The following is a 102,536-nucleotide window of genomic DNA, read 5'->3' on the forward strand; positions in this document are numbered from 1 at the left end:
TCATTATTCTCTCTCTTTTTTTTTGACAGGCAGAGTTAGACAGTGAGAGAGAGAGAGACAGAGAGAAAGGTCTTCCTTTTCCATTGGTTCACCCCCCAAATGGTCGCTACAGCTGGCGCGCTGCGCTGATCTGAAGCCAGGAGCCAAGTGCTTCCTCCTGGTCTCCCATTCAGGTGCAGGGCCTAAGGACCTGGGCCATCCTCCACTGCACTCCCGGGCCACAGCAGAGAGCTGAAATGGAAGAGGGGCAACTGGGACAGAACCAGCACCCCGACCGGGACTAGAACCCAGGGTGCCGGCGCTGCAGGCGGAGGATTAGCCTAGTGAGCCACGGCACCAGCCTCATTATTCTCTTTTATAGATGAGGAAACTAAGATATGAAGGGTCAGGTCCTGTGCCCAAGGTCACACTGCTTTGATAGGGATAAGCCCAAGGGCCCATGGGAGCTCCAAGGTGGAGCAGCAAACCCAAGTTGGGAAGGACCAAAGGTATTTCTGGAAAAGGTGACATCCCTGAGTCTGGCAGGACAGGAAGGATTTAGATGGGTCAACGACATTCTCAGCAGAGGAACTGAGTGAGAAAGGTAAAGAGATGAGAAGCAGGTGCAGTGTGCATCCCAGGACCACCGAAGAGTACACAGATCAAATAAAAAGCTTTACGGGGAGAGTGGCAGATTTTAGGTGTGGGCAGGGGTAAAGCAGTAGAGATTTATTCTTGTTAAATTGGGTTTGATGGAGAAGGGAAAAGAATAATATCTCTTGTTCTCCGCCATGCAACTGATCCTGTTACAGGTGATTCACTTGGATTATTTCAATGGGTTTTTTCTTTATATAAAATTTCTTCTTTTATAAGAATTGGAGATCACAGGCTATTTGAATTAGGCAGACGCTATGGAACAATCTAGCCTACTTCATGTTGATGCCATAAAAAAAGATGCTCTCAGAAATAACAGAAGTACTGCTTTTAATGAGAAAGTTTTCAGAATAATACACATGTATTCCTTATACTAGGAAGAGCTTTAAAAGTATTAGTAACCTTAAAGTGTAGATCCAATGAACTAGATTCTAACTTATCAGAACCATAAATTATCTCAATCCTGCCATATGATTCCACTTGAAGGAGAAATAAGCATGTGACAAGAAAACATTTGTTATAAAAGATCGCCTAAGAGAAAACAACTCTAGGTCTAGTCTTGATGGGTCACCATCTCTACTCTGCAGAGCTATGATGAGCCCTGGTGACTCTGGCCCAGCAGGATGGTGATCAATTAAGTTCATTATTCTATAATAAGGCAAGGACCTTTGACAGGCAGTATAGAACATTTTTCAAACAAGAGACTCATTCATTTATTTAACAAACATTTATTGTGCACTGAACTCTGTTTCAGGGCTTTTCAGGAGCTGAAGTTTCCTTCAGAAGAAGGAAGTTCTTGAGCTGAGGCCAAAGATGGAGTCCATCAGGTAGACAAGCAGGAAGGAAGTGAATTCCAGGCTGGGGTTGGGGGTGGGGGGGAACTCCAGAGCCTGTGTTGAAACTGTGCGTGGTTTGCAGGCTTACAAGGAGCTCCTCATGGTGGAGTATAGAGTCGGGAGAGGTGTGTGAAGTGGTGCAGCTATACGGGTTCTCAGGAACTGGTTGAAGGAGGGCCTTTTATTCTACAAAGAAGTTTAACGGTGTGGGTCATGATCAGATTTGTGTAATAGAGCACTTGTGGGGGCAGAGTGGAGACCAGCAAAGATGTGAGATAATGACTGTCTCAAGTGCGGGCTGTTGTGGTGAACAGGAAAGGTGCTAGGATTGTCTAAGGAGGCAGTGATGGTGACTGTGGCCGAAACTGAGAGGGGAGGGTATAGGAGGAATCTGGGCTTCTGGCCCAGGCCCCTGCCTGTGGGATCCAGCAGGAGGAGCACATGCAGAGCTTGAGATGTGAATCAGGGTGACCTCAACCCCAAAGCCACCCTTTCATAACCAAAGACCTACAGTCTCTGCTGATGGAATAACTCAAGGCCAACCGACCCAAATGTAACATGGAAGTACCACTTCCCATTTCTTTCTAAGGAGCAAAAATGGAGCCCATTTACCTTTTCTTTCTTTTTAATTGTACAAACTATCCCTGACTGTATGCTTGTTGGAATTCAAGTAACATAATTTACATTTGTTAGGCTTGTTGGGTAAGCAGTTCTCAATCTTTCAAACTCAAGGCTTCTTGATACTCTTAAACATTATGGAAGACTCCAAAGAGCTTTAGTTTACATGGATTATAACTACTGATATTGATCATATTAAAAATGAAAACTGATAAGTTTAAAAAATACTTAGTTCATCTTAAGAATAGTAAATGTTAACATAAAACATATTAAATATTAACATTAAATATCATGCATTCTAAAATGAAAGATATTTTTCCAAAAATGTATTTGGTGAGAAGAGTGGTATATTTATGCAATTTTGCAACACGTTCAATGTCAGTTTCATTATTCTCCTGTCTTCTTCTGCCATCAAACCCTGTGATATCACAGGTCATATAGTGCCTGGAAAGTGGAAATGTTATGTTCTTGACAGTATGAGAGTGACAAGAGCAAATATTAGCTTGGCGTGTCTTTGCAAAAACAGTTTTAACCTCACAGATTCCTCTGGAAGGATCTTGGGGACCTCCAGGGCTCCTGGACTATACTTTGAGAATCACTGAAATAGTCCCATTAGGGCAGTACTGTGGTCACAGCATAAGTGGGTTTAGGTGAGAGGAAGGACAGACTCAAGTGAGATAGCCGTGTGTGGCCACCTGGGTTCTTGCTAAATGCAGCTGCAAGTCAGGCAACTCTCTGTGCCTCAATCACTCTCTCTCTGAAATGATGGGTCAGACTAGCACATTGCCAACTACTATTTCTGCTCTACAACTCTGCATTTGTGAGTCTCAGTACATATTTTTTGAATGTATGAATAAATGAATGAAGAATACGTGTTGTTGAAGGGACTTTTGCATAGAGTGGAAAGCTGGACCAGAATTCAGGGGTCACCTATACATGGGCCTGCAGGCCAGGAGTCTGAACAGATGTAGTGGACAGTAGGGCAGTGAGGAGTGGTGGGGTGTTTGATGAACTGGCGGACCATATCCTCCTTAAAGGAAACCACATTCCGATTTTATTATATACTATGTTAGGCCAGCAATGCAGGCTGGAGTTGGCAGGTTGGCTACGGATGGAGACTTCTGAACTAGATGGTCGCCTGACTTCCTTCTGACTCAAAGCAGAGTCTTTGTGAAGCCTTCTGCTGGAAGACCAGGCGGCTCCTGCTCTCTATTCCTCCTACCCGTCTGAATCTGTTCATGGGAAAGAATCTAATAAACTCATTTGATGAAGGTAACCGCAAGCTGTGAGATGAATACTGTGAGACATTTGCATTTTTACGGGGTTAATCTGAAGCAAAAATAAGAACATTTCCTCTGATTGTGGAACTCAGAATGAGTGATCAGGCCAGAGCAGGGAGTTCTTGGCTGTGCGCCAGGATCCATGCCACATGTGTCTGCCTGCCCAAACCTGGGTGCTGGAGCTGCACCTATAAAACCTTTCTCTATACAATGGCTGGCTGCTTTGATCGTAAATGTGTTTCTCCTGGGAATCCATACCCCAGGGAGGTCTCAGATAAAGCAGCTACTACCTGGAGCCAGGGCCCTCTTTTCTAACAGGAACCCACTTTCTGCAGCTACCACACCCAGAAATGTGCTACAGTTAATCAGCATCTTTGATGTCATACAATAGGCTTTCTTGAGGAACCGTATTTCTTGGGTACGCTTTTTAGAAAGTACTGGGGTGAGCAGCCTGGTACCTTCCACAAAAATAAGTTGGAAGTCATAGAGTGCTTCCCCAGTGCTCTGCACAGATCCTCTGACTTCAGTTGGCCTGGGTCACCTTTGATGTACTCAGGAAAGCCCTAGTAAGCCATTACTGAGGCTGAGAAGAGTGGAGAGAAGAGAGAGTGGCTCTTCCATATCCCAGTGAAGGGGATCCGGAATCTGGATTCGCCTTCAACCAAACAATCCTAGATATTGTTCTGTTTTTCCTGATGGCTTCACACAGAAAGTACCCTGAAACCCATAGACCTCAGACAAGGGAAATCCCTTTATCTTTAGGCCTTCTTCTCTGGTCGCTAGTTATGATGGAAATTGGAGCTTTTTCCACTGGCATAAATCAATGCTGTTACAAAGCAAGATCGTTACAAAACAAGCTTCAATGTACAAGGAGGACCCACTTACATAAAATATTGGATGGACACACAAACTTCTAGACCCAACAGAAGGATCCTGAGAGTTCTGTTGCCATGGAAGTGGACTTTTTACTGACTGCTCAGGTTGTCCTGTTAACTACCTGACTTCTGTATGTCTGAACTGATAACACAAAAGGAAGTTTCAAGACCTTTTGGTGAATTGTTTAGATGCCATGATCACATACCATGTACCAAAGTTATAACTCAGCTGGTAGGAGGGTGGCAGGGTGTGTTTTAGGAAAGAGATAGTGAAGGGTAACCCCGTCCTATGGATGAATGAATGAACACCTGACCCTTTAGTCACGGAAAGAGGCAGGGGATGGGTCTCTGGAAACTTTCTAGCTCTTCTCTCTAGTTTTTTTCCTTGAATGAAAAACACAAAATATGGCCTCAAGGGTCTTGAAGTGTTGCCCATGAGATTTGCTATGGGAAAACTCTATGTCTGGACAACAGAGGCCAGATGGTGTCCTGCCTCCAAAAGCCCAAGCACTTGAGCTAGGAAGAGAGCTGGATGCCTGAATCCAGTGTTGTCCTTAGACATGGGTAATAGGGCTCCTGTGCAGAGCCACAGCCCTCAGGCAGTCCCTTGTTTGTAGTGCCTTCCTCAAAGGTGGTTCCTTTCTGGGAACTATCTGGGCCTAGCAGTGCCATCTTGGCCAGTGACTCTGAGCCCAGACAGGAACCGGCAGGGCCTTGGCCTCCAGTCCCAGTTTTCCCTTCAGGAAAACTCTCTAACGTTCTAGCTCGGGTGTGGGGTTGACCAGATACCCCACAACTAAGGCACTGGTATTACCAGGTTGTGCTAAGGTCATCTAGCCAGCTCTAGTTCCAGGAAAGTGGCTGTTTGGGTAGATGGTTCCTGCTGGCAGGCATGACATTTGTTCACTGTGTAATACTGAGCTCCCAGAATGGTGCTGCTTCTCAGCCTGTTTATATAGGCTCCCGTCCTGCCCGTGTTCACCCTAGGGGTAATTTCGCTGGAACTCATCCAGATCCACGTGTGAAATAGCACTGGGAGCTTGCATCACCTTGCTGGGCTGTGTTGGTTTGGGTAGAAGGAGGGAAGACAGGAGAGAGTGAACAGGAGTCAAGTCTGCTCTCTCTTCACTGTACCCGTGCTTGGAGGCTGGCTCTTAAGAGTTGTAGGCACCAAGGTTGGCCTCTGGCATGTGAGGCATCACCAGGCAACTCTACAGGGAGGAACAAGTCTGAAAGTGGAAGTTCCTACTGGACAGGGATGTGGCCCATTAACTTTCCTCCTTGAACTCAACCAAAGTATCTGTCAGGCCCATCATGGGCGATGATCACGGTGGGTGGAGTTTCCAGGCATGAGGCTCCTATGTGCTTTATTGTATCCTATAAAATATTAGTGTGCTTCAGCACAAGCTGCTGAGCCACCGCCCGGAACACCTCAGACACCTGCACATGCAGTGAGTTTCTCCCCATACTGTTCTGCTTGGGCGTAACTTGAACTTCACTGGTCTCATCACAATATTTAATGAATACATAAAATTTGTTTATTGTGTGTAATCTGCTTCTTTAACTACCATGTAAGCTCTTTGAGAACAGGGTCATGCTTGTCTCTTTCTTAGTAGACTACAGCAGTATCTCCCACTAGTCAGAGAATCAGTAAGTACCTTCAAATGGTTGAATGAGTGATTTCATCATAGGACTTTCATTTTTTTGGAGTATTTGCTCATCTGTATTCCACCTTTTGTTCCTTTGAAATACTTAGGTGTTGACAGCAGGCATTTAGTGCAGCAATAAAGCTGTTCCTTGGAACGTTTGAATCCTGAATCAGTGGAGTGCCGGGGTTCAAGTCGCAGCTCTGTTCTCCATCCCACCTCCTGTTAATGCTCACGCTGGGGGCAGTAGGTGATAGCCCAAGTAGTTGGGTCTCTTCCATCCACATAGGAGATCTGGATTGAATTCTAGGCTCCTGGTTTTAGCCTGGTCCAACCCCAGCTGGTGTGGGCATTTGGGGAGTGAATTAGCAGATGGGAGACCTGACACTTTCTATCTCTCTGTCCCTATATCTGTATTTCAAACAAAGAAGTACATTTTAAAATCCTTTTTGTTTAAGGAAACCTCTTGTTTAAAAATTTATTTATTTATTGAAAGGCTGATACACAAAGAGAGAAGGAGAGAGAGTTAGAGATCTTCCATCTGCTGGTTTATTCCCCAAATGGCCACAATGGCTGGGGTTGGGCCAGGCCAAAGCCAGGAGCCCAGAGCTTCTTCCTGATCTCCCAAATGGGTGGCAGGGCTCCAGACACTTGGGTCATCTTCCATTGCTTTCCCAGGCACATTAGCAGGAAGCTGGATCAGAAGTAAAGCAACAGGGCTTCAAATTGGTGCCTGTATGGGATGCCGGCACTGCAGGTGGCTGAGACAACCTTTGTGATAGTCAAGGATTTTTGTTTCAAAACAATGCATGCAATCTTCCTCATAATTACCTTTAAAAATCCATCCTTGCCTTAATCTCCATGAATATGCTTGGGACCCTTTACAGCATACATAGCTTGATTTTGTAAATTCATCTATCATGTATCAGAAATTGGGGACACAGAGATGGACCAGGCTGAATGGTTGTCTGTGAGGAACCTGTGTGGAGTGTGTGTGTGTGTGTAGGAGGGCAGACAAGTAAACAGGTAATTACTGTGCTGTGGTGAATGTCATGGTCAAGGTGTGTATGGCACTGATGGGAACACAGGTGAAGGGTATACTGGGTGCCACAATGATGACTTAAGCATGCGCTGTGAGTTCAGAAGAGGCACTCAGTCCTAGCCATCAGATCGATGTCAGCCTTGAAAGTCAAGTGCAGGCCGGCGCCGCGGCTCACTAGGCTAATCCTCCGCCTTGCGGCGCCGGCACACCGGGTTCTAGTCCCAGTCGGGGCACCGATCCTGTCCCGGTTGCCCCTCTTCCAGGCCAGCTCTCTGCTGTGGCCAGGGAGTGCAGTGGAGGATGGCCCAAGTGCTTGGGCCCTGCACCCCATGGGAGACCAGGAGAAGCACCTGGCTCCTGCCATCGGATCAGCGCGGTGCGCCGGCCGTACTGCGCCAGCCGCAGCAGCCATTGGAGGGTGAACCAACGGCAAAAGGAAGACCTTTCTCTCTGTCTCTTTCTCACTGTTCACTCTGCCTGTCAAAAAAAAAAAAAAAAAAAAAGAAAGTCAAGTGCAGGCCATCCGCCCCTATCCTGAAGGCCATGGGAAGCCTCTGAAACACCTCAACCAGTGGAGAGACCTGGTCACTTGCATCCATGACAGCAGTTAGGAAACTGCAGGGCTCTGGGTAGAAAACAATGATGTGCCAACAAGGACCAAAGGGTCCTAATGAGGTTGGAGAGGCAAGATCTACTGTGGCAGGGCAATGAGGGGGCTGGGCTGTTGGAGCTGGTGGTCAGAGCATGTGATATCATGAGTTTTGAGGAGTATTGGATGCATCCTCAAAACATGCAAAAAGTTGGGGCAAGAGTTTGGTGCAGTGATACACCTCCCACCTGGGACCTCCACATCACAGTGTATGGGTTCAGGTTCTGGCTGAGTTCCCAATTCCAGCTCCCTGTTAATGTGTATCCTCGGAAGCAACAGAAGATGGCTTAAGTAGTTGGGCCCCTACCACCCACATGGGAGATCTATATTGAGTTCTGGGCTCCTGCTTTCGGTAGTTGTGAGCATTTGGGGATATCAGTGAATAGAAGATTTCTTTCTTTCTGCCTGTCTGGATCATTTGTTCATTCATTCATTCTCTTTCTCTCATTCACTCATTCTCTCTCTCTCTGCCTTTCAAATAAATAAATAAATAATTATAAAAGGTAAAACATTTAAAGAATAGGACAGCCAATTTTGCCACTTTTTACTTATTTAAAATTATACCTCAGGGAATGCAGCAGGGTTAGCAGGTTAAACCTCCACTTGCAATACCAGCATCCCAAATGGGCAGTTCAAGTCCTGGCTGCTTCACTTCTGGTCCAGTTCCCCACAAATGTGCTTGGGAGAGCAGTGGAGGATGGCTTAAGTGGAGGATGCACCCATGTGAGAGACCCAGAAGAAGCTCCAGGCTCTTGACTTCGGCCTGGTCCAGTTCCAGCCATTTTGGCCATTTGGGGAGGGACCCAGTAGATAGAAACTCTCTCTCTCTCTCTCTCTCTCTCTCTCTCTTTCTGTGTCTCTCCTCCTCTCTATATAACTCTGCTTTCAAATAAATTTAAAAAATTTTAAATTGCAAATCAGCTAAGACTATCTAGAATATTACTTTTCTACACTGGATTCTCCTACTGAAAGTTGTGTTTGAATATCCTGTGCTATATTTCAGAGAAACATGATTTGACCCACGATTGTCTTTTTCTTGTTTTAACACCTGATACCAAATTCACTGGACAGTGAGGAATTCGTGAGTGAGTACATGGGATGGACTCCCTCAGGTAGCAGGTGCTTGACACCTGGTGAGTTTCTCTGCTTGAATTATGTCTGAGAAGAGTACAGTGGAGTTGAAAGTATTTGCTAGCATTATCACTCACAGATATTGCCAGTAACAGCCTGTATTTAACTGTGATTTTTAGAAGAGTCTCATTAGGCGCAATTCATTCTCTCATACCAGATATTCTCTTGTCTTTATATCTTATAGAGTTCTAATGGCCTTTGAGTAGCATTTGTATTGTCCCATGTAGGGAAGAATTTAAGAGAATTTTCCAGGAACCATATTTCATTGCTTTTAGGAAACCCTTTCCTCAATTCTTGGGTAGCCAAGTACTAACAATACTTAGTATCAGGTTCTCTGCTACCAATGAGTTTTCTTGACCTGGTCTATCCTCCCGCGAGTATAGTTTTGAACCAGAGTTAGGTGATATCTCCCCAGTGTTTGCATGATATGCATACTGTATTCTGGGCAGGAAAGTTAACCGCTTTGTCTATTTGATCTGTATCATTTATATTTCTTGTTCCTCTTGTCTAAAAGAATAATGAAGCTTTTGATAGGCCTCAAACAGTCTGCTTCTCTGGGGGTATAAACAAAAAGTGATTTAGTCTGGAACATTTTCAAATTCCAAAACTCCTGACTCTCTACTTCTTTTGAGGCCATGCTCAGGACCACCCTGTGAGTTCTTTGACAAAAGAATGAATCAAGGGGCCAATGCTGTGGCATAGTGGGTTAAGCCTCTGCCTGTGGCATTGGCATCACATGATTCAAGTCCTGGCTGTTCCTCTTCCAATCCAGCTCTCTGCTGTGGCCTGGGAAAACAGTAGAAGATGACCCAAGTGCTTGGGCCCCTGCATCCACATGGGAGACCCAAAAGAAGCTCTTGGCTCCTGGCTCTGGATAGGCTCAGTCCTGGCCATTGCAGCCATTTGTGGAGTGAACCAGGGGATGGAAGACTTTTTTCTCTGTCTCTCCCTCTCTCTGTCTGTAACTCTACCTCTCAAATAAATAAATAATTTTTTTTTAAAAAGAACAAATCAATAAATCAAAGATGTTAAGAGTGTGGCTATACCTAAACAGCACTCTGGCCTCAGAATCAGACCTTAAGGCATTCATATCTGGCCAAAAAGCCCATGAGAACATTTCAGGCATAGAAAGCCAAGACACTATGGCAAAAAATGACCTACATGAAAGATCTCTGTGAATGAGATCCCAGTGGAAAGAGCGGCCCATCAAAGAAGGAGGTACCTTTCTCTGAAGGGAGGAGAGAACTTCCACTTTGACTATGACCTTATCTAAATAAGATCAGAGCTGGCGAACTCAAGAGGCTTCCATAGCCTTGGCAGCTCATGACAAGAGCCTTGGGTGATCACTGACATCATAAACAAGAGTGTCAAACTGTTAAATCAACAACAGGAGTCACTGTGCACTTGCTCCCCATGTAGGACCTCTGTCCTTAATGTGTTGTGCTATGCGAACTAACAGTAAAACTACTACTCAAACAGTACGCTATACTTTGTGTGTCTGTGTAGGTACAGTGTGTTGAAATTTTTACTTAGTATATACCAAGTTGATCTTCTGTATATAAAGATAATTAAAAATGAATCTTAATGAGGAATGGGATGCGAGAGGGAGTGGGAGGTGGGATGGTTTGGAGGTGGGAGGGCGGGCGGGCATGGGGAAAAGATCTGGTATAATCCAAGAGTTGTACTTATGAAATTTATATTTATTAAATAAAAGCTTTCTATAAAAAAAGAGTGTGGCTATGAAACATAATGCTCAGTGTATATTTTATTAAGATGTATGTTAATTTAAAACCTGTGCTATAGGATATCCGTGGAGTTCTGCCATTTATAGCCAAAGAACTCTTCTTGGAGACTGCTTGAGGGCACAGCAGACTTTGAGAAAAGGTACTGAAGAGAGAGTAGGAGGGTCGGTAGAAATGGCAGTCTGCCAGCTCGCAGCTGATAGAATCTTTCAGGGGTGTGAATGGGGCTGAAGGACAGTGTGGATGACTGAGCGCTCAGGCTGTGCCTGGGGCTGTGACGAGCCCCTGCAGATGACATCTTTTTCAATCTTCCTAAGGCTCCCTACGTGTCTGTTTTGCAGACTGAGGCTCAGGAGTGGTGAAGAGATTCCTCCATGGTAAATGGTGAGACTCAGGCTGGAATCCAGTCTGTCTTCCCTCCAACTCCAGGGGGTTACTTCCTTCCTGCTGTGGCTGTCGCTGCTGGAGCAGCTGTGTGTGGGGATGGGATTGGCTCTGTTGCAAGGTTGAACGAGGTCTCTTTCCACACGGAGATTCTAGGTCACAGATTAGAGCTCACAGAGGAAGGACACTCCCTTTTTCCTTTCTGACCTGAGGGCTGGCTGCTGGACTCTGTCTTTGTGTGCCTGAAGGGTACTCCTGGGTCATCATTCCCACACATTCTGAGAAGGGAGTGGTGGCCTCAAATTGTAGCTGAACTGGCAGTCAAGTCGCTCAGTTTTCCTGGTGGGACTTGAGAGGATTTGGGGGAGCTGGTGCCTGAGCAGAAGGAGTAGAAGTAGGGTTTTATAGTGCTGTTGTGAACTTTATGATGCGCGCTGATTGTTTCATGTAGCCTCATAAAACGAGTTGGAGGGTGATTACGTCACTCCCTTTGCCTCCCAACAGAGGTGAGCCTTCCTGAGTGCTTGGGATACTTCCTGATGCTCCCCCATATAGGCCAGCCCCCTTTTCAGATTTTAATATGTTCCTGTAATAGGTGTGGAGAAGAAAAGAAAAAAAAAAAAAGAAAAAGCAGGGGTGGGAGAAACCTGTCAGCCCAAGTTGTACCACCATTCTCAGAAGAGATGAGTGACTAACGTCCTAACAGAGCAGCAAAACTTAGAGGAACAGGTCTGCTTGGCTTGGGCAGTACATAAATAATCCAGTTTCACATCTTGCGGATGGCTGGCAGGAGTTTGTTGTCATTGCAACTCTCCCATAGGGATTGCTCTGCTTGCACAAGTGGTAAGTCTCTGTCCCAACCCCAGACTACCTCAGGAGGAGGAGCTGGGCCTCATCCATTCCTTATTTATAACCAGCCCTGAGAGAGGAGGAGGGGCCAACAGGGTGTCTCTTGCACCAGCTGCTTGCCCGGGTTACATCCACAAATGCCTCGGAAGCAGCCTGCTGGCTGCATCCTCCTCACATTCCTGTGTCTGTCTGGGCTGGTCGGTGCAGTCACCAGGACATACTACATTGGAATTGTGGAAGAATACTGGAACTATGTTCCCCAAGGGAAGGATGTTATCACGGGCAAAAGTTTCTCAGAAGACAAGTGAGTGAACTTGGGGTCCTCACAGACTCCCAGGTTTGGCTTCTTTTTGACTCTGCATGGGGAGGGTTGTATTGCTTGGGTGGTCATATGGTGGATGAGTTGGTCTGGATCAACTGGAGGGTTTTGCTTCTGCCTGAAGAGACCTACTGTGGGTGAGTCTGTAACCCAGATAAGAAATTCTTAGCTCCATTATTCATTGAGCCATCTATTCCCAGCCTTGTCTGTGAAGGGATGTATACAAGACCAGGTGTTTTGAGAGTGGTTTTTTCTATGAAAGGACCATTTTCACAAGGCAGCATTAGTCACTTTTTTTTGGGGGGGGGACTGTATTAAAAAAAGATAACAATACACTTGGCTAAAAATTTGAACATTTTCAAGAATTCTGCCATATTAATACACATAGTGTTTTCTTAATTTTTATTTTTTGTAAATGGAGATAGATATGCTAAGTTGTGTTTTGGCTTGCTTTTGCAATGTTTAAAAGAAGAGAAAATCACAATCAATTTGGTTGGATTTTTGAGAATTTCCTTGAATCCACTCAGAAATGGCCCCTTCATGGGTGAGAGGTTTGTCCCAGCCTCAGTTCATCACTCCAGGGTAATGTATCCTGAGCCTGTGGCAGAGCAGGGTGACATGCCCTGGATTTTTAATTTTTGCAGAAAATAGCCCTTGTCCACCCCCTCCACTCCGAGGTCCTGTGTCATAAATATCTTACTTGTTCCCTGAATCCCTCTCTGAAGTCACATCTGGTTCTAGAAGCTGTCATATGTATTTTCTTCTTTTGATTCCTAGGACATTTTCCAAAATGCTTTAACACCCACTGGACATTTGCATACCCACTTCCTTTCTGATAGGCATTCAACAACCATGTTCCATTTCCCAGACATGAGCTTAGTCGCTAAAATTTAGGAATGGCTTAGGGTCCGCCAACAAGTCTTTAAGAGCCAGGTGCTGTTGCCTGTAGGAAAGACTCACAATCCAGCTGGTTTGGACACACAGCATGCAGGTATTCTAGCAAAACAAAGGTGGGGTTATTGTGTTTTGTTTGCTAAAGAAAAGATGATGCTGTGGAAGAAAAACTTTTCCTTAAGCTGCCTACCAGGAAACCTAATGTCTTTAGCGCTATTTCCAAAGAAAACTGTTGACTCCTTTCCATCTCACACCTGCAAAGTGAGGGTGCTGGTAGTCTTTACTGTGAAAAATGGGTGTGGGAATGAAAGGGTAGCCTAACTGCCAATCACCTTCTCTAAAAATACAACTGCTACCTCTGAGAGCACTCACTAGAAAATGGTCAGCGTGACCAGCTGCTGGGCGTCAGAATGTTTAATACTCATGCGTTGTGTGGGGTGACTATGGCTTTAAGCTAAACACGATGGTGGGCTGCCTTTCTCTCTGAGTAAAAAGCACTGAAATTCTCTTTCACCTGAAATACTCAGGTTGGTATAGCTGCTGTTGGCCATTTTGAGACTTCCCATTCGCTGCTGCTTTCAGACATTACTATTCTCATTTTACAAACCAGGAACCGAGGCTCTGAGGTTAAATGCTTACTGGAGTTTACAGAGTAAGCTAGCTCTAGTAATGGAGCCTGTATTTCTTTTTACCATACAACCTAGCTTTTTCCAAAGGTGATCCTTTCTCACTGAGTTAAATCCATCTGTGATGAAAGCCAGAGATCCCAGTAATTGAAACTTTTTGAAAATCTTGTTTCCTACTAAAGGAATATTTGGCCTTACTTGTCATTCTTTTCAGAGGGATGTTGAAAACCATCACCAGTTGTCAGTGACCAAAGTGGCTACCTGGGTTCACTGAAACCCAAAGTATCTCAAATAGTCAAATGTGAGGATGCTCTTTCCACAGAGCTTGGTACAGGAAGAAGTTTGGGTTCTCTGTTGACCAACTGAGCTCAAACATGACACTTTGAAGAAAGCCAATAAAATGTAGAAGATGATTATGGTGAAGTAGAAATTAAGGATGATGGAAACTACTTGACATCGGATTGCAGTGAGGAGGTCCCACAAATGCTATTCTTGGGAGCAGCTGCTAGGCTAAGATGTCAGTCTTGGAAAGCCAGGGGCCACAGGTGTTTCCTTTTGGTGTACAAAGGGCCAGTGTTGTGGAGAGTTGAGTCTTGAAATGGGAGCCCAGCTTTGGTTCAAGACCTAGAGGCCTTTATCGGAGAGCAGAGCAGGAAGACTGGTGGCTGTAGCAGGAGCTCAAGGCAAGACCCTAGGAAGTTTGGTTGTAGCCAGCTGATGGCCTCCTTGCAGACCACAGGATGCACGAGCTGGGAGCATGAGGAGGGTGTGGTTGAGGCACATGTGTGGAGTTCAGCATGCGTCCTTTGTGTTGTGTCATTTCCTTGGGAGCAGGAAGGAGCTGTCCCAGGTGAGGTCAGCACACCTCAGCCTCCCGCGGGATGAGTAGACATCACGTCTGAGGACAGTCTGCTGTGTCAGGCATTCAGACTCCGACAGAGGCTGGGTGTTCAGAGCATTCCGAGAGCCAGGTGCCCAGTGTTCCACCATGAGGAGAAAGATCCAGGGACAGGAAGTCAGAGCCCTTTCGGTCCTAGGTCTGCCCAAATTGCTGTGAGATCTTTAGCACTTCACATCATCTCGCTGAATATCACTTCTCTTAATTTGTGTGACAAGGAAGTAGAAATATGATCCCTAAAGTCACTTGAGTATTGTAATTCCAAAGCATCAGAAATATTTTTTGAAACTGAGTAACACAACAAAAGAAAACCATATGTTTTGCCAGTACTTGGAAGAATTTTGCAATGAGTAATGAAAGAAGAGAGATAGTTTGCAAAGTTCAGCCCTAAGAATTAGAGATGGAGGAAACCTGGGACTAATAGTCGGGATATGTGACAATTTTTCAAGTATTCATAATTTTTCCTTATCCATCTTTCTTTACTTAAGAACTATCTCCAATTTCTCACTTCACACATAATTTTCCTACAATTCTGGCTTATTCCTTTATTTTTTTAAAAAAGAGCTTTATTTATATATTTAAAAGGCAAAGCAACAAACAGGGGGAGAAGGAGGGAGAGAGACCAAGTGAGCGAGTGAGAGTGAGCGCTTCCATCCACTGTTTCATTCACGAAATGGTCACAATGGCCAGGTCTGGGCCGGGCCAAAGTCAGGAGCCAAGAACTCTATCCAGGTCTCCCCACATGGGTGGCAGGGACCCATGTATCTGGGCCATCTTCTACTGCCTTTCTAGGCACAGTAACAGGAAGCTGGATTAGAAATGGAGTAGCCAGCCCTCTAATATACAATGCTGGCATAGTGAATGGTAGCTTAACCAGCTGTGCCACAATGCCTGCCTGGCTTATTCTGATCTGTTTCCTTCCTAACTGCTCACAGAGCACACTGGGTCTTTGTCATCCCCTCTGGCCCAGAATTTTCTTCTCTCTGCATTGCTCTCATGGTCTGATGTGCATCAGTTTCCTCTGTGGCTAGAGTAAAAGCAGCATGATAGGGAAACAGGCCCGGCAGCTATTAGATAACCCCTTCCCTCCACGAGATTTGTCCATGAGAACATCCTAGGGAGGACTGAGTACAAGGCTAGGCATTTGGCATCACGGAAGCAGAAACGAATCACTTCGTCAATTTGATTGTTCTGGTTACTTCATCTTTGAATAAGGGGAATGGGCAAACCTTAGGAAAACACGAGGGTAGGTGTCAAAGTTTCGGTGATGTAAAGACAATTGGAAACTAAAATTAGGCAGTGCTAAGAGCATAATCCTAACACACCAGAAGAGGATAGGAAATAAAATTGAAATCGTTTCAGTGAGACTGTGCGGCAGCCAGGTGCTGCAATTGAACTTTCCATCTTGACCATAGGCTTCAAAAATATAATTGAGACTAAAACCACTGGTGTTTCTCAGAAAGCACAGGACTTGGGAGCTAAATTCTAGTTAGAAATATTTTCTCTTGGAAAATACGCTCCCAACCCCTCCTCCTGCTGGCTGGCGTAATGAGGACATCAGGCTCCTTTGATTTGCCTGGGGATGGTGTCAGCATTTTGATTCCTTCATGCCAGTCCTGCTCAGGCTCATAAAGTCCTTAATTAAGGTGCGACTGTGCTTCAGCAGTAAAGCCTGGTGTTTAATGGAACCAGAGTGGGGTCACCTTAGTCGAAGCCATGGTTCTCACCACAGACCTCAGCAGGTATCCCACATACACGCAGTGAGATGCAGTGTTTTGTGGATGCTAACTCATGGGCAACACTGTCTTCCAACATGAGCAGGGCTGATCCCTGCTTAGCCCCACGCTGGGAGGGTCTGTTAGAGGGAGTTTACCTAAGCCCCTCATTGCAGCAGCTCAGGTGACAGCCAGGGGTTCTGAGTACTCCCTAGCAGCAGGCCCCAGGAGGGGAGTGAGGGAGATGTCTCTACTTCTGAAAGGAGGCCTAGTGAAGGGAGGTGAGGGATGGAAGAGCGGCTTCTATGAGCTTTGAAATAAAGGGAAGGATGGCATCTCATTAGTGCTTGGTCACAGACCAATGGAGACTTTCAAATGTCAAGTCCTATCTTAGCATCAAAAATCATGTTTTGGCCCTGGTCCCTTGTTAATCTCTTATAGCTGTTGTTATGCCCTGTGTCAGTAAGTGATTGCTTCAGCTGCCAGTGAACACTGGATTATCTTGACTTAAACCAATGAGGGTTTTTTATCTGCTGTAAAAGAGATCCAGGGATGGGATGTGCAAGGCTAGTGCAACCGGTGGAATGATAGGGTCTCAGGGGCTTTCTGTATTTCTGATGTAACATCCACAGGATGTGGTTTCCTTCCTCAAGGATGTTCACGGTCACAGGGTGGCTGCTGGAACTCCAGTCATCATATCTGTGTTCCAGGAAGGAGAAGAATAAAGAAGGCACAAGGCACATAATTCCTGCTGTGTAAGCCCTTAGAAGGGCTGTAATGGAAACTCTACCCAACCCGTCCTACTCACGTCTCACTGGGTACTCCCAGCCAGTGTGGATTGGAAGGCACATCCTTCAGCTATAGGCTTTCTGTCTGAAAAGAGAAACTGACTTTAGTTCTGTTCCTAAGAAAGAAGGGCAGTATGAATGTTGCAAGGTGGCTGGCAGTCTCTGTCCCCATGCGCGCCTCTGCTCTCAGCTGTTCCTGTCATTCATGAGCATCTTCTCAGTCCTCCTCTTCCTTCCCCCAACTCCATGTATGAGCCTCGAGGCTTATCAGCAGGATTCGAGAGAACTCACAGAATAATAGCTAAGGGTCACTGAATCCTACTGTTTTCTAGGTGTTATTCTAAAACCCCTGGGTAGGCCCTGTGGTACAGCCACCCCCTGGGATGCTGCATCCTGAATCAGGTGTGGGTTTGAGTGCTGGTGCCTCCACTTGCCATCCTGCTTCCTGCTAATGTGCTTGGGAAGGTAGCAGCAGATGACCCAAGTGCTTGGGCTCCAGCCACCCATGTGTTCCTGGCTCCTGGCTTCAGGCTGGCCTAGAGCTAGCTGTTATAGTCATTTAGGGAATAAACCAGCAGATAGAGGTTCTCTTTGTTGTTGTCTCTCCTCTATTTCTGTCACTCTGCCTTTCAAATAAATAAAATAAATATGTTTTTAAAATATTTATTTTATTTATTTGAAAAACAGAGTTACAGAGAGAGGTCTTTCATCCGCTGGTTTACTCCCTAGATGGCTGCAATGGCCAGAGCTGCACTGATCCAAAGCCAGGAGCCAGGAGCCTCTTCCAGGTCTCCCACACAGGTGCAGGGACCCAAGGACTTGGGCTATTTTCTACTGCTTTCCCAGGCCATAGCAGAGAGCTGGATGGGAAGAGGAACAGCCGGGACTCGAACCGGTGCCCATATGGGATGCCGGCGCTTCAGACCAGGGAGTTAACCCACTGTGCCACAGCTCCAGCCCCATAAATAAATCTTAAAAATAAAATCTTTATATGCACTGTCAGGGGGGCCAAGAGGCAACGGGAGGGATCCCGTAGCACAGTGTAGCCCATCACTGCTCTAACAGAGACACCAAGGCAGCCCCAGCTTGTTGATGATGTGGGGGCTCTGACCGACAAGTTCAGAATTCCTTGCTTCACTTACTGGGCAAGCCATTGAAACTTTCATTGCTTTGGTTTTCTCATTAGTAAGACAAGATAATGCTATTACTTGCTTCAGGGGGTGTATTAATTTCCTGTGGTGGCTGTAACAAGTTACCAAGTAGGTGGCTTCAAACAATAGCAATGCCTCCTCCCTCTCCCTCTGTGGTGGAGTCCAGAAGTCTAGAATGAAGGTGACGTCAGCCGCCCTCCCTCCAGGACTCCAGGGAGGACCAGTCCTTGCCTGTGCCAGTGTCTGGCACTCCAATCTCTGCTTCCATTTTCTTTTCTTTTCTTTTCTTTTTTTTGACAGGCAGAGTGAACAGTGAGAGAGAGAGACAGAGAGAAAGGTCTTCCTTTACCGTGGGTTCACCCTCCAATGGCCACTGCAGCCGGCACACCGTGCTGATCCGAAGCCAGGAGCCAGGTGCTTCTCCTGGTCTCCCATGAGGTGCAGGGCCCAAGCACGTGGGCCATCCTACGCTGCCTTCCCGGGCCATAGCAGAGAGCTGGACTGGAAGAGGAGCAAACGGGACAGAATCTGGCACCCCGACCGGGACTAGAACCTGGTGTACCAGCGCCGCAGGCAGAGGATTAGCCTAGTGAACCGCGGCGCTGGCCTGCTTCCATTTTCATGCTGCCTTCTCCTTTGCCTCTGCTACTCTCTTACAAGGACACTCCTGATGGTATTTAGGGCCTACCTGGATAATCCAGGATCATCTCCCCATCTCCAGACCCTTTACTTAATCACATCTGCAAGGCCCACTTTCCACACAGGGTTATGTGGATCAGGACCATGGGGTTGTCTTTGGGAGCCATGTCTGCCTGCCCTTTGGGGAGGCCCTAATGACACGGGATCTGCAAGTACTCAGATCTCATGCCTGACACTGGGTGAGCACCTTATAAATGCTGTCCCCCATGGCAGCTCTTTTACCCAAAGGAGTTCTTGAGAGTACAAGTTCTGTGGGAAAGAGATCTCAAACGGTCACATTTCTCTGCCTTCTAACAGAGCTTGCCCAGAAATAATCGGAACTACCATTGATTGCGTGCTACTCTCCTAGGTGCTGTGTGCCCACACTTCTCATTTAATCCTCATCATGGCCACAGACTTTGGTTGACAGCCAAGAAAGCTGGAGTTCAGAAAAGTTAAGTCCCTTCCCTGGGATCTTACCACCAGCAAGCAGGGAGGTCTGATTCAAGCTTGTGCTCTTTCCCTGTCACCACAGGGATTTGTTTTTTAACACAAGTTGTGCACACATGTTGCAAGGGGGTTCCGTGGAAATGAAGTGCAAGAAGGAAGCACCCACGACTTGGGTGGGACCAGGGGACTTGGGGTGAAAGAATGCATACAGAAGCACATCCCCTGGATGACTTAGAAAATTATTAACGTAATTAGGGTGGGCGTGGCTGTGCCGAGCAGTGTTCTCCATCTCCACCCTTCTTTTTGCCGAGTGGCATTGTTGTAGTCTGGCTCTGTTTTCTCCATGGTGAACAATGTCCCTTCTCAAGCCCAGACAGCACTGCTTGTCCTCATTCTGAGTGAAACAATCTCACTCACTGGCTCCGGCCACACCCTCTGCTGGGGCCTTGCTGTAGCTCCTGTTCACCCATGCCCACAGCCCACTCCCCGACATTCAGGCTCTGTGCACTGCAGATGACATTTGCTATATGAAGCTGTTCTGTGATTTAGTCTCCAATGCCTGCGTTTCATCTTCCCAGCAAGATTGTAAGTTTCCTGAGTGCAGGGACTAAATATATGGTGGCTCCAGTTGATGGTTTCATACAGAAGCTTAACACATTTCTCTATGGCGAATGAGTGGGAAAGTATTGTCACTGAAGGACCTTGGTGAATGAACTTTTCTGATCTAACCTGGAAGCCCAGCTCTGCACTGTGTAGCTGATTCCCACAGGCAGTTTGGTCTGACAGTGATTACTGTCATTTGGTTTTGGCAGGTGTCTCTTTCATGGCACCTCCTGGGCTTGGCAATATGATACTCTTAATCCTCATCCTGTCTTTATGGCATTTGCTGATGTGAAAATTTCTATTCCTTCATAGCAAGAAATAGACACCTCCTCAGCTTGAGTCAAAATGCTGGTATGGGGGTACACATGTGATATAGCAGTTAAGATGCTTCTTGGGGGACTGGCGCTGGGGCATGGCTTGTGAAGCTGCTGCCTGCAGTGCCCACATCCCATATGGGTGCTGGGTCGAGTCCAGGCTGCCCTTCCAACCCAGTTCCCTGCTGATATGCCTGGGGAGGTACCAGAAGATGGCCCAAGTTTTTGGGCCCCTGCACCTGCTTGGGAGACCTGGAAGAAGCTCCTGGCATTGGCCTGGCCCAGCTCTGGCCATTGCAGCCATTTGGGGCGTGAACCAGCAAATGGAAGATCTCTCTCTCTCTCTCTGTCTCTCTCTCTCTCTCCCTCTCCCTCTCCCTCTCTCCCTCCCTCCCTCCCTCCCTCTCCCCCCCCCCCCGCCTCTCCTTCTCTGTAACTCTTTCGAATTAAAAAGAAAAAAAAAAAACCACGATGCTGCTTAGGATGCCCATATCCCATATTGCAGTGCCTAGGTTTGAGTTCCTATTCCAGTTGCCTGCTGATGAAGTCCCTGGGACACAGTAGCTTAAATAATTAGGTCCCTGCCACTCTGGCAGGAGGCCTGGATTGAGTTCCTAGCTCATGGGTTTGGCCTGGCCCAGCCCTGGCTGTTGTGGGCAGTTGAGTAGTAAACTAGTAGATGAAAGATTTGTCTATCAGTCTCAGTCTGTGTGTGTCTGTGTGTCTATGTCTCACAAACAAACAGAATTTTCAAATGCTTGACTGTAGTTTGGAAATGTTCCTGAGGGGTAGGGATTGCTCAGCTCCTCACATTGGGGCCATCCTGTGTACACACCATAAGGAACAGATAGCTTACCAGCACCGACACTCTAATGAAGGGGCTCTATCTAAGTTGGAGGTGCAGGCCAATGAGTTTCTTGCTTTGTTTTTTGGGCAGTATTTGTATCTCCTAGGACGCATGGGAACAAGAGCTTCTGTTCTAATGTGACAGAGGCATAATGTGTTCTTAAGGGGTGATTTGCTGCATAGATACTGAATAAAAGGTTATTTCTTTCTCTTCTCTCCTTCCCCCTGCACCCTTTCTTGTTCACATGCATTGGGTTTCTGTCAACTAGTTCCTATGGGTTTTGTTTCATGCCAAGCACTGTAGAAATGTAGTTCCCAAACTTGAAAGCACAGCAGAATTAGGTCAGGTCAGGCGCAAGTAACAAACACCCCACTCTTCAGGTGTTAATGTCACAAAGGATTATTTCTCACCGCTTCATAAAGTCTCATAGAGGTCCGTGTGACTCAAGGCCAGTATCTGCTCTGGGCGACCCAAAATCCAGACTGCTTTGATGTTAAGACTTCGCTGTCAGTACAGGGGACTTCCCCTGCAGCAAAGGAAGAAGGGGTGTTGCAATGACCAAGAGTCACCCTGTGCCAGGAGTGACACTGTCTCTCACACTCACAGCACGTTTTCCGGAGCCCCGTGAATCCGCCTCACTGCAAATGCAGGATCTTTGTGCTCCCCTCCTGCTGGGAGGACAGAGAATCAGAACGGACAAGTCTTGGAAAGCTCTACTCGGAATCATTTGGTGACACTAGGGAGACAGTAGAAGCTGCAGCCTTGCTACCAGCAAATCTAAACTGGGGTCCGGAAACTAAAAATCTCACAAATACTTCCAGTGCTAAAACGGCAGCCTGTGTAATACGTGGACACAGTGGGCTCTTCCCTTCCCTCTGATGCTCCACTTTGCTTCCTGTTCAAGAGGAAGAGCAAAGGACCCAAAGGCTCTCTACCAGCTACATCCAAAGATGCATTCTTAAGTGATTCTGCTTACATCTCATTGGCTAGAACTATGTCATATGATTATCCCAAGCTGTCAGTGAGGCTGAGAAATGTAAAAAACTGTATAATAAAGGCCTAGAGTCAGGCGCTTAGATTTTTTTTTTTAAAATCCCATTCATTTGCACAGGTAAATGCAGGCTTCTGTCTTGTAGAGCAGAAGGGGGCCGACCCAAACAGGCTCAGGCTCGGCAGATGTATGAAGGCAGTGGGCCCAGCATGTGACAGACAGGCCCAAGACCTCAGTCCCAATGCCTGAGGGAGGGGACTTGGCAAGCCAGAGGCTGCCCAGGGATTCTGTTTCCTTTAACTCAGTGAGCAGGCCACTGTGCTGTCTGCCCAGGAGGCCATTCCCCTGGCGGGGAAGAGAACTCATCCTGACAGCATGCTTTGTTATGACAGCTCGGTTTCCAGGTGCCCTGGGCAAGTTGGCAGTCTTGGTGTCTGGCATCACTTGGTGTCCAAATGAAAAAAAAAAAAAAACACCAACCTTGTTTACCTCTTACTTGGAGGTTCAGGACTGAAGGTGAGCTGGGGCTGGCAGTTCTCACCCTGCCTTTTGCTGCAAGTACGAAGGCGCCCACTCTACAGTGCACAGGATCAATTCCCCTTGAAGGAGACTTTAGTGAGCACCTGTTGTTACTTAAGCACAGCCATTGGGATTTGCCTTTCCCAAACCCCATCTCAAGCAGCTTTTCAAGACCTTTCCAACCACATACCATACTCACCCCAGAGATGCTCCAGGAGTGTGGTTTTCTCTGTCTTCAATATAATTTCCCAGTGCCCTTTAGAGCTGGGTCCTGTCTGGTTCATCCTTAACCCTGGTCAGCTGAGGCTCCCTGGAGGTTCTCCAGCCTCTGGGCCAAAGCCACCTTCATTAAAGGGTCTTGTTGCTGAGAGGTTCAATCTGGCTCATTATCACGTTAGCTGGGTAGACTGGAGCCTTAGCCAGTTAGAGAACATGTAAGCTTGACTTTAAGAACCTATTATGTTGGCTTTAATTTTTTTTTTTTTAATTTTGCTGTGCGGTGAGCTTCAGATGATCAATTTGAAGAAGGCAAAGTGGCTGAAAACCATACTTGTCAGTAGGTTCCTAGGAGGAAGAAAAGTTTTTGTAAGGCAGGCCCAGCAAAATGAAGCTCACAAACTCACATGTTGGATTTCTAAAAGATTCCAACTGGATATGATAGCTACAAATGCTAGCCTGGACTCAGGCATCATCAGATAAATACTTTGTATGTGAATGAATGTGAGTAGATTCTTCTCTAGTCATTGCCACGCAACTGAGTGTGTGCTCTGCCGGTGGTGAGATATTATGTCATCCAGGTGCAGAGAGGGCCACACCCACAGATCCGGGAATTGCTTGGCCATCTATGTAGATCAAGCAAGGAGAGCAAGTGCTTGTCAAGCGTGCATCCAGCCCTGTATCTGCAGCAGACACCATGTGTAGATCAAGGCATACTTCCTGTCTGATTCAACCCAATCTTGACTCATTTTCTAAGCACTCACTACTAGTCAATCAGATTTGGTGCTCATGATACAATCTAGTTGCCATCCTAAGCCTAGAGGATATTCAAAGTCAAGACTGGCAACGTATGCTTCTCTGACAATATGGTTTACACACAACTATCCCAACTTTAACTCACAAATTCAAATTCACTTTTTTTTTTAAAGATCCAAAAGCCATTGCACAACTTGGAATTTTCAGGCAATTAGGAATAGGAAATTAGGAATTAGGCATTAGGGAATTAGACATTAGAATAAAATATATATTTGAAGGGTTTTTGTCTTCAGGAATCCCACAAACCAAAGATATACATATTTTGTATAAAATTTTGTGCATGTTCGCCGGCGCGGTGGCTCAACAGGCTAATCCTCCGCCTTGCGGCGCCAGCACACCGGGTTCTAGTCCCGGTCGGGGCACCGATCCTGTCCCGGTTGCCCCTCTTCCAGGCCAGCTCTCTGCTGTGGCCAGGGAGTGCAGTGGAGGATGGCCCAAGTGTTTGGGCTCTGCACCCCATGGGAGACCAGGAGAAGCACCTGGCTCCTGCCATCGGAACAGCGCGGTGCGCCGGCCGCAGCGCGCTACCGCGGCGGCCATTGGAGGGTGAACCAACGGCAAAAGGAAGACCTTTCTCTCTGTCTCTCTCTCTCACTGTCCACTCTGCCTGTCAAAAATAAAAAATAAATAAATAAAAAAAAATTTTGTGCATGTTCATAGAAAAGAGAGCACATTGTGACTAGTGCCATCACTGGAATATGAACAGTGCATTGTGTGGGTAGAGAGGAAGAAAGGAGGAAGAGAGTGAAGCAAGCTTGAAGGATACTTGGCAGCTTCAGAATGAGGAAGACCCTTGGGGCCCAGGAAAAACACTGTGTGCAGGTGCTGCCCTGCTGAGAGGACATGGTATCTTCAGAATTGGCAGACGTGTGGGGGCCTGGAGTCGGAAAAGAAGGAGGAAATGAGCCTGGAAAGAGGACCAGGGCTGAGTGCTGCAATGAGGACTTTTTCTGCTTTGATTTGAACATTTGGTGCCTTCTTCCTGGCTTGACTCAGGTGCCCTTTCCTCCATCTGCCCAAGCCATTCTTCTGCCATCAAGCAGGCTTCCCGGATTCTGCTACATGTTGATCTCCAGCTCTGTCATCCTGAAGATTCCACGTGGTGGGCAAAGCCACTATTCATAATTGAGACTGCTAGGGAGCTGTGTATCAGGAACTGCTTAGGCTCTTATACCTGAGTCATTGGTGTCCTGATATTTGATAATCTCTTTGAGGAAATGAAGGTAAAGCTCATATATATATATATATATATATATATATATATATATATATTAGTTTTTGGATCTGTACTTTATTTCCCAACCTTCATGAAGTGAACAAAAATCCACTGGTTAATGCAGAGTTGGGAGACCTGATGTGGTTCTGTTCACAAAGGAATGGCTCTGCTTGAACAGGGTCAGAAAGAGGTGAGAGGAGTCGAGTCAAAGTAAAGAGAAGTTGTCAAACTTCTGCCAAAGAAAGGCTTGGCCATATCAGTCAAGCAGATGCCACCTTTGGGCCACTGCATTAGGAGATTCAGCTGAATCAGGTCCCAAGGTACAGAACCCCTTCAGTCCGGTCTTAAGCTAGAGGCTTGCTCAGTCTTACAGGTGTCGTGACTCAGTATTCAGAGGTAGAAGCTTAGGAAGAGGCTTGATCCAGTGAGCAGAGCACATGGGATAAGTCATATGGTCAGGTTCATGAAAAGAATTTGGGTATGGGATCCTTCAGAAATTTTCTTCCTGAAACATACATCTGATCAAATTTCTCTGCTTAAGAATCTTCAGAGGCTCTTAATTATAGATATAATAATATCTAAATTCCCTAGCCCAACACTCAAATTTCTCCACAATGTCACTCCCATCAAGTATTTAGGCCATTTACAACTGCTGTTGCTTCCTCGAACTGACCTCTAACCCCCTCAGCCTGCTACCTTCTCAATCTATTCTGTCTACCTGGTCCCTCCTGTTTCCTGGATTCCCAGAGCACATTCATTTTTCTACTGTTAACAGTTCTCAGTAGTCTCATTTGTGCCCACATCAATATCTTTGTCCCCGCCTCTTGGTCCTAATTATGCTTATTCAAACTTGTGTCCAAAATGATATCTAACCCAGAACTTCAATCTGTGCTTGTAGAAAGTCAGTGGAATGCCTTACAAACCCACTCTAGGACTTGGAGGAGATGCACTGGGATCTTCTGGCCAGGTTCTCAAGGAGGCCACATTTGATGATGGGGGCAGACAGAACCCATTACACAGGCAAACAGAGCCTTTCTGTTCGTCTCCATCCAAAGTGGGCATGTAAGTCTTTAAGAGTCTCTCCCATTGTGGGGACACAGTCACCCGTGGCTATAAACATCATATATATTTTGTTCTAGGAAATATATCATCTCAGGGGGAATACTTCCCTTGAATCTGTTTCTGGGAACAGTGGGAATGTGACTGATGTTCAGTGAAAAGCTGAACCCCAAGGGGCAGTGGGCTAATAGCTCCATCTGTTGATATCTATGGGTTAATTGCTCCATCTGCTCTAGGCTTAGTGCTTAGGACAGGACAATGATGTCTGACTCAGAGTATCCAACTAGGATTCTGACTCAGGACAGAGAAGAATAAAAGGGAAGCAAAAATATTGTGCCCTATGCTGGGAGGGGTTGGGGGCACTTTGGAAGATCCTGGAAGAGTCAAGTCATTGAAGGATGCTTCAGGCTGCTATGTCATACCAGAGGATGCTCTAGGGACTTCTTCCCTTGGTCTAGCCATCCTAGAATTATTTACTGTGGACCTGCAATAGACAGAACTGCAGAGTGAGCTGTCTGATTACTCCACTAAAGCTATTGGATCATAGGCTAGGGTAGGTTTCTATTGAGGAGAACTGGAAAGGAGGGGGAAAAACTAGAAAAGAATTGGGGAGTACATAAGGATGTAAAGGGGTGCTGGGGCTGTGGCATAGAGGGTAATGCTGCCATCTTCAGTGCTGGCATCCCATGTCAGTGTTGGTTTGAGTCCTGGCTGCTCCACTTTTGATCCAGCTCTCTGCTAATGCACCTGGGAAAATGAACCATGTCCTTGTGTTCCTGCATCCATGTGGGAGACCCAGAAGAAGCTTCTGGCTCCTGGCTCCAGCTTGGCCTAGCTCTGACTGTTGTGGCCATTTGGGGAGTGAACAAGCAGATGGAAGATATCTCTCTCTCTGCCTCTGCCATTTCTTCTCTGTAACTTTGACTTTCTAATAAATAAATAAATCTTAAAAGAAGGGTAGAAAAGAAAAGATTTAATGATACCTCATAGGTACTTAATACCTTTTAAAATTAATTAGATGGATGATTGAATTATTGGAAGCAACTCCGAGAATAGACTGTTCAATAGATGAGAAAGAGACAAACATAAGGAATAGTGACATGATAATGGAGGTGAGTAGAAGTGGATGAGAGGGGAGAAGTAAGTGGTAAAATTTAAATGATCAGAAGAATAAGTGCCAGCTCTCAGGAAGCTTCTCTCCTTGGTTAGCCATATGATTGCCAGATGCCCAACATCCACACCCCACAGTACACAGTAAAGAGATCCTTCACAAGTCCCTAGGTTCCCCTGGATTGAACCAGTCCACCCATCTGTGACAGTCCTTGAACTAATCACTATGGTTCAGGATGAACTTATTGGGGGTGAATGACAAGTATGGGTCAAAAGTCTCACCATGTGTTCAGTGTATTAGGGGAACTTGACATGACCACAGTTGAGGGTGAGTTCCCTGCTCCACCACCATAACTGGGGATGGGACCTTATTAGAAGCACAGAGAATGAGAAGGGAAAAGTGCTCTAAGAATGAGAAGGGAAAAGTGCTCTAAGAGAAAAGTTTTTCCATCTCCTTTGCTTAGATAACATCCCTTTGTTCTTTGGGAGAATATTTAGGCATTATTTTCTCTAGGAAACTTCTCCTGGCCTATTTTCCACTCAATATTAAAGACTCCAGAATATAATCGGTATTCTCATAACTCTCCCTTCCCGAGTGGGAGCTCCTTCAAGGCAGGGACTTTGTCTTGTTTGTCTGTGTCTCGAGCACTGAGTACAGGGCTTGTCATAATTACTGTCTGTGGAATGACTGAGAGGGAACACATGCATGTGCACCTGCAGGGGCATCTGCCAGAACGGGCCATGGCTTCCAGCTCTCAGAGAGGCACAGCTGCACTGCGATGGCTGTGCTTTCCCTCAAACAGGAGCCAGGACCTCCAGGATTGGAGCTAGGCTTGGAACTCCATGCTAGGCACATAGACTTAGAGTGGGAAAGGGGACTTCAACTCCACAGGGATATGTTATGGTCACCCTGAAATGGTATCTCTAGTGCTGCTATGGTGTTAGACTCCCAGAACTCCTGCACTGTCTCCTTACTTTGGGGTCCCAGGAGGACACAGGGTCACATAGAGTCTTAGGATTCTGTCCCCTCCCATGCATCCTTTCTTCCTATTGTACTATCCCCTCTGGTATCCTTGCAGTCTCTCTGCCCCTCATCTTGGCTCTCCCCTTTGCCTGACCCTCTAAAGCTTGCACACCACTGCCATAAGAATGGTCCTTAAGCACTGATGATCATGTCACCCATTTTTGAAACATCTCAGGGAGTCCTTTAATTTTTCAGCCTGGAGGTAGAGTTCATTATCAGACCACCTTCAGAACTTGCATGCAGCTGCGTTGCCCACTGCTCATTCTCTTAGACCTGTGCCCAGCCTGTACCCTGCTCTCCCTCTCCATGTGCATTTCTTTCTCCTTGTTGCTCATGCCTTGCCCCTGTCCTCACTCTCCCTTTGATACCCACACCTACTTCTCTCATAGTATTTTGTGACCTCATCTACTCACAGCCATATTTCCCATCTTTCAACTGCTATAATCCTGGGAATATGAGCTTATATTGTTGTCTGAGGGGAACTTCATGGAAGTTCATGAAAATTAATCTTATGGAAAAAGAACTCTGTATGGTTTTCAATTCTTTTGCATCAAAATGAACTTACCTTTAAAAAATCCATTTTCTATTAGCCCTTTGAGCTATCTTTTTACCACTCAGTTGCTACTTCGTCATATACTCTCTGCACAGGCACTTAATTCTTCCATTATTAGGTGATAACATTCTGCATCCCTCCACAGTACCCAGCAAAGGGCTGGGGATACAGTAAGTGCACAGTAAGTGCTTGTTCAATGAGCAAGTGAAGGGGTGGGGGAATGTGTTGAATAAAAAGGGGCAAATGAGTACCATGACTTGAGGGTCCTTTGGTTTTGTTGTAGTTTGTCTGTGAACACTATTTGTCCCTTTTGGCTTGGTAATTCACTTACTGAGCCTTGTTTCCACATTGGTAAACTGAAGATAATCTTACCGGTCCTACAGAGGTCACAGATTGTGGTGAACACCAAGTGGGAATCCATATAGGCAACTACTTTGGGAACATGTAAAAGGTAAGCTGTTAGGATTTATCCATTAATTTCAATCATAAAATATTTTCCTTCTTACTTTTAGACTTGCGACCTTATTTCTCGAAAGAGGGCCCAACAGGATAGGCGGTATTTACAAAAAGGCTGTTTACAGACACTTCACGGATGGAACCTATTCCACGGAGATCCCCAAACCCTCGTGGCTCGGATTCCTGGGCCCCATCTTGAGGGCTGAAGTAGGTGATGTGATTGTCATTCATTTAAAGAACTTTGCTTCCCGACCTTACTCTTTGCACCCGCATGGCGTTTTCTACAACAAAGATTCGGAAGGTAAATATTGATCCTTTACTATTGGCATTTTCTCTGTAGTTCATAAGTAGGGTAACTGCAGTTACATGTCCAGGGACTGTAAGACCTTGTGATTACAGATGTTCTTGTGTTTTCTTCTGCTCTTCCCTTCAATGTCTCTCTTCTTTCTCCTCTTCCTGTTCTGTTCCCTTATTTCCTTCCTCCCATCCTTGTTACTCTTATGTTGACACTGAACTGGGGGCTGGGTTCCCTTGGCCCCTGTCCCACCATACCCCCAGGAGCATCCTTGCTTTCTTCCCAGTCATTCTATCCTGCTGTCCTGGTAGCACACTGGGTGCAGAGCTGTGTGTTCCTACCAACACCCACCCAGGTCATGTTCTGTTAACTCAGTACAAGGGGATCTTCACTGTCCTGCGCCAGGCTTCTGTCTTCGGTGTTTCCTTTGTCTTCTTGTGTGTGCTATGGGAGTTTCAACAGAGTAGTTTCTGAAGATTCCTCTTGAATATGTATATTTTAATTTAAATAACATTCTTAAACTTTTGAGTTAGAAATGTTTCTTAGACACCAGAAGAAGTTTTTGCACTTCTCATTGCATTTTTATTAAAAGAATTTTGTTGAAATACTGTTTACATACCAGGAAATGCACATAAATGGGATATTTTTTTTTTTGGTCACCTGATCACACTCATGACCAATACTCAAATTAAGAACAAAGCATTACTAGTACCCCAACAGTCCTCACTATTCTCCTCTCTCCATTTCTTTTTTTCATTTTTTATTAACATGTGGAAGAAGAGCATATTGTCACAGGGTAGCATTCCTGCTCATGACCAGATAGAATGGACTGGATGGTGCTATACCTGATATGTCACTGCCTCTGGGGAATGTGGCAGCACTCCACCATCTGCTTTGATGCAACACACCTTGCTATCATCAGGGAAGAGCTTCTAGGTATTAACAAATGTCCCATGGCAGCCAAACTTGCTTGACAGTTGCTTCAGCAAGGTGTGCATAAGCAGCCAGAAGAAGGAACTCCGATGATGAACACAAGATTGAATTTTCCCTTGTTGTTGGATCTTTTCCCCAAACTGAAGTGCAGCAAAGATTTGGCACTTCTTAGTTACTGAGCATGCACACGTAAAATTGTGCTGGCTAAACTTAAAGGTGAAATTTTGCAAATAAAATGGATCATTACTGATGTATCTTGCTTTATTATGGTTTTATAAAAGTATTACTTATACTACAGATAGAAAGTGAAGATGCAAAATAGATATGCCTGTCTTTTTACACAAGGAGATAATAGAGCTATTTTGAAATCTTTAATTTTTTATTCAGTACTCCACTTGTCTCTGGAAAGCATACTGTGATAGAGTGAAGGTGTGCTGAGAGATCATTTAGGCTAGTGATTATTTTCATCTTTTTACTTATTTTTAATTTTAATTAGATTTTAACAATTTCAATATATATTGTACATACAATTCTAAGAATATAATGGTTGCCCTTCCTCCCTCCCGCCTTGCCTCCTTCCCCTTCCTCCATTCCTTCCTTCCTTCTTTCTTTTTTTTAACTTTTATTTAATAAATATAAATTTCCAAAGTACAGTCTATGGATTACAATGGCTTTTCCCCCCATAACTTCCCTTCCACTTGCATCCTTCCTTCTTTCTTTCCTTTTATTTTTGAGATAACATAGTTTAAGTTTACATTACAATAAAAAGGTTTAATGCTTCACCAACTGAGAAGTTTCACAAGTAAAAAGCAAAAAGACCCTAGTTTAGTGAGAATATATACAATGGCTACAAACAATAATTGAATAGAAAAATGACCCTTTCACCCATATACAGTTAATTTTAAAGTAATCACAAGTCATTAAAATTATAGTAGTATCACAGTCAAAACCACTAGTTTAGCAAAGGTATAAAACGAAGTTTTACAAAGCCTCATGGGGCCATGGGTCCTTTTAAAAAAATTTTGTGGTAAAAATATATAACTTAAAGTTTACCATTTGAACCATAATCCAGGGCATAACTCAGTGGCATTAATTACAGTCACAATGGTGCACAACTATTGCCACTGTTCGTCTCCAGAACTGTTCAAAGAGAAATCCTGTATCAATGAAATAATACCCTCTCCCCTTCCCCTCAGCCTCTGGTAACCTCTATTCTACTTTCTCTATGTCCCTGAACTTGCCTGTGTAAGTAGCCCATGTAACCAGAACCATACAATATCGTCTTGCATATGGTTTATGACAGCGCAGCGTTTTCAAGGTTCATTCGTGTTGCAGCATCTGTCATTCTTTTCTATAGCTGAAAATGCCTCATTTTCCATATGTACAAGATTTTGCCTAAGCATTTGTCTCTTGATAGATTCTTGGGTTACTTCCACTCTTAACTGTTACAAATGATGCTAATGTGGACATTGGTATACCACAGATCCTTCTCAGCACTCATGAAAGCAAGGAGGTCTCCCACAAGAAAAACACGTGTGTGCTCAACATTTGGAATTTAAGGAGTTCTCAGAGCCCCTGAAATATCCGTGGGTCTCTAAAATCAGAACTCTTTAATATCACTTACCCAGGAAGCCCTCTCTAGTCCTGGCCTTACGTAGGTCTCTCCCACATTAGGAGTCTCTTGGTTTATCTCACAGCACTTAGCAAAGCTTGCACAGTAAGTATGCATCCTTGTATCTATCTGTTCATTAGAACATAGGTGTCTAGAGAGCAGAGATTATCCTGGAGTATGCGAATCACTGTCCCCCAGTGCCTGGCTCAGGGCCTGGCTTTGTGGTAAGTGCTCTCTCAACACATTGAATGTATCCAAGATCTACGCTAAAATAATCATTTTATAAGTGAAAAATCAAGACCAAATTTTTGCTGCTGGTTAGGATCTGAGTTATAATAGACATGGACTGTCTGCCACACTTCTATTCCCCATTCCAGGGCCCTACCACCACTCCATACTGCTCCTTTGCCCTCTCCTTCCTGTGTGCAAATCTCGGCAAGGTGTGTTGAAGCTTGGACTCTTAACTGTCCTGAGTCTTTCAGAGGGCTCTTGGGAAAGTGCAGAGCAGTGGTCGGATCCTTGCTTCATGTGATTTAGGGCCCTTGATTCTCTTTAATATTCTCTCTCTCTCTCTACACATATATATAAACATTACATTTTTATTAACAAAAACTTTGTACATTTTCTTTTAATACGTGTAGAATTTTACATCTAGGTAAAATTACAACACATTCAAAATTTACCATTTATGCAAATTGTTACAGATATTGATATTTTGATTTATAATAAATATATATAATGTTACAAACTTTTCACAATACAAAACAGATTCACAAAACCTTATCTACAGAAATGAGGTAAGGACTGTGCAATGTTTAACCAAGAGCCATGTTGCAGAATTAACATGATCTTCCAGCTAAGTACACAGTGGAGGTCTAGTTACAGCTGGGTCTTTTCCACTAATAATTTATACCTTTAAGAACTGTTCAATGATTATATCCCCAATTCTTTTTTTAAACTTTTATTTAGTAAATATACATTTCCAAAGTACAGCTTTTGGATTACAGTGGCTTTTTCACCCCATAACTTCCCTCCCACCTGCAACCCTCCCATCTCCCGCTCCCTCTCCCTTTCCATTCACATCAATATTCACTTTCACTTATCTTTATATACAGAAGATCAGTTTAGTATATATTAAGTAAATATTTCATCAGTTTGCACCCACACAGAACATAAAGTGTAAAGTACTGTTTGAGTACTAGTTATAGCATTAATTCACATTGAACAACACATTAAGGACAGAGATCCCACATGAGGAGTAAGTACACAGTGACTCCTGTTGTTGACTTAACAATTTGACACTCTTTTTTTTTTTTTTTTTTGGACAGGCAGAGTGGATAGTGAGAGAGAGACAGAGAGAAAGGTCTTCCTTTGCCGTTGGTTCACCCCCCAAGTGGCCGCTGCGGCCGCCGCAACGTGCTGATCTGAAGCCAGGAGCCAGGTGCTTCTCCTGGTCTCCCATGCGGGTGCAGGGCCCAAGGACTTGGGCCATCCTCCACTGCCTTCCCGGGCCATAGCAGAGAGCTGGCCTGGAAGAGGGGCAACCGGGATAGAATCTGGCGCCCCGACCAGGACTTGAACCCGGTGTGCCGGCACCACAAGGCAGAGGATTAGCCTGTTAAGCCATGGCTCCGGCCATAGTTTGACACTCTTGTTTATGGCGTCAGTAATCTCCCTAGGCTCTAGTCATGAGTTGCCAAGGCTATGGAAGCCTTTTGAGTTCGTCGACTTTGATCTTATTCCGATAGGGTCATAGTCAAAGTGGAAGTTCTCTCCTCCCTTCAGAGAAAGGTACCTCCTTCTTTGATGGCCCATTCTTTCTACTGGGATCTCACTTGCAGAGATCTTTCACTTAGTTGTTGTTGTTGTTTTTTTTTTTGTTTTGTTTTGTTTTTTTTTTTGCCAGAGTGTCATGGCTTTCCATGCCTAAAATACTCTCATGAGCTCTTCAGCCAGATCTGAAAGCCTTAAGGGCTGATTCTGAGGTCAGAGTGCTGTTTAGGACATCTGCCATTCTATGAGTCTGCTGTGTATCCTGCTTCCCATGTTGGATCATTTTCTCCCTTTTTTATTCTATCAGTCAGTATTTGTAGACACTAGTCTTGTTTATGTGATCCCTTTGACTTTTAGACCTATCAGTGTGATCAATTGTGAACTGAAATTGATCACTTGGACTAGTGAGATGGCATTGGTACATGCAACCTTGATGAACATCCCCAATTCTTTAATTTACTCCTCTGCCATATATTACATCAAGATCATCTCTCTTTTTCACCACTAATGTATTTTTTCGAATGGTTTGCATTCATTCATAAACCTGCCATTTAGCACTCAATAGGACTAGAGATTGATTCTGGGTGCTGGAAATAATAGATGAATGAATGAATCATAGTCTATAGTCACTGATGGATGACCATAAGTATAAGGGGTTTGTTATAGAGCTCAATTCTCTTTTGTTGATCTATGTTTATCCATGCACCAATGCCACGCTGTGTTGGTTACTGTGGACTTACCACATGTTTTGGAATTAAGTAGTATAAATCTTATAACTTTATTCTTCTCTTTAAGATTTTTGGTTATTCTACATCCTTTGTATTTATACATGAATTTTATATATAACTGATAATTTTTTAAAAGAAAGAAAAGCTAGCTGGTATGTTGGTGGGGATTGCACTGAGTTTACCAATTAATTATGGGAAAATTGCCACGTGGGTTTTAAATATGAATTGATATCTTAATTATACTGAGTGTTTTAATCTATAAAATAAACATGGAATTTAAATTTTACTTATTAATATAATATTATTTATTTGAGGGAGGAAAGGAAGGGAGGAAGAGAAGGAGAACTCTCCTAGCCACTGATTTATTCCCCAAATGCCTGCAAAAGCCAAGGCTGAGGCAGGTTGAAGCTGGAACCTGGAAACTCAATCTGGGCCTCCCACATGGGTAGCAAGAACCTGAATACTTGAGTCATTACTGGCTGCCTCCCAGGTTGTGCATTAGCAGAAACAGAGCCAGAGCGCAAACCCAGGCACTCCATTACGGAATGTCGTTGTCCCGAGGGGTGTGTTAACAACTGTGCCAAATGCCTGCCGCAGGAGTTTATATCTTTAATTGCTCTCTGCAAAGTTTTAGTTTTCAATGTATCAGTGCATTTGTGTTGCTAAATTTTTCTGAAATGGTTGATTTGTTCTGATATTGTTGTTAATGAAATGGTTTTCTTAATTTCAACTTTGAATTATTTATTGCTAATACAATTGATTTGGATCTATTGATGTTGTATACTACTACCCTGATAAATTTGTCTTAAAATTAGTGGATGTTTAGTAGGTTCTGTGGAACTTTCTCTATATAGTTTCATGGTATGAATAGAGACAGTTTTACTTCTTCTTTGGGCATCTGTATACCTTCAGTGCTTTTTTTCTTTTACCTTATTATACTGCTTTAAACTTCCAGAGCAATAGTTAATAATAGTGATGAGAACAGACATTCTTTCTTTACTTTCAATCTTAGGAAGAGAGCGTTTAGTCTTCTTCCATTAAGACTGATGTTAACTGTGGATTTTTCCTAAGTACTCCTTATCAGGTAGAGGAAATTGCCTGTTATTCCTATTCTGTTGAGAGTTTTCAATTTAACAATTACTAGATTTTGTTAAATGCTCTTTTGCATCATTGAGATGTTTGTGCCAATATCTATCATTTTTTAAAATTCTTGCTTTCAGTTTAGTTTATTTTTTGTCCTTGATTTTATTTACATGCAGTAGTAAATTAATTGTTTGTAATATTGAAATCATGGGATAAATCTCACTTGTCATGGTGCTGTTTCATGGTGTTATGTTTTTATATGTTACTGGATTTGTTCTGCTAATATTTTGTGAAGAATTTTTGTGTCTGCATTTATGAGGAGTAGGAGTCTGTATTCTCTTGTGATGTCGTCATCTGATTTTGTTATCAAGATAATGTCTACCTCATAGAATGAATTAGGACATTTCCCCTTCCTTCTCTATTTTCTGAAAGATTTTTTTTATTTGACAGAATTAGATAGACAGTGAGAGGGAGAGACAGAGAGAAAGGTCTTCCTTCCGTTGGTTCACCCCCCAAGTGGCTGCTACGTCTGGTGCTGTGCCGATCCGAAGCCAGAAGCCAGGTGCTTCCTCTGGTCTCCCACACAGGTGCAGGCGCCCAAGCACTTGGGCCATCCTCCACTGCCTTCCCGGGCCACAACAGAGAGCCGGACTGGAAGAGGAGCAACCGGGACTAGAACCCGGCACCCATATGGGATGCCAGCGCCACAGGCAGAGGATTAGCCAAATGAACCACGGCGCCGGCCCTATTTTCTGAAAGATAATTTTTAAAATTGCTGTTGTTTCTTTTCATACTTGAAAGCCTTATAAGATTGGGATTTTTCTTTCAGGGAATATTTTTAATTTATTTATTTTTATTTTTTATTTTTTTAACTTTTATTTAATGAATATAAATTTCCAATGTACAGCTTATGGATTACTATGGCTTCCCCCTCCCATAACTTCCCTCCCACCCACAACCCTCCCCTCTCCCGCTCCCTCTCCCCTTCCATTCACATCAAGATTCATTTTCAATTCTCTTTATATACAGATCAATTTAGTATATATTAAGTAAATATTTCAACAGTTTGCACCCACATAGAAACACAAAGTGAAACATACTGTTTGAGTACTAGTTATAGCATTAAATCAAAATGTACAGCACATTAAAGACAGAGATCCCACATGAGGAGCAAGTGCACAGTGACTCCTATTGTTGACCCAACAAATTGACACTCTAGTTTATGGCACCAGTAACCACCCTGGGCTCTCGTCATGAGTTGCCAAGGCTATGGAAGCCTTCCAAGTTCGCCAACTCTGATCATATTTAGACAAGGTCATAAAAGACAGGGTGAGGATGGTAACCAATGATCCTAAGAGTGGCATTAACCAGGTTTGAACAATTATACAGCATTAAGTGGGGAAGAGGACCATCAGTACACACAGGTTGGGAGTAGAGCCATTGGTGGTAGAGTAGAGGTTATGATTACAAAGGAATGAGGCCCAAGTGCGCTAGACAGGGTCTAGAACAAAGGACAGAGTCATTATTAGAGGAGCTAAGAAAGGTGCTGTCTAAGCTACAATTAAGTTTTCTGATTGAGAGGCAAATAGAACCTGATAGAAGGGGCTTGATAATCATCTGGTGAGCTTTAGGCCTTGTAAGTTAAGAGGCCCAGACCTACCTATCTCTTCACATGGGGTACATCCTAAGGGAGGTGTGAACCTCCTAGGGGAAGGCACTCTGTTGACTTTCATTACTTAGCTGACCTGGGAGGAGAGCTGGCCAGGAAAAGGCAGGTGGCATCTCTAACAAGAAATTTACAGTTCTGCCTGCAATGTTGCTGACCCTACTTGGCTGTCCCCTCAACTGCAGTGGTCACTTTGGAAGTTGGGCTGAGTGAAGGGCTTTTCAGCTTGGAGCCAATAAGATCTGTGGCTCTGACCTGGGCATCCTTCCACTCCAGGGCAGGTCCATTTCCAGTGATCCAACTCTTGGCAGAGCTGCCAGGGCTCTTCACAAGCTGACTTCTGCTGAAGCCCAGGCTTACCACATTGAAAGCCACTGCAGTAGACTGGCCTGTTGGGTCTCCTTGAGGGCAGATCACTGTACAGATCAGCCATTAATAGGCCTGCCACCATTGCTTCTGATGCCTAGCTTTCTTTTCCTCCTGGTTTGTGTTAAAGCAGACCAGAGGATGCAAGTCAAGGGAGTGCCGGTTTCCCATCTCTAATCTTCGGTGGCCTGAACTACAAGTCTATAGTCACAGGCATGTTCTGTAGTAGTTTTTCTAAGGTAGACAATGCCCATGAGGAGAATTATATTCTCACTTTAAAACAAGGCATGACTACATTTATAATTGGTATATTTTCATGATACATTGACCCTTCTATTACTTTGTGTAATATCTATCTTTACCTCTATTAATATTTGTGTCAGAAATATATTTTTCAGTTATTAACATGGTTTCACATTTTTCCTATTTGAATTATTTAATTTCAATCAATTTGAATCTGAGACACAAATACAAGGGTACTTCAAAAAGTCCATGGAAAATGTAATTAAAGTATAAGGTTTGTTTTAATTGATTAGTTACTTTTATTTATATGAGAAGCAGAGAGAGAGAGAGAGAGAGAGAGAGAGAGAGAGAAGCTTTCCTCTGCTGGTTTACTCCCCAAATGCATGAAACAGTTGGGGCAGGGCCAGGCCAAAGTCTGGAGCCAGGAACTGAATCCAAGTCTCCCACATGGGTGGCAGGGACTCTGGCTTCTGAGGGGTAACTTATATCTTCTTAACTTAGTGGTAAGCAAATAATTGGATAAACGCTGTCCTTAAACACCTAGAGTCCATCTCTACAATCAAGCTGAAGCTTTGGCAAAAAGGGACAGGAGCTGCCCCAGGCGAGAATACACAGATTTCCACTCTTAGCTGATGTTCATTTTTTTTTTCAGCATAAATACAGCTGAATACCTCTATTAGATTTCCAGAGTACTGAAAAAAATTTTAATGAACTGATTATGTCCATATTTATAGTTGCTTTTGGGAAAGAGGATTTGCTGACCTCCTTGTCCTACTTTATCAGTTTTTTCTTGTCTTCAAGACTGCAAGCTTATTAATGTTGAAGTCTCTGCTTAATGCAACTTAGTATTTACTGTGACCCAGACACAACCCTGGCTAATAGGGCAGGACAGTTGAGTAGATACACAATTGCTACCTCCAACATAGTCATCAAGGGGAGGGGTAGAGAATGGAACTTAGAAGTGGGCAAATGGGTGGAACTAACTTTAATCTAGCAGCTACTGGATTCCAAGGCCAGTGCTAGAGTTCTTACATGCATTCTTTCATTTAATGACCAAATGAATTAGTATTTTCTGATCTTCATTAAACTATGTTTAATCATTATTACTTTTTAAGAAAGACTTATTTATTTATTTGAAAGGCAGAGTTAGAGTGAGAGAGAAGGAGAGACAGAAAGAGTGACCTTCCATTCAGTGATTCATTTCCCAAATGGCTGCAATGGCCAGAGCTGGGCCAGACCAGAGCCAGGAGCCAAGAGTTTCATCCAAGTCTCCCAAGTGGGTGCAGGGGCCCAAGGACTTGGGTCATCTTCCACTGCTTTCCCAGGCCACAGCAGAGAGCTGGATTGGAAGTGGAGCAGCTGGGAGTTGAATGAGCACCCAAATGGGATGCTGGTGCTACAGATGGTGGCTTAACCTGCTGCGCCACAACCCTGGCCTCATTAGTACAATTTATGAAAATGAATATTACTGTTTTTTTAAATACAAAATGGTATATAAAGAAAAGAAAAATGGCACACAATCTGATTCTTTACATTCTCTTTAAAATTAATTTCAAAGACAAAGGAAAAAAGTAGTATATGAACATAGTTACAAATTTTTAAGATTACAGAGAACTGAAAAGATTGGAAGAAAATTCCCTTTCACTCATCTCTTCTAATAAAGACAGCCATTTTAACAATTTCTTATAAATTTTTCTTGAAAATTTCTCTATAATGTATTAACACATGCATGTATATGCCTACATATGTGTATATCCTTGTTCATTTATACAGAAGAGATTATGTTATGCTATTATACTTCCTATTTTTCATCTTTTCAATAATTTCTATTTTTAAAGATTTTTATTTATTTTAAATTGAAAGGCAGAGTCACAGAGGTAAAGAGAGGAAGGGAGTTAAGGATGGAGAGAGAGATCTTCCATCTGCTGATTTACTCTCTAAATGGCCACAATGGCTGGGATTGGGCTGGGCTGGGCTGAAGTCCAGAGCCAGGAGTTTTATCCAGTCTCCAATTTGGTGGCAGGGGCCCAAGCACTTGGTCCATCTTCTGCTGCTTTCCCAGGTGTAATAGCAGGGAGCTGGATCAGAAGTGAAGCACCTGGAACTCAAACTGGCACTCATATGGGATTGCAGTATTGCTGGTGGCAGCCTAACCTGCTGTGCCGCATGCGGTCCCAGGATTTTCTCATGTTAACTCATATATAAAGATTGTTTTTAACAGTTTTTCCATTTTCCACTGTATGAATGTGTAATTTATATTGCTTCTAGTTTGTGTATTTTGAAAAACATTTTCAAGTGTGTCTCTATGGCAAATTCTTTAGAGCATGTTTACTGGTTATATGCAAATATGTACTTTTTTTTTGGACAGGAATTGGTAAGTTTTTCTCTGGAAGATTATTCATTTAATTCTTCTACCATTTGTTAATGAGCCGGCTTGTTTCTTACAAAATACTACCAATCCTCAAAATTCTAAAATATGATGAGTTTAAAATTGTATATTACAAGTTTTAAAAATGTTTTTACCCTAGTAATCGTGTTTTATTCTTTTTTGTTGTAAATGTACCATTGTTCAAGATTCTTATCAAACTCCCTTTTGGGGCATACCTTTCAGAATAACTTAATAAACTATCCACCTCCAAATCATTTCTTGTTTTATATTAACACTTTATTTTGGATTCCAAGTGGTAGCCCTCATCTTGAGAGGCAGCACCAGTAGTTCGTCAGAGGCTCCACCTCCTTATTTCAATAATAGCCATTAGCAACTCCCAATAATAATCATCAAAAGCAAAGCCCATTCAGTAAATTCTGAATAGAAGAATCTATAAACAATTGCTATATGCACTGATTTTTAAAAATATTTTATTTATTTATTTGAGAGGTAGCATTAGAGAGAAGGAGAGACAGAGAAAGAGGTCTTCCATCTGCTGGTTCACTCCTCAAATGACCACAATGGCTGGAGCTGGGCTGATTTGAAGCCAGGAGCCAGGAGCTGCTTCCAGGTCTCCTATGTGGGTGCAGGGGCCCAAGGACTTGGGCCATCTTCCACTGCTTTCCCAGGCCATAGCAGAGAGCTTGATTAAAAGAGGAGCAACTGGGACTATAATCGGCTCTATATGGGAGGCCAGCACCACTGGCAGAGGATTAGCCCACTGCACCACAGCGCCGGCTCCTATATGCATTGATTTGTATCATACAATCAGAGTAAAATTAGTGAGCTCAATAGAGGACTAATAGAATACCTAAAAATATAATGTATAGGAGTGAAATTGACAATTTGAGATTTAATGATTATTTATAGCCCTTGTCTCTACTGTTGAGGAGCAATATTTTTTCTTCTTGGGGGGAAGTAGAGGATTTTTTTTTAAGTTATATTTATTTATTTGAAAAGTAGAGTTACAGATGTCGAGGAGTGGGGGGGAAACAGAGAGAGGAGAGAGATCTTCCATTCACTGATTCATTCCCCAAATGGTTGCAATGGTCAGAGCTGGTCCAATTCAAAGCCAGGAGCCAGAAGCTTCTTCTGGGTATCCCACATGGGTGCAGGAGCCCAAACACTTGGGCCATCCTCTGCTGCTTTCCCAGGCACATTATCAGGGAGCTGGATTGGAAGTGGAGCAGCTGGGACTCAAACCAGCATCCGTATGGGATGCCAGAACTGCAGGCAGTAGCTTTACCTGCTATTCCACAGCGCCAGCCCAATAAAATAAAATTAAAAAAAAATTGAAGCTTTAAGGCACACCCATCTCCTACTCACCCTCCCCCTTACTCCTGACTCTTAGCTTTTCAATATATAAATTCAGAAACTCCCAAGCCATGCATTTTACTCATATAGCTTTGGATAAAGGCAGTGTAAGACAAACTCACTCACTCACTTTATTTTTTTCAACAGAAACATATTGAACATCTACCACAGTAAGCCTTGGAGTTGACCCTGTGGATACCATAATGAGCAAAGAGTTGCCTGGTAGTTGCTTTCATAGAACTTACAGTCTAACATAGGAGACAGAAATTAACCAAGCAATCACACACACATACACACACACACAAACTGAGTGTATACCTGTAAACAAACACACACTTGCACACATTTGAAAACCATGGATTTTAAGGATCTTCAAAAATGTCATGTAAAATGTGTATTATGAAAAGAACTATGAATGGATTTCAACAATTTTGCATCAAGCTTTTTTTTTTAACTCCAGCTTCTATGAACTTTTTGAAGTACCCTTGTATAATTAAAAACAATAATAAAAAACTTGAATAAATAATAATTGGTGTTTATGAAATGATTACTATATACCAGACACTGTGATAAGTGCCTTACAAATATTGTATAATATAAGCCCCAGTAACTCTGTGGCGTACACCTATAATTACTGTCATCTTACAATTAAGAAGCTGAGACTCATAGAAAAGAAGGAACTTGCCCTGATTCCATAGCCAACACGATGGAGAAAGGATTTTATTCTAGGCATTCTACCTTCGGTGGCTATAAACTAAAGCATGAACTGGGCTTCCTTTTACTCTGTGTGAATGTGTTTCAGAGAACTGACCTCATCCAGGGAGTTTAAGATTGCCTGAGCCAGGCCATGCTTTGACCTTCATCCCATACTTAACCTTCATCTCAACACTGATGGAAAGCCATGGGATCATTTTAATCAGGGAACAATATAATCAAATTTGAGATTGGAAAAGATCACTCTTGCTATTGCAAGAAAAATGGATCAGAGAGGCAAAAGACATGGAGGAGCCAGCCAGGAGTTTATTTCAGAAGTCAGAAGAGAGATGATGGTAGTGTGGACTATAGTTGTAATGGTCGGGATGGGTGGAAATGGATGGATTTGAGAAGAAGCTGGGGCACGACCTGTGGTGGTTTGGAAATGGGGAAGAAGGAGGAGGAGCTTGAAGATAAGAATGCTTCCTTTGTTTCTGGCTTCTGATGTTGGATACTGGTGTTGTCTTTCACTGGGAAAGGAGGCAGTGGCTGAGGATCAGGCTTGGGAGAAGAGATAATATTCCTTGGGAAGTGTTGCATCTGAGATCTCTTTGAGATGTCAGGTGGGTAGTTGGATATCAGTGTCAAGTTCAGAGTTGATGTTCAGGCTGGAGATGAACGTTGGAGTCATTGACATGTGGTTGATTGGCTGATTGGCGGCACTGTGGGGATCAGTTCTACCAACAGGATGGGAGAACTGTGGATGGAAGGAAGGAGCCAGCACCATAATTTTCAGATTTCTGACAGTGAATGGCAAACAGAGGTGAGTTAATTCCACATGCCACTCTGCTTTCTTATCAATGTGCCCCATGTATTCATGGCACATACTCTGATCTGCCCAACAGAACTGTAAAACCTTAAGAGGAGGAAGTGTCTTACCCTTCCTTCTCATTTCTCTGTGCACCTGCACAGGTGCTGAACCTGTAATAAGTCCCTAAGAAGTGTTCAACATGTCTTCTGCTGCTTCTCCTTCCTTTCTTGAGTTGATGCTAAGTGAGGTGAATTGAGTCTTCCTGATTGGTACAGTAGTTCCATCAGAAATTATGATACTGAACACTTATTAAGTTCCTGTGTCTGGGAAAAAAAACACCCTGTACACATTCTCTCATTTAGTTCTCCTATTCCTGCAAGAATAAACAACCTTCTAGTTTTACTAATAGAAAATAAAGACATTAAGAATTTAAGGAACTTCTCTCAGATCCTTTAGCAAATAAATTTAAATTCAGTTATGTTTGATTCCAAAGCTCTGGCCTTTTCTATGATAACATGTGATATCTGTGTTTTAACTATGTTTCATCTTTTTCTTGGAAGGAGCCCTATATCCAGATGGAACGTCTGGAAGGAACAAGAATGATGACATGGTTCCTCCTGGCAAAAATTACACCTATGTCTGGCCAGTGAGAGAAGAATATGCACCTGCTCCAGCGGATGCCAACTGCCTGACCTGGGTGTACCATTCACACATTGATGCACCCAAGGACATCTGCTCTGGGCTAATAGGCCCCCTACTGGTGTGTAAGGGAGGTAAGGAGGCCACCAACTCCACTGCACCCTTTATCCCAGATACCTGATGTTTTCAAATTGTGAATAATTTTGAGGTCTTGAATTCACCCACCTCCCTTGCTCCACCCATTGGCTCTTCTTCCAAATTTTCTGAGGTTAGGGAAATCCTTCTAACTTGTAAGATAAATCTGACACCATAGCAGAGAGCGATAACACTAAGAATTGTCATGACCATTCTGAAACACATATGCTTTTCTGAGGAAAATTACATTGCATAATGCCATACATAGAAAAGTGAGAAATTTAGTCAAATGTTCAAGGTGTCTCTTACTTCATTATTTCAGCCAAATAGTTTGTTATTTTATTTACTATTAGTTGATTCGGTGTGTCTCTGCTCTGTCAATTATGTTGACTTCTTTCAGGGACATCCAGATTTTGAAGTGTGAAGTTGTGAAGATTTCTGTTTTGTGACTTTTCTTTTCTATACTCTGTCATTTGCATTATGGCCCTCTGCTGCTATTATACTATGGGTTATTCTTGTATTTATAGATCTTTGACAAAGCTCATATTTGTCTGACACCTTTGGCAGAAAGCAAAGATCACTGTCTCAGTCTGTTTTTGGTTACTGTAACAAAATGTCTGAAGATGGATAATTTGTAAAGGATCAACGTTTATTTGGGTTCATGCTTCTGGGAGTCCAAGAGCAGGAGACCAGCAGCTCCTCTGCTTCTGGTGTGGGCCATGTGCTGCTCCCTGTGCAGTCGAAAAGCAGGGGGACAAGTAGGCGTTTGTGAAGATATCACCTGGCAAACGAGGAGGCAGGAGAGAGCCAAACTCACTCTATACAACCCACTCTCAGGATAACCAACCCTCTCTCAAGGGAACAGCATTAATCTCTTGGAGAAGGTGGAGCCCCCATGATCCAATCACCTTGTGAAGGTTCTACCACCTCTTAATCCTGCTACGTGGGGAATCAAATTTCAACACGAGTTTTGGTGGGAATAAGCCATGTCCAAACCACAGCACGCACCTTGATTTATTTCACCTTGGACTTTTTTCTTTACTCCTTTGGTTGTGCCTGATAGGTATACTGAATAGATATTCAGGGACAAGGACTGATGTGGATCGGGAGTTTGTTATTATGTTTACTCTGGTGGATGAGAACCAAAGCTGGTACCTTGATGAAAATATCAGACATTTCTGCACTGATCCCAATTCAGTTGACAAAAAAGATGCTGTTTTCCAGAGGAGTAATAAAATGCATGGTGAGTGTTTCATTTGTTCTCAAATATGTACCAGTGCCTTTATATGATAAAGTACTACAAGGGCTGCAGAATACTCAGACATGTTGCACTTAGTTTTGAAAAGTTTATACTTAGTGATGAAAATGATTGGAAAATGATGTAAGACATAGTACATGTCAGAACCTAAAACACTTTGAAGAAGACAAGGCATTAGATACATGTGAAATTAGCTATGAATTTGGACAAAGATGTGGCACAGAAAATGCAGGGATAAAAGTGATAATTAGGACTGAATCTAAGCCCATAGGATGAATGGATTTAGATTGACAGAGGGGGAAAAGGAGAATGAAACCGCCACCGTATATAATAATCCTATGTTTTGCAACCTCTACTTTGCCCAGTAACCATTTTCTGGGTGGTTACTAACTTTAAGAACTATGCTATGCATAAAGTTTAAATATACATTTGGCTCTTGTTTGACCCATGTTATTCCTGTTCTTTACAAAATGAGAGTGATGATCTCAGATTTGCTGAGAAGTACTAATTGGCACTGATCCATTAAGACTCCATTGCACACATAATCCTTCTTACTAGTATTGATTCTTTTGAAGTGAAAATATCCAACAAAAAGGAGTTATTTATGCAAGAAACACAGACTACATTTAAAATAAAAACTAGCCTGTGTGCAAACAATCAGTCTTTCTTAAATACTGGCAAGGGAAACTTCTATAAATGCAGAAGAAAAAATTAAATAACAACTAGACTATAGAAAATAATTAATCTAAGAATTCTTGATTAATTTATTTAAACTTATGGGACTAAGTTAAATTAATTGTGCTTCCTAAATCATTTTATTATTTTTTTTTATTTAATAAATGTAAATTTACAAAGTGCAACTTTTGCATTGTTGCGGCTCCCCCCCCCAACCTCCCTCCCACCTGCAGTCATCCCATCTCCCACTTCCTCTCCCATCCCATTCTTCATCAAGATTCATTTTCAATTATCTTTATGTACAGAAGATCAACTTAGCATATACTAAGCAAATATTTCAACAGACTGCTCCCACACACCCGCACAAGATATAGAGTACTGTTTGACTAGTAGTTTTACCATTAATTCTCATAGTAAAACACATTAAGGACAGAGATCCTACATGGGAAGCATGTGCACAGTGACTCCTGTTGTTGATTTAACAATTGACACTCTTATTTATGACATCAGTAATCACCTGAGGCTCTTGCCAAGTGCTGTCAAGGCTATGGAAGTCTCTTGAGTTCACCAATTGAACTTGTTTAGTCAAGGCCGTATCACAGTGGAGGTTCCTTCCTCCCTTCAGAGAAAGGCACCTCCTTCTTTGATGGCTCATTCTTTCTGCTGGGGTCTTGTTCACTGAGATCTTTCATTCAGGTAATTTTTGCCACAGTGTCTTGCTTTCCATGCCTGTGAGATTCTCATGGGCCTTTTAGCCAGGTCCGAATGCCCCAAGGGGTGATTCTGAGGCTGGAATGCTGGTTAACAGCAGTTTTAAGTCCACATCAAAATGCAAGGTGTCTGGTGCATAACAAATCTTCCCAGCCAGATGAATCAATTTATAGGCTTTTATTGGGATTCCGCTCCTGGGCGAGGTTCCCTGGTCACAACACGGTGGGGGGCCATGGAAGTTGCACAGGTCAGAGGTTGGGAGGACTCCTTTTATAGATACAGGGTGTGGGGATTAAAGGTTGAGGCATGTCTGATCCTCATTGGTTGAACTTTAGGCTCCTGTGGGGATCTTGACAAGGACTTTTTGTTCCTGGAAGTGTGGGTAGGGACTCTCCATTTCTGAAAGTGTGGGCCTTCTCTCCTGTGGATCCCGAAGCTACCACAAAGTTGAGAGGAAGATACAGAAATGTCATATGTACACCCTGGCCCAGCCCATGAGAAACGTAAAATATGAAGTTTTTGCCATCTTTTTTTTCAAAGATTTTTAAAATTTATTTATTTGAAAGAGTTACAGACAATGAGAGGCAGAGGAAGAGAGAGAGGTCCTCCAGTCTCCGGCTCACTCTCCAAATGGCCGCAACAGCCAGAGCAGAGCCAATCCAAAGCCAGGAGCCAGCAGCTTCCTCCAGGTCTTCCACGTGGGTGCAGGGGCCCAAGGACTTTGGCCATCTCCTAATGCTTTCCCAGGCCACAGCAGAGAGCTGGATCGGAAGTGGAGCAGCTGGGACCAGAACCGGCACCCATATGGGATGCCGATGCCACAGGTGGAGGCTTAGCCTACTGCGCCACAGCCCTGGCCCTGAAGCTTTTAGCATCTTAAAGTCAGTCAGCTTATAAAGGGTGGGGAGATCCCATACTGCTGGAAGACACTGCTTGAGAGAAATCAAAAACAACCAAAACCAAAAACAACTTGGAGGTGGTGAAACAGAGAACAGAGGAAACTTGAAACTTCATACAATGGAAAAGCAGCCAGCCAGATACAAAACACTATAAATTGTATGATTCTATTTATATGAAATATGCACAATAGGCAAATCCACAAACACAGAAAATAGATTAGTGGTTACCAGGAACTGGGAGAAGTTGGGGGGGGGGGGCTACAATTTGGGCCCTTTCAAGTTAACCTCATGTGATTAAAACTAACCAGAGGCTATGACAATTACATTTGCTAAGTCCATAGAGAGAATGAAACAGGAGAGGAGAAAAGAAAGATAACTCTTAAATGTAAGGTATTTTGCAGTCCCTATGCTATCAGTTGAGATAGTTTTTTCTACAAAGTAGCCAGTGACACCTTCTCAAGTCCTCTCTTTGGATGTCCATAAGTATTTGGCACTCATGACCATTGACAACATTGAAGCCGGGTCACCAGAAGCCCATGGATGATTACAAGAGATCAGATGGCAGCCAGTTTGCCACAGCCGCCAGAGGGTGTACATTCAGGAGGACCTCATTCATCACCAGAAGTGAATAGAAAATGTGCCCTAAAGAGAATCATGTTTTTTAAAGTGTACAAGTCCATTTTTTTTCCAGTAGATTCACAAATCAGCACTATTGAATTCTAGAATGTTTTCATCACCCTTAAGAAAAACCTTGCATCCGTTAGCAGTCACTCCCCACCTACATAATTTTTTAACAATAATTTTTAAAATTTATTTGACAGATAGAGTTAGGCAGTGAGAGAGACAGAGAGAAAGGTCTTCCTTCGTTGGGTCACCCCCCAAGTGGCTGCTACGGCCGGAGCTATGCTGATCCGAAGCCAGGAGCCAGGCGCTTCCTCCTGGTCTCCCATGTGGGTGCAAGAGCCCAAGCACCTGGGCCATCCTCCACTGCCTTCCCAGGCCCAGCAGAGAGCTGGACTGAAAGAGAAGCAACCGGGACTAGAACCCGGCTCCCATATGGGATGCCAGCACCGCAGGCAGAGGATTAACTAAGTGAGCCACGGCGCCAGCCCCTTAACAATGATTTTTAACAATTATAACAATTTTTTAAAATCAATTGGAATTTAAGAAGAAATATTGTGGCTTTTGACTGTTCTAAATCAAGTTCTCTCTGTACTCATTCAGTGCAAGCTGTTATTTTGATGGTTTATAAGTATTATTGTTGCCATACTTAATGGTGTAAACTCAGTCAGTAAGATTCTACCCTCCCAACAGTAATTAAAACTGCTTTTCCTGTCTTCTTTTTTTTCTTTAACAGATTTATTAATTCATTTGAAAGGCAGAGTTACAGAGGCAGAGAGAGAGAAAGAGAGAGAGAGAGAGAGGTCTTCTACCCACTGGTTCATTCCCTAGATGGCCACAAACAGCTGGAGCTGTGCCAATCTGAAGCCAGGAGCCAGGAGCTTCCTCCAGATCTCCCACATGGGCGCAGGGACCCAAGGACTTGGCCATCTTCTACTGCTTTGCCAGGCCATTTCAAAGAGCTTGACTGGAAATGGATCTTGAACCGGCAATCATGTGGGATGCCAGCACCACAGGCAGTGGCTTTTACCTGCTCTGCCACAGTGCCAGCCCCTCCTGTCTGCTTCTTAAAGCAACAAAATGCAAACATGCCTTATAGATCCTTCCTAATTCACTCATTTCCTGTCCTTGCTGCCTGGTTTGTCACTTAATTCTGTGCCAGCTTCTCTGCTGGGTCCCAATAGCTGCAAGATGAGCGAGGCAGGTGTCTAGTTCCAAGGAGTACTGCCTGGTGCTGGGGCAAATATGGGTGAGGACAGGAGGGCACTGAACCTCCTGTTTATGCCTGGCCCCTTTATTGGGCTCAGGGCTATTTTCAGTGTGTGCTGACCTTCACTTTCAGTGAGTATTTTTTCTCAGAAAAGAGCAATGCAAAGCTTGTCATTCCCTTCTGGGACATTTGTTTTTAGAGAGTCAAGCTCTTCAACATTACAGCCACTGATTTGCACTGATCTTCCAGTATGCTCTATGTTCCTGGTCCTGCTCGCCTCTGCAGGGAAGTCTCTCCCACTAGTGTGCTTCTGCTTTCAGCCCTCAATGGATACCTCTTTGGAAACTTCCCTGAGCCTGAAATGTGTGTGGGTGAATCTGTGTCCTGGCACCTCTTTGGAATGGGGAATGAGATAGACATCCATTCCATCTATTTCTACGGTAACACCTTCATCAGCAGAGGGCACCGGACTGATGTCATCAACCTGTTCCCAGCCACTTTCCTCACAACTGAAATGATAGTGGCGAATCCTGGGAAGTGGATGATAACCTGCCAAGTCAGCGACCACCTGCAGGGTAAGAAGGACAAAGACCGGTGTGTGTGTGTGTGTGTGTGTGTATGCTTAGAATGGTACAACTAAACCGCACAGAGGAAGTGCTCATCAAGCATGTGATTTAGGTAGATTCCTATTTGATTAAACATTAAGGGTATGGAAAAACACAATGCACATTTACTTGGTAGCCTATCAACAGATATTTATTCATCACTTTTCCATGACCAAGGTGGGGAATGATGAGACCTTCAAAGAACCTATAATCTAGCAATTAGACATTCACAAAATGAATATGACTCGAGGAAGATTGAGATAAATGCTTTTAGGTTGCCATTGCCGTTGCTCTAGAACAAGCAGAGAGATTTCCTGAGCAGCTGGCTCCTAATCTGAGCATTGACATAAGGCAGGAGCTGCCTAGACAAGGAAGGGAACAAAGGCTTTCCAGGTAGAGGAAAATCGCATTCTCGGTTTCAGTGGCTCTAAATAAAATAAGAAAGTTTTAGCATCAGAAAGAACTTTCTAGATAAACTGGACCAGTCTGCTACCCAATTCTTTTTTTTTTTTTTCCTTTAAAGACAGCTCTTGTAAGCAATTGCATCAGCTCATCTCATTCTGGACTGCTCTATTAGAATGTTTTTTATATTAAGACAAAAAATCCTTGAGCTGTAGCTGTCCTCATGGCCCATGATACATTCTAAATAAACACTAAGTAACTTAAAGACTTGTTGAATGACGTGGTCTTGATTCCTTAGGATAGCCCTTACTCAGCTAGATGGTAAGGTTCATACCAGAGGAGTGATGAGACAGAAGTCCAGGGGAGCAGAATGGGCCTTGCTGGAAAAAGACCTTTCAATGTCAAGGCAATTGTGAGTCCTGGAATCTGATGTAGACTAGTGACCTACTGTGATCAGTGCATTATGGGAAGATTAACATATGAGGGTACTTCAAAAAACATTGTGGAACTAGGATTAAAAGACAAATTATTTTATTGCAAAAAAATTGAAATCTCTATTTTTTAAAATAATATGCCTTTCCACTAACTTTTTAAAGTCCCCACATGTGTATGCAGAAATGATTTGCTGGAAAAATTCTGGCTACTGAGCACCAGTTAAGAATCATTGGCAGCATGAGAGTTATGACACATAAAGAATCTGGTCCAAGTTGGTGAAAACAAGAACAGAAAAAAAAAATATGTCAGTGAGATAGACACTCAATAAGCTTACTAACTATGCAAATAGTGCAGGTGCAGGCATCCAGCTGTTCAGGACTGCTTTGATAACACACAACTGCTCCCATTAACTTTATGTAGCTGATGGTAGTGTTAGTCAGCTAGCTTAACCCAAATCAATTCAACTCAAGAATTGATCAGTTATGGCGTGAGTGGCCTGGTGGATAAGATCCCAGTTGAGATGACCGCATTCCATAAAGGAGTGCCTGGGTCTGATGCTCAGCTCTGGCTTCTGATTCCAGCCATTGCAGGTGATATTTTGAGTAGTTGGGTCCCTGTCACCCATATGGAAAATTTAGATTAAGTTGCTGGCTCCCAATTTTGACGTGGTCCAGTCCCTGGCTGTTGCAGGCATTTGGGGGAGTGAACCAGCAGATGGGAGCTCTGTCTGTCTCTGTTTCTGCAATAATAATTATAAATTATAAGTATATTATAAATATAAATATAAACAATTATAAATTAATATAAATAACAAATTATATATTATGTTAATATGCCCTGGGTATTCTTCTGGGAAGACTAAAACAAAAATGGCAAGTTTCCTTTTCTTAAAGGTTCTCATGCTGTTAAACCTGGAAGACATTGTAGCTTTAAAATCAAGATATTAGTGGGCATCTGAAGACTAGTTAAGATTGCTAGATTCGGCCAGGAGTTGTGGGCATAAACTGCTCTTTGTACATTTACTGGAATATAGTATTTCCTAAATTGTCCATATCTGTAGAAAAAAATTGTTGAAACATTAGAAAATACATATAATTCAATTTTTAAAATCAGTAATCCCATATAGAGATAATGGCATTGCATTTTGATGAATATCTCCCCAGTAGCATCTTTTTTATTTTATTTTAATTAATTAATTAATTTTTTTGACAGGCAGAGTTAGACAGTGAGAGAGAGAGAGATAGAGAGAAAGGTCTTCCTTTTTCCGTTGGTTCACCCCACAAATGGCCGCTACAGCCAGCGGTGCGCCGATCCGAAGCCAGGAGCCAGGTGCTTCCTCCTGGTCTCCCATGCAGGTGCAGGGCCCAAGCACTTGGGCCATCCTCCACTGCCTTCCCGGGCCACAGCAGAGAGCTGGCCTGGAAGAGGGGCAACCGGGACAGAATCCGGTGCCCCAACCGGGACTAGAACCCGGGGTGCTGGCGCCGCAGGCGGAGGATTAGCCTAGTGAGCTGCAGCGCTGGCCCCAAGTAGCATCTTAACCACTGGGCAAAAAGACTATTCTCTTCTTTATTTTGAAAAGTAATTTGTATATTTATCTTTTGTCACATGTTAAAAATATCCCCCTATTCACTGTTTACCATTTGTTTTTAACTTTGTTTATGTTTCTTGTACAAAATTTTCAATGTTCCTGGCTTCAAATCTATCAGTCTGTTCCTAGATGGTTTATCTTGTGCACATTTTTACCTCGCCTTGTGATTGTCTTTTGTTCTGCAGCTGGGATGCTGGGGCAATACAATGTTGGTAACTGCAAAAGTGATGTGTCTCACTCCAAGGTGAAGGGTCATCAAAGGCGCTACTTTATAGCAGCTGAGAAGGTTCTTTGGGATTATGGTCCTCAAGGCTATGACAAATTTAGTGGTCTTCCCCTCAATGCCTCTGGCAGGTAAGCACTCTTTTCGGTGTTCCCAATCCTCTGATCTCATCAGTTTTCTAGGCACTGCTCTGATGAGCCCATACCACATAGATGGCATAAGGCTACTGCTTAAGGAGTTCTCAGCCCTGTAATTTAGGAACAACGGAGACTGGCAGAGTAGTTATTACTCATGCCCTGATGCCAAAATCCAAATACTAGATCCGCTCATTCATTCATTCAACATTTCTTGAGTACCTAGTTTCTGCAAATTGCAGTGGTAGAATGCCACAAGAAATACTAAGCTAACAATGATTAGAATAAGGCCTTTGTACATGCAGAGTAGGCAGTCTTGAAGAGGAAATAAGATGAGACTCTCCTTCAGTGGAGATAAGCTTTTGAGTTCATGGGCAGCCTGATTTGTAAACTATGAATATCCTTACTTTCCCTGTCCAGTAAAATGTCAATTTTTCTTCAAAGCTTAACCCTAATGTCACCTCTCAAATGCAGCCTCCCCTGACCTCCCAGCCATAATTATTTTCTCTCTGGACTCCCATAGTACATAGTGTTTCCTAGTAGAATCTAGCAATTCATTAAATGGATGTTAACTCCTGTAACTGGTTATTACAGAATCATATGCAATAATGTCTGTAAAAGCACTTAAAAGTGTAGAGTGCAATATACCAAGAATGATGGCTGTTACTCTATGACCCTTTTATATTTGAAGGAATGTCTTAAAAAATTTCCCAATCAGTGACCATACACTTTTGTTTCTTTTTTATTTTTTTATTAGTTTTTTTTTAGAGATTTATTTTATTTATTTGAAAGACAGAGTTACAGAGAGAGGTAGAGACAGAGATGGCCACTCCCCAGATGGCTGCATTGGCCAGAGTTTTGCTGATCTGAAGCCAGGAGCCAGGAGCCTCCTCCGGGTCTCCCACATGGGTGCAGGGGCCCAAGGACTTGGGCCATCTTCTACTGCCTTCTCAGGCCACAGCAGAGAGCTGGATCAGAAGAGGAGCAGCCGGGACTAGAACCGGTGTCCGTATGGGATGCCAGCACTTCAGGCCAGGGCTTTAACCCACTGCGCCACAGCACCAGCCCCATGTTTCTTTAATTGCATATTTCAGTCAGTTATTCATGCATTCATTCTTTCACCAAACTGAAGCACTTGAATCACCTTGCCTAAGAATTTTTGTGAACCATATACAAAATACTTTGTGATATCAACATTTTCTATTGATTTCTGTTTATTGTTTCATAAACAGATTAATGAGAATTAACATTTACAGTTATGTCATGGAAGCCTTGTAGGATTCTGAAGTTTCTTCTGTAATATGAAACATTAAAGTATATTCAATCAATTGATTAAAATATAATAAATGAAAGCACAAGGTACTAGATGACATAAAGGGTATAAAGATGTCTGAGACAATCTTCCCATTCATAGGTGGAGAAAGCATCTGTGTTTACAAGACAAGAGAAGTATCTTTGCAAGCTACAAATAAGAGTAAGATTAGTCATCCAGACAGTGAGTTCTTTGGGTGTTCGGAAACAGAAATGGTAGCCAGGAAAAACTTCACAGAGGAAATGGGAGTTATACAGGATCTCAAAGAAGGATGGAATTTAATTAAGTGAATAGCAAATAGATGTAGAGGTGGCTAAAACAATCAGAATGAGTGGAGTGGAAGGTTTGCACAGGGAAATGGGTATTTATCCATAGAAATAGTTAATGAATTAGAGGAAACTGGGTATTAATTTAACTTTATTTGATTGGCTTTGGGAAAAATTGAAGATTTTGGAGGTGGTGAATGCCAATGGAATTTACCATTTTGGAGATTAATGTCATAGTGGTATATATGCTGAAAACAAAATGAGTCTGTGTGAGACAAGGGTGCAATGTGCAGTTAGGAGGTTCATATAATGGTCTAAACCCAGGTGATAAGGGCATGAGCTGGATTTGTTGAGGTAGGAGGAAAGGAAAAGAACAGATGAAAAATGATGTAGAAAAGGAAGGTACAAAAATTTTTTACAAAGTAAGTCTACGTGACTGCAAGAGTGACAGTGCTATTGATAGTAATAAGATAATATAGAAATGGTTTTAGGCAGAATTTATATGATTGTACTTTACAACATTGAAATTTGATATTTTATATGTAAAGTTTATATGATATGTTCTCCATTAATGAAGCTATTTGCTGACTAGACCCTCAGTTCCTTACTTTGGCCAGATGTCAATGAGCTTGCTATATGCAGAGACTATTCATATTGACATCAGCAAGAGTTAGAGGGATGCTTATTCTGCAAGGAAACTAGTTAGCTCTATGTTACTTTGTAGGACACCATCCTGGGATGCCAGTGTTGGTAAGTAAGCAGTATTTGTCTGTGACTTCTTCCATTGCTGGGCCTCTGGGTGAACAAGTGTGATGCTAAGAGCGAGATGAGCTTGAGCATCACTCAGCTTCTGAAAACTCTGAAGGCTTCCTGATGACTGCTGGGAACTTTGCTGAAGCCTGAGCTGTCTTTTATGGGGATAAAGGTGCAAGAGTGGAATAAAGATAACAAAACAAAATGCTAAAGTTAAGGCATTTGGTGGGTGTGTTGAAACATATTCTCAATCAGATTGCTATGTCTTTTTACAGTGACTCAGAATTCTTCTTCACACAAGGGAAAAACAGAATAGGAGGAAAATATTGGAAAGCTCAGTATGTGGAGTATGTTGATGCAACCTTTACTCAAAGAAAGAGACTCTCTGGGACAGAGGCCCATCTTGGAATTCTTGGTACAGTAAAACTATCCTCATAGTTTGAAACAGGAGAGATGTTTTAGCTGGACATATGCATGTACATAGTAACTATTCTTCTGCTCCTTTTCATTTATTTTGTCCCTTTTCATCCTTTTCTCCTCCCCCGTTTGATGCTTTCCAGGCCCAGTCATCAGGGCAGAGGTGGGTGACACCATATTAGTGACATTTGCCAACAAAGCTGACAAGGTCTACAGCATTCTGCCCCATGGTGTGTTCTATGACAAGGCATCTGATGCAGCCCCAAATGTAGATGGTAAGTCTCAGCCTGCACTTAAAGAAATAAGATGGTATTTAGTACTAGCACAGTATGAGTAAGCTAAGGACTTAGAACTAGAGAGACTTGGTTTAAATCTCAGCCTTCCCATTAGCCATGAGAGCTTGGGCAACTACTCAAATTTTCTGAATGTTATTCTTCTCTCCTATCAGATATGGATGATAACACTCAGCTAATTGGGCTTTGGAAAGTGATGGAGAGAATTCAGGAAGGGGTCTGACTTACTGTAGGTTCTTGGGAAATTTTACCCTCTTTCTATTTCCCTTAGGAATGTAGTAAATCTCAAAGTAAACTCCCTCCACAGTCACTTCCACTTCTCTGATATGGAGAGCACTTCTCCTGCAGGTGCGTGGGATTCTGTGGTTGGAGGCTGAGGGAAATCTAATTTCCAATGTTTTGGTAACATCAAAGTCTCACATATGGCTTTTTCTCTGTAAATACTTATTTAAAACTTGTATTATGTGCTTGCCATCATATACACACTCTCCCCATCACAGAGCAGGGAGCACAGGCTTCCAGTACATAAGAAAAGCAGGTTTGGCCCAATGGCTGCAGGAACCATCCTTGCATTCATAACACTGCTCTTGGGGAACTCCTGTCTTCATCATGGCAACAGACACCATGGCCATCAGGAATGCTTCCTCATGCCCAGGTGTGATGCCAGTTCCAGACATGACATGAGGGAATGGAGAAAGAAGAAATGGAGGGAGAGATTCCCTCTTCTGAAATGCATCTTCACCCTCTTCCATCGCAGCAACATTTCTTAGAACTGTGGTCAAAATGCTCAGAATGAGCAGAAACAACACCAGAGAAGCCAATATATTCACATTTTCCTTCTTTTTTTAACTAAGAAAATGTTCTAGGCACCTTTTTGCAAAGCACTGGAAAAGTTTCAGAGTGAATCCTTGGGCTGTGCTATGAGATCTATTGTGTTCTTTGGATTATTTTCTAGTTTAATTTCCCAGATTCCAGATTCTTTAAAGATAAGTTCCTTGTTTAACTTTTTAAGGTATCTTCTGTAGGGCCAAGTGTAATATAGTCTATTTAGAAGGGACTCTATGACATTTAATTGTTGAATTAACAACTAACTTAGTATTTGCTAAATCTGTTATTTGAGTAAGAAATAATATGAAATCTACGAAGGAGATAATCCTTTGATTTAAGCTTCTATCTCATAAAATAGCAGACTTTGGGCAGTGCCCCACCCTTGGTAGGATACTTAAGAGAACACAACCATCTTTCACAAAACATGTTATCATCGTGGGAGACACTCTGGCCTGGGAGACCCATCTGACAAGTAGAGAGTTCTTGGACATTGCTTTCAGTGGTTGTTTCTATTTCCTCAGGGTTTCTGAAACCAGGTGCACATGTTAAACCAGGTGAAACCTTCACATATAGGTGGACAGTGCCTGAGAGTGTAAGCCCGACAGCTGATGATCCTCCCTGTCTGACCTATGTGTACTTCTCAGCAGTTGAACCCATCAAGGACACCAGTGCTGGCCTTGTGGGGCCTCTGCTAGTTTGTAAAAAGGGAGTTCTCAATGCTGATGGCACACAGGTAAGCCATCAAATGTTACTACGTTCTTCACAGGGTGCATGTGGGAGATACTGGTGTGCTCCAACTGGAGATTAGATAGCGATAAGGAATTAGTTACAAAAACCAGTTTCTTAATGGAAGGGGAGAGGGAGTGGGAAAGGGGAGGGTTGCGGGTGGGAGGGAAGTTATGGGAGGGGAGGAAGCTATTATAATCCATAAGCTATACTTTGGAAATTTATATTCATTAAATAAAAGTTTAAAAAAAACCTACATTTGCAGCAAAAAACAAACAAACAAACAAAAAAGCAGTTTCTTTTGAAATTGACTTCTACATAAGGGAGTTCTATTTTTTTGTAAATTAAGGAACTGAACTTGCACAGTTAACTGATGCCCACCCAGGAACCTAGATTTATACCTGTTATTCCTGGAATTCAGTGTTTCTCTTCCCCTGTGCATTGTTTTGATTCTGGAATTTTCAGAGATCTTCATGGAATTCTATTGGGATTCTTCTTGTTGGACAAGGTTCCTCAGGCTTGACCCACACCTTAACACCACCTGATTAAGATGCTCCAGACAAATTAAATCAGAATCTCTGGGTGATTTTAATGCATAGCCATGACCAAGAACCACTGTATCTCACTGTCGTAGACTGGCAGTTCATCACTATGATAAAGGAAAAAGAAGGCATGTTGATAACTTTTTGTTAAGTCCTGAGTTAGAGGCATGTGGCAAAGCATAGTGTGGCAAAGCATAGCGTTTCAAGCTTTGTCTACACAATGTTAAACGTATTTATTAAAGGGGAGCATCCATTCATTTACCCATTTACTTCATCAATTCTATCAATCACAAATCACAAGGCAATTTACTTAAAAGGTATATTTTATAATGCTTATCATAGTACAGACCCATTTCTGTGATCAAAGGAATTTCTAGGTTAAAGGGACACAAAGTATCTTATTCTACCTCAGATTTATGTTTTCCTTCAAGAAGGCCCCATCATGGAAATGTCTATGGTGTATATAATTTATGATGTACTTCCATAATCATATTAAGTAAAGAAGAATGATTGCCAACACATTAAAATGGAAGAAATTGAGGCTCAGAAACACTGAATGATATCCCTGGAAAGTCATTAGTAAAACAGGGCTTTGACCATCCAACTTTGTTATTTTCTCAAATGCTGTCTTGCTTCTTACCAGCTAAATATCTGAGCCAAGGACAGTAAATGCCAGAAAATGTTTGTGAGGTAGTTCTGACTTTGCTCCAGCTATGTGCATACAGAGGTAACTGAAATTTGCTAGAAGTATCTTAGTGTTTATGGAAATTGTTATATAAGCTAAATACAATTCATGATCAGTCTGCTTATATAAAATTCATGAAAAAAAAGTTACTTGAAACACCCTATATCTGGAATTTGGCTGAGGGAGAAATCCAATTGTTCAGATAGAAAGTTATTTCTAATGCAATGAATACTTAAGAAACACCTACCATGTGTTAGGCTTCTATTGGTATGAACTTGGTCAGGGGTCTTCTAGGCAGGTAGGGAGGTTGGTAGGTTCATGGAAGAGCAAAAGACCAGTGTGGCTGGAGCCAGCTAAGGAAGAGCATGGGATGAAGCCAGAGAGACAGAGGGGTTGGAGCTGGGGTGTGAGGTCTTGATAAGGAGAAAATGAGTGAGGAACAACCTGACAGCAGGCGAATCAGAGTAGAAAGGCTGCTGGGCAGACTTACTTCCTTGGAGGAAGTCATGTGGAAAGAAGGAAGGATGTAATGAGAAAGAGGAATTTTCTAGGTGTGGAAAGAATTCATCAGAATCATGTACAGAATCCTGATTTACACAATGATCCAGTGACTCCATGACTAGTATTAATCAGCCCTAATCCACTTTGTGTCAACTTTGAAAGTGAAGCAAGGTTACGAGTTTCTCCAAGCTGGACCTTCTGTCTATTCATTTCTTTCTTCTCTTTAGAAAGGGATAGACAAGGAATTCCACCTACTGTTCACAGTCTTTGATGAGAATCTGAGCAGGTATATTGATGAAAACATTCGGAGGTTTACCTGGTATCCATACAGTGTTGACAAAGAAGACAAGGAGTTCATGGAATCCAACAGAATGCATGGTATGATATGAATGGATTTCCCTCCTGCAAATGAAAGGCTTCGTTGCATTTGAAATGAAGATGTTCTAAATATATTAATTTTGATTGCTTGGGTACTGTTCTTGGTCATATAGATATTTCATGGTTTTAGGTTCATATTTCATGGTTTAGGTTTTAGATTAGGGATGGCAAAACTTTTCTATAGGGGCATGTCATGGCGTAGCTGGTAAAGCTGCCACTTGCAACACTGACATCCTATATGGGTGCTGGTTGAAGTCTCAGCTGCTCTGCTTCTGATCCAGCCCCATTCTGTTGGCCTGGAAAAAGCAACAGAAGATTGTCCAAGTGTTTGTGTCCCTGCCTACCATGTGGGAGACCCGGGTGGGGCTCCTGGCTCTTGGCTCCTGGGTTTAGCTAGGCCCAGCCCTAGCCATTGTGGCCATCTGGAGAGTGAACTAGAGGATGGAAGATCTCTGTCTCTTCTTCTTTCTCTATCACTCTTTCAAATAAAGTAAATAGATCTGAAAAGAATCCCTCTTCCCTATCTCTCAGAGCTGTGAAAGTTAATTAGTATGTCTAAAACAGCTTATCAACCTTAGAAAAAGTAATGCAAATTTTGAACTAACAAAGATCACAGCACACCATAAGTATAAAAAATTACTGGCTTACCACTCTCCCTTCGTTTCACAATAATGTCAAGTCTAATACCCGAATGATGATAGGTGATAACAATTATACAGCTAATATATCTCTAATCGGGTAATATGAGTGACTGGTGAAGGTGTTAATTTGTAAATTACTATCTGTTCCTATCCTAGATTTTTATTTGGGAGGAATTACTCAGTTCTCCTTCCCTGTCTCTCTTTATGTCAAGCGTTACAATAGCAAACTACATGGTAATTGCATGTGACTAACACAGGATTCCCATTAGTCTTGGGCACATTACCTAAGATGGCAGAGTGATGAGAAAGAGTACAAACTCAATGCCTGCAAGAGCATGCAGCCAACAAAAGTGCCAAAAGCAAGCACTGTAAGATAACAGATATGAACTGCTTGTCTTAGGACCAAGTGTAGTATCTATGAAAGGTCATCAAAAATTCACATTAAAAAATGCCTGAATTTTAAATCTGTTTTATTTGAAAGAGTTATAGAAAGAGGAGGAGAGACAGAGGTGAGGGGAGGCGGGGAGAGGAAGATAGAGAGAGAGGAAACTAACTTCCATCTGCTGATTCACTCCCCAAATGGCCACAACAGCCAGGACTGGGCCAGGCTGAACCAGGAGCCAGGAGCTTCTTCTGGGTCTCCCACGTGGGTGCAGGGGCTCAAGGACTTGGACCCTCTTCTACTGCTTTCCCAGGCCATAGCAGAGAGCTGGATTGGAAGTGGAGCAGCCGGGACTCAAACTCAGCACCCCTATGGGATGCTGGCACTGCAGGCAGTGGCTTTAGGTGCTACGCCATGGTGCCAGCCCTGCACCACTGGTTTTGCAGACACAAAAATTAGAAGTAATTTTATTTGACAGTGGGATTATAACAGAAGTCATTCATGTGTGTGATAGTTGTTCTTTCCTATGCTGGGCACATAAGTAGGAGGGCGATAGAATATTTATTTCTTTAAAGAACATCAAGCATGAGACATGATTATGTGAACTCACTCATCAGACATTGCTATTTGACCATGACATTCATCCCCACAGGGAAAATGTGGTTTCTAAGTTCCTGAGTCATTGTGCCAACTAACCACTATCAGTGGGTTGGAGTTGATGTAAAAGATAATAGCTTGCCACTGTGTAAGTGCAGAGGGTCTGCATATGAGTGTAATCATTGCCCTTCACTTATTTTGGGGATAAGGAACTGAAAGTTACAAAACAAATTTATTTACTTAAGGACTAATCTTTTATAAATTTAGTGCCTCCTCTCTCTCAAAATATCCCTCTCTCCTGGCAGGGAATGCAATATAATATCCACCTTTCAAATGATGCAGAATTCATGAAATCAGCAAAGGAGTATCTGATAATTCTCAGGTCAAATGCAAAGTCATTGGCAAATGCTAGTTTGGCAGAATTAGGTGCATTTGTAACAAAGGAAGTGACATTTAACAAGGAAGGATACAGGACTAAAAACTTCAAAAGAGAATGATTTTCATAGCAAGAGTTGTAGAGAAGCATATGAGGAAATTGATAAAATCATCAGCAAATATTTTTATAAGGATAATGTTCTTCATGATCTGCAAACAAAATGTAAAATGAAGGACATCATGAAATAGCTTTTTTTCAGAAAAGTGGTGCTAGAAAAAAATAACCTTATTCCTTATTGATTCATAGAATTGGCACTGTTGGGTATGTGTGCTAAAGCATCAACAACTCTAGTATATTATCACTATTCATTGTTAATTTTGGTCTCCACTTTAAACGTGGCTTTTCTCTAGTACTATTTACTCTCTGGTAACAAAGATTTTCTTGTTGAACCCCTGCTCCAGATCCATAGACAATGTTTCACTAAGATGGTGTGCCTTCAGCCTGTGTACATAATTATTGTGGGCTCTGACTATATTTTCTATATTTCTCCTTCCATTTAGCTGTTAATGGCTATATGTATGGCAACCAGCCAGGCCTAAGCATGTGCAAAAAGGATAGGGTTTCCTGGCATCTGATTGGAATGGGCACTGATACCGACATGCATGGAGTTTATTTTCAAGGGAACACCATCCACCTGCGAGGGACTCACCGTGACTCCCTGGCTCTGTTCCCCCACATGTCCACCACGGCGTTCATGCAGCCAGACCATGCAGGTAAACTTGGTGGGGCCAACCCAAGTGACCAAATTCCTATCCTGAGGCATATTCTTGTAGGTTTCTCTCCCATAAGAAATTGGTAGACTTTGTTAGAAACAGATACAAACTTGATTAGAATCAGAGAATCCCAGCTAGTCTAGTCCAAACACACAGGATAAGGGATAGAAGAGAACCATCTCGAGTGACATCCAGGTGTGGGCATTTGGCCTGCAGTCTGTATCAGAGAATCCAGATTCTAGTCTCAGCTCTGACCTTTGATTCCAGCTTCCTGCCAAGGCAGACTCTGGGAGACAGCAGGTGATGGCTCAAGTAGTTGGGTCTCTGCCACCCACAGGGCACCTAAATTGAATTCAGAGCTTCTGATTTCTCCCTGATCAAGCCCAGCCCAGCCCCTCTTCCTCCACTCCCCATCCTGTTTCTGTCTCTCTGCCTCTTGATTAAATTTTTTTAAAAAGTTATAAAGCGACATCCACAAAGCAGTAGTAGGAGCTTTCTAGATTACTTTGCTACATAAATCCCATGTGAATGCTTTTGACTTCATATCCATGAAAATTCAGCCCTAAGAAGGAGGTTAGGTTTTACTCTCCTTAGGCATAGACATTACTGTAGTTATGGCTCTGGAGCATCTACCAGGCAAAGATAGCCCATTGGATGCTTCTGGATTATGGATACAGCCATAACTATAGCCTGGTGCCCTTTATCTAGGGACTGATAGTGGCCTTTTGATGAGTCATTTAGGAATACCTCCATTTTCATTCTGCTGGTCACCCTTGGGCAAGCTGCATTGGGTCTGCAGTCCTTGAATGTCCCATTAAAAGTCAGTACCTGAAACTTCTTCTCTTAGAGACTCCAAGTGAATTAGATAATTTGGGCATTTTATAAAAGGCACAGAACAACATAGATTAGCATATGCTAACTGCTACATGAATGTGAGGAGGGCTAGTGCTGTGGGTATTCAATACGTGTTTTCAACCCAACTTTTTCATCAGCCTTAACAAGAAACAAATATGCAATGTGAGATGAATCCTTGCCAATTCTATCTTATATATTAATGGACATTCTACTTCTTTGTTTCACACTAGAGCTACAGTTTAGATGCCTTTGTGTCATCAGTTAAGATTTTGAACCTTGGTCTTCAAAATCTCTGCTTAAGAGCTGAGCCTAGGAGCTCCATAACCTTTGTTTTATAAACTTCTTGTAGTGTTCTACCTTCCTACACTAGTGTGGGTGATCAATTATGAGTCATGAGTCATACAAACTGAGAGATGCATTGGACTCCAATTTTTTAAAAAAGTTTAATACACTCTTTAAGACCAAAGAGGGGAGCATATTGCAAAATTGTCAAATTGTTTTAATGTATAGAAATCAGCACTCAAAGCTAGAGATGGAATAATTTCAGGATGTTGGCTACTTATTCTCATATTACCCATGTGTCCTACAGAGCTCTAAAGTGTATTACAGCAATGTTTTCTGGTTTATATTTGATGGTAAGCATAAATCTGTTACTACTAAATGCTTGATCATTTTACTAATTCCTGTTCTTTACCTATAAGTTAAGAAGGGTACTCAAAATGTGGGTAGATTGTAGGCTGCAACTTAAATATTTCCTCTTTATTCTTGGAGACTGTAATTTCTTGACTATTGAAGAACCACGAGGGACATGTAAAAATAATGGGCTGCCTGGAAAAAAATCATACACAGAGGAAGGTCTTTCCAGGTCTGTCTTTATGTATCTTTGTGGATCTTTATGTATCTTATGAGGATACTGTTCAATGGTGGTGCTCAGGTATGAATTGGATCAACAGGTTTTTCTCATCCAGAAAGGGTTTTGTGGCAATATTTAGACAAGAGATATGGTATGGAACAAGATCTAGCTCTCTTTGTGTGTTGTAGATGATGAGTGAGAGGCTCAGTAATCACTCACCTCTAAAAATAGGGTCTATTAGAAAAGATTCATTGATCCAGTAATTCCATTGAGAGGTTTTCATAATTTTATTTTATATATTTTATGAAGGGTTCAATTAGGATTATTTCCCTGATATCAAAATAACTAGGAAATTCAGTGTAAAATATTACATGATTTTCATGCAGACATGATTTTAGTTTTACATAAAGAACCCTAGTTAAATTTTCTTTTCTCTTGTTCCTTTTTATCTGAGATAATATAGATCTACCCTTGGAAATGAAAAGGCTTATTGAAGGAATACATTTGACTTTAATAATACCTTACATATTTATTGTGCTCTATAGTTTATGAACTTCTTTAGGAAAAATGTATGACCTCATAAATGTGTCCTAATTTGAACTTTGTCTAGAATATTCAACCTACAGGTGATTAGTTCATTTTAAACTGTGTTGGGCTAAGAGAGTTACACCTACAGTGATTTTCCAGGAGTGACTCTTCCAACAGGTATGTGTCATAGGGAAGATTCTGAGAAGTCACTTTTTGACATTGTAGTTTCTCTCTCTCTCTCTCTCTCTTCCTTCCTTCCTTCCTTCCTTCCTTCCTTCCTTCCTTCCTTCCTTTTCCTTCCTTCCTCCTCCCTCCTTCCTTCCTTCCTCCCTCCCTCCCTCCTTCCTTCCTTCCTTCCTTTCTTTCTCTCTCTCTCTCTCCCTTCCTCCCCCACCTTCCTTCCTTCCTTTTAAATTTTATTTATTTATTTGAGAGGTAGAGTTACAGACAGTGAGAGGGAGAGACAGAGAGAAAGGTCCTCCATCTGTTGGTTCACTCTCCAAATGGCCGCAACAGCCGGAGCTGTGCCGATCTGAAGCCAGGAGCCAGGTTCCTCTTCCTGGTCTCCCACGTGGGTGCAGGGGCCCAAGGACTTGGGTTATCTTCCACTGCTTTCTCAGGCCACAGCAGAGAGCTGGATTGGAAGAGGAGCAGCCAGTGTTCATATGGGATGCTGGTGCCACAGACGGAGGATTAACCTACTGCTCCACAGTGCTGGCCCCAGGGTTTATTTTTCTACTCAAATGAATTTCAGATGACATATCTGGCACCAGAAATAAATATATTTGTAATAATTTATTCTTTTTTTAGGATTTATTTTTATTTATTTGAAAGAGTTACAGAGAGAAGTAGAGACACAGAGAGAGAGGTCTTCCATCTGCTGGTTCACTACCCAAATGGTCAAAAAAAAAAAATGGTCGGAGCTGAGCCCATCTGAAGTCAAGATCCAGGAGCTTCTTCCAGGTCTCCCACACTGGTGTAGGAGCCCAAAGACTAGGGCCATCTTCTACTGCTTTCCCAGGCCATAGCAGAGAGCTGGATTGGAAGTGGAGCAGCCAGGACTTGAACTAGTGTACATATGGGATGCCAGCACTTCAGGCTGGGGCATTAACTTGCTGTGCCACAGTGCCAGCCCTAAGTCATTTATTCTTGTAGAGGCCTGCTCATAAAATATTAGAAAATCGATTATTAAAAAACCCACCCTACTGTTTATTTCTTTTAGAATAAAAATACATATTTGTTTTTTTAATTGATTAATTTTCTATGTAATTTCCAATTTAACACCAAGTTTTTTTTTTCATTTTCAATTATCTTTATATACAGAAGATCGATTCAGTATATACTAAGTAAAGATTTCATCAGTTTGCACCCACACATAAACACAAAGTGTAAAAATACTGTTTCAGTACTAGCTATAGCATTACTTCACATTGGACAACCCATTAAGGACAGATCCCACATGGGACGTAAGTACACAGTGACTCTTGATGTTGATTTAACAATTTAACACTCTTGTTTATGGCGTCAGTAATCTCCCTAGGCTCTAGTCATGAGTTGCCGAGGCTATGGAAGCCCTTAGGGTTCGCCGACTTTGATCTTATTCCAACAGGGTCATAGTCAAAGAAAAACACATATTTGTTAAAAAACACAACAATCAAGCACTACACACAAGGACAAGCCTTTCTCTTTCAGGCATTTTCAAGGTGTTCTGTTCCACCTTGCACCACTTCGCGAGGGGCATGGGTCAGATCTATGAAGTCAACAGCTGTGGCAACAAGGACCCTTCTGAACAGCCGTACGGGATGATAAGAACCTTTTACATCGCCGCTGAAGAGGTAGAATGGGATTATGCCCCTAACAAAAACTGGGAGTTCGAAAAGCAGCACTTGGACGCAGGAGGGGAAAGGTACCGCCAGCGAAGCCGCCAAGTCTCTTCGGTGGGATTGCGCATGCTCTGTAGGCCTTTATCAAAGGTGGAACCCTAACAATGACCTGGTTTTATCTGCACAGTTAAAGCTACTATCACAGAAAGTTAGGGAAGCTGCCCATCTTTACCCCTGGTAGGAAGTCCAGGGTTATCTTGAGGGCACCCTTGCGACAGGTGCTGGTTCACGTGAATGGATGTGCCTCGGTGTGAGTGTGCTGTGTGCTAAGGTCTAGGGAAAGAGGCAGACCCACAGTGATAGCGGGACTGGGAAGACCAATGGAGTCACTGGAGGCAGAGATTCTGTGAAAGGATGGGCAGCTAATTGCGGAGCCTGGGGAAGGGGAACCGAGGATGAGCCACTGGCCAAATGGACCCAGGAGGTGGAGGGTAGGTAGCCATTGTCTTCAGAGGGATCCCTGAACTGGGTGAGGAAGAACAGGTCTCTGCAGTAGGCACTGTAAGTCCACAAGATTGACCCACTTGAAAGTGCTCTCAGCCAGCCAAATGCCAAAGAATCAGCAGTGTTGTGTGGGGAGCAGGCATGGAATATTCATCCTCTACTGCCCTAAGCTGTAAAGTCCAGGAACCAAACTCCCCAGTGTGCAGGAGAATAGAGCTAAGCCAAGGAGTTAGGCACAGACTACAGACCTCTTCCCCAGTATCTTCCATGCTACAACAACCTGCTGCTTGGGCAATAGTGTGCTGATATACAGACGAGGAGAGTCAGGTACAAACAGGCCCTTCCACTACTCATTGGTAGAGTTGGAACGGAACAGAGATCTTAGAAAGACTGAGCTGTGTTCTCTCCAGCGTACTACGTGTTCTTTCAAGCCACTGTTCCTCTTTTTTTTTTTTTTTAAAAAAGCTATTTTGCTGCAGAAAAATGTACAATTCAGTTTTCATAACATGCATTATTCATGAACTTTTTTTTTTAATTAAACTTTTTTTTTTTTTTTAAATTTTTGACAGGCAGAGTGGACAGTGAGAGAGAGAGAGATAGAGAGAAAGGTCTTCCTTTGCCGTTGGTTCACCCTCCAATGGCCGCCGCGGTAGGCGCGCTGCGGCCGGCGCACCGTGCCGGTCCGATGGCAGGAGCCAGGTGCTTCTCCTGGTCTCCCATGGGGTGCAGGGCCCAAGAACTTGGGCCATCCTCCACTGCACTCCCTGGCCACAGCAGAGAGCTAGCCTGGAAGAGGGGCAACCGGGACAGGATTGGTGCCCCGACCGGGACTAGAACCCGGTGTGCCGGCGCCGCAAGGTGGAGGATTAGCCTATTGAGCCACGGCGCCGGCCTGAACTTTTTTTTTTTTGACAGGCAGAGTTAGACAGTGAGAGAGACAGAGAGAAAGGTCTGCCTTTATGTTGGTTCACTCCCCAAATGGCTGCTATGGCTGGTGTACTACGCTGATCCGAAGCCAGGAGCCAGGTGCTTCCTCCTGGTCTCCCATGCGGGTGCAGGGCCCAAGGGCCTGGGCCATCCTCCATTGCACTCCCAGGCCACAGCAGAGAGCTGGACTGGGCCACTGTTCCTCTTTTCCTTTCTTACCATCTACTCCAGACCCCTCCCCACAATTCTTCCCTCCCCACATCTCATAGGTATCTTCTAAGGTTGTGACACACACAAATTACACTACACATTACTGTTCCTAATCTCTTTAAAAATTTATTTATTAAATATTTTATTAAGGCTGAGACGGGGAGAGCTCCTATCCACTGGTTCACGTCCTAAATGCCTGCAAAAGCTGGGGCTGGGTCAGGGCAAAGCCAGGAACCAGGAACTCATCTGGATCTCCCATGTGGGTGGGTCAAGTAGTTGGGCCTCTATATATGAGTTTATTAAACAGTTGCTATGCTAGGCATTCTGAAAATCATTGATAAAACAGTGTGGAAAAAGACAAAGTCCTTTCCCATACAGAATTCACTGTCCATGGGGAAGATGTTAGAAGAAACATATGAAAAGAGGCACTCTCTGAGAGGGCAGTGCAGTCAGTGGGAGCTCATAGTGGTAGTGCACAGCCTCACCTTGGGAAAGGCAAGAACAGGTTAGGTGGTCAGTGGAAGAAGTGAGCACCATGTTCTTGGCAGAGGGAGCAATGTGCATGAGGGTCTGGGGGTAGAGGGGAGAGAAGTTGATGTTCAAGAGGATGAATGTCCTTGGGGTTTGGCACAGTGGTTAAGTTGCAGTTTGGGACTTCCACTTCCCTTATCAGAATGCCTTGGTTTCAGTCCTGGCTCCGCTTCTGTTCCAGCTTCTTGCTAATGTGCAGCCTGGGAGTTGGTAGATGATGGCTCAAGTGCTTGAGTCTCTGCCCTCCACATGCAAGAGGTAGATTGAGTTCCTGGCTCCTGGCTTTGGCCTGGCCCAGACTCAGCTGTTGTGGGCATTTGGAGAGTGAACCGTAAGATAGAAGATCTCTGTCTGTTAGTCTCAAATAAAATAAAAATCAATCAGTAAAAATTTTTAAAGAGAGAGAAAATGCTCAGAATGACTAGAGTGCAGGGGATGTAAGGCCAAGGATGGGAAAGGAAGCTGGGGAAGTGACAAAATCAATAGTGAAGGGAGTTCAAAACCCAAGTTGAGTTTGTCAGTGGGAAACCATGAAAAGGTTGACCAAGGAGAAACTTGCACCGAACTTAGAGCTTAGGATCACTCTGCCTGCAGTGTAAAGAATAGAGGGAGGGGAGGGTGCTCATGCTGAGGATATGATGAACACAGTTACAGTCAACACAGGTCAGTGATATAGGTGGCTGGGGTTAGAAAGCAGGCAGTTAAGGGAGGAAGTGAAAGGGTATGAGACTCACTGTGTTAGGGAGATCGAATGGATAGGTTTCATTTTATTATGAAGATTTATTTTAAGTGTTTTAAAGGCACAGTCGAGAGAGAGAGAGAGAGAGAGAGAGAGAGAGAGAGAGAGAGAGAGAGAGACACCTTTCATTTGCTGGTTCACTCCCCAAGTGGATATAATGGCCAGGACTGGGCCAGATCAAAGTCAGGAGCCAGGAACTTCTTCCAGGTCTCCCACATGGGCACAGGAGCCCAAAGACTTGGGCCATCTTCTGCTGCTTTCCTGGGCACATTAGTAGGGAGCTGGACTGGAAGTGGAGAAGCTGGGACTCAAACTGGTGCCAATATGGAATGCTGGCATTACATGCGGTGGTTTTTTCTGCTATGTCACACCACCAGCCCCAAACGGATGGATTTTAAATCTATCTCCTGTGGGGATCTACCTTGTTGAGTACATATATGTGTTTCAGCTCTCATACTAGATACAAGTGTCATTTTTGAGTCTATTTAAGGATACAAGTTTTATGTATTTTTACTTTATATGGATGATTTCACTGTTTAAAAAAATCTCCTACCCCCAACTCCAGGGATGGGTGTTTGGCTCAGCTGTTAAGGCCTTGCTTGGGACATTTACCCACATCCCCTATTGGAATGCTTGGTTTGAGTCCTGCTCCTTTGCTTCTGATCCAGCTTCCTGCTGCACACCTTAGGAGGCAGCAGATGATGACTGAAATCCTTAGGTTCCTGCCACCCACATGGGAGACCCAGACTGAGTTTCATACTCCTAGCTTCAGCCTGTCCTAGCCCAGCTGTTGCAGGCATTTAGGGAATGAACCAGTGGACTGGATATCTCTATCTTTCTGACTTTTAATTTATATGTATATTTAATTTATATATGTATTTATATATTATATAATATATATTCAATTTATATATGTTTTATTTTAAAGATAAACAATAAGCTATATAAATTTATATATTTATGTATATATATGTTCTCAGAGACTTTCTAGAACCTAACCACCATGAGTTACAAGAATTGATTGTATCTGTATTTGTACAAGCATATAAGCATAATATAGAACATGTAGGCCTTCTTGAGATCTTTCAAAGTTGAAAAGCATTATAAGGTTCAGAATGATCAGAAGGTACATGTGAAACCTGGAAGAATTCTAAGTGGTAGAGGACAAGCGTGAGTGTGTGTGGGTATGGGTGTGCATGTGTACATGTGCGTGTGCTGGAGCTTAGTTAGTCCCAAGAAAAGAAATGCAACTTCAGAGGCCACAAGAATCTCTAGGGTTCACCCTATTCAGTCCTAGCAGTGTTTAGAGCGATGGCTCCCGAGCGGGCTGTGAGCCAGTTCCGGGCTACTCATCTCAGAACGTGGTGACCTCTAAGTGCAGATTCCTGGCCCTACTCCCAGACAGTGGTACAAAAGGCCAGTTCCCCAGGGAGACCCTGCTCAGAACTGGGTTTGGGGAGCACTTCTCTGGAGCACCCCAAGTCCCTCAGAAGCACTTGAGGATTTCCCACCTTCTGACGAGTTTAACTTCTAATGCTTGTGATTTGCAGACATGGAGACATATTCATGAACCATACTGAAAACTGGATTGGCTCTCAGTACAAGAAGGTGGTTTACAGGGAGTACACGAATGGAGAATTTGTGGAGATCAAAGCCCGACCGCCGCGAGAGCAGCACTTAGAACTGCTGGGTATGGCACAGATTTCAGCCACGCACTGTCAGCCCCAGCATGCACGTGCCTGTGTGTATGCACACACACACACACATGCACACATGTGGCTGAGACAGAGGGGAGTCTCACTGCATTCATCCAGCTGAAGCAACTTCCGGCTCTGCTGTTACCAGGGAGCAGGCTGTATGCTCAGCTCAGGCAAAGAATGGTCACAGTGAGACTATGGAATAACACACCAGAGGAGTCCATATCATCAGGGCAGGCCAGCCTCCATTCCCACCCCTCGGCTGAGTCAGAAAATGCTAACTTTGAAACAATTCGACATTTCAGAACATCAGGTGGTATTTTGTATGACCACTTCCAGGTCCTGGATCTTCCACGCACAGTGCCTACACAAAGCAAACCCCTGATATAAGTTGGATGTCAAGGGTGAAAGCTCTGGTTTCATTCTAGAGGCTTCACTCATCGCCTTCTCAGGGGCTATCAGGAGCCCCAGATGTCTGGGCTGGCCACCAGGCCATCAGATAAGCTCTCCCTGCTTTCTTTCCCCTACTTTTCCTCACCTGGGAGTCACCAGACCTGACCCCATCTTGAAGATAAAGTCTTAAGGCTGATGACTATTCTGGAACACTTTTTGGAACTCTTGTTTTATTTTTTTTTCTTAATGCAAAGGGAACTTAGATGGACCGTGTGGTTTTACAGGATGCTGTTCAGGATTAAAATAAGATACCATGGCTCCTAGCTTGATATACATGTCCCATCCCCATCCTCCCCGACCTATTAACACTGGCACAGGAGCTTGTTTATCAACCCAGTGAGTTAAGTCAGCCCTGAAGGAACAGTCACTCATCTGAGCTATGTAGAGCAAAAGAGCGCTGAAGGGCACTGGTCCTGCTAAGGGGAGTGGGCTGTACCTGCAAAGAGCCCTGGTTCAATTCTGCTCAGTAAAACACACAAATGAATGATTTTGTGGGGAGCAAGGCCAGCAGCACTTCAGCCAGGGGAGTGTGAGGCCCAGCTACTCATTTTCTACTGCTTACAGAGAGGCCAGAGCTGCTAGAATTGCCCAAAGGGTATGTGGCAGCCACACCTTGACTCATTTCTGCTCCCAGCAGCCTGTTGCACAGTAAAGGCATTTGCTCCTACTCACCAGTCCACCAAGGCACGTGCAATTTCCATGGTAATAAGTGTACAAATAATGATTTTAATATGTCACTATAGTAGATTGTATTGCTTAAAATATGCATAGCATTCTGTCTAGCTATGTCATAGAAAAGAGTTGCGTTCATACACTTCCTGATTCATGCTAAGTATTTGATTCTAAAGAGAGTAATAGCCCAGAAAATTTTAAAATTATTTATGCCTTTAGTGGGTTTTTCAGAAAAGCTATTAAAACCATGGCTTAAATCAGTGAAGAATGGACAGATGAGGCCAGACCACTGACTGTGAGTGAATCCCTCTATGGCTGGTGAAGGCACAAAATACTAGGAGGGGACCACAGGGATCAGGTCTGAGGTGCTTCCAAAGTGGGAGTCTACTGATCACGAAGCAGGGCCTCAAGAAGCCGCTGGGAGTATGAGGCTCCACCAGTGTGGGCGTGCCTGGTCTGAGCACTGCAAGGGGAGAGGCTTCCAGCCACAGGCATGCTGGCACAGGCTCATCTCCCTTGGCACACAGGCTGGTTGCTTGCAACAGAAATGTGCAGATGTGAGGAACTAAGATTGCATGTCTCAAGGAATCCGTCTATTGCGAAAGAGTGTTAGACATGCATTGGCGAAATCACTGTCTTGATCGTAAATCAACGTCTTCTTATTTGGCCCTTACATTTCCCTGGATTTTCCTTCTCCTCTCCATTTATCTGACAGTGAGCAATTTCAGACTTATCAAAGGTTCTACACCTGAGGTTTATAACTGAGACACCACATCATGTGGGTATGGATTTCTCTGGGATCATTTCTCAGCAACAGTAAAGAGTTAAGCATTTATTGAGCACTTACTGTGCTTCAATATACTGAAATAGCATGTCCCATACATTATCTCATTTAATCTTTACTGTAATCTCATGAGAAATTTATCATTACACACATTTTACAGATGAGAAAATTGAGATTCAGGGAGATTACAAGAATCATCCAAGAGCTGTCTAATAAGTGAAGGAATATTTACTCAAACTCAGCTTGGTCCCACAGTCAAACACTATGTGATATTTAATACTACACAATGCTGTCCTCTAAAGGAAGTAACCTAATGAAGATGCTAACTTCTGTTTTGCTTTGCTAAATATCTACATTTAAATTACACCAGTGTGGAAAAGGCAATGATAATGCACACAGGCCTGTTTGCCTTTAGGCCCAATGATTCACGCTGAGGTGGGCGACTCCATCCTGATCATATTTAAGAACAAAGCCAGCCGGCCCTACTCCATCTCAGCCCAGGGTGTGGAGGACATGGATAGTGGAAAGCGACTCCAAGTGCCTGTCACGCAGCCAGGTAAGTTACACCAGATATCTGCACCGTCATAAGGAGGATGCCAAGTTCAACTCTTCTCATCTCTGAGGGATCTTGGAGAGCTCACCTTAATGTCAGTGTGTGTCAGCCATCACCCACACTCCCAGGGTGAGCTCATCATTCATTCAATAAGTGTTTAATAAATAATAATGGCTAACTCACAGTGGGTGTCAAACTTGCCAGGTGGTAGGCTTCATATTACAAAAAAAAAAAAAAAAAAAAAAAAAAGAAAGAAACTGGGAAGCTCATTTATCCTTACAGCCCAGCAAGGTAAATACTAAAATACTGCTTGGAATCTGACACCATGGATTATAATACCCATCATTATTTTATCTATTACTAAAATAAAGTAAAACATAGGGCCAATTAAACCTTAACATACTACAGGGTGAATAATGCATCTTGACTTCAGATATTTTAAAATGTAAAAGTTTTTCCTATATTTGACCAACTGTGGAATTGTTATGTCATTTAACACATGTCTAAAGCTAGAGGGCTAAAGAACTCGATTATGTCCTATCTTAGAAATGGTGGAATCTCAGCTGTTTGACTCCAGAACCTAGGCTGTTGACAAAATATTTCTCTTGAGATGATTAAGATGCATTGGGGGTAAAAAGGACAAGCAGAAACACTTTAGTAGTTAGGAAGATTATTCATGCTAGGTGACGACAAAGTTCCAGAATATTCCTGCTTTTAAAATATTTTTAGAGAAGGAAAAATCCATGAAAGCTATTGATTCATTAGCATAAATCAACTAGGAGAAAGGAGTAATTAGGGCAATTTTTTTTTCCTTTTTTTATTTTGCAAAAGTTTATTTGTGAATGTACTACAGGCTCCCTTAGTTCTTGCTTTGGTGGCAAAAGATGCTATGGCAGGAAATCCAGATGTTTAGACAGAAATTGAATCAAGGCTCACCATAGGAACAAGGAACAGCTTAATTTTCCCCCCAGATTCCTCCATCCACCTGTGTTCAAGGGACACTTCCCTTCAGCCTTTGTTTTAGCTCCTTGAGCTTCTCCTCTTTTTGTTTTGCTTGAAAGCCTCAGCTTCCTCATCAGTCTCCTTGGCCTGCTTCTTGGTCTGTTTCAGTTACTTCTTGCCATCTTCCCAGCTGGACGTGGCGCCTGCCTCTTCCCCAGACCCTGCCACCCTAGGGAAAGCTTCATAAAGGAAGTAGAACACCAGGTTTATTTTTAATTAATCTTATTTTGTAGAGCATTTTTAGGTTCACAGAAAATTGATCAGAAAGTAGAGATTTTCTATATACCTCTTGTGTCTACAGTTGTATAGTTTCCCACAATATCAGTATTCCCCTGGGAGTGGCACATTTATTTAACTGGTGAACCTATATCATTATCAACAAAGTCCATAGTTTTCATTAGAATTCACTCTTGATGTATACACCCTATGGGTTGTAACAAATGTACAGTGACATGTATCCACCATTGTAGTACCACACAGAGTTAGTTTCATTGCCCTAAAAATTCTCTGATTTGTCCATTTATTTCTCTCTCTCTGGAAACTACTGATTTTTATGTTGTCTTTATGATTTTGCTTTTTCCAGAATGTCATGTAGTTGGAATTATCTGGTATGTACACTTTTAAAGGATTTTAACAACTTCATTTACTTTGTTGACAGAATGATGGTGAGGGCAAAGGTGAGGGAGAGAAACAGAGAGAGAGAGAGAGAGAAAGGGAGGGAGGGAGGGAGGGAGGGAGAGAGAGAGAGAGAGTGAGAGGGAGAAATGATGCTCCTATCTGCTAGTTCACCCCCTAAATGCCTGTGATGATCAGGACTGGCCGGTGGAAGCTGGGAGCCAGGAACTCAATTCAGGTATCCGACGTGAGTGGCAGGAAACCAACTACTTGAACCATTGTCTGTTGCCTCCTAGGGTGTGTATTAGCAGGAAGCTGGAATCAGAAGCTGGATCCAAGAATCCAACCCAGACCGTCTTATGGAGAATGCAGGTGTTCAACCAGTGACTTAACTGCTAAGCTAAACACCTGCCCATAGTTTTTTTTTTTTTTAACCTTTTGTTTAGTAAATATAAATTTCCAAAGTACAGTTTATGGATTACAATGGCTTTCCCTCCCCCCCATAGCTTCCCTCCCACTCGCACTGCTCCCTCTCCCATTCCATTCACATCAAGATTCATTTTCAATTATCTTTATATACAGAAGATTGATTTAGTATATATTAAGTAAAGATTTCATCAGTTTGCACCCACACAGAAACACAAAGTATAAAATATAGTCTTTTTAAAAATTGAATCCTTTTATTCAGTGATTTACATTTAAGTTTTCTCTGTGTCTTTTCATGGCTTGATAGCTTGTTTCTTTTTCTCACTGAATAATATTCCATTGTGTGGCTATACCACAGTTTATCCACTGACAGGCTACAGGACACCTTGGTTTCTTCTAAGTTTTTATAATTATGAAGACAGCTACTATAAATATTCATGTGCAGGTTTTTGTATAGACATAATTTTCAAACCATTTGAGTACATATTAAGGAACACTAATGCAGGGTCATATGGTAAGAATATGTGCAGTTTTGTGAAAAATGGCCAAACTGCCTTCCAAGGTGGCTGTACTATTTTGCATTCTCAACAGCAATGAATGAGAAGTCCTCTTGTCCCATATCCCTGTCAGTATTTGATGTTCTTTATATTCTGGATTTTGGCTATGCTAATTGATATACAGTGGTATGACATCATTGATTTAATACACAATTCCCTAATAACATATGATGGCAATTATCTTTTGCTATGCTTACTTACCTCCTGTATATCTTTGGTGAGATGTCTGTTTAGGTCTATTTTGGTATCTATTTGATTCTATTTTAAAATCATGTTGTTTTCTCACTGTTGAATTTTGCTAATTCTCTGCTCATTTTGGATTAACAGGCCTTTATCAAATGTGTTCTTTGTAAATGTTTTCTTTCAATCCGGGCTTGTCTTCTCATTCTCTTGACATTATCTTCACAGAGAAGTTTTCAATTTTAGTGGACACCAGCTTAGCAATTTTTACTCTCGTGGATCATGTTGATGGTTTTATGTCTAAAATGTCATTACAATATCCAAGTCATCTAGATTTTCTCCTACATTATCTTCTGGGAGTTTTATAAGTTTATATTATCATTTACTTCTGTGGTTCATTTTGAGTTCATTTCTGTAAAAGGTTCAAGGTCTGTGTCTAGATTTTTTTTTAATGTACATACCCATGGGTTGGGAATGGGCTGCAGATAGTTCTAAAGGAAACAATGATTTAAATGTGGCTTTTATTTGGGACTTTTATATTATAGTATGGTTCTATTGTTAATTCATGTGGATGTATTGGTGCCTCCTTTATGCAAGGCTCTAGGTCAGCCCTGTGGGGTGGATAGATATGATTCCTTCCCACAGATTTTCTATGGATATTCATAAAAATTTGCATTTATTTACATCCTTCAATGTGAGGCACTATCCCATGTATTTAATTTAATTTAATTTAATTTTATTTTTTTAACTTTTATTTAATGAATATAAATTTCCAGTGTACAGCTTATGGATTACAATGGCTTCCCCCTCCCATAACTTCCCTCCCACCCACAACCCTCCCCTCTCCCGCTCCCTCTCCCCTTCCATTCACATCAAGATTCATTTTCAATTCTCTTTATATACAGAAGATAATTTAGTATAAAGATTTCAACAGTTTGCATCCACATAGAAACACAAAGTGAAACATACTGTTTGAGTACTAGTTATAGCATTAAATCAAAATGTACAGCACATTAAGGACAGAGATCCCACATGAGGAGCAAGTGCACAGTGACTCCTGTTGTTGACCCAACAAATTGACACTCTAGTTTATGGTGCCAGTAACCTCCCTAGGCTCTCGTCATGAGTTGCCAAGGCTATGGAAGCCTTCCAAGTTTGCCGACTCTGATCATATTTAGACAAGGTCATAAAAGACAGAGTGAGGATAGTAACCAATGATCCTAATAGTGGCATTTACCAGGTTTGAACAATTATACAGCATTAAGTGGGGAAGAGGACCATCAGTACACACAGGTTGGGAGTAGAGCCATTGGTGGTAGAGTAGAGGTTATGATTACAAAGGAATGAGGCCCAAGTGTGCTAGACAGGGTCTAGAACAAAGGACAGAGTCATTATTAGAGGAGCTAAGAAAGGTGCTGTCTAAGCTACAATTAAGTTTTCTGATTGAGAGGCAAATAGAACCTGATAGAAGGGGCTTGATAATAATCTGTTGGGCTTTAGGCCTTGTAAGTTAAGAGGCCCAGACCTATCTATCTCTTCACATGGGGTACATCCTAAGGGAGGTGTGAACCTCCTAGGGGAAGGCACTCTGTTGACTTTCATTACTTGGCTGGGCTGGGAGGAGAGCTGGCCAGGTAAAGGCAGGTGGCATCTCTAACAAGAAATTTACAGTTGCTGACCCTACTTGACCATCCCCTCAGCTGCAGTGGTCACTTTGGAAGTTGGGCTGAGTGAAGGGCTTTTCAGCTTAGAGCCAATAAGATCTGTGGCTCTGACCTGGGCATCCTTCGACTCCAGGGCAGGTCCATTTCCAGTGATCCAACTCTTGGCAGAGCTGCCAGGGCTCTTCACAAGCTGACTTCTGCTGAAGCCCAGGCTTACCACATTGAAAGCCACTGCAGTAGACTGGCCTGTTGGGTCTCCTTGAGGGCAGATCACTGTACAGATCAGCCATTAATAGGCCTGCCACCCATTGCTTCTGATGCCTAGCTTTCTTTTCCTCCTGGTTTGTGTTAAAGCAGACCAGAGGATGCAAGTCAAGGGAGTGCCGGTTTCCCATCTCTAATCTTCGGTGGCCTGAACTACAAGTCTATAGTCACAGGCATGTTCTGTAGTAGATTTTCTAAGGTAGACAATGCCCAAGAGGAAAATTATATTCTCACTTTAAAACTTTCTTTCCCTTTGGTCTGAAAGGGAGGTTTTTTCTACTTTATACTTCGCTGATGGTGAAGTGAATCTAGCTATGAGATTATTATTTAAGTTCTTATTTTGGCTATGCTATTACAGAAAAATGTTAGCCATCTCTTTTATAAGGTCTAAAGATTAAATTGTGCGTCCTACAGATTCCTTCATAATAGAATTAGTTTCCTACCTTGAAGAGAATAGAGAAATGAAAGAACAAGTTGGGCTTAGAATAGAGAAATGAGGGAGCAAGTCCTAGATCGCTTGCTGACAATAGCAATATTACATGAATACTTAACAAACCGTTTCAACCATTAGATAACAACTTAAGAAAACATTTACCAGAAGGTCCAATGCCTTCTATAAATTTTAAGAATCATGTATTTGCAAACACCTCTTAAATATCTAACATGGTGTAGTTTGTTTAGCCAGTAAACTTAAGCACAACCATCTAAAATGTTTTTAGTTTCTTTCTACCAACAAGTTTAAAACATGATACACAGATTCAGGTCACACAAATTAAAATGTATCTTTGATTGATTTTAGCAGCTTAAATTTATGGACAATCTTATCTATAAGCCATTTAAAATAAAACTCTTAATAAAATTTCCTATGTGGACATACAATATGTACACACATATAACATAGCATAATAGACCAAGATAGCAATTTTAATAATAGCTTTTAAAATCTTTAACTCTTTTTGTAGATTGCCAATTGATTTGAATTGCTTTTTGTTTTTAGATTACTTTAACACATTGCTTTAACAGAGCATCAGAGTTTAATTCTATGTCAAAGAGAAATTGAGCTTCCTGTGATCTTTTGCTGTGAGGTTTCCTTCCTTTACCTTCTTTCATATTGGTGACCATGTTTCTGTGTTTCTGTGTGTAACACATCTTTAAGCATCTTTTGCAGGGCAGGATGAGTGGCAACAAATTCTTTCAGTTTCTGTTTGCTATGAAAAGTTTTAATTTCACCTTCATTCACAAATGAGAGCTTTGCCGGATATAGTATTCTGGGCTGGCAGTTTTTCTCTCTCAGTACCTGGGCTATGTCTCGCCATTCCCTTCTAGCTTGTAGGGTTTCTGATGAGAAGTCTGCTGTGAGTCTAATTGGAGATCCTCTGAGAGTGATCTGACGTTTCTCTCTTGCACCTTTTAGAATCTTTTCTTTATGTTTCACTGTGGTGAGTTTGATTACAACATGTCGTGGTGAGGATCTCTTTTGGTCATGTTTATTAGGGGTTCTATAAGCTTCCTGTACTAAGATGCCTCTGTCCTTCTCCAAACCTGGGAAATTTTCTGCTAGTATCTCACTGAAAATGCCTTCTAATCCTTTCTTCCTCTCCATGCCTTCAGGAACTCCTAGAACCCGAATATTAGGTTTTTTAATAGTATCCTGTAGATTCCCGACAATATTTTTTAGATTTCTAATTTCTTCTTCTTTTCTTTGGTTTGCCTGTTTCCTTTCCTGTTCTCTGTCTTCTAAGTCTGATATTCTCTCTTCTGCTTCGCCCATTCTGTTTTTAAGGCTCTCTAATGTGTTTGCCATTTGATCTATTGAGTTCTTCATTTCATTGTGGTTTTTTGTCACTATCATAATTTCACGTTCTACTAGTTGTTTCATTTCATTTTGATTCCTCCTTAATAGTTCATTTTCATGAGAGAGATTTTCTATCTTGTCCAGTAAGGATTTCTGTAGTTCAAGAATTTGTTTTTGAGAACTTCTTAATGTTCTTATCAATTTTTTGAGATCTGCTTCTTGCATTTCTTCAATCTCCTCATCTTCATAATCTTGAATTGGGGTGTCTTTTTCATTTGGGGGCGTCATAGTGTCTTCCTTATTCTTGTTACCTCGGTTTTTGCGTTTGTTGTTTGGCATGTTGGAGATATTTGGTTTCTTCACTGTGGTGTTTTTTCTTGTTACACTATGGCTCTATATTAAGTGGACTGTCTGCTTTCGGTGGAGCCTTAGAGGCTTGAGATGAGTGTGGACTGAGAGCTGTGTTTGGTTCCTCAGGGTTGAGGGTGTTTCAAAGATGACACTCCCAGGTTAGGCATGGTAAATCTCTCTCTTTTTTTTTTTTTTTTTTGATTCAAAAGGGAAGTAATTCCGCACAGCTGAACGTAATTGGAGGTAGTTAGCAGGCGAATGATATACCCACAGGAGCCAGAGATTGGAAGCTCTTTCCCAAGGACCACACAGGGAATCTCTGCTGCCCTCGGTGTGGGCTCCAATTCTCCTGCAGTCTCCCACTGGGTTGCCAAGTTAGATGCTAATCTCCTGTTATTTCACCCCTCCCCCCAGAGTCAGGTTTTTCTGCTAGGCTCAGGGCTGGTGCAGACCTGAGGTCGCCCTGCTTATGACTTATGTCCAAAATGGCGCCTGCTCTTTGTCTTGCTCGCCTTCGAGGGGTGAGCAGAGAGAGAGAAACTTGTGTCCGTATCAGTCACTTTTTTTTTTTCCTCTCTCTCTTCTAGTTAGCCTGGTGAATTTTTCCCCACGGAGTATCAAGCCTCGTTCCCTCTAGTCTCCTCTTTCCACTTGCCCGCTGGTGTTTCGGGCTATTGAGGTTCGGCTCACCTCGCGTTCCAGCGCTGGTGTGTTGAGTCTGCCGCTGGTGTCCCGAACTTGGGCTCCCACGCTCTCCACGCAGGTCCACTGTGAATCACTAGTTCTGGAAGAGTTTCCGCTGCTGTTTCTTCCCCTACTCTTCCTTGACCCTACAGTATCTCCACTTTTATTAACCTGTGTGTCTTGCTGAACTATCAATGTGCTCCCTTCCTATTCCGCCATCTTGTCGTTCCCCATGTATTTAATTTTATATTTATGCAATCCTCACAACAATCTGGAAACTGGGGTGAGTAGCTCACTTTATAGGTAGGAAACTAAGCATCAATGAAGAAAAGTAGCTTGGTAAATTATGGATAAATAGAAAGGCATAGACTTGAGACTTAGAACTGGATATCTTGGATTATCTCTGGCTCTACCTTACTCACCTGAGAAGCTCTCAAAAATACTAGTACCTGGGACCCAGACGCTAGTACTCTGATTTCACTGGATTGGGGTGAGGCCTGAGCACTTAAGTACTGAAAGTTTAGAAAGTTCCCTGGTGACTCCCATAAAAGGCCAAGGCTGAGATTATTGATGATTAAAGTATGCTCAAGGCTAATTCCTGGACAGAAGATACAAAATTTGAAGAAGAAAAACAGTGAAGTATAAATCAGATTTTCATATCTGAAAATATACCTGTTGACAAATGATAAAGGCAAATTAGAAGGAAGGCTGGAGTCAGAAATGACAAAATTTCACTTTGAAATTATAGAAATCAATGTGTGAGCTTAAAAAGGTAATTTTTAATGACTGGGTGATTCTTTCTAGCAACACACATTGACTAACGTGAATAAAGACCAGCTTGTATTTTTCTAGGTCCAAACACTACAAAACACTAGTAAATTCTTTCCATTTCTTCTCATTTATTTCAGGAGAAATAAAAACTTACAGATGGAATGTCCCTAAAAGATCTGGCCCTGGGCCCTCTGATCCCAATTGTATTCCATGGGTTTACTATTCAACAGTAAACTTTGTGAAGGTAAAGGGGAGAGAACAACCAAAATGCTTAAAGTAATGTGGCTGTAAGTTGACTATGCACGTCGTCACAACTCGGGTTGGTATAAGTGAAGGGGTGCAATGGTTTATAGCATAGTGTTCCAAGTATGGCCCAGTGGCCAAATCCAGTCATGTTCACTCATTAACATTGTCTGTTGGGAGAGAAAATATGGCCCACTAAGTAAAAAAATCTTTACTATCTGGTGCTTTACAAAAAATAGTGTTTGCTGACTCTTCAGTTAAAGTCTGGGGGAATAAAGACAATATTTCAGTTACCATATTTAGAACTTGTAGATAATTTGAAACAGAAAAGGATATGGAAAAACATTAAAATAAGTGAAAGTATGTTAGAATGAAATGCATGGATGATTTTGCTTATGTGAGTTATTAATTTTAATGACATTACCAGAACTACCAGGGCACAAGAAAAGCAAACATACTTTAAACATAGTATCTGAAAGCATGAAACTAGTAGAATGATAAATAGGGTATATTATAATGGCAAAGATTCAATTCTATCTGAGCCAGATATGTGTATGTAAAACAACTATTGTATTTAATTACTTGTTGTAAACCAAAGTCCAAACTAAAGTCATATCTGATATAATATGTAAGCATTATCCATTATAAAAAAGTGAAATATTATCTTAACCTTTCTCTTGGTTATTAGATGGCTTGTATTAATGTCCTTGAGTTATACTGGACAGTGCTGGGGTTCTGGAGACATATATGCAAGATACTTGAAAAAAATAAACTTAAATATTAGAATTATGGGAAACATAGTTGTTTGTTCATTCATTCATGCATCCCAGTGAGTATTTGTTTAAGCATTTGTAATGTGCAAATAATCAAATACTATGAACGATGCAAATATTCTTGCCTTGGAGAAACTTACAGCTTTGTGAGGGAAAATAATACATGTCTACACTTATAACTAAAATACAGCTATGAACTTGCTGAGTTCTATAGGAGCAGGAGGCCATCTAGGGTGCCAAAGGAGGCTTTGGAAAGAGAGTCTTGGGAGAAAGAATATCATGAGCAAAGCTGAAGACAGGAAAGTATAAGGCACGTTGGAGAAGCTTGTAGAGTCTCATTTGTGTATCAGATAGGGTACAAAGGGAGCAACGGGAAACCTAAGCCAGAGAATCAAGGAACACACTGAGGGGCTTAAGGACTTGTTAAGGATTTGAAGTTTATTTTGTAGGCTGCAGAAAGTCTCTGATGACTTCTAGATATGGAGGTGTCGAGATTGATCAGACGGTGGTCAACAAGATGGGTGAGAGATGGAGTGAGTCTGACACCAGAGAGGACCTGAATTCTAGTCCAGAGTCAGGGAGTAGGAGCCTACAGTAGCATGGTGGATGGTGGCATGTGAATCAATTATTTAATGGCTTTTATAATTGTTTATTTTTCTTTCAGGATACATACAGTGGTTTGATGGGTCCTCTGATTACATGCCGAGAAGGAATATTGAATGAAAAGGGAAGAAGAAGTGATGTCGATTATGAGTTTGCACTCTTGTTTTTGGTGGTAAATGAGAATGAATCCTGGTATCTGGATGACAATATTAAGAAGTATCTCAACAAAGATCCACGAGATTTTAAGCGCAGTGATGATTTTGAGGAGAGCAACAAAATGCATGGTATATTAGGAGTTTAAAAAGACCATTGTTGAGAAAGAATCAGAGGAATTCCTATAACTGCAGGAAGCTTGCGGCCTCCTTTGAGCCTTTCTCCTTCCCGGGGGGGCACCCAAACTGAAGAAAATGTTCTAGAGCTTTCTTTCAGAGTGACCCAGCCTAGCCATTGGTTTGGTAGTAGCAAAGTCATTGAGGTTTTGGACCAACTCTTTAGTGGCATCTATCTCTGAATGCTGTAACTTCTAACCTCTAAGACCGTGAAATAATTCTTTAAAAATAAATCTTCACTCATTGGTGTATTTCTATAAGAATGCACCATAACTCTGTTTGATAACATTTGGTGGTATGGTTTAATTGTCTCTGGGACGTGAAACTTTGTCACCAAACTTCTGTTTCAATGTATCTACATTTTAAAATTCTTGGTCATTTCAGATAGTATAACTGGAGTAATGTGTTCAAATTGATATATCCATCCATTTTCACCAAGTTTTACTTTTGCCCAGAAGTATATAAAAATATAGACCTTGTCCAGGGTCACAAAGCTAGTTGTCAATAGAGATTCAAACAAAGTAGGCTGGCTTCTGATTCAGCCACTCTTTCACCTCTCAATTTTGTTGCCCTCTCCCAAAATTTCTCACTCTGCTCTCCTTGCCTAATGAATGCTACTCATTTGATTGTCTGTCATGATGCATAGGTTCATAAATAGTGGAGGAAAGTTCATAAATAGTGGAGACATCAGAATCACAGCATGGAAATCCAGTTTGCTTTGGTCATTGTTAGATCATGGGTTCAGTCCACCTGAAATTCTCCTTTTGGAGATTCAGCCATGCTTGAGCTAGTGAAATATTAAGAAAATACCTTCTAATTCATTCCATTTTGATTTCTATAATGTTGATTCTTTGTGCTGTAGGAGTTTAAAAAGACCATTGTTGAGATAGAATCAGAGGAATTCCTATAACTGCAGGAAGCTTACAGCCTCCTTCTTTGAGCCTTTCTCCTTCCGGGGGGCACCCAAACTGTAGAAAATTCTACTTATCCGTAGAATGGTATGGTTATGGCTATTCACCCATGAGCCTGGAAAGAGATTAGGTTGAATAGACAAACACTGCCACCCCAGATGTAGCTTTAAAAATCAGACTATAATGTCCCCTTTCTGGCTCTCTTTGCATAAAGATTTCATGGTAATATGAATTCTGGGTCTAGGATGTTAGGGACATTGGTAAACGTGAGTAAATTTGTTACCTGTTCATCAGGTAGATCAACATATTGATGATCTAAAGATCTTCTTGAACCACATCTAAAACCAAATTAAGTATGAGTATGTTTTTTCACTAACCAAAGACTATGTTCTTTTTTCCCTCTTAGCCATCAATGGGAAGATTTTTGGGAATCTCCATGGCCTCATAATGAATGAAGATACAATGACAAACTGGTACTTGTTAGGCATAGGAAGTGAAGTGGACATTCATACCATCCATTATCATGCCGAGAGCTTTCTCTTCAAGGTGAGTATAAGGACGACACTTTGGGAAGACTTTTTAAACTAACAGATCAACTGTATTTCCACTGGGAAATGAGATAGTTACTTGGCAATAATGTTTGTAAAGGACGGCGGTTTGTATTAGAGAACGGAGCACAGTAATGTGATTATACTCTTCTCCTGGTTGATATTTGTGATATGTATAGGTATATGTACATGTTATTGAATTCTAAGAACCTCTCTGAGTCACAGGTTAGAGTTTTCTCCTCAGTTACATGGTCATCACGCAGGCTGTAAATACTACATATGAAGGCACCCAGGGCACTCGTCCTTGTTCTTGCCCCTTACATATTTTCCTTTCCTTTTCTTTTTCCTTTCTGATTAGCAGACAGAAGAGCCCTATGCAGTAAAGCAGATATTTTGAGTTCTGACTCGCTCCCCAGACTCTAGCTTAACTTTTAGCCTTGCAAGCTGGCTGGCCCACGTGCAACTGACCTTCTGCTCTCTGGATTCAAGTTGTACTGTATGGGTGGTGCTGGCGGTATAGCACAAACACCTGTTTATAGAACAGATTGTCAGGCGCCACCGCAGACCTGCTGAATCAGAATCTATCAGTATAAAGTCCAATTAGGCTGCCATCTCAAATTCTCAGTGCCATTTACAAGGAAGTAGAATAGAAAACAATAACAATAATTAATCTGTGGAGGAAACCAGAATCTAGTTATACATTAACAAAGATTAATTTAATAAAATCTCTAAATCTTCTCCCCTTTGTATATTTCAACATCATTTAGGACAGCAAGAATTAGCCTATAATGGTTAGAGTTTCACATGTTAAATAGTTATGCAGCTTTTCGAAATTTTATTTTTTAACCCACATTTTAAAAACTCTGCTACTAAATAATAATTTATAAAATTCAGTTAAATTTATGAAATTATAAGTATATATAAACAAATATTTAGTACTCAAATAGTTTTTATTGCATTGGATTTACCCTACTTCCTGTGCTGTTCTGAAAAACACACACAGTGATGCAACCATCATCAAACTATAGAACACTTGCTTTGCCTCCCATCCCAAATTTTCCTTTGTTACTCTCTAGCATCAACTTCTTCCCTATGTTCGACATGGGGCAGCCACTGATCTGTCTTGTGTCTTTACCATTTTGCTCTTTCTGAAATGTCACATGGAAATCAGTTTGGAGACATTCAAATCAGGCTTGTTTCATTTAGGATAGGCATTTGAATCGCATTTATCTTGTTATCAGTGGTTTGTTGTATTTGTTGAGTAGTATTCCATTGTATGGATATAGTGTACTTTGTTCATCTGTTCTCCCACTGAGGAACATTTGTTTCCACTGTTGTTTATTACAAATTAAGTCATTGTAAACATTTGTGCACATGCTTTTGTGTGAATGTAAGACTTCATTTCTTTTGAGAAAATATTCTGGAGTTAGATGCTAAGCCATGTGACTTGTATGTTTAACTTTACAATGAACTGGGAAATGGTTTCCAAAGAGACAGTACCATTTTGCATTCCTAACAGAAATACGTGAGAGCTCCATTTCTTCCACATCTACGTTAGCACTTGATATTTTTAGTTTCTATTTCATTTTTTTCTTAGCCATTCTATTAAGCATGCAGTAATATCTCATTATTTTTTTCTTTACATTTTTCTACTAATTAATGATACTGTGCACCTTTTCATGTGTTCATTTATCATTTTCCCTGGATAAATCTTTAGAGACATATCCAAATTTTATTTACATTTTAAATTGAGCTGTTTTTTTTCCCTTAATGTAGGTTTGAGGGCTTTCTACTTTCTAGATAAAAATCCAATATCAGCTATGTAATTTGCAAATATTTACTCCCAGTTTATGGTTTACCTTTTCATCCTCTTAAATTTTTTTTTCAAATAGCAGAATTTTTACATTATTTATTAAGTCCAATTATTTTTTGTTTTAAAAAGATTTATTTATTATTTGGTTGAAATGTAGAGTGACAGAGTAAGTGAGAATGAGAAAGAGACAGAGACAGAGACAGAGAAAGAAATACAGATTTTCCTTTCACTGATCACTTCCCAAATAGCTGCAATAGCCAGGTCTTGGCCAGACCAAAACCAGGAGTCACAAACTCCATCCGGGTCTCAGACATGGGTAGCAGAGGCCAAGTTCTTGAGTCATTAGCTGATGCCTTCCCAAGTGCATTAGCAGGAAGCCGGATTAGAAATGGAGCAGCTGGGACCTGAATCAGCACTTGGATATAGGATGCAGGATTGTAAGCAGTGGCTTAATGTGCACCACGATGGCAGACTCCATCATTTTTATATTATACAGATCATGCTTTTGGTGTTCTACATGTAAAAAATTTTCATCTAACTCTTCTCTTTTTATTTAGGAAGTTTTACCATTTTAGGTTTGCATTATGGCTGTGATCCATTTGAAGTTAATTTTCATGTATGGATTGTGATTCATTATTTTGCCTATGGGTGTCTGTATATTCCATCACTACTTATTGAAAAAGCTTTTTTCCCTGATTGATTACTTTTGTACTTTTGTCAAAGTAATGTTAACATAATGTTGACATACTATGTCTATTGATTCTTTATTCTGTTACATGAACTTTGTCCCTTCTTGAATGCCATGCCTTGATAACTTTAGTGTTAGAGTCTTTTTTTTTTTTTTTTTTTTGACAGGCAGAGTTAGACAGTGAGAGAGAGAGACAGGGAGAAAGGTCTTCCTTTTTCTGTTAGTTCACCCCCCAAGTGGCTGCTATGGCTGGTGCGTTGCGGCCAGTGTGCTGTGCCAATCCAAAGCCAATCCAAAGCCAGGAGCCAGGTGCTTCCTCCTGGTCTCCCATGTGGGTGCAGGACCCAAGGACCTGGGCCATCCTCCACAGCAGAGAGCTGGACTGGAAGAGGAGCAACCGGGACAGAATCCGGCACCCCAACCGGGACTAGAACCTGGTGTGCCGGAGCTGCAGGCAGAGGATTAGCCTAGTGAGCCGTGGCACCAGCCCAGAGTAAGTCTTGAAATACAGTGGTGGATGTTTCAGGTTTTCTAAATCTTTTCCTGCCATATAAATTTTAGAAATAGCTTTTAATTTCAATTAAAAATTCTAATGTGATTTTGATTGGAATTGCATTGAATCCATATAAGGATTTTGGAGAATTTATATCTTAAAAAAATATTGATACTGGGGCCAGCACTGTGGCACAGTGGGTTAAAGCCCTGGCCTGAAGCCCCGGCATCCCGTATAGGTGCCATTTCTAGTCCTGGCTGATGGTCTTCCGATCCTGCTCTCTGCTATTGCATGGCCACAAAGGCTGGAGCTGCACCAATCCAAAGCCAGGAGCCAGGAGCTTCTTCTGGGTCTCCCACGTGGGTACAGGGGCCCAAGGACTTGGGCCATCTTCCACTGCTTTCCCAGGCCTTAGATAGCTGGATGGGAAGTGGAGCATCTGGGTCTCGAACTGGTGTCCATATGGGATGCCAGCACTTCAGGCCAGGGTATTAACTGCTGCGCCACAATGCCGGCCCCTATAAGTTTCATAGTTTGAAAATATTTTCACCCATTCTGTTGGTTGCCTCTTCACTTGCTGAGTGTTTCTTTTGCCATGCAAAAGCTTCTCATCTTGGTGTAATCTCATTTGTTAATTTTGGCTTTGATTGCCTGTGCCTCTGGGGTGTTTTAAATCAAGTCTTTGCGTATGCCAATGTCTTGTAGAGTTTCACCAATGTTCTCAAGTAATTTGATGGTATTGGGTTGTAGATTTAGATCCATGTTCCATTTTTAGTATATTTAAGTGTAAGTGTAAGGTAGGGGTCTTTTTTCATCCTTCTGCACATGGTGATCCAGTTTTCCAAGCACTATTGCTTGAAGTGAGTGTCCTTGCTCCAGGGGTGATTTTTAGCTCCTTTGTCAAAGATAACTTGGTTCTAGATGTTAGGCTGATTTCTGCAATTTCCATTCTGTTCCATTGGTATATCCACCTATTTTTGTACCAGTACCAGGCTGTTTTGATTATAACTGCCTTGTATTATGTCTTGAAATCTGGTATTGTGATGCCTCGAGCTTTGCTTTTGTTGTATAAGGATGCTTTAACTATTTGGGTCTCTCAAATTCCATATGAATTTTAGCCTCGGTTTTCTAGATCTGAGAAGAATACCATTAGTATTTTGATTGGGATCACATTGAATCTGTGAATTGCTTTTTTGTAGTATGGACATTTTGATGATATTAATTCTTCCAATCCATGAACATGGAAGATATTTCCATTTTTTTTGTATCTTCTTCTATTTCTTTCTTTAATGTTATATAATTTTCATTGTAGAGATCTTTGATCTCCTTGGTTACATTAATTCCAAGGTATTTAAATGTTTTTGTAGCTATTGTGAATGGGGTTGATCTTGGAAATTCTTTTTCAGCCATGGCATTGTTTGTGTATACAAAGGCTATTGATTCTCTTTTGTGTTAATTTTATATCCTGCCTCTTTCCCAAACTCTTCTATGAGTTCCAATAGTCTCTTAGTGGAGTCTTTTGGTTCCTCTCTATATAGAATTATGTCATCTGCAAATGGGGATTGTTTTATTTCCTCCTTCCCAATTTGTATCCCTTTGAGTTCTTTATCTTGCCTAATGGCTCTGGCTAAAACTTCCAGGGCTATATTTAATAACAATGGTGAGAGTGGGTGGCCTTTTCTGGGTCTGGATCTTAGTGGGAATGCTTCCAACTTTTTCCTATTAAATAGGATGCTAGCTGTTGGCTTGTCATAAATTGCCTTGATTGTGTTGAGGAATGTTCCTTCTATACCCAGTTTGTTTAAGGTCTTCATCAGCAAAGGATGAAGCATTTATCAAATGCTTTATCTACATCTATTGAGATAATCATATAACTTCTGTTCCTCAGTTTTTTTCATGTGATGTATCACATTATTGATTTGCAAATGTTGAGCCATCCCTGCATCCCAAGGATAAATCCCACTTGGTGTGGGGGAATGAAATTTCTGATGTGTTGTTGGATTCGATTAGCTAGTGTTTTATTGAGGATTTTTTAATCTGTGTTCATTAGGGATATTGGTCTGTAGTTCTCTTTCTCTGTTGTATCTTTTTCTGGTTTAGGAATTGAAGGGATGCTGGCTTCATAGAATGTGTTTGGGAGGATTACCTCCCTTTCAATTGTTTTGAATAACTTGAGGAAAATTGGAGTTAGTTCTTTGAATGTCTGGTAGAATTCAGCAGTGAAGCCATTTGGTCCTGGGCTATTCTTTGTTGGGAGGGTCATTATAACTGATATAATCTCTGCCTTGGTTATTGGTCTATTAGGTTTTCTATGTCTTCATGACTCACTTTTGATAGATTTTATGTGACCAGGAATCTATCCATGTTTTCTTGATTTTCCAGTTTGTTAGCATATATCTTTTTGTAGTAATTACTGATGATTCTTTTTATTTATGTGGTATCTGTTGTTATATTTCCCTTTTCATCTCTGATTTTATTGATTTGGGCCTTCTCCCTCTTTTTTGTTTGTTTGGGCCAATGCTATATCTAGCATTTTTTTTAAAAAAATAGCTTTTAATTTCACTGATCTTTTACATTTTTAAATTTTTTTTATTTTAATCTAATTTTTAAATTTTTTTTAATTTAGTAAATATAAATTTCCAAAGTACAGTTTATGGATTACAATGGCTTCCCCCCCCCCATAATTTCCCTCCCTCTCATACCCCTCCCATCTCCCGCTCCCTCTCCCATTCCATTCACATCAAGATTCATTTTCAATTCCCTTCAGAGAAAGGTACCTCCTTCTTTGATGGCCCCATTCTTTCCACTGGGATCTCACTTGCAGAGATCTTTCATTTAGGTCTTCTTTTTTTTTTTCCAGAGTGTCTTGGCTTTCCATGCCTAAAATACTCTCATGGGCTCTTCAGCCAGATCCGAATGCCTTAAGGGCTGATTCTGAGGCCAGAGTGCTGTTTAGGACATCTGCCATTCTATGAGTCTGCTGTGTATCCCACTTTCCATGATGGGTTGTTCTCTCCCTTTTTGATTCTATCAGTTAGTATTAGCAGACACTAGTCTTGTTTGTGTGATCCCTTTGACTCTTAGACCTATCAGAGTCATCAATTGTGAACTTAAATTGATCACTTGGACTTGAGATGGCATTGGTACATGCCACCTTGAAGGGATTGTATTGGAATCCCCTGGCACGTTTCTAACTCCACCGTTTGGGGCAAGTCTGATTAATTATTTCTTTCCTCTTATTAATTTTGTGTTTGGTTTATTGTTGTTTTCCTAGGTCCTTGAGATGCATTGATAGCCCACATATTTGTTGTCTTTCTAATTTATTGATGTAGGCATCAATTGAGATAAACTTCCTTCTTAACACTGCTTTTGCTGTATCCCCTATGTTTTGATAAGTTGCAATGTCATCTTCATTCCATGGACTTCCATGCACTGAAAAAATAATGTGTTTTCTGCAACTATGAAATGAGATATCAGTTAGGTCCATTTGGTTCTCCATAGTGTCGATTATCTCTGTTGTTTCTTTGTAGATGTTCTATCTAGTTGATCTATCCATTGCTGAAAGTGGGGTGTTGAAGTGCTTCATTGTTATTGTATTGGACTCTATGTCCCCCTTTAGATACATTAACGTTTCTTTTAAATAGCCATGTGCCCTGGCATTGGGTGCATATATATTTATTATAGTTTTATCTTCCTGTTGAATTGATCCCTTAGTCATTACATAATGCCCTTCTTTGTCTCTTTCAACAGTTTTTTTGATAAATTCTATTTGCTTGATTTTAGGATGGCTAGACCTGCTCATTTCTGCTTTCTGTTAGCATGGGATATCTTTTTCCATCATTTCACTTTCAGTCTGCTTGTATCTTTGTTATAGATGGGTCTTGTTTTTCTAATCCATCCAGCCATCCTGTATCTTTTATTTGGATAATTTAGGTCATTTACATTCACAGTTACTATTGGTAAGTAATGACTTTGCCCTTTTATTTTTCCATTAATATTCCTATTGTCTGCTTTGGATTTCCTTTGTACTTTGACTAGGAGATGTTTCTGCCTTCACATTCTTTCATAATGATGACTATCTTTCTGTGTTTCTGTGTGTAGCACATCCTTAAACATCTTTTGTAAGGCTGGATGAGTGGTGACAAATTCTTTCAATTTCTGTTTGTTATAGACGGTCTTTATTTCACCTTCATTCATCAATGAGAGCTTTTCAGGGTATAATATTCTGGGTTGACAGATTTTTTCTCTTATGCCTTGGACTATGTCTCCCTATTCTCTCCTAGACTGTGGGGTTTCTGATGAGAAGTCAGTTGTGAGTCTAATTGGAGATCTCTGAAATTAATATGGCATTTTTCTCATGCATGGTTTAGAATCTTTTCTTTATGTTTCAGCTTTGAAAGTTTAACTACAGTTTTGGTGAAGATTTTTTTCTGTTCTTATGTATAAGAAGTTCTATCTACCTCATGTACTTGAATGTCCCTTCCTTTGTCTAAATTAGGGAAGTTTTCTGTAATTATCTCACTGAATAGGCCTTTTAATCCATTCATTCTTTCCACACCTTCAAGAACTCCTAAGATCAGTATGTTGGGTTGTTTGATAGTATCCCATAAATCTCCAACACTGTTTTTAATTTTTCTAATTTCTTCTTTTTTTGGTCTGACTGAAAAACTTCTAAAGATTTGTATTCTATCTTGGATATTCTTTCTTCTGCCTCATCAAGTCTGTTAAGGCTTTGCACAATATTTTTATTTGACACATTGAATTTTTCATTTCTAATATTTCATTTTAATTTCTTTTTAAAATCTCAATTTCATGGGAAAATTTTTCATCCATGTCATGTAGGGATTTCTTTTCCTCATGAATTTGCTTCTGAGTAATCAGATGATTACTTTTTTGAATTCTGTTGCAGGCATTTCATCAATTTCTTCATCTTCACATTCTAATATTTTTTTATTATTATTATTTTTTTTTGACAGGCAGAGTGGACAGTGAGAGAGAGAGACAGAGAGAAAGGTCTTCCTTTTGCCGTTGGTTCACCCTCCAATGGCCGCCGCAGTAGGTGCGCTGCGGCCTGCGCACCGCGCTGATCCGATGGCAGGAGCCAGGTGCTTCTCCTGGTCTCCCATGGGGTGCAGGGCCCAAGGACTTAGGCCATCCTCCACTGCTCTCCCTGGCCACAGCAGAGAGGTGGCCTGGAAGAGGGGCAACCGGGACAGGATCGGTGCCCCGACCGGGACTAGAACCCGGTGTGCCGGCGCCGCAAGGCGGAGGATTAGCCTAGTGAGCCGCGGCGCCGGCTTCACATTCTAATATTAAAGTGTTGTGTTTCTTTGGGGACATCATGTTGTCTTCCTTATTCTTGTTTCTTGGATTTCTATGTTTATTTTTAGGCATTTGTGGAAATACTTGTTGGGTTTTTTTCCTCTGATGGCTTTTATCTTTGAACTGTGCCTCTGTGGCTTAGTGGAATGTTTGCTTTTTCATTGAATACCCAGAGGTGTGTGCTGGGTGTGGCCAGTGAGTTCTGGTGAGTGCTTCAGGGTGGGGTGAATATTCAGGGTGACTCCCAAGTTGGATGAGGTAGAACTCCTGTTGTTAGCAGAAAGGTGGGTATGATCACCTCTGTTGGCATAATCACTCCCTCACCTCCTCTATTCCAAGTTGATCAATGCCCAAGTGTGAGCCCACCATGGATGCAATACTTACCCATGCTGCCGCATGAGCTGCACAAAGAATCTCTGAACAAAGGATCCCAATTCATTGACCCATCCCAGGCAATCAGGGAGCTCTGAGTATATGGAGCTGCACATAGTGATTGCCCAGAGAACCAGCTGTACCCTGAGCCATCTCATGGAGTCACAGAGTCCATACAGTCTCAGCATATAAGGCTCCAACAGTACAGGGTGCAGAGGCTCTGCTAAGTGCTACAATCATGTTCTGTCCACAGACAGGCAGAGGCATTCCCAGAGACAGCTTTCTGAGGGTGTTCTGCCTAGGTGGTTTGAGCCCTGGAGCCTGTGATATGTTGAGAGGCTGGGGGCACTTCATAGTTGTATGTGGGTACCCAACCCCATGTCAGTTCTCCAAGTCTCAAAGTCATTGGGGAACATGGATTTTTTCCTCTGGTAAAATCTCTGGATCACACGCATGTGCATGAGCCACTGGCTGTAGCCCCTACTCATATCACAATGGCTGCTTCTCCCCACCCGTTGCCAGATACATGCACTTGAGCTACCATTGCCACTACTGGTGTCAAGGTGATGTCTTTCCCTTGCCAGTTGCTAGATGTGCACATAAGAGCTGCCACAGTGGCTACTGATGTCCAAAATGATGCCTGCCTCTCTCATCCGGTTGCCAGTTACCATCGTTGGGGGGATATTGAGAGAGAAACCTGCCTTTTTAATTTCTGCTGTGTTTGTGGGTACTCTGGTCCCTTAAGGCTCCAGGCTGGTTTCAGACACAGTGTAGTCTGCCAGGCTCTCCCTCCAGCTATATCACCAGTGGCATGGGCTGCTGCAGTCTAATCATCTCGCCTCTCTTTCCAAAGCTGGTGCTTTCTCTGGCTCTTGCTTCTGGGGTCATGTGTTGTGTCCATGCTCATTGCTGCATATCTGTACCTTCCTCACATATCCAGGGTGTTATTCTTCCTTCCATAGGATTTCCACTGTAGTTTTTTCTCTAACTCTCCCTGAGAATGTACTTCATCCACTTTTTTTTTAAACTCTCTTCCCCTAGCCTAGAACTGTACACTCTTTCCCTATGCTGCCATCTTGGAATCCTCAACAATTGTTAAGTTCTATGAATGATTTGTCCAATATTTGTTCAGTATTTCTTTATTATCCTTTTTAATGTCTGTAAGGTCTCAGTGATGTCTTCTCTTTTATTCCAGGTATTTTAATTCGTGTCTTCCTTTCTTTTCTTTTCTTACAATCTATCTAGAGATTTTTTTAGTTTTCTATTGGTGCACGGCATATTAAAACAGTAGACTAAACCAACTAAACAAACAACTATTTATATCTCACAGTTTCTCTGCGTCAGGAATCTGAGAGTAATTTAGCTACTTAATTCTGATTCAGCATCTGTCATAAAGCTGTTATCAATTTGTTAGCTGGGGCTGCAGTTATCAAAGGTTTGGAGCTGAAGGAGTCACCTCCAAGCTCACTAAAATGAGTGCTAACTGGAAGCTTCAGTTAGTTCCTCAACAGGTAAGTATGGCATAGGTACTTGATTCCCCAAGAGTAAGTGATCCAGGAGAAGGGTATGAGAGAGGATGTTTAAGACAGAAGTTATGGTGTGCCTACTCTTGGAAGATTAACACCATCACTTGGGCCATATGCTACTACTCATGCAGATAAACTTTCATCCAGTGTAGGAGGGGACTACAAAGGCTTTGAAAACCAGGAGATAGGGATCACTTTGGGGAATCATGCAAGCTGGCTACTACAAAGCTTCTTTGATTTCTCTATATTGTGTGTCTCATCTTGATTTTATTAGTTTCTGCTCTGTATTATTTTCTTCCTTTTGTTTACTGTGCATTTGTGTTTTTCCTCTTTGTTTCCTTTTTGCTATTTTGAGCAAAGAAAGCCATGAGCTACGTTGTGTAATTTTTGCAGATAGAAAACTCTTACCGAGAAGACGTGTATGATCTCTTTCCTGGGACCTTCCAAACCATCGAACTGTTTGCAGATCACCCGGGGACATGGCTGCTGCATTGTCATGTGTCTGATCACATCCATGCTGGCATGGAGACAACCTACACGGTTCTCCGAAACATAGGTACTGTTGTCTGTCAGTGATGCCAGATGATGGCACCAGGCTTCCTGTAGACCCTGAAAACAGGAGGCGTAAGAAAAACCCAGATACAGACCCCAAGGAACTCACAGTCAAGTAAGAGAAACAGATGTGTAAACATGTAACCATGACAGAGTATGATAATGTGCTTTAACAGAGTGCAGGGTGAAGGAGGCAGTGGCAGTAATAGGAGGGAATAACCAAGAGTTCAGGGATGTGAGCCAAAGTAACAGAGGCTGTGATACTCACGATGGATCTGAATGGATGAGCAGAAGCTGCAAAGGTGGATGGGGTAAGAAAGCAGGTGCACTAGTGTGAAGCTAAGTGAGACTCCAAGAAAGACTGGTAGATACTAGTGGGTTAAAGTGCTCACTGGTGAAATGAAAAGACTCATATCATGAAAAGAAAATCCCTCTGTAGTTCACAGAACAACCAATCTGTGTTCTTTGTTCAGATAACAGGATTCCTTACTCCACCAAGTCTCCGTCTGGAGGAGCACCGTATCCGGCGACAGTGTCCCCCAACGGTAATGATGCCCTCTCTTGCACCCTGCGTGTGAACGCATCATGTTTGACTCCTCAGTGAAAGGCAGGTACCTGACATCTCACTCTACTTTTCCACAGAACCACCTGGCAAGGGGATGCTGTATTTCTTCGGCAGGAATCTGGGTCCAAGAGGAGCCAAGGCAGCCTTGGTTATCCTTTTCATCATAGGACTCCTCCTCCTGACGGCCACTGTGATTCTTTCTCTTCGACTCCGCTCCGTGAGGAGGCAGATGGCATACCAGGAAGTCCAGTCCTGTGCGCTCCCCACGGATGCTCTGTGAACCATCTGGCCTTCCTAGGCAGGGAGCGGGGAGGTCCGACAGCTGGATAGAAGCCAGCAAGGGAAACAACCACGGCCTCATTCACCAAGGAAGGTTGACACCGAATCTTGGATTGGGCTTCGGATCCTCTGGAACATCACTCAAAGCAATTTGCTTTTATTTATTTATTTATTTATAGATGGGCTGTGAATAATCCTCACGTGTAAAATACCACAACAGAAGAATGTGTGGAACTGACTGGGAAAAGCCAATGCTTAGTCTGTTTTCTGAACAAATTTGTTCAAGTAGGAGACCTTCTGAAAGATATCTTTATATTCCATCTTTTATAATTCTTAGGAACAGTGCTTCCTTAATTAACCATCACAATCTCTAAATGGAAAACTTCTAGAAAGAGTTTTAGTGCTTCAGCATCTCACTGGAATGGCACTGATTGTTCAACTCTGTCAAGTGAGGTGCTTCCCTTAGTTGATTCAGGGAAGCATAACTTTCTGAGGACTTCATGTATGTTTCTTAAGACAGATTCTACTGACAGAATTGAACCAAATGAAGCTTTTGGAGGCTTTATAACTAGCTCTCCTGGCCTGTCCTCCTTTGATATAAATAACCTGTGCACTGTTAGTCACAAAAGGTATCATAAGCTTAAAAAAATCAAATTGATGTTGTTTTTATGAAAACCTGCAGAAATACTTGAATGTTTACAACTCTCTTCATGTTATATGTTTTCACAATATGTTTCCATGGCAAGGTTTGTGTTTTTCAAAGTCAACCAGAGAACCTCTATTTCCATTTCAGACTGTGGGAGGGCTGGAATCTGTGAGCAAGAGTCAGATGGCCCCTCAGGCAGGTGAGTGAGAACTCTCACTAAGGGAGGGAAACTCTGCAGGAAGCAAGTCTGAGCTTGTATCTTCAGTCTGATTTCTGTTCACAGGGGCACCCTTTCCAAGTCTCCATTCTTTGACACAACACTAACCTAATCAGTGAGAAGCCCCAGGAGGAATTCATCAGTGCAGCTGACCGAGTGGGAGGAGAGGGGATCTCTCAAAACCCTAGATTCCACGCCTCTTAAAGACAGCCCACTGGGTGAAGAGAAAATAAGGAAAAGCAAAGGCTAGAATAAGGGAGTCTCACTGGTTCTTCTTGAACCATTAAAGCAGCTTTGAAGATAAGCATTATAATTCCCAAGGAAGAAATGCAAAAATAAAATACTGAACAATAGAATTCAGTCCTTTACAAGGCATTCCGCACTCTCTGTAGGCAAGCCTAGACTTTAGATGTAAGATGGATGAAAGCAACATTGTTTATTACTAGCCAGAAGAAATTGCCATTAGCTCAGGTCAAGATGCCCTGGGGAGCTGATGTCAGATGAGTGATATTAGTGCACCTGCCTTAGCAATGGTCATTTGAATGTCCAGGTGAATGAGTAGGACCCGTAAGTACTCTGGTGGAGGGACCTTTCATACTTTCTTTATCTTGGTGAGGGGAACCAGGTAATTTAATAGAAGCTCTTCTGTTAGGTAGAACAGGATGCAGATACTAACAGTTTTGTTCATGGTTTGCTTGAATGTCATATCAAACAGGATATTCAAAAGATTTCGAATCTCAGGCTGTTAACCACTGACAATGTGATTTTGTAGTCCACCCTCTACAGTTTTCATACATGTGTAGGCTGTGTAATTACATAATAATAATTATGGTAAATGCCTTATTTATTACTCATCTTTAATAAGACAACATGTTTGGTTATAAGTTTTTTCTCTTTCAGTTTTTTTTAAATGAAAACAAAAGCACAAAGTAGTTAGCACCATTTCTCTTTTTAATAAAGTTTCACATATTATCAGATGGCTATTTCATTTTTTTCATTCAAAATTACTTCTCACTAACCTTGTGGAGGAGTTATAGGAGGTTATCTTTTAGACACAAATATTCAGCCACTATGACTATGCCACTCACACTTTCTAGGGGAGATGAAGTAAAATACTCTATCTCCACAAATGATGTGACTCCTCAAATGTTATTTCCTTGAACATTGCACAGTCCTTCATTTTCAGCATATCTTATGGGGAATTCAACCCTAGCCTAATTTACACACACCTTCTCCTCTGCTTCTCCCAGATGAGCCAGGTTCTCCATTTGGCTTTGGACCTCACCCTTCCTGCTTTTTCAAATACTTTATTCTCTCAGTTATCACTTTCCCTCTCCTGTATCATTTCATAAAACCATCAGTGATGTCCGCCATTAAAAACAGAAAGTGATGGGCTTTCTTTCCTAAAGATTTATTTATTTATCTGAGAAGAAGAATTACAGACAGAGTGACAGAGATCTTCCATCTGCTGGTTTACTTCTCAAATGGCTGCAAGGGGCAGGGCTGGCCAGACAGAAGCCAAGAACCAAGAGCTTCTTTTGGATCTCCCATGTGGCTGCAGAGGCCCAAGTATTCGGACCATCTTCCACTGCTTTCCCAGGCTACTGGAAAGGGCAGCCGGGACATGAACTGCTGCCCATTTGGGATATGGTGCCACTGGCAGAGGCTTAACCTACTATGCCACAGTGCCAGTCCCTGGGCTGTCTTTCTTACTGTACCACCTCCTCCAACCCAGTGTCTCCATTCCCTTGATTGCAGAAAGTAAAGAGCTGTCCACTTGCTGCCTGTACCACCTCAGGCCATGCATTTCTCAGTACTCCAATGGCTTTCGATTCAATGTGTCCAACCCTTGCGTCCTGATTTGCTGTTGTCAAGATGACCAACCAGGATGACATTTCCAGTGTTTCTCACCACCTCCATCTTTACCTTACTCAGCCTCAGTATCCATGGACAGCTCCTTCTATCCTGACTCCCCTGGCTCTGCATCATGGCTCCCTGGCAACCTTCCCTCTTTCTCAACTGCTATTCCTTTACCGTCTCTTTTGCTAGCTCCTCTTCTATGTCTGGAAAATGTCAGTATGCCTCAGAACTTGAAACTGGGCCCCTTTCCCCCTTTTACCTTTTGTGGCAGACTGTATAATGTTCTCAAACATTTGATACCCCAGGCTTGAACTTGTGAATGTTGTATGACAAAAGGGACTTTGCAGTTATAATTAAGGATCTGGAGATGAGAAGTTTGGCCCTAAAAGGAATCCACAGTGATTCTGTAGAAGAGCTGCAGAGGGAGATTTGACTACAGAAGATGAAGAAGGCAACGGAACAGCTGAAGCAAGATGCCATGCTTCTGGCTTTTGGGATCCAAGAAGGGACCACATGGAATGCAGCTCTAGAAACTGGAAAGGGCAAGAGGATGTATTCTCCTCTAGAGCCTCCAGAGGAAGTTTGGCCCTGCCAATTGCTTGAAACTGATTTCTGTTTTCAAACTGTGGGAGTTAATGAGTGCCACCAATTCTGTGGTAATTTGTTACATTCCTCTCTGGACTTCACTCCATCTGTCTTCCAGACCTGAAAGCCAGCTAGTAAATTAAAAGTGTGCTTCTTTAACCCAGACTCTGGGCTGCAGACTCACAGATCCTGCTCCAGCAGGGTCACTGCTCCAGTCTCCTTTCCACTGTCACCGTCTCCAAACTGTCCACACAGAGTTACAGTGTTCTTCCAAATCTGATGGCATCACTTCCTCAGTTAATAAAGTCTCTGGGGGCCGGCACTGTGGCGCAGCGGGTTAAAGCCCTGGCCTGAAGCGCCGGCATCCTTTATGGGCGCTGGTTCTAGTCCTGGCTGCTCCTCTTCTGATCCAGCTCTCTGCTGTGGCCTGAGAAGGCAGTAGAAGATGGTCCAAGTCCTTCGTCCCCTGCACCGTTGTGGGAGACCCAGAGGAAGCTCCTGGCTCCTGGCTTTGGATTGGCGCAGCTCCAGCCATTGTGGCCATCTGGGGAGTGAACCAGCGGATGGAAGACCTCTGTCTCTGTCTCTACCTCTCTCTGTAACTCTGTCTTTCAAATAAATAAAATAAATCTTTAAAAAAATAAAGTTTCTTGCCGGCGCCGCGGCTCACTAGGCTAATCCTCCGCCTTGCGGCGCCGGCACACCGGGTTCTAGTCCCGGTCGGGGCACCGATCCTGTCCCGGTTGCCCCTCTTCCAGGCCAGCTCTCTGCTGTGGCCAGGGAGTGCAGTGGAGGATGGCCCAAGTGCTTGGGTCCTGCACCCCATGGGAGACCAGGAGAAGCACCTGGCTCCTGCCATCGGATCAGTGCGGTGCGCCGGCCGCAGCGCGCCTACCGCGGCGGCCATTGGAGGGTGAACCAACGGCAAAAGGAAGACCTTTCTCTCTGTCTCTCTCTCACTGTCCACTCTGCCTGTAAAAAAAAAAATAAATAAATAAAAAAAAGTTTCTGACTTCCCACTTCCCATTTCATGGTATCCAAATTCTTGGGGCTAGAGTTTTGGCTAAGTGTGTTAAGCCACTGTCTTCAACACTGGCATCCATGTATAGGTGCTGAGTCCTAGCTGCTCTGCTTCTGGTCCAACTCCCTGCTAATGTGCCTAGGAGAGCAGCAGAAGATGGTCCAACTGCTTGGGCACCTACATCCATGTGGGAGGCCTGGATGGAGTTCCAGACTCCTGGCTTTGGCCTGGCCCAGCCCCTGGCCATTGTGGTCATTTGGAGAGTAAACCAGCAAAAGGAAGATTTCTCTCTCTGTCTTGTCTCTTCTTCTGTCTGTAACTCTATCTTTAAAATAAATAACTAAATATTAGAAAAGTAAGGTAAAGTAATAGTATCCAAATTCTTTACCTTGGTCCATAAGGCCCAGCCTGATTTGGTTCATGGTTACCTCTCCAACTTCATCTACTTTCTTTGAAAGGTGGAGTTACAGAGAGATGAAAGACATACAGAGATATACACCTTCCATCTACTGGTTCACTCCCCAAATGGCCACAATGGCCAAAGCCAGGAGCCCAGATTTCTTACAGGTCTCCCATGTGGGTATAGGGGCCCAAGGACTTGGGCCATCTGCTGCTGCTTTCCCAGGCACATTAGCAGGGAGCTGGATTGAAGTGGAGCAGCCGGGACTCAAACTGGTGCCCATATGGGATGCCAGCGTTGCAGGCGGTGGCTTAACCTGCTGCTCCACAGTGTGGCCCCTCCAACTTCATCTCGGACTCTTCTTTGCTCCAGCTTCTATTGCTGCCTATGTCCTTCTTGCCTCAGGGCCTTTGCATGTGCTACTTCCTATGCCTGGAATGCTCTCCCTATGCAGCACTCCTAATCCCTTTCCTAGTCTTCTGAGCTCATATATGAACTCCCCAGATTGCATTTTTAAAGGGGATCCCTTCCCTTGTGAGTTACTATTCCATTGTTTTCTTTTTTAGCACTTATTACAGGGCATACTCATTTCATCCTAATTAAATGTGGGCGCTATAGAAGCCAGGACCCCAGACCTGCTTTGCTCACTGCTGCATTCCAACATGGACCACAGTACTGATACATAATCACTGCTCAGCACGGATTTCTTGAGTGAATGAAAATATAAACAGAGCAGGCAGTCTAATGAGCTTGACCATTTTGCCTTTCACTGTTTTGATTGCAAAAGACCTTGCTTTCAAATGTCAAGGATCTCAAACAGGCAAAATGGGGTTCTGTGAGAGCAGCTGTGTGACTCACAATATACCTTGGTTTGTTTCTAACAGATGACACAGGGGCAAGAGGTGAGGGCAGGGCAGGCTGGGGAGAGGATGTGTAATTTAATCCCTGAAGGCATCTTATGACTACAAAAAAGTTATGTCATCAAAAACGAGGAAAGCTGAGAAACTGTCCTGACCAGGAGGAACTGAGTCACTATAACTAAACATAACTGGTAGGAGGTGGGATCCTGGAACAAAAGAATGATTTGAGGTAGGAATTAAGGGAATCTTTAATGTGTTGATATTAGTTCACTAATTGTAACAAATGTACCACACCAATGTAAGATGTTACTAATAGAACCCGGATGCAGGAGAGGGGTATATAGCAACCCTCTGTACCACCTGTTCAATTTTTCTGGAAATATAAAACTAATATTTGAATTAAAATCTAGAAATTAAAGACTATTTTAAATAAAAAGCAATGTTATCTAAACTTTCATTTGACGTACACTGTTCCTGAGGTTGATAATGGCAGTTAGCAAAGATCAAATTCCTATCATAATTCAGCAGGCACTGTGAAATGTGCCATCACATTTAATCCTCGGAACAACATGAGGTGGAGGTAGCAGGATCTCTATGTGGCAAATGAGGCA

At 42.4% G+C, this 102,536-nt stretch overlaps 1 protein-coding gene across 1 annotated transcript; it reads left to right on the forward strand.

Moving 5' to 3' along the window:
• The first annotated feature begins 11,822 nt into the window (after positions 1–11,822).
• HEPHL1 (hephaestin like 1) lies at positions 11,823–96,337 on the forward strand. The gene is made up of 20 exons (XM_062198310.1): positions 11,823–11,989; positions 28,985–29,229; positions 43,434–43,646; positions 44,711–44,890; positions 49,342–49,596; positions 52,240–52,408; positions 55,018–55,157; positions 55,303–55,434; positions 56,802–57,013; positions 58,962–59,112; positions 61,669–61,881; positions 65,810–66,023; positions 70,402–70,541; positions 72,873–73,013; positions 81,457–81,563; positions 83,000–83,222; positions 84,585–84,724; positions 95,334–95,496; positions 95,966–96,037; positions 96,135–96,337. Exons 1-20 carry the CDS (start codon positions 11,823–11,825, stop codon positions 96,335–96,337), a joined length of 3,480 nt encoding a protein of 1,159 aa, XP_062054294.1.
• The last annotated feature ends 6,199 nt before the right edge of the window (positions 96,338–102,536 follow it).

Source organism: Lepus europaeus, chromosome 7 (assembly GCF_033115175.1).
Source record: "Lepus europaeus isolate LE1 chromosome 7, mLepTim1.pri, whole genome shotgun sequence".
NCBI classification, from domain to species: Eukaryota; Metazoa; Chordata; class Mammalia; order Lagomorpha; family Leporidae; genus Lepus; species Lepus europaeus.

What these genes read in the sequence shown, in the direction of transcription:
- HEPHL1 (XM_062198310.1), top strand. Translation starts at nt 11,823, where the DNA reads ATGCCTCGGAAGCAGCCTGCTGGCTGCATCCTCCTCACATTCCTGTGT. An exon ending in CTACAACAAAGATTCGGAAG is followed by an intron (nt 29,230 to 43,433) that starts GTAAATATTGAT and finishes TTTTCTTGGAAG; the next exon opens with GAGCCCTATATCCAGATGGA. An exon ending in AGTGCCTGTCACGCAGCCAG is followed by an intron (nt 73,014 to 81,456) that starts GTAAGTTACACC and finishes CATTTATTTCAG; the next exon opens with GAGAAATAAAAACTTACAGA.